At 30.9% G+C, this 121,896-nt stretch overlaps 1 protein-coding gene across 1 annotated transcript; it reads left to right on the forward strand.

The window, feature by feature from the left end:
* Positions 1 to 67,138: 67,138 nt before the first annotated feature.
* Positions 67,139 to 121,445, forward strand: LOC148280909 (opsin-3-like). Its single transcript, XM_088227557.1, has 8 exons — positions 67,139 to 67,321; positions 71,823 to 72,014; positions 74,376 to 74,591; positions 79,762 to 79,892; positions 81,638 to 81,777; positions 110,134 to 110,327; positions 119,479 to 119,580; positions 120,959 to 121,445. Exons 1-8 carry the CDS (start codon positions 67,272 to 67,274, stop codon positions 121,068 to 121,070), a joined length of 1,137 nt encoding a protein of 378 aa, XP_088083683.1. The 5' UTR covers positions 67,139 to 67,271; the 3' UTR covers positions 121,071 to 121,445.
* The last annotated feature ends 451 nt before the right edge of the window (positions 121,446 to 121,896 follow it).

The following is a 121,896-nucleotide window of genomic DNA, read 5'->3' on the forward strand; positions in this document are numbered from 1 at the left end:
AAAGTTAAACGAAACTTGGAAAGACCCTATTAATAAAAGTATTACCTAATAAAATCCTTAGGCAAACGCGATTAAATATTCGAGAACGAAATACGTAGGTGAGTTAAAATAAAAAGCTTTGGAGAACTGTCAAAACAAAGTGAATTATTTCTAAAGTTTTAAAAAATACTCGCTTATTTATTAAATTTATTTGCCTTCTATGTACTCGCATTTTAAATTTAAGAATCTCAATTCTGTTGAACAATATAAGGATTTTTTCCAAATGTTTGCAGACAAGGTCCGGATTTAAACCACTAGGAAGTTACTAAGATAATCAACGATAGAAAATTTTTTAAAGGAGGGAACATAGGCATATGCAGAGCTAATGATCTGTCGCTGTCCGGTTCAAATGGCTACCTTACACTGTGTAACATTTACTCTTCCGATTATATCTGAATATCTAAATTTCTTCATTTATTTATCTTATTGAATTATTTTACCCACATACAAGGCAACACCTTTCTGATTTTTTTTGTATTAAAATGCCTGTATTATAAATGCTTGGACATTCAAATCTCTCATCTTAAATATTCTCCATCTCTGCCATAATATCCAGTTTTAGTGCTGCAGAGCAACGTTTATTTAATAATTTAAAATACATTTAACAGTTCGCTCTTCGAAGTCATTTGTAATTCGGGGAAAAATCAGGGAGCCCTTAGTTTTTAATCTAGTATTGTGAGCGTGGAAAACCCTTTTTTTATATTCCGGATCAACAAAGTGATCTACAATCAATTTGTAGTCACAAAGTTGTTTTACCGGCAGGATATTACAGAATTTAAAATACACACTTTCACCCATATATTTCGCCTCACGGATTATGCTATCCGGTACAATCCCCTTAACAGTCTCACCTTAATATCATAAATTTTACCCAGATGAGACTGGAAGGTGAGACCCCAGACACGCACTCCTTAAGATATAATCCATTCAATGAGCGAGGTATATATGTATCTTAACGTTTTAAAATAAAGAATGCTTTTGATTTCATAAATCACCTTAAGCCAGTACCATAATCTGTCGCAGATTTCATCAATATGAATACCCTAGCTGAATTTAGAATCAATAATTAATCCTAGATATTTATGATTATTTACAACATCTATAATAGGACAATTACATTTATCTGATTCTTTATTTTAATTTGAATGAAGGCAAAAACTTAAAAATATGTTAAAAGATTATTTGTATTTTATAGAAAAAAAACATTCAACAAAAAGTCGTTGTTGTCCTTATGCATATTTTACTAGTGCTAAGTATTAAGCCTCTAAATGTTTTCGGATTACAACGTTATAAGTTTGCTTTTATCTCCTTGGTTTTAAACAGAGAACTTATGATTTTTATTTAAAATATGTTAATCTTGATCAGCGGTTCTTAAAGGGGGTTCCGTGGAACAGTCACGGGGGTTCCGAGAGTCAGAGTGTCTTGTCGCTGAAAACAAGCAGTCGACGCCGCGAAGCCAGAATCTGCTGATTCAAACATAAATGACTTTTGGTTTGGACTTAAAGATGACCCTATAGTCGTTGAAAAGGTTTTATGGTTCTGCAAGCAAAAACGCGTTCAAAACTGGGCTGGATGCTGCACTTTGGAATTTAAAAGTTAATATCATCCTTAAATTCAATTTTGTCAAATTCTACAATATTTTGAGTTTGTCCAAATGTTTGTAGACAAAAGACTGAATTCCACCCCCTAGAGAGTAATTAAGATAAACAAATTACAACAGGGATAGAAAATATTTTAAACAGGGAAATATGGTAGTCTAGACACTTACAAGGCTTATAATTTGTCATTGGCTGGGTCAAGTGACCGCTTTACAAATTGTGTAACATTCACCATTTTGCTTATGTTTGAACATCCATATTTCTTCAATTCTTCCAACTTAACCAGCCAATGACAGATCACAACCTTTGTAAATGCCTAGACTACCATATGTTCTTCTCTGAAATGTTCTCCGTCCGTGTTGTTATTAATTTGTCAAATATGTTGTAGGAATTAAATAACTATCGATTATTATTTATAATTTGTTTAAAAATTTCGTCATAAGGTTTTCTTTATATTTTGTTTGGTTTATTTATTATTATACCTAAAAATTAAAGGTTTTTAAGCAAAAGATTTATGGCGAATTTTTTATTGAAACATTGAACGTTCGCATGTCAACTTTTAATCAGGTACGTTACTAAACTTCTGAACCTATGTATGGCCGAAAATAATTGAAAAAATGTGTTGAATATCATTAATGATATAATGTATAAATAAACATGCAAAATGAAATAAAGAGAATATTGCACGAAGATTCTAAGTTTGATTTGTTAGAAGAAACCTCGCACAAGATATTTTATAAAAATTTAATAAAACAGATACAAATTTGCACACTAATATTGATCACCAAACACTCTTTACATATTTCAAAACACCATAGAGAGTGAAATATAAAAAAAGTATCAGTAGTATAAAATGAGATTCATTTCCGGGCTACGATGGAATATCTGCTTACACGTTAAAACACATTACAAAACAAATTTCAGCATAAATATAAGTTTCAAAAGCTGTATATTATCTTCCAATTATAAGGAAACTATAATGACACCTTTATTTAAAGTGGGGAATCCCCAAGAAAAACTAACTACCGTCTTATTTCAGTAATTTCAAATGTAGTTAAAATATATGAAAAAATAGTTTTAAAAAGGTTGACATATTACAGATTAGTTTATAACTTTTTGAATACTTAACATATAATTATATAAAGACAGACGAAATATATCAACTTCACCATACTCGTTACCTAGCCGGTGTAGTCGAGGTATTGGTGAATTGTAATAATAATTATGACGGCCAGGAGATTAAAAAAATAACGTTAGCTGCCGAGTATTTCAAACAGGTACTTTTATGCTGATAACACTAGTTTATTCCGGGACGTCCAATTTATTATTTTATATAAATTCAATAAATCATTTATAATTATTGTTTTACAAAGAGTTGACATATTTAGTGTACACAATAAATTATCGTACTCAAAATTTTTCGGGGGTATATTAAGTTTGTAATTGATGAATCTAAGGAATTTACGTTGTACTCTTTCTAATTTTAAAATATGAACATTGTAATAGGGTGACCAAATTGTTGATTTGAATTCTAAATTACTTTTAACCGAGGCAGTAAATAGTACTCTGAGAATAGTGATAGAATTAAAATCCTTTAAAGTTCGCTGCAAATATCCAAGACGTTTCATTGCCTTATAAGTGATGGTATCAATGCGGAATAAGAGGAATAAATGACAATTTTTCGTCAAAAACTATTCCCAAATCTTTTATTTATCTAACTCCTCCCAGATTGATATTTTTAATGTTGTAATCAAATAACATAGATTTTTTTTACTTCTTGTGAACGATTTTACACAACACTTGTCGACATTCTATTTTTATTTTCTGGTTTTCTTTTTTATCGTACAATTCATTTCATTTATGCTTTTATATATATTTATTCTTTTTCTGTTGATTTAAATCATGCTCTTATTTTGTGTTATTTTTTTTAAATACTATTATATTTTACTATTATTTTGTTGATTTTAATGATACCACTATTTTGTATATTTGATTATGTGTGATTCTTAATTTGTATAATTTATACTTTAATTTTTTTTCTGAATATCTTTTTTGCATTGTATTCTTTGGAATTTGATTATTTATTACATTTACCTTTTTTCTAGATTGTGATTCTATGTCATTATAATTTGATCTAATTAGTTTTACCATGTATTTTTATTGTTATTTATTGTGGGTTGACATGGGCATAGCCTAAAAAGCCTTAATAAGTTCATAAATATTTAATTTTGTAATTTTGAATGAATAAATAAATAAATTCCACAATATCGTACAATTTCCTCTCATGTATATTCAAAATTATATAACTTCAAATTACTAAATAACTATAACAGCGTAAGTCACTCTTCAAGCACAAAAGCTGGCCTCTTATTTGAAAAGTTACAGTTATAACATTAGCTATAAAAATTAAAGTAGATTGTCATAGAAAAACAAAACATTTATCACTTATACCTATATTAAAAAAAAAATAATAAAAATAAAAAAAATGCAAAATGATAAATTTCTTAGATTGTCACGGCCGTTCAAATGCAAAATAATATTTTCTGGGTTATTATGCCGTGTATCGTTCGTACTATTTACTGACGTTTTGGATGGTATTACAGCGTCCATCATCGGGGTTGATGTCATTTGTGTAGATGGATGTGTAACCTAAAGTTCTAAGTATGTGTACCGTGTCGTTGCTGTCTACAGCTTGTAAATTTGAAATCTATGGCGCTTCACAGTTTACGCTTATTTGTGTTTTTTTTTATCACCCGGATGATTTACGCGCATCCCGTCATTTCTATTTATATGTCAGGATATTTGTAGATCTCGATCGGCCAATTACAAATCGAGTTCTGTGACTTTTTGGTATCCCGTTTCTATGTGGTATTTGGCTAAAGCCAATTTTTCGACGCAGCCGAGCCTGCATGCACTCATGTGCTTCTTTACTCTGGTTGTAATTTTTTGGGCAGTCTGCCCGATGTACACCTTGGACAGTTTTTACAATTCAGTTTATAAATACCGTCAATTTCAAGAGGATCCCGGTCTTTTGTCAAAAACGATTTTGATGGCGTGTTTTTTAAGAATTTTGGAAATTCTGTCTGTAACATTCTGTGCGTATGGCAAACTGTCCTTTTATAATTCTCGTTATTATTGACATGAGTGCTGTTTGCATTTGATATGGAAGCTATTTTTTTCAAAATATCCTTCTTTTTTTACTCATGTCCTTCTAGCGCTTTCGACTGTTTTTTAAAAAATAATTTTTATCTTTCAACTCATTGACTTTTTTCCACAAAATTGCTATCTTGTTACATGTAATGAGCCGTGACACGAGTTTTTTTTATACTCTCCTCAAAGAACTCTATGTTCAGCACCTTCCCCTTTTTTAGAACCTGTTTCTGCATCTGTTTGTGGATTAAACATTTAATGTCATCCATGTGTGCCTTCAAGGAGATGAAAACATGATAATCTGAAGACGCCAAATCAGGGGAATACGGGGTAGTTCAAAACATCTCAACCGGATGAGTCCAAGACCGCTTTGGTGACTAAAGACTGTGAGAGGACGGGAACACGCCTTGTATACACCTTTGACTTACAATAAATGTACAAGTTTCTTCCCTGTTGTAGTCTAGTATAATATTTGTCTGTCAGAAATGTTCACGTACTGTTATTGTAGTGTATGTTAATTTCGGAACACAGAGGTTATAACTACCCAGCGTTCGAATCACGAAGGGCATTTGGTTTCGTACGGTTCCACTCGGATTCATTTGGGTTCAAACTTCCTTACCAGTCACTTTTCTTTGTTAAAAGGATTAATTTAATATATTATTGTTACTAAGAAGTACATGAAGTTTCATTTATAAGAACCTACCAAGTAATCTCCCTCACCTGGAGTATTCGGGATCCAGATTACAAGGATTTCACAGTTTAATAATGGTATTGTTTCTCAAAGCAATTTCGTTTGTGCATTTTTATCTTCTCAATTTTCGTCAAGTATTTTATATCAAATTGATATGTTTTTTCGTACAATTCAGTCGTAAAGGTCAAGCTGGGTAAGTTGTATATCAATTTTATGTTATAAAAGCGATCAAATATTTGTATTTATGTTATATTTTATGCAAGTAATAAATAATAAAGTCAAATCAAATTGTGGTCCCATAAATTGGGTTGTAGTCCCGTGGTTACTATCATGGAATCACATATTAGAAGTCCAAGGTTCAAAACCCGTTCTATCAGAAGTTGATTACTATTTTATAATTGTGAGTTATTTACAACTCGTTGAAAATTAACCCCGTAATTAAATTATTTAAGTCACAAATTTATATAACACCTTTATGTATTTGTCCACCGCGTGGTTAAATGATCAGTGCATTTGCCTATCATGAAAGAGGTCTCGGGTTTGATCCTCGGCATAGTTAACGTAAAATATTTTATATAAAACGGTAATTTTATACAATAAAGCTTTGTCCCGGGATTGGCACCTGAAGTATAAAACTGATCGTACTTTCATATAAGATAAGGTATCAAAATACATTTCGATCGGTTACCAATTCAGTTTTCTATGAACCATTAGATGCGGGCTGGTAATTTTATATAGTAATGCAGATAGGTCATTTCAGATAAAGGAGTTCGGAAAATTGTGTTATATATTTTTTTATGAGCTTATGATTTTGAATCCTCCCACACATTTTTAATATACCTTAGAGCTTGTCCAGAAGTAGCAAATTTGCAGCAAAACGTTTTGCGCATTAGCGACATACTAGCATCGCGCGAATCCAAAATACGCGCGTAAATTCGCGCGTATTGCGCGCGAGTCGAGATACTAGAGACGCCTTGTTGCGTCCAGTTGACGCGCGAACTTTAGAGCGAGTGCACATATTATATCAAGTGCGCTTCGTTCAAACCATGTTTTCTACTGACTTAATTCGTCCCCAAATGCTCGCGCGTTGGTACGCTCCTTCTGGACGCAACGGTCGCGCGTATTACGCACGAGAGAACCGCAGCGAATTCGTCCTTTCTGGACAAGCTCTTATTCAATAAAGGAAAAAAAAAGTGAAATCGAAAGATTTTTTTATGTTTTAAATTCAGTAAATACACAAAAAAAAATATTTTGCTTTTTTTAAAAACTACTACATTTTAACAAATTAAAACAGAGGTGGAGAATACCTTAAAGAAGAGAATAAGGAAGTCCAGGCATTTACAAGGCTATGACTTGTCAATTGCTGTTTCAAGTAGCCACTTTACACACTATGTAAAATTTACAATTTTGTTTATATTAGTTTCTTTTTAAGCTTCTATTTTGTTAATAATATTATGTATCTTTTTTGGGTAATACCGTGTATGTTGGATTTGATCCGACGTTTCGGCTACCATTGCAGGAGCCATCTTCAGGGAAAACTGTGTGTTTTATAAAGAAATGTATGTCTTTATGTACTAGTAATTTGTACCGTGTCACAGTCAGCAGTAGGCACATTTCTAGTTTTGTAGGAAAGAATAATTATGTTTTCTCTGAAGATGGCTCCTGCAATGGTAGCCGAAACGTCGGATCAAATCCAACATACACGGTATTACCCAAAAAAGATACATAATATTGATAACAGTGACCGTGAAAACCTTCGCACCTATTATATTTTGTTGTTGGTATTTGGTATTGTTTGTGTTACTTAAAATTTAAAGATATAAAACCCTGTAAAAAAAAATTATGGCAGTTTGGCGGAAATTAAAGTAGGTAAGTTCATTAAATTGTTAAACCAAGATTTTACGATAAAGCAATATTTTTCAAAAGAAAATAATTTTAAGTTACAAAGCGACTTAGATAAATTTGGTGGTTATAAGATTTCAAGAGGAATAGGGGTCGATTTTATTTTCTTCCTTATGATGTAAGTTATGGAAATATTGATGGGATTTTGTGAGGTTGGCGATAAAAACGGTTCGCGGAAATGTCCTTCTATCAGGGACGCATAAGGGTTAAGGGAACATTTCATGTAATATTTTTCGCAGAATGTATACACGCCACTTTCCATAAAACAAGATTTCCCTGAAAGATAAAATCAAGAATGATGACATCTTGTTCGAAAACCTTTCAACATCGATTTTTAAATAAAACGAGCATCAAGTTACATGGACGGCTTTTCTTGTTGAATATGTTTTAATTTGAGTAATTTACAAAATATTCTAACTAGTTTTTTTTTTTTTTTTTTAAGTTTCGTATATGTGATTTCTGGTTACTAGAACGAAGAAATAGTCCATGTTGTGGCAAAGGTTGGAAGAGCTCTTATAGATAAACAGGAGAAGTGGGATTACTAAAAAAATATTGTGAAGATGTGATCGAATGTGAATGTTTCTTTTATGTCTGATACTAAGCCAGTATAGTTTCGTGCGGTATTCGGTCGAATTTCCGAAGATTAAAAAAACAACGTATACCGACATTCTGCAATCATTCCAATTTACCAAGCAGTTCAGAATAAGCATCGGGTGACACACATCTGCATAATCATGGAGTGGGAGAAGTAAGCTCTGGACTAATTTTTGCTTAACATGGATTGACAAGAAATTCTGCAATCTTTTAAGTAAGTGCAAACTGCTACAAAGTTTATGACTAACTTTATTAACCTGATCGTGCCCCTCTAAATGCTCATGTATGTCAATACCTAAGTTTTTGACAGAAGGCATGAAATAATTTTCTGTGCCGTTTATTTTGAAAAGAGTAAGTTTGGGAACATTAATTTAACAATAGATTTTTTTGCTACCAACAAGTACAATCTGTTTTTTTTGTTGAATTTATGAAAAGTCCATTGTTTTTGGTCCGTGAAGAGATATGCTTTAGTGCGCATATAAATGGAACAAACAGAAGAGGTTTTGGGTTATTGGATTAAAAGGGAAAAGAATGGTGTAGTGGTCAAGACGCTTGACTCACACACGGAAGGTTCCGGGTTCGATTCCCGGTGAGAAAACAAAAAATAAAAAAATGTGATTTTTCTCAAGCCTGGGTGCTCTGTGATGTAATTCACCACTGTAATTAGGCCTCCTGGCCTGTTGTGGTGCAAAAAAAAAAAATGTAAAAAAAAAAAAAAAGAAAAGTGAAGAAAGTACTCCTCCTTGTGGCACACCGGCGTTAAGATTAAATTGGAAAGGAAATCTGACATTTTCACGCACTGCTAATGGTTCACGTTAATTCATTGAGAGCCAATTTATTGCGGATGAATATAGGTTTGAGGACTCAAGTCTGGCAAGAAGAAGGTCAAAATTAACAGAGTTAAAAGCACTACTAAAATCGAGTAAAACCAAAAACGTTGGACGTTTATCAATCATTACTTGTCTGATATCGTCAATTATTTTAACTAAAGCTGTAGTAGTGCTGTGTTCAGCTTAAAAAACCAGATTGAAGAAAATCAACTTGATTATAGAGTATCAGATAACAACTAATTTGTTTGTATACCATTCGCTCAATAACTTTGGAAAATAAGGGAAAATGTGGATGGGTAAATAATCTTTATTAGGTGTTGGAGAAACATTTTTAGGAAGTGGAATGACAAAAGCACATTTCCATTACGTTGAAAAGTGAACAGATGTGAGGGAATAATTAATAATATGAGTAATGACAGATATGATAAAAGGCAAAATCATATGGATCATTGACGAACATTGCATTTTTGCATTTTTTTACATTTTCACAACTGTCCAAAATTAAAAAAAAAATTCCTTTAAGAATACCAATGCAGTCTTTTATACACCATTAGCTGTGAATAAGAGAATAATTGTAATAATTTTAATGACGGTTAAGTTTGATTTCAAATGAAATCACAATATTTCACTCTTATTTTCAACACAGGGTTTTCTGCACGTTAATTTAGTTTTCCAATTAGGCATTTTTGCAGATTATTATCCAAATTTATTTGAACATAAAGGTTAGTTACATTTGAACTCTGACTCTTTAGAAATTATGTTTGAATGTAGTAAGGACAATAATTCAAGGTCAGTTGCACAATAAAAAGTTATGGATACGTAATTTCTAGATTTCGTCAAAATGGGTAACCTACTTACGTTTTTATTACTTATAGAAATTTAATCATTTTGTTCATTTTTACAAAAACATAAACCTTTTATGTACAGTTTTAAAGTTTTGGGATGTAATTCAGTACTATTGGTTCTCCTGGCCTGTTGTCATGCAAAAAATAATAAAATATGTGAACTGCTAAACTTTAACTTTTTTTAACATGACTTTTTTTCGTTTTAAATGTCTCTTAGTTTTGAAAATAACGAAATAATTTTCAATTTTTAAAACCGCATCAGTGCCATTTTGTTATAATTATAAAATGCCTGGCGGCCTCCGTGGTGTAGTGGTCAAGACGCTTGACTAACGCACAGAAGGTTCCGGGTTCGATTCCCGGTGAGAACACAAAAATTAAAATGTGATTTTTCTCAAGCCTGGGTGTTCTGTGCTGTAATTCACGACTGTAATTGGGCCTCCTGGCCTGTTGTGGTGCAAAAAAAAAAAAGCGTAAAAAAACACATTACTCCAAAAAATTTACTTCCTTTTTTGTTCATCGTTTCTTTTCCACACCTAATGGTGCATATACTACTACATTGGCACACTAACCACAGCGTATCTTGATCATTTTTGTTACATAAGTTTACTTCTTCGCTTTCACCGTTTTATTTCCGAATTTCCGAAAATTGTTTATACATTTATGATTCAAAGTATTTTCCATTGCTAGCCACTACTTTCTCCCATCCTTAGGCAACATACAGATCCGCGTTAGAAAAACTGGTCATCTTTCGAAGCGATCGAAGAATCAATTCAATTTTTCTCTTCTTAATAAGACCGGAAATGCTGGTCAGCCAGTCCATGTACCATTAATCGAAGCAAGTGATTGTCAAAGGAAGCGACGTCTGGAAAATACGGAGGGTGAGATAGAATTTCTCATTTCAACGTTTCCAGGTACACTTTTGCAACATGGGGTCTAGCATTGTCATTCTGAAAAATCACTTTATCGTGTCTCTCGTTGTATTGCGGCCGTTTATCTTTCTAATAATTATGCCAGCCAATTATTCTTGAGTTTGACAAGTCTTCATCAAGTAATGCCTCCAATTCTGCATTATTATTAACTTCTCAAACGCCGCATCTTTGAAAATCTTCTCTCTTCTACCTCTATGTCAGTCTTTGACGTGAATTAACGTTATAAAAACGTTGAAACTATTTACAACATGTTCTTTTACTAATAACGGCTTTTCAATAAGTATTTGAGAGCATTCGACGAAGAGAAATTGTCTCGTAAACTGACATTTTCATTCGAGAACTCTATGATGCAGACACAAGTCGACCAATATTTGTTAACGAGTTGAAAGGTAATGTTAACAGATGTCCAAGTTTATTGCATAACGTGAATGATCTATTTTTTTCAACCACTAAAGCCATCTACAGAAAAACGGAGCAAAAAACCATGAAGGTAAGATTATCAGTTTTACGCTGGAGGTACCTGATCAGGGACAATAAAATATTCTAGAGAAAAAATGTATCATCATACAAATATTTCATGTTACACATGGGAATTGAATCCGATACCCCCTTCATGGTAGGGATATGCTCTGACCACGGAGCAGACACTAACAGGCAGATTAGTAATAAATCTTTATTTGTGTGTTGAATTAGTACGAATATACCAACTTTTCGCTAATTCTACATTGTAAAATATCCTCAATATTTGGGTGGCCAATTTCATATTTGATATTTTTCTTGCCTCTTAATGGCAAGCAAATTTATTATTTGTGTCTAAGGTTATGTATACATAACCTCAAAAGCTGGCAAGTCTGAGACACAATTCTGGCGCTCCGGCCAACCACCGCGAGACATTAATATCCCATCAATAATAAACGTCTTGCATCTTACTCTCCCCCCGCCCCACCCACTTTTACATCATCAAAACACAATCATACTATAGGTTACACTCGCGAAAAGGACGAGCGTAACCCCGAAGTCCCAAACAAAATAGGTGTTCAGAATGGAACCCCATATGGGAGATCTGATAAAAAAACGTAATTCCAACGGAGTTGTATACATTACAAACTGTACTGTATACGTATGATATATATGCCCTTCGTCTTGGACTTGTCAAAGGCCCCCGACACATACATAAAACATGTACCCGATATCTCAATTTTAAGGGGTAAAAAATAAAAAGCAATATTGAAAAGAATTTTCTTTTTATACACCCTATTGACTGGGTTTTATTATTTGTTCACTGTTATTTTCAGAGCTCTGAAATTGACTGAAAGCTCTCGCACAGGTAGAAAAATCTTTTGTTGTGATTTATGTAAAATAAAGTTACAATGGTATGTAAGGCTAACATTCTAAATTGATTTTACTTGATGCGTTAAATAAAAATCTGTCAGGCGATACGAACACGTCAGTACTTTGGAATAAAACCTTGATATTATTCTTTATTTTATTCAGATACTTTCTATTTTGATTATTTTAAAGGAATATCCCACTAAGTTTCTATTTACAAGCTTCTCGTCTTCTTACTTACTGACGTACTTTGTCTTACCAACTACGCCACGGCACTTGTCTTATAAAATAGGCGCCAACTCGAACCTTTTACTCTGTTAATACTCGATTTTAGGACAGAAAATTTAATTCCATATTACTTTTACCACTTTTTTAAAATGATTTTCACGTACTTGCATCACTGTATTTTGATTTTTTATAAATAATTAATTGCAACAACACATTGCCTTCTTTAGGGTAAAATAAACTAATGTGAATAATAAATATAAAACATACACAGTGTGAATATCTGAGTAAGCGTCGCTTAGAATGTTTGAATGGGTGGCGTCTTACGCTTGAATTTAAACATTGTAAAAAGGAATATTTTAAAAATGGAACCATTACTCAAATAATATTATATTTGTTGATAATATTTAGATTCTGATTTAAAGCATTTTTTTATTATCAGACCAAATAATTATTATAGTGCCAAACAACATATAAGTACTTTTATAGCAAATATCAAAAAACAATTTTAAAAAGTGCATGCGCAGTAGTAAAATCGAAATGAATAAGTTGAGTTTTTTTTTATTACTTTACTATAATGTATATAAAATTTATTCCACCAATTTTGTTTTTAAATCCGTTTTTTTTATATTTTAATGCTAATATGCTTACCCCCTTTCGTTCGTATCCAGATAAATGAAGAATACAGTTCTATGTTTAAAAAATAACTAAAATCGTGGAATACTGTTTTAATTAGATAGGTAATATTAGGTAAAAACGTCACGTCGTAGTCTAGTAATAATCAGACCCGACCACAATCAACATAGGCTTACATTCAATAAAAACCTGTTTATAACTTTACCTACCTAGGATCAGTAATGGTGCATAGAGCACTGCATTAGTACACCAATTTCAGCGTATTTTAATAAATTTTGTCACATTTTTTTTTTTTTTTTTTTTTTCACTTTTTATGGAACACTTTTTTTAAAAATATGAATACCTCACTGGGCACAACCCGTGTCGAGGCATTCATTTACATGATTTAATATATTATACTTATGGTGTCTAAAAAATATATATTTAAAATACATATAAAATAATACATTTTCATACTTAAATCCACACAGATATATGTATAAATAAAAGTAAGAAAAAAAAAGAAGAAAACGAAAACAACATTATATTATTAGTACAGCTCACACATTTAACTACTGTGCAGACATTAGGTCAAGTAACAAGCTATTGTCAGCTCCCGGTGGCCCAACATCCGCACAAATACCAAATACAAAGTATATGACATATATTCATCGAGACACTATGTGGATACAAATAAAAAACATAAAATGCAAAAATAATTACATATAAACAAGTCTACTGCTTTGGTGGGGTGGCCATCTCAAAATAGTTCTCGGGACCCAAATCAAGTAGCCATTTTTTTACAAATAATATAAATTGCTCAAGATTTTTATCTACTATTGTAGCAAATGGTATATTGTTATGTATTCTTGGTCCAAGGTATATTTGACTCTTTTGACCAAATGATGTTGTCATTTTAGGTGCCAAGTATGGTTGTTTTGTTCTAAGACGCGTTTTATAACCGGTTTTAAAGCTATACAACCTTATTCATCAAATGTACTTTATTTATGAACTCTATCCTATTTTATTTTATTAATGAATGTTTACTAAATACTACATGTGGAGCCAATAAAGCAAGTGTCTTTACCTCTTTAGATATTTAATACTCTACACTCTCTAGTTTCAAAGATCTTATCTATCGAACATTACGTTTTCCATCCTTACAAGACAAAAATACTTGATGAATCAGTTCTACATTAGTATTTGTAAACATTGAAAAAAAAATATAAGATATAAAAATTAAAAAAAATAATAATAATAATAAAAAATTAAAAAATAAGAAGAATTCATTGTGTAAGTATACCTTGATTAAGAAGCTTGTATAGCTTTGAAACTAGTCGAAGGAAAAAAATGAAAATATAAAATTAATTTTAAAAAACATTTATATTTAATATTACTTTTATCAATATACCAGTTATTAACATTTATTCTTTTTTGTTTTCATAATAAAAAAAAAACTTTTACCTTATTCCAAAAACAAAAACATAAAATACTTATGTACTCATCTTTTCCCCTTAGTAGAAAATGTAAGAGAGCTTTTGTGTACCAAATATGAACTAACTTATTTTCTAAATGCCCGTAAAAGCACCTAATTAAAATGTTTCCCAACACATATAAATTTTGTTTGCCTTAAATAGCTTAATGTAATGTACACGTGTTACCTATTGTTATGCATAATAGCTTTTGGGTTCAACAAAACAATTTTTGAGTAATATGCATTTACGCAGTTACGAATTAAACTACAGGCCTTAATACTCAATTAAATATTTTCAAATAATGTAAGATTATTTTATCAGGAGAACATTCAGAAAGCCTTATTTGCATTAGCAAGTTATTATCAACTTTGTCTTAACATATATAATTCCTCTGTACGTGTGATGTCACTGAACTCTTAAACGGCTTAACCGATTTACGTGCGGTTTTCAGAGAAATATGGATCTTTGCGCTGTACGTGTTCGTAGATTAAAATATTTAATCTAATGTTTAGAAAATAAGTAAAGAGCATAAGTGTATTATTTATCGATCTACAAGGGTTGCATTCGAGAAAAATGCATTTTCAAAAAAAAGTGTTTTTTTGTGTATAAAAAAGTTAGTTTTTGAATGTTTACAAACAGCATTTGTTTTTTGTGGATCTTGATAAGATTTTTTCCTCAAGTTCTTCAAAATTTTCACCCATTTATTTCTTTTTACTGGATTTTTGGTAATCCTAAAAAAATATTAATTAATTTTTTTTTTTTTAAATCGTATCCTTACATAAGTACACTCCTCTGTTGGTGAGAAAACCGGAGTTTGACGTTTGCAAAAAGGATGCCATATTTGAAAGAATATTTATTTGATGTTTTAGAATTCAACCATAAACTTAAATTTAATATTTGAATATTTACTATTTTTAGTTTTGGAACTTTATCACAAACAAGTATAAAAATAATAAGTATTTTTCCAAGGCAAGCCAACGTTCGGGCAGGACAACGTCTGTCGGGTCAGCTAGTCTTGTATAAAATACGTTCAAATCGACCTAGGTATTTAAAATGTTAACATTTTTTTAATTACAATGTAACATTAAAGAATCATTCTTATATAAAACGATTTTCTGGCGTAATTGTTTTCAACCGTTGCCTATTATGTGATATAATTCAGCCAGATGAATCACTTTACGACAAAAAAGGTTTTTGCTCTGTGACTTCACTTAAATCAACAGATGGATGAATTGAACGTAGTTATGCAGAAAGCAGCCAGTAGAAAAGCGAAACTGAGATAGTAGCATTTTTGTGAAAATAATGAAAAATCAAGTCTTCACAACAGTTGGAATGTTTTTTTACTTTGACAAATCGAGCCATAATCAGCAGAACAACATAAGCGACATTTTTGGCGAATTGCGTTTTTTAAGAAAAGTGTTCCGTATGGCCCCTTGCACAAGTGTTAAAAACATCATAGGTCTATAAAATTCACCTGCCACATTAAAATATATTATTTTATATTATAATATTTAAAGCATTAACTTTGTGGTCAAACATTTTACTGAATGTTATTAAATATTTGTATATAACCACTTACCAACTTTTCTCTGTCTACCGGTTTCAAGATGTATCCATCTCTTCATTTGGTGTCCTGACAAAGAGATAGGTACGTCTTGAAACCGGTAGACATAAAAAAGTTGGTATGTGGTTTTGTACAAATATTTAATAACATTTAGTAATATTCTTTTATGTTTATTTTATTAATTAAAAGAAAACCACGGCAATTATAACAAAAAAAAGCAATATTTACAAATAAACCAAAATTACAGGCCAATTATAATTTTCTATGTATTACTTCGCATCATTCCACTCTTAAAAATAAAAAAAGATGATGACATATTATTTTTAAGCTAAGCGAAACAACGTAACCGACGACAATGTAGGCGGTGCGCTAGCTCGCACCACTGTCGGAGTTATAGGCAAAACAGCGTTACCGCCACTATCTTAAAAGCTGAAGATTTTTAAACAATTTGGCTGTCATTTTAGAATTAGCAGTAACCAACTAATGTATATCTTATTTAATGAATTATTAAAAAGAAATATACATGGAACAAAAATTCAAAAAATCATTCTCCTGCACAATTCACTATTTGTCGCTTACGTTGTTCTGCCGATTATGGCTCGAAATGATAAATAACGCATACATTTGTTTTATTTTCAAAATTAATTATTTTTTAATTAACATTTGACCAGTTTTGATGATTTTTAAAGTTTGGCTGACCAGACAACCTAAGATGTGCATTTTGCAGAAAACAGCCAGCCCTAATTAAACTCTGATGTATGTTGTGTCATTATGTATCGAACACTAAATTAATTTGTTATAATAACTTTTTTTAAATATGTATTTATGTGTAAAAGGAATTTCGGTGATTTTTGAAGTCTAGGTGATCACACAACCTAAAATATGCGTTTTGCAGAAAACAGCTAGATCCAATAAAGATTAATACCTCTTTCAAACTTTGAATGTATTAAGTGACATATCTGTACTAAAACTTATTTTTTATGACGGGTCTTTTTTCAGTTTATTATTATTATTTACAAATTCATTTATTTATTAACGGACTTAGTACATTAAAAAAATGGCAAACATAATTCTTTATGAATACATGCAGACATAATTGAAATAAAATACACATAAAGAAAAACGTCGAGATCCGTGAACAGTGGAAAAAAAATTGAATGATACTAAAAGTGTAAAGTGGCCCCTTAACCAGCTAATGTCATGTTATAAATAAAACTTCTGCGAAAGAATCAAAACAACGTAATTGTTTTTTTTAATTTATAACTACCAGATTTATGATAAGTCTAGACATTCACTGGTGTTTTTAAGTTTTACTAATTAAATTTAAATCAAACTTGGCAAACACATGTATATTGAGGCGAAATTGGTAGTTTAATGGAGTCCTGGTGCCGAATTGGAAGAACAATGATGTGCGGTGTAAGCTGAATGCTGTTAAAATACGATCTTTCAGGCAAATGTGCAGCACAATATTTACGATTCGTGCACAAATGTTGAGATCCGTGCATTATGACTGAGATTAGCTATTTATTTATCGACAAGATCAAGAAAGGAGTTTAACGTTGGTTTGGACATGTGAAACAAATGGATGGCGAAAGAACTGCTAAAAAATGTACCATGAAAATGTTGATCAATGTGAGTGATAAAAAGACAGAGTGATATGGCGGTCTATCCTCTTTGTTGTACTGCTACGGGAAAACGGCATGATGGCATGATGATTGTTCGTTTGTTTGAATTTTTAGTCAGCTCGTGGTGTAGTGGTAAGCGCATAACCCTATTATGCAAGAGGTCTCAGGTTCGATTGCTGACATGTAATATTTACTTAAAATTGTGTTTTAACACTAGAATATTTCATTGTCCCTAGACTGGCACCTGAAGCGTAAGACTGATTATCTTGCCTTCATGTAACAAAAATATATGATCAAGATACGCTGTGATTGCTGTACAAATTCAGTTTCATTAAGGGCGGAAAGGAAATGATGATGACGATATTTGATTTTTTAAAGTGATAATTGATTTAACTATGTTTGCAAACCATTATTTCATTATCTTAACATCATATCAATTAAAAAAATAATCCAATAAAATTATTGAATCAACAAATTTTGCCTATTTGAATTGCTCTGACAACAAATCACGTTATATGATTAATTTTAAAAAATCAACGCATTTGAACTTTTGTGCGATCTTTTTTTATAAGCGTCCCAGAAATTAATTCGTTTTTCATTGGCATACAACAATGTAATATTAGAAGATCTTTCAAATGTACATCTGAATTGAAATATTTTTTTCACCCATGTCCATTAGCAAATATTTTATATTTACACCATTAACAGAACAAACTTTTCGCCGCATTTTAAAACGGAAATTGGGAAAAGTTTTCAAAAGATAAACACTTAGACTATTTTTGTTGAATTAAAAAATTTAAATCTCACACTTTATGGATTTTCGTGATTTACCAATTATATCCATTTCAGCACAATGTGGTGCATAGAGTACTGCATTTGTACTCCAACCGGAGGGTATGTTTATAATATTTTTTTACATGAAAGGTAAGGTTTATAATTATTTTGTACAAGTCCAGTGCAAGCACAATAAATTTTTGGAGTGTAAAATGAGCTTTAAAAGCAATATTCACGTCCACTCTGCAAGAAATGAAAAATGGCCATCTAAAGCAGCCAATGAAAGATCATAAGCTTTGCAAATGGGTAGACTTCCATATTAAAAAAAAAAAAAAATTTTCGTCTCCGTTGCAATATGTTGTAATTGAAAATGGTTTACAATATTGTCTCTTTTCAAATAAATTAACGCGTTTCTCTATTTCCAACATAAAGCAATGCGATACGTTTGTTGTAGTATACAGTAGAATAAACAGAAGTAATTACTCTATTTGTATTTAATCATCCCCTATCTTGTTGTTCACTACATTTCCTTCATTAGGGGGCTGATTGGAAATGGTTTCATTTTGCGTTAATGAGGTAATCTTATCCTTGGGTACACATAAACATTTCGTGTTTAAATACTGAATATAAGAAAATGATTAAGTTAAAGACTAAGTACTTTTAAATTTGATTTGATTTTGTGATAACCTCTCCTGGCACGACATTTATAGTAATAGAATTTTAATGTCACTAACTTAATAAAGAGTTAGGAGTCAAATAAAATATTGGAGGGACACAGTGGCCTTGCTGAGAGGTGAGGTGAGACAAATTAAGATGGGTTTGGAGCCTAACAGATGAGTTCCAGAAAATCTCCGGGATCATTGATCCTGAACAATTTAGAAGAGATAGCTCTGAGGTCTTATGCTAGACTCGCTTGTCTTAAGAAACGCATGTGAGTTATGTGAAAATCGATCAAAAACGAATTTAACAATGTTTGATTATGTCCAAATGCTTGCAGACTGGCTGGACTTCCTCCCTAGGGAGTTGTTCATATTTAAATTTATTTCAACAGAAAGGGAAAACATTTTTGAGAAGGCAATATAGAAGTCTAGGCATTTACTTATACCAAGACTTTCATATAGGCTTCTCAAACAGCATCTTTGTTGAATTATTTATTTTTCAAACTAATGCACCAACTATATTTATCTTGATAAGATCCCTTAAGGGTTATACTACCATCACGCCATTTTTCCTAATGGGTAGGGAGAGAAGATGGAACGCCACGCGTTAATCCTGACATACATTCCTAGCTCCTTAGATACAACTTGTTCTAGATACATCTTGTCATACATGCCATTCTATGTGTGTCTGCTTTTGACATGCCCAGACTTGAAATGTTGGTTTGTCTAATCATAACACGTCTTTCTTCGTCATTCTCATCCTACGTTAGCATTCATTATTGCCATATATTTGAACCCGGTTGTGATCCCGTAATAGTTGTGGACTCTCGGATCAAAGGTCTTAGGCTCAAATCCCACAATACCACAACTCGATTCCCATTTTTTATGGTCTTAGAATTGACATTATTAAAGTATGAGAAATCTTTTTTTTACAATTAGTTTTTCGTACATTCTTTCTACATGACTAAATCCGAAATATGATTAATTATAGCTTACTCCGACTTTCACTCTCGTCTGATTTCATCATTCGTAGTCCGTCATGTATCGATTTTCCCATTAACGGATCACATTTATAAATGTCATAAATACACAAAATTCAATATGTTTTTTTCTATGTCTTTTACTATGTTTCTTACAATGTATTTTGTTGTTAATGCGTATTTTACTAAGTTTTTAATTTTTTTTAAACTATATTTTTAACTTCTATTTTCTACTTTGTTTTTCACCTTGTCCGCTACCTTTCCTTTTCTTTGCGTATATTGATTTTTGTTTTTTATATATTTTTTGACTGTCTTAGAACGGGCTTAAAAACCCTAGTTAGATAGTCAAAGCAATTTTGAATAAATGATAATTTTATGTGAACTCGTATGATAATAAATTATATAAACATTTATTTTTTTAAATAAAGGCCAGATTTCAAACCATCCTTACACTCTGTAGCTCCAAAACATGCTATTATCTAGCTCATATCTGTTATTAAATTCGATTAAAATTTGAAACGTGAAACTTAAAACCCAACCGTCCATGCGCCTTTCATCTGCAATACGTGTTGGGACATATATTGTACAGTGCCCTTGAAGTTTTTTTCCCAATAATGGCGCTTCATAAAGTATCCAACTGTTTATGTTTATATATGCATATGTACTTAAAATAGTATTAACTCTATTTAATTCATTTACTTTTCAATTTATAATTCCAGTCGACTCTTTTAAAGAATTCCATTCTTACTTGAGGAATTTCAATAACAAACTTCAACCCGTATTATGATTCTACAAAGATATGAGAATTTCTAGAGTAATTTCATTTATTTGTATTTTTAGACTCAACTTTTTTAATCCGTAATGACTTGACAACAATTATATTACAAAACAACTGATTTTTTAGCGATTTTGACAAAAAAAAGTAGCATGCAAAAAAACATAGAAAAACTTACTTCTAGATTCTTCTGTAAAGCAATAACCCAATGCATAATTGAAAATATCATTAACTACGAATACCGATAAGATTATGTGAAATGGATTTGGAAAAATTATTTGTATTTTCGTTATTAATCGTAATTAAACTGTAAAAAAATGTTTTCATTCATAATATTAAATATTTAATTGTTAAAAAAGCCAACAACGCAACATGTTTGGCCTTGACAATCGTGACGTCAAGATTTGTGACTACATTATATTTAAACTTAAACAGACACCATCAAAGGTCAAAATTTAACCGAACTGTGACGTATGAGGGGTGACCAATGCAATAAACCGTTTTTGCTGAAATTTAAAAATAATTTTTATGCTACCAATAAGTAAAAAAAAAACTTTTACCCGAAATTATTTTAAAGGCTCTATCAAAATCATATTTCCCTATTTATGTTTGTGGCAAGAATTAAAAGACATTTTACTTCTTCTTCCTTTGGGGACAAACCAGCCAATGACAGATCATAAGCCCTAAAAAAATATATACTGCTGGAATAATAAACAAAAAAGGTTTTGTATTTTGTATTGTTAGTTTAAGTACTTAATATCTCCCCAGTTTGTAAAAACCTTAATAAATATTAAACCGGCTTTTAAAAAGGCTTTGAAAAAACTTCTCAAAGTTTGGAACTAGTTAATAATATTTTTTCGATGAATATTTTCTAGTTTTGAAACTTTGATCGACAAAACGCTCTTAAAACTTTTCATTATTTTTTTCAATGCAAAAGCCTCACAAAGAAAGTGAGCATAGTTTTAGCATTTTAAGTTTTGAATTGCTGTGAAAATGTTAATTTACGTCGTTTTAAGCATTTGCTTAGAAAATATAAAAAAATATTTTTCATTTATTTGTTTATTTACGGACGTCTTAAATCCATTTAACAATGGTTAAGTTATTTCTATATTATTTATACAGGTACAAATGAAATAAATTACAACCCAAGAAAATTAAAGTTAGGACAAAAAAAAAATAGTTACGAGTCTTAAACTAAGCTCATTTTATCTCGTCTGCTTTTGAAATGTTAGAAGTCGTATACATATAATATGTATATAGATTAACTTGTAAAGGTGGATTTGAAGACGTATTCAAAATTACGTTAGGAATGTCTAGACTTCTAGACAATACTACAAACCAGCAATTTCCAATCTTAAAGGCCATTTTAATAAAGAAGTGCGTATAAATGGAAATTTTATTTTTTATTTTTTTACTAACCCTTACGGATTTTTACATTTATTTTACAAAAATAATATAAAATCATACTCAGTTGTTAATAATAATATTTTTTACATATTTTAAAAGTTTGTCTGAGTCTGTTGTTTAGTTTTGTCTGGTAGTTTATTGTATAATTTCATTTCATGGTTTATTAGTCTCGACTGTCCTTGTCTTGTTTTGGAAAGTTGTTTATAACATTTTTCTGATATTCTCGTATTATGTCTATGTTTATTTTTTTTTTTTTTACAAGTTTTAGTTCTTCGTCTACAATTACATTAGTGGCCAATTTATGGATAAATTTTAATGAATCCATGGAAAGACAGATGCTTGGTGTATATCTAAGAGACAGAGTGAGAAATGAAGAAATAAGGCGCCGAACCGGAGTCGTGAATATCATGGATCGCGCAGCGAAATTAAAATGGCAGTGAGCAGGACACTTGGCGAGACAAAATGATGGCAGGTGGATACCAAGAATAATAAAGTGGAGACCATGGTAACCAAAAAACGTGTTGGAAGGCCACAGAAAAGATGGGTTGACGACATTGCCTCTATTGCCGGCAAAACGTGAATGATGAAAGCGGGTGATAGGAAGGAATGGAGACGTTTGGAAAAGGCCTTTTTCCAGTAGTGGAGAGAACAAGGCTGAATAGAAAGAAGAAGAAGAAACAGAAGGTGTCGAAAATGCTCTTTTTTGTCAACTTAAACTACTTTTACTACTTAAAGTTTGAAATCAAATAAAATAATTCATGTAACGTAAAAGCAAATGCAAGATCTTTTAGAGCAGAAAATTTTCTTTCTAATAATGTATACTCTTTACTATTTTGTTTTACTTTTTGTGCTCTTTGTGAAATTCGGAAAACATTAGGCTTAACTTAACACAACAGTTATGCAATTTTTTTCTGTGCTAATTATGTCCGTGTCCGGATGGATGAGGAATAAAAGTATCTCTTTGAAACAAGAGTAGAACAAAAATCCTTGATAGTTGCACTTGACTCGATGGTTACTCTTTAAAATCCTGAGAATCAAAATTCATCCCCGTAGTGGTTTATGATTTCGTTAATGGGGAAATATTAATTTTATGTACAATTTAAAATCAATAAGGGTTTATGAAATACTGTCGAGTAAAAAAAAAATTTTTGCTACTTATTAGTCGCACAAAAAATATTTTGAAATCTTAAATTGCCACAAAAACCGCGCATTGCATTGGCCACGCCCCTAATACGTCACGTTTCGTGTAAATTTTGAACTTTGTAACCGTTTAAATTTAAATAAAACATCGTCACGAATTTCGATCAAGACACAATATCAAGACCAAACATTTCGCGTTTTTGTAGGTACATATGTTTCAATATTTTTTTTAAGGCTACGTATTAACACATTTCTCCACAATATTCATATTGATTTTGAAAACACAGTTATTTTTTCTAAATTAATTTCGTATATTTTTATCGGTATTCGTAGATTGTGAAATTTTCCTATTATGAAGAGTTGAGAATTGTTTTATTTTCACTTGACAATGACAGGTTATCAGCCCTATAAACGCCTAGACTTTCATATCCCCTTCTCAAAAATGTTTTTAGTCATTTAACTTGTTATCGTGCAGCTTATTAGAATAAGACAATTTTAATCATAAGGTGCCCGTCTGAAAAATAACAAACGGTTTTGAAACCATCCATCTAAATGGTCGCTCAATCTTAAACATTACAATATATACTCGTATAATATGCATATTGAATTACTAAGCAAGTTTGACATTGGTCCGTGACTTATGAAGAAAAGTAAAATGTTTTATTCTTGGTCATGTTTCTTTCAATTACTCAAACATTTTTCTATTTACTTGTTTTATTTAGTTTTGTGAAGCTAACGACGTTATAATCATGAAATAATGTTGTTTGACGTATGAAATTTATTCCAAATATTTTTTTTACATATAAATTGTGATTTCATTACCGAAGATGATCAAATATTTTTTTGTTATCAATACACATTTTTATTTACTTTTAACAAGATTTTTTCGTTTTTAATAATAACTCATTTATCTCAATATATTACCTAAAATTGTAACAGAAATACAATGTTGCATCGAGCTCAAGGCAGAAAAAAGAGTCAAGTTAATTTACCCAAATATTTCAATTTTGGTCCCATTTTCAACTATAAGAAAAGAGATATTATTTAAAAGTGTTAGAGCGAAATTCAAACCTCTTGATCTGATTTGTTAAAAATAAAATCCCTGTTACATCGGGAGTTATAAATATTTTTATGTGATATATTCACTCTCTAGGCAATGAGTACCAGGACGTTGGTGACTCATTTCACATGAAATTTAGTACATATAGAACGGCTCTTCTTCTTTATTACATTGCTAATAGCTCTATGTAACTATTTGTTACTATTGTTAAGAATCGTTTTAAACTTCTTTATATGTGTGTTTTTTTTCTTTTTTCGTTTCTTTTCTTGAATTAATTTATAAGTACAAAATATTTCTCTTCATCATTTTTTTACATCATTATATATTTTTATACATAAATACACACTATTTACCTAAGTATTAGTTTTGAATAATAATACATATATATTTTTTAAATATTATTCAAAATTGTTTTCTAAGTTTTTCTTTTAATTGGTTCAAAGTATTTCTACTACTAAATTATCTTTTTTTTATCGATAATTCTATAACTGGTAATATTTTATTATTTTGTATAGTTTATCTTTTTTAGACTTTCTTAATATATTTATTAATAATATGGTTTTCAATGCTTTGTAATACTTATAATTATGCTTACAAGTATGTTTATTTAATTGTATATGTAACTAATATGTAAAAGGCACTAAGTGCCGTTTATTTCAATAAAATAAAATAATTATTTATATGCTTGATGTTTTCCATAAGTAACTTATTATATTTATAATATTTTTTCTAGCTGGCATAAAGTACTGCATAACTAAATTGATTGGAACGTTTTTTGGCTATTTTATCATAAAAGCAAAATTTTTAGTATTACTTTTTAGATCTAGATATAGTAACTATAAAAAATGTTCCGGTAAAAATAACCCTTAAATATTCGTATTCCACGTTGACCTTGACAGGAATCTTACCCGAGATCTCAGACGCGATAACCATAGGCTCTTATAACTACAAGGCAGACTAATCCCCATCAATTTCCCTTTTCAGAGTTTTTATCCGGGGTCAAAAACATTCGTCAAGGTTTCTGGTTTTAGTTTTTACTGGAGCATCGTATTAAACATGTTGGTTAGTCTGGCTTGACACGAATAGTATTTCCAGTAAGTCTAAATATTAAATAATTTCTGAAATTCTTGAAAAAGCTTTAGATAAGGTAGATCACCATATATTACTTGAAAAATTAAACAAATTTGGTTTCACTTCCAACCTTTTGGAATTCATGTTAAGTTATTTACATTATCTTCAACAATATGTCACCTACGGGAATCACATATCTTATGAATACAACACAAATTCTGGGATTCTCCAAGGAACCAACCTTGGCCCTTTTCTTTTCCTACTTTTTATAAATGATATGGGTGACTTGATAAAAAACTCCAGGTACCTTCTCTTTGCTGATGATGTCAAGATTTTCTAGTCTACTTAAATTGCTGAGGACTCATCTTGCCCCCAAAATGATTTGAATAATTTATGGCATTGGTCTGTATTTAACAAATTAACTTTTTATCCTACCAAAATGCTGCGTTATCTCGTTTACTCGCTCCAAAGAAATATTTTTATTTCCTTAAAAAAATAATAATGTTTTTTTACCTCGCAATTACCAAATTAAAGATCTTGGTATTATTTTTAAGCGAATTTCACGTAAAAGCCCAATTTTACTTGTGGTGAAGATACATATAGTAAGATTCTTGGATTTTTACTTTGAAATTCTAGATATTTTTATAATACTATTACAATTCGCATATTGTATTATACACTAGTCCACAGCATACTAGAATACTGTTCTATAATTTGGGACCCTTCTTGGGCACATCCTTGAAATAGAGTAGATTCAAAGGTGATTTTTGCGATACTTATTTCCTTGAAAAAAAAAAATACCCATGCTTGAATCCATCATTGTTTCTTGCAGGTATGCTGGATTACAACATCCTCAAATCTCGTCGTCAAATTTTTCTTGAGAAACATTTCTACAAGCGGATTTCTGGAAGTATTAATAATCCAAATATACTTGAATGAGATAGGTTTCTATACTCCCAATGATTACACTAAAGCAAGATCTCATGCACTGTTGTACACACCCTGAAGCCGTACAAATGCAAGTCAAATTTCACACATTAATAGAGCAATGTGCATGCTAAATTCGGTTTCTGCGGATAATATGGATCTATTTTTTTGTACATATCAGCAGTTTAGGAGCTATCTGCTTTCTATTCATTAACGTGTATTTACAGTCCGCATTATATAATTGGTTAAACAGCCCCTTAAGTGATGCAGACTACAAAATGTCAAATGAATAAAAACCTTGAGTTATTTTGAAAAAAATGTAAGCCGAAATGATCATCTTTTGCCAAGAAAAAATATGTCAACCCTTGAAAATCGATTTCGAATAACTCTAAAATAAATTAGGATCGATAATATGCTCCGATTATAATGCAGCTCAATACAGTACCCTAATAACCCCTAAATGTTCTGGAGGTACAACATCATTATTCCTCTTTCCGTTACCGATGGTGCGCAGGACCAGCGGCGGTATTTCCATAGTAGCCTATGAGTTGGGTTTGCCTATTAATTTTATTTCAAAATTAACAAATCTGGACCAAACACTTAAAAATAATTCATTTCGTTGTTTAAATTTCGCGCCGCATGAGAATTAGAGACCTGTTTGACGTTGGTACTGTTCGCATCCCGAGATCCGAACCGTATGAAATCCATGTGCGCAAACGACGCTATGTTTTCTTATCTCGCTTACGCACGTGGGGTTCTTTTGGGGCTTATTTCACAGTGCAATTCGCATGTGATGCAAACAGTAAACTCATCAAATGTTTGTCTGTATATGTTGGGTTTTATATGGGAATCTGAAGCCAGCTTCTTTAGGGCGAAGTTAGCAAAGAGCGCCTCTCGTATTTTGTATCAAACAAACTTTACGATTGTTTATTATGCTGTTTTTTATAGAATTTGATCATTTGAAACTGTAATTTTTATCTTTACTTATTAAAGACCCGTACTGGTTAAGATTTAAAATAATTCACTTCATTTTATGCAAACGTCATATATAAAATTAATTCGGAGATGGCCGACATTTTTTTTTTTTTTGCCTATCTACAATGAACCTTTTTCTATATCATGTATCAATTTTAATTTCTTTGTTATATTTATGTATCTATGGGTTCCGATGAATATTATTAAACTCTATGCATGCTATATTTTATTGATGTTACTTATTGGTAATGGTTGATATCTGAGGAATTCCTGTACATAAAATAATATTGTGTTTTCTATATTTCGTTTATTTTAATGAACTCAGAAATTTTATTCTATGCATATTTTCATAAAATATTGTTATTCATCGTAATATGCCTCCTGGATGCTTTGTAGACTGTACAACTGTAATAAAGAAAGCATACATCGTGCTTTCACACAAGTGAATTCATCATCATTGCTTTTCCGTACCTAATGGTGCATAGAGCACTGCAATCGCAGTGTATCTTGATCAATTTTGCTACACGATAGTTAGATGATCAGTCTTACGCTTCAGGTACCAGTCCAGTGACTGTGACACATTCTAGTGTAAAAATACCTTTTTAAATAAATATTTCATATCGGTAATCGAACCCGAAACCTTTTGCATGGTAGGAAAATACGCTGACCACTATACTTTGAGGCCGTCAGGTGAACTACACCACATGTTAATTTTAAAATATATATATATATGTATGGGCTTGCCTTACTGGTAAACCCTAGGCACGCTACTGCGTAGGACACTTTACTGAAAAACCAAATGCAGCCTATTTCGATCATCTGTTACATGCAAGGTAAACAATGAAATATTGCAGTTCAAACAACCTTCGAAATCAAAATTAACATCCAATCTGACAGAAATTGAACCAAGTACCTCAAGAATGGTGAGCGTAACTACTTCAAACCAGGCGAACTTATCCCAAGTCGATTTTCTTTTTCAGGATTTTTACCAAAGAGCAGCCGCCGAGTTAAAACCACTCATCTAGGGTTCCGGTTTTATTTCATACACTACTTTATTCTTCATCCGCCTAGTCACAAAACAAAAGTGGATACTTTTTGTAAAAAATAAACAAATTAATAACAATATGAATGTATTTTGCATATAGGTGTGTGTACACGTTTTCTTTATCAAAATATACTGTCTCTTTCTCGAAATAATAATATTCCAAAGGAGAATTGATGAAAATTCCTTGAAAATATATTTGTTCCGCGTTCAATAAAAGCAATCTCACTAAAATAAGTAAAAGAGTACATTCCAATAGAAAACTTCAGAGGAGGCGGTATACCGCGCTGCAGTGTGACTGTGACCGACATATTTTCTAATGAAATCTTGAATATTGAATGCGGGAACTCTCTGCATACCCATTTCTATGGCTTCGAATCCTAAATGCAATCTATGGCAAAAATCTTTGTTTTTTAACAATTATTCTATAAGAAAACGGGTATATATTCATTTTTGTTACAGTGAAAATATATTTTTATTACTTATTTTCTTTCTTAACATTTTTTAGTCTTTTCGACATTTTATTATGTGAAAATGTTAATTAAGCCAAATATTTTGTATGGTTTCTATTATTTTTTCTGCCTAAAAATTGATGCAGGGTAACAAACAGTATGAAAACACCCATACACCCACCAAATACAATGTTAATACTTAAGACAATTATTTTAACTAAAGTTAAAATGATAAATGTAGAAGATAAGAAATGGAAAAGATGTACATAATAATAAAATAATTAAATTAATAAAATATCTCACTATCTTCATCATCATTCCCTTTCGCAGCTAATCGTGCATATGGCACTGCATTGGTACATCAATCGCAGTGTTTCTTGATCATTGTTTTTTACATAAAGGTAAGATAATCAGTCTTACGCTTCAGGTACTAGTCCAGAGGGACTATGAAATATTTTAGTAAAAAAACACCTTTTCAAATAAACACTTCATGAACCATGTCGGGAATGGAACTCGAGACCTCTTGTATGGTAGGCAAACGCACCAACCACTACACTACGTTCTTATTTCTTTTTCTTCTTAATTTATTTTATTTCTTACTTTTATTTTCATTTTTTCTTTAGGTAAAAACATTGGATTTTAGATGATTCCAAATATTATGTACATAATTTTTACTTTTTGATTTCTTCCACTTCATATTTTGTAAAATATATTTCTGACTGTTTATCTATCTATTTAAAACATCTCAAAGTCTACAAAGTCTTCAAGTGAATATATAAAAAAAATATCAGCTACACACAAAAAAAAATCCAATGAAATAGTCATAATTTGGTAAAACACTATTTCCAGAAAAGCCGTAAAATTAAATTAACATGCTGTCTTCAAACTTTGTTATTATTTTTAACATCTATAACCAAAATGTCATATGCATTTAGATTTTTCTTGAGAAATGTTATTTTACGTTTTTTATAAAAAATCTCGATTGTCAAAAAAATAAAATTGATATATATGTCACTTTTTGAGAATGAAAGCTTTAAAAAAAGTATAAGTTTAAGTATGCCATTAAAAGCCATCAAGCAGTTAAATCGTTAAGCTTGAGTTATATATATTGTTTAGCATATGAGACTTTTTAAGATAATTTATTCTGATACTAAACTTGAAATTAGATTTTACATATTATATTCTGTGTTCGGGCGGATGATGAGTATGTTCGACTCGATAGTTAAAAATTTCTGTTTCAAATCTTAAATAAAAATTTGCGTAGCTGAGAGTTCCACGGGATTTTGAAGGTGGAAGATTAGCTTTTGAATTCTTTCAATTCAATATCATCAAATGATTTTGTTCTATCAATATAATCGATTTTAAGAAACTGATTTTTTTAACGCAAAAAGAATTTTCACATATACACAGGTTAAAAACAATTTATAAATTTAAAATTAAAAAATATACGGTCATAAACAAATACAATACTTGAAACTCAATTATTATTATTCAATTTTTAGAATAGTTCTTGAAATTTGACAAAAAAAATATTTTTTTATTTATTTCTATGATAAACAAAGTCCAATATAATATTTACTACACAATATTATATTGGACTGTATTTAAATTTATACTACCATTTTCTAAAAGTAGTTATTAACAAATCGTTGAAAACGGCCTCCGAAATTGAAATTTTATTTGGATAAATCATAAGAATGCAAATATTTATTAATAAAATAATTATTAAAAAAATAATTAATAAAAGAAAACTCCGTAAATGAACTGATAATGCTTGGATACCAAAGTTTCTAAAAACTGTTTCAACCCACATTATGTTTATTTAATATCTCTCGGCGAGTTTGAATTAATCAATCATTTTCACCTGACTTTAATAACAATTTGCTCTTAATTCCGGTGGTATTTCCATAATCCCCCGTATTAGTTATTATCACACATAAGCCCCCACGGCATAATATCCCGAAACCAGGGGATTACACCGAGCCCTAGCTAAGTGAACTTGTGAATATTTTTGTATCCGGGACTCCAACCTAACAAGCCATAGGCTCAGCGTAAAATTTGTTGCCTCAGATTCCCACTTTAGGGAACAATGCCCTATTATTCGTTATCTACCGAAAACCACCCTGTCTTAAATCGGTCAGCTTAAAGCTCTCAAATTACTAGAAAAAGCCGTTAACATTGTGTAATAAAAATATTTAAAATACATTTATCAATAATATCATTTTCAAATTTATTGAACATTATCGACAGAATTAAGAAAGGGGTGCTGCGTTGGTTTGGACATGTGGAGCGAATGGACAGCAAAAGAATGGCTAAAAGGATCTACGATGCGAATGTTGATGGATGCAGAAATCGAGAAAGACCGAGAAAGACCATCAAATCTATCAAGTACTTAAAGACGGACATGTCAAAAGTCGGAATAATCGGCGTGCGTGAATGAGAAGATGTATGAATGTAGAAGATGCGAGGTGTGTGTGTGATGAAAGATAGAGTGAAATAGCGTTATATCTTCTCTCCCTACCACGGAGAAATGGCGTGATGGTTTGTTTGTTTGTTTGTTTGTTTGTTTGTGAAATTTAATTCAACTTTGGTAAAACAACACCAAAAGATGATGATTCTGTCATGATGCTTATCTGATAAAACATGGGTTTTCAATCAACTCATGTACTCGTAGGTAGTAGTTGAGATCGCTTGACGGCCTCACCATCATTAATTTGCCTATCTTTAGTTTATTTGATTATGTGAGTAAATGTATGGGAATGATTTTTTATAAAAATAAAAAATATTTTTTCAAAGTTATATTTTTTCACATTTTTCTCGGCATAAGTAGAGTTTAACCTTATTCGACGTATTGGCAAAAAAAATGTAAGTTTTTCTTATTTATAAACCCTAACGGATTTAACATTTTTTTTTTCTTTTTAAATTCATATTCTACTGTTAATGATAATATTTTAACATCTTTTGTAAATGTTGTCTAAATATTTTATTACGTTGTGTCTAGTAGTTGATTGTATAATTTTAGTCCCTGGTTTATTAGTCTCTTTAATTGAACAATTAAGATTTCAAAAGAGAAGCTAAGTATGTGTGAATTTATTGTTGAGTATCTAGAAAATTTAGAAATATAATGAAACACTCATTAAGTCAGCAATATTTTGAGTTTGTTAAAATTTTCAAGGACAAAATTCTATTTAACTTTTAAGTGAGTTATTAGGATTAACGTTTTACAACAGAAAAGGAAAAAAAAACTTTAGAGAAGGAAATATGGAAGTCTCGGCTTAACCGGAATAAAAAATCATTTTTATATACTCGTTGGCATCTCCAGTTGGTGACAGATCCTTTGGTAATCGTGGAATGCAGGACCATATAGACACTTCTAGATATAGAAAATTTGATATTCTATATCCATTATCCCCCTACCTCCGCATTCATCTAAAAAGTTATAATTTGGCTAAGCTCAATTCGACAAGCAGGATCCTTTGGTTTCAAGCTGGTGTGTACACTTACACTGATGACCTCGTCAATTAAGTTTCAACATAATAATTGTAAAATATGTAATTGCAAGACCTCCTCAGAACATCAAATGAAACACAAGCCTTTAATTACCAGAGTTTATTGTTATATAAGTTTATTTAAACAGGCAGTTAAGATGGAATTCATCAATCAAATTTATAACAATTGATAGTCACGTGGTAATGTCCTCATTTATCGGCAACAATCATTATATATTTGTTTTGCATAATTGACATCAACCTAGAAGATTTAGTATCGTAATTGGTGAACAGTATTAATATAATATATTTTATTTTACATTCATTTTTATTTTATATTATATTATATTGTATTTATATTTTCGACACCTGACACTTGTGCAATATTTATACACATGCCCACCCTCATTCCAATATAACACCCACTCACCCACCCTTTCACTCACTTACACTCACACAAACACACTAGTACGTATTGTACGTGTATTTAATGTATTTCTGGGGATATCTGTCATTAATTTTATTCTCTGTATATTTTGTTTGTTATATTTTTGTTACGTGTATTACTGTTGATATCCCCAATAAATAAAACAATATATAAAAAATAATAATATTAAGAAAAGATATATGAAACTCGACAGTCGATTTAAGAAGAATGACCTTTGGAATAAATATAAACCTTTGTGAAATCGTGAGATTCCATAATTCTATACGTAACCTCAAATACTATTTAGGTACTATGCCACTATTGGCATTGTATTGGCTAAGTATAACTTTCAATTGTTTGACTCGCATGAAGAGGAGATCGGGGACAGTTGAAACAATTCGACTTTAACTGCGTGTAATGGATTATCTTCAGTATTTAAAGATAATATGTTTATGCTACTTGAAGGAATGTATATCTGGCTCCTAAACGAAATTGATTCTATGATATATCTTCATAAACAAAGCTACAGTAACAACATTAACAAGATAGGGAAATTAGTTTCAACAACACAGTAGGGTGGATTGATTGAAACACTCAATTATTCAATAGAACATTTATAGTTATTTATTAAGTCTTAATAATTTTTTTTTTAATATTTTTAAATGTCTGAATATAACGAGATCGTCCAAAATCTTATGAAAACAAATATCTTTGAACTAAAGAATAGACCAGACAAACATATTTTAAGTCTCGTTTAGTACACTCTTAATGAGCCCAAAATCCACATATCATACACTAAACCCATTTTTCACCTGGCTCACTAGAATTATATTCTTCACAAAAAACTGCTGGTAGCGTTTACTTCTTAATTTGATGAACTCTTTCGAAAACTTTTTGGTGTTTTAGCTTTTTGTTTAGTTTTTTTGTCAGTCTTTGATTTCTTCTCCTTCGGATTTATGTTCATTTTTGTCTTACTGGAATGTTTTTTTTTCTTTCTCTTTCTTCAGTTTTTTAGTCATTACTACTTTTTTTACCAAAGTATCAGTATGTATAGTTGATTTCCTCATTTTTGGGCTTCTTGCATTCGTTTTTCTAGGTGGCGTTTTGGAAAATAGTCTTATGTATTTTGGCAAGAATTTACTTGTTGACGACATGGTGATGCTGTTATCATTGGCGTCGGTAATCTCGAGAAAGACAAAATCTGCAGGCAAAAATGGTGCATTTTCTTTTGACAAAGATTGGAGAAAAAATACTGTAGGTTCTGCAATAAAAACTGGCTGTGAAGATGCTGAGCCTCTTTAATTACACGGCGTTACTGTTGGAAGCGCAATCACGGATTTTTCCAAAGTAAATCCAACTTCTACGTCAGGTGCTGCCGGAGAACTTGGCTGTAAAATCTCTGAATCTTGTGCCACGGTTCCATCGTCACCACTTCATACCCATGCGACGTTATCTACTTTAAGGTAAAAATGTGTGTTTTAAATCAGAAATTACGTAATTAAGTTTGTTGTAAATACTGTGTTATAAATAAATTCAGCAATCTAGTAAACATTTTGATCAAAACACACAACAGACAAGGTAAATTTGGAAAATAAAAAGCTAATAAATACCTACTCACTTTTGGGCGCAAAATTCGATTAATCCTCCTAGACACGACTGTATTGATTGCTCTTACGAGCGCACCTGGTGATATTTTTTATTTATTTTCTTTAATGTAGGTATAAGTTACACGCTGATTGAAAGTCAATATATAAATGAATAAACAAAACAACACAAATCGATAGTCAGGTTTCAATAAATAACTACACATTCCAAAAATAATCAAATCAACCAACACAAATAAAATAATATTGTCAGTTCCATATACAACTGATATCTTCCATGTACTCATTTAGTCCATAATAGACCTTTTTCAAAAGTACGCTTTTTATGAAAATTTTGAATTTATTGCCCGTCATATTTAGAATATTGTAGGGTATTCTATTGTAGAAGTGTACGCAATGCCTCACAAATGATGTGCTTACCTTACTTGGCTTCAATTTTGGGATTTCCAATTCGTCTTTACTTTCTGTATTGTGATTATGTTTGTGGCTATTTTTTGAAAGTGAGATATATTTTTTATGCACATAGATAATATTCTCATAAATTTACTGACTATATACCGTCCTAATGTTTATTTCATTAAAAACATTTCTTAAAGAATCGTGAAAATTTAAGTTTTAAATACCTCTCACTGCCCTCTTTAGCAAAACAAAAAATGGGGAAATATTGGCAGCCCAACCCCACACCAAAATATCATAAGATATAGTAGTGTGAAAGTAGCTGAAATAAACTGTTTTCGCTGTAGCTACATCCGTTATTAATCGGATCTTCCTGATGGCGTATGCTGCTGCGCTAAGTCTTGCCGCCAAAGCTTTTATATGAAGGGCCCACTGTAGGGTTAAATCTATCGTAAGACCTAGGAAAACTGTGCTTTTGACAAAATCTAGCCTGTTGTTATTTAGAATTATATGTATGTCAACATTTCTTATATATTTGGCAAAGCAAATTTAATACATTTGTTTTTTGTATTTCATACTAAGTTATTTGCATTAAATCATTTTAAAATATATTTAAACACTCTAGGCAAAGTAGCTAGTGCCACTTCACACGCGTTGGAACCGTGGTTTTCGAAATATTTGAGGTGTTTCAACCATAACGGGTTTCAAACGTACCCAGTCTACCCTAGAACCGTAAAAGAAACAGGAGTAAAGATACCTCGGGCGTGGTGTAATATATTTCGAGTCGGAGAAAGAAGAGTAGTGATGCTCACGGCAGATGATTTTCGGCGGGAGGGTAATTTAAGAACAATGAAGAGTTCAATTAGCCATAACACTGTATATAATGGTATTCTGAGGTGGAATGACACGCGGTATACGAATGCAAAAGTTACCTATGCACATCCTTTACATCGAGAATAGATACGCAAGGGGACATGTAAACCTTTAGATATTTGAAAACGTAAACGCAACGGTTAGTCTATTGGAATGTTCGAGAATCTTAGCGCCTCGTAACTGAAGTTCGCACCGCAACTGAATAAAACTGTGTAGTTAGACGCATATGGATTATCTTGATGTAATTGTATTTTGTATTTATAGCCAATTTGCACTCTGCGACTGATAATAAATTGTTATAATAAACTGTTCAAGTGAAATTTGCGCGATAAGTGGTGGATAATATTTAAAATTGATAGAATTTTTCAGAAGTAAACGAGAGTTTAAAAAGATAAATAAGTAAATAAAAGTTGTTATGGTTAAATTTAACTGTTATCTGATGAAACTGCATAATATCACACATACCAATTTATATGCAATGGTTTCTTTTATACTGCTATTGGTGTACTATAAATTGTTTACTAATACAATTGTTCAAGATATAATCTTACACTGCACTGTAACATGGTTTGAAATATAAATAAATTTCTAGAATTTGAGGGAGCGGTTTCGTTTGTTGCGTAGTTACAAGTACAAGAACTAACTCGCATGCGGCAATTTTCATAAAGAAGCTTCTGATTATTTCACTTATTTGATCGAACCATTGAATACCGAGTTAATCGGATGGACGATTGTTTCACTATAATTAATTCTGGATCGACGAGATACGGACGAGTTACTATCGGACGACTCTCATTGTCGCGCAACAAACGTATGTCTGATCAGAGGTCGATCCAGAACTGCCAAGACTAAACCGCTCGGTGTACGTGACCCATGACAACGGCATCTTCGGGGAGGGAGAGTGGGGTTGGAGAAATGATTCTAGAAGGTTCGTGCCACGGTAGAACATTCTTTATCGTTTGTCCGAATTATTCTTAAGTTAAACCATTATTCATAACAGAAGTAATGTATCATTTCAAGGCATTTACAAGACTTATGACCTGTCATCGGCTGCCCAATAGATTAAGAAATGTTTGTTTATTTAACTTTTTGTACATAATGTTATTTGTACATTGGCGGGCTTATTGCCAAGTGGCAATTTTTTCCAACCAAGCAATAAAATAAAAGTCTATTTTTATGATTCAAGTTAAAGAATATATTCAAGAGAGAAAAAAAAATATTAAAAAGCTAAAGATATATAAAAATAGAAATAAACGTATTTGTTTATAAATTACCTTTAATCAAAACTATCACTCAATGGGAAAGGGGAAAAAAGAAGAAAGAGGAAAAAGGAAAGGAGGAGAGATTAAGGAAGAGAAAGGAGATGTTTATTCAGTCGTGATTTAAACAGAGATAATGTAGTAAAATCTTTGATGGTGGATGGGAGATGATTCCACAGTCGAGCCGCATGGACACTATGTGAATTAGAGAAGAAAGAGGAATTGTGGATGGGTATTAAGAGAGTGCCTTGAGAATTAGAACGAAAAGATAAACCATGAACTGATAAGCGTTGAAATTTTTCTCGCAGGTATAAAGGAGCGTTAGGACTATGAAGAACATTGAACAGAAGTGAGAGGGAGTGATAGTCTCTCCGCTGTCTAATTTTGAGCCATTTCAGTTAACTTTTAATTGAATAGAACTATTTAAAATAATGATAAATGGAATGAAATAATAAATTAAATAAATGTTTTTAAGAGCCACCACTGTGTGGTGTTCAAAGTTTTGTTCGTCGCGTAAGGTGCGGTGTGCGCGACCCACCGTTAATTATATGGCCAATGCTTATCGTCACTGTAAATTCTGTCTCGGTAGCAAAATCTCCAACTCAGTGCAGTTATGTGAACCCTGCGGCCTTTTTAATCTAAACTCATTCCATTTGGATGACCTTCCGCTTACTGGAGGCAGTATTTCGTTACTCGTTACTCGTTACTCGTTACTCGTTACTCGTTACTCGTTACTCGTTACTCGTTACTCGTTACTCGTTACTCGTTACTCGTTACTCGTTACTCGTTACTCGGCGATGTGGACTGGGGAGAGGGGAGAGGGGAGAACTCACTGCAAATCATTCGAGAAACCAATATATTGTGCTAAGGCAATATAACAAAAGGTATGTATTTAAACCGGAAATTGATTTTTGTGATTTTCTGGAATTTCCGCTCCTTTTATCCGATTTCTTACATTTCAAAACGAGAGTTTGGAGTTAATATCTTAGAATTTGTCAAAAAATAAACGCTTAGGGTAAAGCTCGTAAGAAAACTGACGTATCTAAAAAAAACTTTACATACTTATGTAAAGTATACTTATACTATATTTTTTTTAAATGATCACAACACAGATTTGTACACATGAATTAGAATTTAAAATACTTTATCTTCCAAAAATGTAATGATATAGTGATTAAAGTATTTTTCATCAAATTCGTGTCCATCAACCAGAACCAGAAAATTATCATAAGACTAATTATTAATGATTCAACTAATTACAACAATGGCTCATTGTGAAGTTCAAAATAAAACATGTAAAAATCATGTGCATAGAATTTGGTTGTTGGTTGCCTTTTTTATTAATTCTTTACTACCGACGCGACGTATCCAAATGCTAGTGATGTCCATTTTGAGCTTATAACTTTCATTTTCTTTTTTTTTCGTTCCGATATTTTTCTTTTTTTTTTATATGAATAACCCGCTAAGCCTTTATTTAGAAAATTGTTTGCAGGCGGAAAAGATACGGAAGATGGTTATGTATGAAAAATACACTACTTTTCCTCTAAGTATTATTTTAAAGAAATACTTTTCCCTGGCATATAAGACATATTTCATACATATTTTCCAAAAGTCTTTTCAAGTTAAATACCATTATTTTTGTGTGACATGAGATCATTAAAAGTTGACGTTACAATTTTTTTTGAAATTCATAATTAATAACTTTTTTTTTTTTTATAAAAAGAAATATTTGCGTTCTTATGATTTACCTAAATATTTAATTGTGAGGGCCATTTCCAACGAGTTGTAAATAACTCACTATTAGAAAATGGAATCGAGTTGGGGTAGAATGGGATTCGAACCACGAACCTTTGGTCTGTGAGTCCGAGACACTAGCCACAGGACCACAACCCGATTTAATAATAATTTTGTTTCTAATAAACGAGTATAATATTTATATACGTTTCGAATATCTTCGTTTAAGAAAAATTTTAAACACCAATGTTGTGAGTATGTCCAAATGTTTGCGGAAAGCCAAAAATTACAAAAGTAAAAAAGTCAACACGGATATTTAAACAAAGGTACAATAGTAAATGATGCACTGTGTGTAAGGGGTCACGTAAATAAGCCAATGACAGGTCATAAGGCATTTAAATGCCTAAACCTTCATATTTCCTTCTCAAAAATGTTTTCCTATATGTTGCAACAAATTTAGATTGGATTAATTCTGATCTGAAAATTCAGCGCGTCTGCAAACTTTTGGACATACTCAAAATACTGTTGATTAAACTAACTAAGAAGAAGTATAAAAATGGAATAATTAGTTTCGGGAGTTGCCTAGAAGGTGAATTGGTTCTGCCAGATGAATTTCGCCCACATGATAAAGGTTTCAGCTCTTTTACTTCACAAGCCAACATATTTTAAAAATGTTATTCAACTTTTTGTATATAATGTTAACTATACATTTGCGCGCCTGTTGCCAAATTGCAATTTCTTCCTAATATGGAAGAGTTGAGAAAATATAGATGTTTAAACAACGGCAATGGCATGGTGAATGTTACACAGTGTGTAATGTGACCACTGAAACCATCCAATGACAGGTCATAAGCCCTATAAATGCCTAGGCTTCCATATTCCGTTCTCAAAAATGTTTTCTCTCACTCTTTACTGTCAAAATGTTTACCGTCAAACAACCCATAATAAAAATGTACGCATCTATTTTCTCCAACCATTCAATTTTCTAAAACGTACACAGCTTTTATATGCTAATTGTTATTTTATATGTAAAGTGAGTAAAATTTTATTTTTATTTTTTCTTTTATTTTATTCGGGATTTTTACAGCTTTAACATAATAAATAAGTGGAAATTTATTAACAATGCTTGATCCAATTAAAATCCACTGTCAATCTAATAATACATAATTTATAAGAAAGGGTTTTCAAAATTGTACGAGTGCGACCACTGAATAGAAATCTGTGAGTGCGACGTTTGTATTTATGTGTGTGTATATGAATATGTGAGTGAATGAGGGAGGGTGCGTGTGTGTGGGTGCATAAGTAAAAAAATGTAATTCAAAACATGTATTTATATGGAAAAGTATAAAGGAGATATAAACCCATATCAACTTTGCAACAGTAGTCAATTACCTCCGCTTTTATTTTAGTAATGTTATAAAATTTTAAGGTTTGTTTCTGACGTGCAAAGAAAAATAAACTATTCATACCAGTCGCTTACCATTTACGCTTAGTACACGGACATTAGGTCATTTTTGAGTATCACTTTACCTTGCATCTGAATCATCCATTAGGGTGTCACGCTCCATACAAAAAAAAGATTTTGGTGTAATGGGTTTCAAAAATTGTATGCTTACGACAATAAGAAAAGCGAAAAAAAAATCCTGAAAAAATCATCTTTGGCTCGCTTTAATAGATTGAAAATTCGAATAATGAGAGTATTATTGCTCTGAAAGAAAAATAAACGTATGAAAAAAAAGAAAAATTTTGAAGCTTTTTTTTTTAAACATGATATTTTTTAAAAATTAAAAAAAATTGTTATCAATTAGAAAAACATAAAAAATAGTATATTGGACACAAAAATACAAAAATTTACATGAGTTTTAACGGCAATTATTCGAATTTTTAAATGTATTTAATGGGTTATAATTAATTTTTTTTAATATACATATAAACAGGTTAATGTAAAAAAAATAACCAAACAAACTTAATTTGAAATTTTTCTTTTAATTAAACGTCGGCATCATTTTTTCGAATATTGTGTTTTTTTGCATTTTTTCCCCGAATACTTTGCATCTTTCCACTGATTGTGTGTGACAGGGAATCCTTAAAAAGTCCAGCTCCTTCACATTGTCCTTGTTTACTTGTTACACCAACACTTCTGATGTTTTGGCTCCCAAAAGTTTATCAATACCGCCAATAACTATTATTTGGAATATTCGTTGGTCTTCAAGAAAAGACCGTTCTACCCAGTGGGACAGATATGTATATTCTTACTGCATCCATAAACAGAAAAATGTTTGCATTTACACGGGGAAACATAAAAAAGTTTTTGATTTTTTGAAGGAAAACGCTGTACTTTTTTCTATAGATACCTAACATTTTTATTCAATGTTTTCTGATTATTCAAACAATTTTGATAATATTTTAATAAAAATAACATCGTTTGTTTTATTATCACACTTTGAACCATGAAAATAAGGACCTTTGGCCATATTTTAATTATTTTTATAGAAACTCTTAAATAAATTTCTGACGCCGGTGGCTCTTGCAACGAATAATTTTTCATTTGATGTCTCACTCATTAGTGGTGTAGAAAGACATCTGCATTAGTTGGTAAAGATAAACTCTTCATTTTTTCTGGACTCCAGTTTAAAAAGCAGAATTTTGTTATGAGACTTATATCTTTTTCTAAGAAGACATATAGATGAATTTCATTGAAGTAGGCGACCGAAGTTATCGCACACGAAATAAGAGTAAAACTTTCGAAAATAGGTAATGTTTATACAATTAGTGAATCAAAATAAGGGGATAGGTGTAAAATAACCGCCACGAATAGACCAGAGATTGGATAGATCTCATGGATCTACTGTTCTGTGACCAGTAACCTGATAAGCTGCGCGTATGTTACTGCGCAAATGAGGATGGAAAGAGGGTCTTGAAGAAGTAGGCAAAAAAGGAAAAGGATAAAAAAGAAATTAAAAGTTTTAAAAAAAAGTAAATAAATCATTATTGTGACATGAATACTACTTAAAAACCTTCATGATGCAATTTTTTAAATTCACGTTGTTTTGTTTTTACTTGTGACAAAAACAAACTTTTTTTCCATGATTTGTTTTTTTTATAAACACGGTGATTGCTGTTATATTAAAAGAGATTTTTTTTTCAATAAAACATATTTAAAATTGGTATATTTTTGTCTTTTTCCAAACTTTGCAGCATTTCAGCGAGTCAAAGTCGTGTTTTTATGTTTTTAAATAGTGATCTTATTTTTTTTCTAAAACGCAACACAAAATTCGAAAGTGGAAAAAAATATCACACCCTAATGAACATTTTATATGGCAATCTAGATAACGATTAAAATTGTTCAAATGATTTCAAAATAAAATAATGAGTATTTAAAAAGTTTAACGAAAACGCTTTTCTTGTACATTCACAAAATAAATTTAATCTTATACACACACTGGACTCTCTTTGACTTTAACTGTTCCTATTCGCAGTAGAACGCGCATTTCGTTAGTTTTTTCTCTATTTTAATGAGCAGTTTTTTATCCTGTAAATCCCTTTCGTATGCAAAATGCTAAACTTTATGTGCTCGGTAATTCGCCTTAAAAACGTTTATTTTTCTTTGGCCTTTCTACCGAAAGCAAAGATACGAAGCTGACGCTTAATAAGAAGTGGTTTCTACTCTAAAGTGTGAAAGCGTTTTCAATTGTTTTGTGTCTTTCGTATTTCGTATTACATGTTTAGTCAATCTACCTCTGGGATAATTATGAAAAAAAAATCTAAATAATTATTAAATAATTTTATATGCCTCTTTTAAAATCGAGATGCGTAGTTTCTTGTCATTTTTATACTTCACTTCTAAAAAATGTATGCACTTCTGCGGGATTATTGCAAAAAGCAATGCATCTTAGTTAATCAAAAATCAGACTACTCAAAAGAAAAAATGTTAAAATTTCGTGCGTATGTTTATTTTTAAAGTAGGTGTGTTTTTTAGTATTTAGATAAAGCTTTCATTTGTAAACTTGTTAATAAAAATGAGCAATGTGGGATTTAGTAACGAGTTTCAAAGGAACAAGAAGAGGAAGAGGAGAAGAGGAATAAAAAAAAATTAACATAATCTCTTTAGATTGATATGTAAGATCTTTAAATAAACATTTCTTCTAAATGATTCTAAACAAAAAGGATAAAAAGTATGATTTTAATTAAAATTTCGTTCACTGCAATAAAAAGCATGTTGTGTTCCAAATTCAGGAATTAAACGGTTCTTAATTTTAATACCATATTTTTGTTTTTTTTTTTAAAAAGAGCAATATATTTTATCCTTAAAAGTCCTATTTATTTATTCAAATATTTTATTATTCACACCATTTCCTAAAAATCGTAAATAAATTGTGCTGGAAAAATGAAAATTGAGTTGTGGTAGAGTGTGATTTGAACCTGGGACCTTTGATCCGTGGTCCACCATACCACCACGGGACCACAACCCGGTCTACTTACAAAGATGTTCTATTATAATTGTGGAATAGCGTTATTAATTATTACATTATTATTAAAACGCCATTTTACCCAAGAAACTTTACTAGAAACAGACTATCTCATTGACTTTTGTTAGACAAAAATATATTATATGCGTCGAACGTTTCGATGCTGGAGCCATTTTTGATCATGGTATTACCACAATTATCAGTCTTTAACGATGAATATTTATTCAAGAATTGATAGGAACGAGCCTTAAAGCATGAATCTTTTTCTTCTTCACTTGGGTGGATCCGGTGCGAAATTTTATTCTAATCAAGCTAACTGCAAAATTACGTTTTCGAGAATAATAACAACAAAATTCTTCGTTTGGTAAATTTTATATTTTACTCGATTTAAATTCACAACTTGCCTTACGCGATCAGGAACGGTACATTTTAAATTACTAAAAAAAATAGTTATTTTTGTCGAGTTAATTTTTCAGATGTAAGAGGAAATTATTTTGTATGTGACAATCTTCGTAATTACTATATTTTGTTATATGTAATTCAAAAAGTAAATCTACTTATTGCGGGTAATTTATATTTTTAGAAAATCAACATAAAATACTTTAATGTTAAATTAACTCTACAATTTGATTTTGGTCAAATCTGTATATCCTTTAAAGATTCACTTTACAACACTTTAATTTTATCTTTTATATGAATTTGAATTCTCCACTCATTATTTTAATGTATATTTTTATTGGTCTGAAATTTGTTACTCGTGTATTTTATCATGTACTCGTGAAATTCATCTTGAAAAGATAACATATGTTTACTCAAATTCACATATTGTAATTTATTTCAATGTCTTCTAGGATGTTTTAAATGTCATACTTATAATGTCGAATGATGAAAGCTTTTAATATTAACCAATTGTTAATCAAGCAAAGGTTTATATTCGAATGTTTGTTTTATGGCACAATTTCACATGAGATAGGATTTTTTTATATTTTTTAAAAAGGAATAACCCGCTAAGCTTCTATTTTGAGGCTTGTCAGCAGTTGGTATAGAGGAGATAAGGAAGGAGGTAATGGAAAATACACCACAACACCTAGACCAATTGAGAAAAAAATATTTCTTGGATTTTTTTCTCGCAACTGGCTGGAATCGAACCCGCGGCGCCACTTTCATAGTTGGCCGTCAAACCAACTGCGCCACGGCGTTTGTCGATGTTTTGTTGGTTTTGACTTAGACTTGACTAATCAGGTCGGTATATAAGAAAGGTTGAGTAGGTGCTTTGCCTCCAAAATTCTTCATTACCAAGTATAAAATATACGTATTTGCGTTTTTTATGTACGTAAGTATATTCATATTTTGATTTAAGGGACATTTCCAAATAATTTGAAATACACGAATCCGATTTGTAAATTAGTGTTGTTAAAATAATTTATTTATATATTAATGTTTATAACGAGTACGTTCTTAAGTAGGTACTTTGTTACGGAGTTTTTCTACTAGCTGCATCAACAGTTTTGACAATCTATGGTCGGACTCACTCTGTTTAACCAATTTCTATTTACGTGATGCTTTTTCTTTGGCCTGAGGTTTTGATTTATTATTTGCAGTCTCAATCCTGGGAATTATAGCATTGTTTGCAGTAAAGTCCTGCGTCCTGTCTTCTACTATTTTCTATTTTCAGCACCCCTTTTTCAGCTCAACAGGCGCAGTTCAAACCCTCGCACACTTGTTTCAAATACTCCCGTCAGTAACGCCTTTTGTGATCTATCCCCCTACACATTCCCTCTATTATGTCATACAAGAGACCCTTATGGCGCATAATGTGGCCGATCTATTGGACTTACCTCTCTGAGATGATTTTGATTAGGTGCTTTCCTTCTTTGATTCTACTGAGAACTTGTCATTAGTGGTTTCTCCGAGAAATTCCTTATATTCTTCTTTGCTTAGTGCAAAGTTTATAAAGGCGGATGCAGAAATTATTTTGGTATGGCCACATAAGCTCTTCAACCTATGTTTAGAGGAGAAATACACTCCCCCTGATTGGAGAAGAGCTGTAAATATGTCTCTATACAAGGGAAAAGGCTCTAGGGTGAACTGCGGAAACTATAGAGCTATCAGCCTTTTGAGCGCTGTTGGAAAGATTTATGGCAGAATACTGATTGAGAGAGTAAAAAAAGTGATTAAAGATAGAGTTTGGGTTATACAAAGTGGATTTATGAATGGAAGAGGATGTATGGATCAAATATTTGCTCTGCGAAATATGACAGAAAAGTTTCTGGCAAAACACCAGAAACTTTTCTGCGCATTTGTCGATCTGCAAAAGGCATTTGATAGAGTTGACAGAGAGAAATTGTGGAAGGTTTTAACGGAGTATGGAGTAAATGGTAACCTGACAAGGGCTATTGCGTCACTGTATAAGGACAGCACAGCATGTGTGAAGGTGAATGGGTCATTCACATCGTGGTTTAATATTCCGAAAGGAGTCAAACAGGGATGTGTAATGTCACCATGGTTGTTCAACATATACATCGATAACTGTATGAAAGAACTGAAAGATTTAAGAATGGGAGCAAAAATGAGTGGTACAACTGTTAACTGTCTTCTGTATGCGGATGATGCCGTGCTTCTTGCTAGCAGCAAAAAAGACTTTCAATTCATGGTGAAAAAAGGCTACGATGTGTGCAAGAAAAGCGTTTTGCTTATGAATGTTAATAAATCGAAAGTGATGGTTTTTGAAAGGGATGAAAATAGAACTAAATGTGAGATCAGCGTGAACGGAGATATTCTGAATCAGGTAGAAGAATTTTTATACCTGGGAAGTATGTTTACTAGGGATGGAAAGGCCGAGAAAGATATTGAAAGGAGAGTGAGTGCCGGAAACAGGGTGCACTCAAATCTACTTTGGCAAACAAATGTTTATCGCAAGAGGCTAAACTAGCAGTTCACAACGGAGTTCTAGTTCCAACTCTAATGTATGGGAGCGAAGTATGGAATTGGAAAAATGATGATGAAAGTAGGTTGAATGCTGTCGAAATGTGAGCCCTCAGGCGAATGTGTGGTAAAACGATGTATGATAGGTGCACTAATGTCGAGATCCGTGAAGTGTGTAAGGCTGAGACATGCATTATTGAGAGAATCAAGAAAGGGGTGCTGCGTTGGTTTGGACATGTAGAGCGATTGGACAGCAAAAAAATGGCTAAAAGGATTTACGATGCAAATGTTGATGGATGCAGAAAACGAGGAAGACCGAGAAAGACATGGTACGATCAAGTCCATCAAATACTTGAAGATGGACATGTCAAAAGTAGGAATAATCGACGTGCGTGCATGAGAAGATGTATGAATGTAGAAGAAGCGAGGTCTGTATGCCAAGATAGAGTGTTATGGCGTTTTATCTTCTCTGCCTACCCCTACGGGGAAACGGCGTGATGGTTTTTTTTTTTTTTTTTGCTTAATGTATGCTGCAGTCGACTCCTTTTTTTGTTCTAACATCCCAGGTGAATCTCTTTCGCGTTTTTCAGAGTTGCTACTTGGCCTGAGGTCTCAAATTATTTACCAACTATATTAAAGGCCATCCATTTTTTAAGAAACTCCCATAATGGGTAAGTCAGTTAAAAATCTTTCGTTTAATGAAAGCCTGTATAGTAAACATTTTACTAATTCATTTTGTATTTCCGTTCCCCTGTTGTTTCTTTTTATCCTACTAGTTAATTATTATCACCGCTTATATTTTGATACATTATTTTGAAGCACACCATGGCGAAAAACAATAGTTTTTTGATCACTAAACGGTAATTAAAATACTGCAAAAGATGACCAAACCCTAAATTGATCGTAAATACTCAACCAACAGACAGATTTTTTTAAGCGAAAATTACAACGATTCATCGTTGTAATTGCAACGCATTGGCATGCGTCAAGTTCGCAACACGATGAGATGAAAAAGGCCCCTTCATTTTACAATCCAATTATTAGATCGAGAATCAATTTATAACAAACCTTCGTTTGGCAAAGTCTGAAGTTGAAAACGACCCTGTTCGAGATATTTCATTGTGTAATTACGCAGACTCTGCTCTACTCTAAAAATTCGTATTGTCGTATAAAATTATTTGATAATCTGAATTGATAGCTTCCTTTTTTGCAATGTCTTTTTATATTAAATGCATAAAATATCAATAATTCAAACTTTTTGACGATTGACTAATAAAGATACAAAATATTTGTAGATTTTACTTTTTTGAAAATGGACATCGACTTTCAATCGCTAATAAACAAATATTTACGATTGATTTGAGTTATATCCATCTAAAATGTACAATTTTTTGACCTTAACTTTTAAATTATGTAATTAGATATGTTAGTAAATAAAGGGTTTATATAAGTTTATATACTATGTATCAAACAAACATTATGAATTGTAATTCTGTAGACCAATTTCCAAACTCTCATTATTTGGGAAAGTTATGGAATAAATTGTTACTGAAAAAATTACTTCTGTAATTAGAAAGGACATCATTCAAAATGAACATGTTTTTTTAAAAATGAAATCAATTGAATCGAATTTGTTTGAGTTTAATCACTTTTTAATATCTGCCATGCAAGAAGGTTACCAAGTAGACACAATTTTTACCGACTTCGCTAAGGCGTTTAACAAAATCAACCATAATATATTACTTCGCAAGATATGGGAAATGGGAATACAAGGTGATTTGTACAGATGGCTTATATCATAAATCAAAAATCGAAGTCAAACAGTAGCTGTGTTAGGGTTTAACTCAAATAGCATCTACATTCCATCTGGTGTTCCTCAAGGATCCCACTTAGGACCTTTTTTATTTTTAATTTACATAAATGACATTGGCAAATTTATTAAACATTTTAATTTTCTCATGTTTGCTGACGATGCTAAATTATTTTTAAAAGTTAAGTTAGAAAATAATTGTTGGGAATTACAAAACGACCGAAATAAACAAGCGGATTACTGTTACCATAACCAGCTATTCTTACACAATGATAAATGTTTCGTTATTTCGTTCACTAGAAACATAAATAAAATTATTTTCAATTATGAAATTAACGGTAATTGTCTTGTCCGGAAAAACGAACTGAGAGATTTAGGTGTGATTATGGATGAAAAACTCTTATTTGATTCCCATATTCAGACGTCTATAAATAGGGCTTACAGAAATCTGGGCTTTATTATACGCACCACTCGACCATTCAAAACAACCGCATCCCTCAAAATCTTATATAATGCATACGTTCGCAGCCATCTTGAGTTTGCATCTGTTGTTTGGAATTCTCGATATACAATTTATATATCACAACTAGATAGAATACAAAATAGATTCCTTTAACTTCTGGATCGTAAATCTCTTACATATTTTGACTCGTATGAAGACTTTTCTTCCTTTCATAGTTTAACTTCCCTAACTAAACGTAGAAGGATTTCTGATCCGTCTTTCCTCTTCAAAATTTTAAACAATTTTATCGATAGTCCATATTTCATGGAGCGTATTTCAATCAATTGTCCCGTAAAGTCAACACGACAAGTTCATTTTTTTAATAATTTACTGCCCAAAAAAAAATATGTTCAAAACTCGTTTATTTATCGTAGCTGCTCCAAATTTAATTTACTTTGTATTTAGATATTTTTAATACAAAATTTTGTGGCTTCAAAAAAAACTTTTTGAAACACTGTAAAATAAAACATTTGTCAGTGTGTAATAAGTTTATGTTCCTTCAATTATGTTTATTTTATTATAATATTAAAATTTTGAGTTGGTCAACTGTATTATGAAAATCCCTCTCTTCCACTCCTCCACTCTATTTCCTCATCTTTTTCAGAGCTCTTTTTTTTCTCGTGATTATATAATATATTATTTTTCTCTTTACTGTGTAACATGTTCTCTCATTATATTTGTGAAAAACTTTAACTGGATGTATGTATTATTTTTTATTCTTATATAACAACTGTTGTTTTTCCTTAATAAATAAAAATAAAATAAAAAATAAAAAATCGTACTTTGAAATATAAGCTAACTGAATAAATAAATTAATAAAAATAAATATATCTTTTCATGTTATCCAGTAAGTTATTGATTATGTGAAATGTTTGATTTTCATATCAGTTGTTTGCTTAGTAAAAAAGTAAATGTGGATAATAATTTTGTTAAATCATGTTTTTTTTAAATGCTTTTCTGGAAAATCAGATGAAAACTATAAAAAAAAAATTATGTTTAAATATTGAAAGAAAGACTTACCTATTTTTATATATTTGTTGCATATTCTGTGAAGAAACCATTGGAAACCTTTTGTCATAATGTGCTTTAGTAAATAAAATATGTGTATCAGAAACAAAGATTTTTTATTAAAAATGTTTTAAACATTAACTCTGCAGTCAAACATTTTACTAAATGCTTTTAAATATTTGTATATAACCACCAACCGACTTTTTTATGTCTACCAGCTTCGAAGCATACAAAAGTCGGTATGTGGTTATATACAAATATATAATTACATTTACTAAAATTTTTGATCGTTAAGTGTTGAATGCCTTTAATATTAATATTTTTTTAGCGAGTACGGCCTTAAAAACAAAACATTATAAAAACACTAACAATGAAGCATCTTGATGAAGAGACGGGTATTTTAACGTCTGGAAATCGGTAGTCGGTAAGTGGTTATATACAAATATTGATTAACATTTTGCAAAGGTTGTTTAAATTTCCAATTCTTGTGTTGATAATTTACAAATGAAATTCATTTCATATTTTTTTTACCTTTATCTCATATGTCTGATGAATAAGTAAATTCAATGCCACCGGAAATCGATTTAATAAAATATTTTCTTACGCGCGGTAAAATTAGAGCACTAAATTGTACTACGAAGTTTCTTGAAAATTAAGAAAAATAATATAACTACTTGGAACGACGTCACTAGTTTTTCCTATTCAACCAAAGATAGAGTGTTGTTATAGATTTCCAGGTTACTTTAAGTCAATTTGCCAATCAACAGAACTCACCGAATAGAACTTGTGACGTCACACGTGAAGTAATTTCAAAATTACAAAACTTATAAATATCGTAACGCTGATAATGCGATACATAAAAACATTATTTTTTTTTGCTTCGTTTGATAGTTTCACAAATAAAAATAGTAAATATCCACTAAAATTTCTCGTTTAGCAAATTGATGGAGGAGTGGGAGGGTGGTTGGTCCAATTCTTATTTCTATCTTACAAGTTGCAAAAATAGGATAAAGTTTAATCATTTTAAGAAGTAAGGAATTAAATCAGTCATTCTTTTCATTTTTTACGCAACGGTAAAAATCAATACACCTAAATTATTATTATAAAATTCAAATACATAATATTTTGGTTCAAAATCATTTGCAATTTAGATTTTGGCCAAATTTTGAAATATACGCATACAAGTTATAATAGATACATATAAAAAACTAGTCTATTTGAACAGCAAAAGAAAGCAGCCAGCCATAGAAAAGTGAAACTAAAAATGACAGCACCTTCGTGAAAAAAGTGAATAATCAAATCTACACAACAGTTTGAATGTTTTTGACATTGACAAATGATAAACAAAGAATATAAAAACAAGAATTTAATTACGTATTTGACCAGTTTTAATGATTTAAAGTATCGTTAAGTTTTTCTTGTGCTGTGGGTGTTTTCTGCAAATTGATAAATGCCGTTTTTGTGATCGACACCATTTTCAGAAGCTGATTATTATTATTATTTTATTTATAAAATTTTATTTGTTCATACATATATGCATTACAAAATGGAATATCTTAATTCATACAAACAGAAATAATTAAAATCTATACCTCAGCGCAGACGGATGCAAATCCAAACGTCAAATGTTCAACAAAAGCCCAAAGAATCTACTTTTTCTTATTGATTTTTAATAATTTCTTGCATTCATTTGTATTTTCAGTACCTTGATACATTGGTTCTTTTATTATAAGATTAAAATTTCTTTAAAATCAATGGACATAATCATAAACTGGATAAGAAAATTGAAATGTAATTTCATCTAATTCTGGATTTGCATCCGTCTGCTTCTGAGGTACAAAAATAATAAGGTAACATTAAGTCATATAAAAATAACACATTAGGATACATAATATTCAGAGAATAATATGTTAAAAAATTAAGAAAATTTTGTAACGAAAAACTCTCCCAGTGACCTGAAAAAAGTCAATGTCCAAAGTAATATTGTTCAACATAGAGATAGCCCAAGATATATTAAAGTATTATGTATGAAACTGGTCTGGCTGTTTACAACAGAACACATTATTGATCTTACTGCATCCGAAAACATTAATTTCTCTTTTTTTATTGTGGCTGCTTTCTGCATGTTTACGTTCATTTTATGTACAGCAGAGGCAAACGCCATTGTTTTTGTTTTTTTTAAATAAAACCCATGTAAATTTAATAAACGTATTTTATTCAAAAATCGATTCAAGGTTACGTGTTTCAAACAATAAACAACTTCACGTCAAGTAAAAAAATAAGGATATAAAGACGGGTATGCCATATTTGGAATCCCTCCATCAAAACGATTTATTGTGAGTAAAGGGACACCTCCACATACATGACTATCTGCTAAAACGTCAACAATACTGATTGTGTGTATAGCCTCACAGAGTAAACAAAACTTACGTCGTTATTAATAAAATATGTAGGTACGGGTAAAACCTTTAATGTTATTAAGTAAAGAAAGCGTTTATTTCTTTTTCGAACTCATCACGTAAGTATTTTAATAGTGTGTAAATATGATTAAGGTTAAATTTATATGATTATTCGTAATATTCTGAGGTAAGTTAACAAAAAAAAAACAAAATTTTGTTTTTAAATATAAAGAAAAGGTTTTACTTTTAATTGAAACAAATATTTCAACGGTATTTTGAGAATGTCCAAACATTTGTAGACAAGGATGAATTTCACCCCATTAGGTGTAACTAGGTAAGTAAGAGAAATAATCCAGATTGATAAATCTTACCAAAATCAATTAAGATTTTTGCTCATTTACTTCACATCAGTTAACAGAAGAAAAATTTAAGGAGATAAATATAGGCAGAATGATAAATATCACGTTTAAATTGATCACGTAAACCAGCCAGTGACGGCATTACTATGAACGGACATAAGCCCTGTAAATGCCAATATTTCCATATTCCCTTCTCAAAAATGTTGTAAATCTCAAACCACACGGCATTTTTTATTGATTTTATATTTTGTTTATTATGCCACGTCTACAAATACGAATTATTCTACGTGTCATTGACTTTATCCCGAGACGAGAGTGTACGAACCTCGAGAGGACCGATATGTCGGGCAGCGTGCCTGGAAAAAGACCGAGAGGTAATACTGTTTACTATACAGAGAGTTTATCGAAAGCATATCTTAATTATCATTTTAATTATGTTTTTGTATTATATTCTATTGATTTAAATGGTATTATTATTTTGTATATTTGATTATGTATGTAACCAAATTTATATCATTTATATTTTAATATTTATACCTGATATTTTTTTACGTTGTCTTCTTTGTAATTTTATTATTTATACTTGGTTTTTCTGTTACTTTTGTTATAATGTTTACTTAATTATTATAACTTAATTAATTTTCCTATGTATTTTTATTGTTGGTTTAACACGTCCACAGCCAAAAAGCCTTAATAATTTTAAAAATGTGCAAACGAGTGTTGTTTTGAATAAATAAATAAATAATTTCATAATAAATTCAATTGAACGTCATGTCAAAAATCAACTTTAATTTTTAAGTATTTGCCAAAAACAAAACCTTCAAAAAGCTTTTACCGTGACAAATTTGCAAGCATTTTCAATTCGTTTCACCTTTTAGTCCCAAAAACGTTTCAATCGTGAAGGAAGAGTTTTTATTTTCGGGTGGTTTTAATTCCACCACCAGCCCAATTATACAATCCTACGAAGACTACAAAGGCCATAAAATAAAATGTTGTAACAGATCTGAGTGCTAATGGAAATGGGAGGAACAATATGGTTCTTCAAAAACTTAGCAAATAAAAATACTTACCTCATGTTTTGTCTTTTTTATTTTTTAAAGATATCGAATGCATTTTTGTGGATAAAAAATACTTTGCAATCAAATACGATAATTATTTGTATTTGAATTTTCAATGTTAAACAAGTTAAAAATAATATTCAGAGCGTAAATTTAATCTAATGTAATTATGTTTAAATGCACGCAGTTTAAGTGAATGTAATATTTTTATTTTATTATATATATTTTATAAACAAACAAAATACAACACAACAAAAAATGTCGAAGCACCAATGAATGACCGTTTAAGGTTCAGCTTGTAGTGACATCCACATCAAAGGTATAAATTTCATTATTAAAGCGTACAAAATAAAAGAAAACAATAAAAAACACATAAATTTTTCTAAGTAGTTTAACTTTTTTATTGAAATACGAGTATTACAATTATTATTAACATTACTCTTAAAAAAAACAGAATCACCAGTGAATGACCACTACTACCCCAATAATAATAATACTCAGATTTGGTTACATCATAACATTATAAAACACCCTAACACATTAGAATATGGATATAATCAAAGAATTGCATAAGAAATAGCATCAAATAAAACACTAACCACACCTTTCCTTATAAAAAACACTATCAAAATCAGAACAATAACGGAAAGACGCACTATTTCACAAATCACAGTTTAAAACTGATAGTTTTGTTTCTTACCAAAAGATTTGTCCGCCTACCGCTTTTGTCATAGTTTCTAGTGTTTAAGTTTTTTGACTGGACACATGCAGAAATTCTTATTATATTATGTTTTATTAACCAATGGTCATTTACTGGGGGGTGGTCATTTACTGATGCTTTGACCCTATATCAAAACAACAGTTAGAAATAATAATTCTTAGGTATTGGTCATTTTAGTTATATTCCAATTAGAGCCTATTTTTTTAACTAGGTATGTCAAAACCGTCAGAACAGGGTGTGTGTGTGTGAGAGAGGGAAAGAGGGGAGGGAGGGTGGAAGGATGCATATGTATGTGTGCGAGTGAGAGAGTATCATAAAAATATATGAAAGCGGGGATAATTATAGCTTAAAGTTTAAAAAAAATTCATAATATTATTTTTAAACGATGTTGCAGTCTAGTAACATGTCGATGTCAAATTAAAAAATTAAACTCTTTCATCTTTATTCCCTTTAAGATAATGATGCATAGCGCACTGCATCGGTATTCCAATCGCAGCGTATCTTGATCATTTTTCATCAGATCAGTTAAGATTATCAGTCTTACGCTTTAGGAGTCAGTCCAGGGATTATGAAATATTCAAGAGTAAAAACACCTTATTAAATAAATATTTCATTTCAACCATATCGGAAATCGAATCCGGGACCTCTTGCATAGCAGGCAAACGCGCTGACCACTACGCTACGAGACTGACCCAATGCAAAATCCACTTACCGACTTTATTGACTATGGTGAAGGTGTATAGTAGGATTTACATATTAGAATGTCCTGGGTATGAAACGGGTATGTCTCAAAACCGGTACACATAGAAAAGTCAGTAAAAAGACATTCATAATTATTTAATAAATTTTAATTTAATGTTAAATATTTAAAATCCAAATATTACATTCTTACTTGCGTTTAACAGAAAATATTTTACTGAGGGAGATTCTACAATAAAAAATTATTTTTACTTATAAAAAAAATAACACAAGAACAAACATAGCAAGAAACAAACGTAAAAAAAACAACATTAAAATATATGTAAGAATCAAAAAAAGGTGCCGCAATGCAAATAAATAGTAAAACACAACGTTTCAAAAAAATATTAATACGTTTTTAGTAATGTGCAAACAGGAAACAATATTAAATAATAAAAAAGTGTGTTTATAGAGAAAAAAAAAATGTTAAGTTGGAACAAAAAAGAGTAATTGTTAATGATAAAAATTAAAGAGTATCATTCGATAACGAAAGATTCATACACGCTACAATTATTGATATATCAATGTGGTGTCCTATGCTCTATTAGTAATGATTTTTTTTTTTAAAACGTATTTTATGTAATAACAATTAATAGACAATCTCTAACGCTTTTTGAAATGCATATTTCCCTCGCAAAATAACCATACATGTACGATAGCGGATTAGGCAGTTTTAGTACTTGGACCCATGTGCACAACGGCTATATTCCATTGCATTATTTTAAATGGGCGAACCGAGTCCGATTAGACCCACTGTACAACTCGGAATATATTACACTCAACGAGGCCTACTAAATATTAACTGCATTGTACTACGAAAACTTTCCGATTTTCACTGAGTTTTACGATTCTAGCCTTCCGTACGTTATGAGAGCCTCCCAAAATCTTATTGATACCATTTCGATTGAATTATTTTATCAACTCCTCGTTTAATATCTGATATTTTTTATTACAGAATCATTCCAAATTATTTATATTATAAAACATTCTTGTAATTCAAAACTTTGCGAGTCAATCAATACCAATAGTATAAATGCGGGTTTTGTTTGTGTGTGTTTCATTCACGTCTCAACGGAGAGACAAATTGACATATTTTTTTGCAGAGAGGTGAGAAGTAAAATAGAATACTTAGTTTTTATTCTGAATTTTTAAAAGTACAATGAAAAAAATATTATGTACAATAACAATGAGCAACATTATTATAAATGAGTAGGCGATAATTCTTTAAATTTATATAATTGACCTGCCTTATCTATGGTTGGTTAAGTTTGATTTTCGTTTTGATTTTGAAGTAGTATTTTAGATTTGTGAGCAGATTACTAATTCCATGTCGCCATAGACAAGCGGATGGTCATGTTTTTTCATAGTGATTGTTAGAGGACCGGCAATTGATACAACCTACTTTCTAACTCGAAAAAATATATATTATTCCATCGAGAAAATTATTGATAAAGACAAAACTAATTAATTACCTGATTAATTTCTCCCTCATACTATGCGAGCAAAGCCGCGGGTAAAAGGTAGGGTTTAAATGAAGAAGGAAATGTGGAGGTGTAGTAGATATTTATCGGTCTTATGAACATTTATTGAAAAGTTATTCACCCTACGTTTAAGATTTTTGGGTCTCTTTATTTTGCATGGTGGTATAATGGAACAGGTTTCTCGTTTTAAATACTCAGATTGGTGGTTGAATGATGAGTGAAACCCAGACTCTGAAAGAAAATCCAGAATTGGGACGACAAGATCAACCCTCTACAAAATGGAATAAATTATATCCAACTTCGACCTGAGTTTAAGCACAAGATGGGAGAGCTGTAAAAGCATACGAGTTATCCATTCTGTCATATAGAGAGGAAGAATGGACTGTCAAAATCTCAATAAAATCGAGGTATTTGAAATACGGTTGTAAAGGAGAATGCTGCGTATGTGAAGGGTTTAAAGAAAAAAAACTGAGAACTTTAGACTTCTTTTAAAAGACGAAAGGCCGCATACATTGACCACTTATTCCGTGAAGAAAAATATTCCCTTTTGCAGCTCGTAATGGAAGGGATGATAGAGAATTGGCCAGGATCGACCGGAATTTCAAGTGATGGTAGATTTGTAAATTAAGAAAGTATTTCGAAGACGAAAACCCCTGTTCTCACAGACATAAAACAAAATAAAACTGGTGGAGTCCATAGCACAAAACTTATATGGAAGAAGAACAGCGGAATTCGTACAAAGGCTGTTTAACAAGCTTCCCGCTAAAGTGAAGGCTTTTACCAGACAGTTGTAAATACACTGTTTAGTGTTTAAGAACTTCGTCATCAAAAATCATTTTTTTATAATTAAAAAATGTTAAAATAATAATAATAAAATAATTTGATAATTCGTTTTCTTTACATTCATGATTTTTCTCGATATTTTTTTGTAGGTTTATTATAAGCGCACCGAAAAACAATGAATGGTTTTTCATTTGGCGCAATACACATTTAAATAAATAAAATAACTGGAAAAAGCAATGTTTTGACCTCCCCAAATATGGACATAAATCTGCGTATTATATTTTGAAAAAGTTCATATGGTACTAAAAAGAGTACCACGTTTTTTTTATTTCTGCACCTACCCTTAAAAAGACAATATGCACATAAAACTAGCCATAAAACGAACAAGGCTCTTTTCAGTTTTCATATTTCTAAATTTGAGTTGAAATCTGAAATGCTTCCATACGATATGGTCCCACATAACATTACAAACACCAGCTGTTTCTATGACCTAGTCTAAATCCATACATCGCATCGCCTACACCACGTAAGTGAAGGGGATTACCATTTGTATTTTAATCATTTAGTCCTGGGATCGGGACTCTAAAACTTTATCCTTAGTGGCCATTTGGGGTTAAAGTTTTATCGTATTGTACTATGGTAGCATATAAATACTCGTATATGTAATGGCCTTGCGTGTTCTATCTCGGCAAGATAAGCGCCTAATTGCTTTATTTTATTTTCTGATCCAACACGTGGGAAAACGGAGATTATTATTATTTCACTCCTAAAAATCACGTCTATTGCAACAACGCTACCCTTTTTACATCCTAGTACATATTATGAAAAATGCTATGATTTTAGAAAAGCACATGAAGAGTATATTTTATAGTTGAATTCTTTCTTTTTCATCCGAAAAATAATATATTTACCCATAAACTGCAAAATATAATTATTATTTTTAAAACAAAATGTGCACTGTTCAAAATTATAAATTCATAAGTAAAAAATGCGATATCCTAAATTATTTTAACGGAATATTAAGCATCGTACATTTTTTTTGGGCTAAAAATGTTTTAACAAGAGCTTTTGATTAAAATATTTTTTTTTCTGAAGATTCATTGGTTTACCAAAAAAAAGTCCATTAAAATTAATATGGCAATATACATTGAAATATTAATTGCAATGTTAATAAAAATAAATAATGTTATTTTTTTCATTGTTAACACGGTAAATTATGTTATTTATTCAACTTAAAAATATAGTATTCCTTGGTATAAAAAATAATTTACGTGCATTTTTTAAGATCGTACATTTTTTTCAGTCTAAACATATTAACCACTTAAATTTTTATGTTTATATAAAACATTTTAACTTCACTGTTGATCTATTGCGTTTACTTTTTAAAAATTTTAAAATTCATCTTTATTATAATGTTTGTTTGTAACATTTTGTTGCAATTTTCCTAGATATTAAGCTTTGTCTACCCATATGTATATTATTTTATCTCTTTTCTGTTAAATAGGCGTTATTAAATTTTTGGTAGATTTTTCCCGATAGTTCAAATTTCCTTAGTTTGGGTAGGTGTGTATTATTATAAATATTATTTTATGTTATTCCTGTAGATATATTTTTGTTCTTAATTTTTTGTGTCGCTATTGTTATTCCTTTCTGTTTGTGTTGTTTTAATGTTCTTTTTAATGCTAATTTGTTAATCTATAATACTTGTTTTTGGTTGATGTTTTCATGTTTTGGTCGAAGGTCTTAATAAAGTAATAAAATGTTTTTGTGATAAATAAAAAAAAATCTTGAGATACATTGGTTTAACAAAAAAATAGTGCATGACAGTTCACATTGTAATATGTTTGTAAAAAAATGTTTTTTTTCCGTTATTAACCAAGTCAATCATATTATTTATTCAACTTGAAAATTCAGTATTCCTTGGTATAGAAAATATTTCACGAGTCGTCAAAAATTGAATAATTTTTCACATTTTTGTTGACTGCCATCTGTGAAAATTTTCACGAACGAAGTCACCCACTAACATGGTATTGCATTTCAGAAAACAGCCCTCTATGGTAAAATCAAAGAGAACTTTTCTTTAAAACGTTTTATTTTTACAACGTCAACGAACCCCTTTTTGAAAAACATATTTGTTAGTGCGCTTTTGTCTCCCTAGATGGCATTAGTTAGAAGTTTATTTTATTTTTAATAGGTATTTTGCAAAATATGTTACAAAAACATGCTTACAAAATCAAATATGTACTTTTGACGACAGAATGAAAATCTCATAATAAAAATTCGTATTTAATTCAAATTAAACATTGTGTATATAATTTCATATAAATACATCTACATAGTCCTGCCATAAAACGGATTTTTTGATGAAAATAATATTAACAAATTACAACAGGCATTTACAAAGCTTATGACATGTCATTAGCTAGTTTAAGTGGTTACTTTACACACTCTGAAAAATTTACCATTTTGCCAATCTTAAACCAGCCAACGACAGGTCATAATCCTCGTAAATGTGTAGATTTCCATGTTCTCTCCTCCGAAATGTTCTCCATCCCCGTTGTAATTTGTTGATCTTAATGACTCCCCGGGGGGTGAAATCCAGTTTTTTGTCTGCAAACATTTGGACAAACTCAAAATAAGTTGATAAAACTAATGTTTAAAATTATTAATAAATAAATATAAAGGTAAGAAAACAAAAAACAATAACTCAGTCAAAGCTAGTTATTAATTAATTAACTCATTATTAATTTATTTACAACCCCTTAGGGCTTTAATATTGTTAGTTAGGCTAGTTTTGTATAGTAGTTGCAGTAGTAAATAATAAATGTTTAAATAATAAAAAATAAAAAACACAACTATGAAAATAAAATCATTTATATAATTAGCGCTTTTTTCTCATACATTAGATGTAGCACTACGCACCCACCTGGTGTTTTATTCAATCTAAGTTCCAAAACCTAACGTGTAGTGAGTAAACGTGAAGCAGCTCAAAAATGCTCGACATACAGCTTTAAATTCACAATATACTGGCAGCTTTATCATTTTACTGTCATTAAATTTTACATTTAACTGTCTACAGTTATTATTTTTTACTCTACTCCGCGTTTTGCACGTCAATGTTGACGCGGCAATGCTCATGTTACAGAACATAATTTGAAAATATCGTTATATGAAGCATCATCTCTATTTAATTATACCTTAGTGTTTTTTTATTATTTTCCAGGACACAGGACTTTATCATCAGTGGAGATGTGAAAAAATAATTGAGAATCATTACTGTATTGATTTGTAAGCCGCTGCATGTGTAGGTCAGGTAAATGTGATGAAAAAAAGCACTTTTATAATGACTGTAAAACAAAAAAATTAATATAGTCTGTCTATGTGGATTTCGAAAATGTATGAAACTTAACATTTAGCGGACGATTTTTATTTATTTACACCTTTTATCAAAAAGACAATTTCACGTCTACTTTGCCCAGCTAATAAGGGTACATACCCCGTTCTACGCTAGGCAATAACATTCTAATATATGATAATAGTAAATTAATAGAGAGCACAGACTTATAAAATATAAACTTACTCGAATACACATTTTGATACATGTACATACACACATACACATATATACAAATATATGTGTGTATATATGTGTATATATATATATATATATACACACAGATATACACAAGTAGATACACACACGTATGTACATGTGTATTTATTAAAGTTAAACTTAATTCTACCACCACAACATTATTTATTATTTATGAGTTTACCAACTTTAAGAATAAAAATAGCTTTGAATATCTTAGATTGTACGTAACGAATAATGATAGCAGCTTTCAAGTATAGCTGATAGCAGCAAGGATTAGCAGGCACCGCATTCAACAGCATCAAAACTGTATGAAGATCAGAAGAAAACTAAATTTCGATTATAAAATGCAAACATAGCATCTATTCTCCTCTACGGATGTGAATCTTGACACCTCACTAGGGCCCAAAACAGCGAAGTTTTAAGAATAGTTGCCTCATAAGAATTCTAGTGTGGTAAGTAATAACGGACACAGAAAGTTCTGGTGACAATAGTCTTCAGGCAGATGCGACGTGACTGAGGACTGACGGGTAACACCATAGATAGTATCAGTAGTGCATAAAGTAAAGATATCTCAGAATTTTCTTCTGAGCCATCTCCAGCATAACAGTGTACTTCAACTCGAGGGCGCTACTACATTTTGGAAGCTAGTCCAGAAACTGAAATATCACATTTCAAAACCACCTTCGAAAACAAATATCACACTTCTATTCGCACCCGATGGTGCATAGAGCACGATATTAGTACATCTGATGCAACATATTTTATTTTGACAAAGTAATCAGTCTAATACTTAATTTTCCAGTCCAGAGACAATGAAATACTGCTGTGTAAAACCACACTTTTTACCAAATACACATTCATATTGACATTTGAAGGTGCATGTTCAATAATAAATTACTAATATAAATAAATGACTCACATTAAAACAAATGTTTTCACATAAAATGCGTCAGTGCCACGTGACTACTAATAACATATAGATTTGCAGCAAAATATTTGGTCAATCTGTTACATTACGTAAAGCAATAAAAAGCTTATTTATGTGAAATCCGACGCCCCCGCGAGGCCAAATTGCTGACAGATTACAGGTTTTGATATCGAATGTTAACATTGGCTAATACCTCAAAATGGTGTCAGCTCTTTAGCAATGTGTTCAATTAAATCAACAGTATTTAAATAAATACGTTAAGTCTAAGGGTGACACACATACACAAGTTGTTTGATTATATATACATATTTTTTAAATTTTATTTTTCCTTCTGTTTTGTATTACGTGAAATGTGGATTGCGAGTGGCACTATGTTAAATAGTTTATTTGTCACACAAAAATCCATCATGTAATTAGCACTGCACGTGCCTTTATGTAAATAAATAAGGACTTGTGTTCCTGTCAATTTGCTAGCAAAGGTTTTACCAGTCAGCTATTTTAAAAAATGTACGAAAAAGATGAAAGAGATACCCGTTGTTATTCCAGTCAATTGCTTGTAAAATACTTTTCAAAATATTTAAAATAAACTAAAAAACAGAAATGCTGAAAAGAAAATATTTTACTGTCTGCCATAAGACTGGCCATCTTGTCTACATATTACAAAAAAAACCGCTTTCAATTCTCGTATCAATTCAGCACAACAAAATATTTATATATTTTTTCAGTTAGCTGGAATATAATTTTTTTTAGAATATACATGGATGTCTTTTCAGCATTTAAAAGGCCTATGAACTAGCAATTTATTGACGATTAAACTTTGATGTTTATTTTTAAGTTAAATAATTCAATTAAAATATTTGTATTAATACTATTTGTAAAATAAAGATGTGTTTTTAAATATCTTCATAAAACAGGCGAGAATTTGAAACTCTAGTATGGAAATAAATAGACAAAAAACTAGAAAGAAAACTTAGGAATATGTTACATGCGTTCCAGTATACAAACGATGAAATTCTTATCTTTCCTCTATTTTTTTTTTTTTTTTTTAGTTACAAACAAAACAAAAATAATGTTTTAATTAATATGTGAGAGATCTAAACAAAAACAATAAATTTCCGAAACGTGACTATGGTAATTTTTTAAATGAAATTTCATATTTGTGTAATCTCATACCTTCAGGGTTATTTATAAATGACTCAAAATAAGAACGTCCGGATCGAACGTTTTCACTGGGTTCACCTGAATGAGCCCATTTAAGTCATAAGGCTGATTTTAACTTCAATTACCCCTGATTCTCAATAAAATAAATATTTCATTAATGTTATCAATGTACTACTATTTTAGTCGTATTATGGTTTTGTTTTTTAAATAGCGAGATGGATAACGTTAGTTCATTTCGAATTTATTTATTTGTTTTAGATATGTTTTTTTTCTTAATTAATAAAAATAATAAACACCGTAATTGCTAATAAAAATATGTCAATCGAAGTTAAACTGGCAGTGCACAACGGAGTTTTAGTCCCAGTAACACTTAAGTATGGAAGTGAAACATGGAAACGGCAGAGAAAAGGTTAAAGCCGAGTGAACGCGGTTGGAATGCGATCTCTTAGACAAATGTGTGGGAAATCAATGTATAACAGGGTTACAAATGATGAAATCAGGCGAGAGTGTAATCAAGTATAACTGATAAGATTAAGAGAGGGTCTCTGAGATGGTCTGGTCATGTAGAACAAATGGACGAGAAAAGAATAGTAAAACAAGTATATATGGCAAAAATGAACGGTAACATGAGACAGAGACGACCAAGAAAAACGTGGCATGATCAGATAAACCAAAATCTTAAGTCTGGTCATATCAAAAGCAGACAAAACCGAAGGGCATAAATAACAAGACGTATGAATGAGAAAGAAGCTAGGAATTTATGCCAGTGTAGACGTGTGTGGCGGTCCATTCTCTCTGTCTACTCCTACGGGGTAATAGCGTGATGGTAGCAGTAGTAGTAGTAGTCTTTATAGTTTCCCACTTAAATATGTTTTTATTTTTATAATTATTTTAGACAGATTTTTAAAACTAAGTTATGTCACGTAAATTATTTGTTAAAAATAGTCAATTAAAAAATATACCATTTAAGTATTTTGTGAAATTTTAGGGTAGATAAGTTGTTTTTGGTGTAAAAATTTCAATTGTAATATGGAATATAATAACTCCGATTTCAGTAGTTTGAGTAAAGATCAATGTGTTGGTGCTTTACAATTGTTTATAATAAAAAGATTTTCAAGTAAGTTCTATTTGAAAATATTAATTACTTGAACTCAGTGGGTATGTAAGATTACAGAGGAGTAAAGCATTTATTTTTGGAGCAATAAAAAATAACTACCAACGCTCAGACACAAACAAAACAAAATATAAGTAGACCAGAATTTTTTATCTGTCTGCGGCATGCAAATTACAAAAATCATAATTAATTTAAAAAACATGGATCAATAAGTAAAATATAAATTATTAAGAGTGAAAATTTAAAATATGTAAATAACAAAATTTAAGAGCACGATAGGGATGTACAAAAAATAATCTAGGCCAACAATAATTGGAAAACACTCTTCTTGAAAATGCTTAACCAGTCTCTGAAGATACCATTATTTATCGTAGAGTCATTGGGTTAAATTTACAACTGAAATCAGTTTATAAATCCGTTGCTCTTTCTTTTCTTAGCAAATGTAGGTACTGAGTGGACGTGATGTGGCTCAACGGGCGCATATTGAAAATGTCTTGGAGAAGGAGAATGACCACCATGACAGTTTTAGAAATAGTCGGTAGTCGGTATAAGACACTTTTTAAATACTATTAAGCGTTGCAAAATGGCGAACCTCGTTCACATTATGCGAGAAAATAAATATGTATACATTCACATAATATGTTAGGTTGAATTGTGAAAAAAATATGTGCCGATAAAGCTGCCGTGGTTGAAATTATCTATAACGAAACCGTTTATAAAGATTAGTTGGCTTTGCATTTTCACCATCATTTTTTAAAAATTAATTAAGTGAGAATATCCTATTTCTTGAATATCAAACCGCGAAAATAACAAAACATAGAAACTTTAAAATATTTTATTGTTCCCCTCACAGCAGTATTATCAATTTGTAATCAATTAAATATAAATATAAATGGTCAGTATATTTTCATCATTGTTTTCATGCAAAACAGTGAAACCACACAATGTTAGCCCAAAATTGAAACCATAGTCATGTTTTTAATACCCTGCTTCAAAAAAAAGAAGAATGTAGCCGTGCAAACAAAATAAACAATCATACAAACCCCCTATATGTACTGGAAACATCAAAACAATTCACCCAATACCAACTAAAGATAAACAGTTCGTATCCTAAAACATAAGTACAATGATTTATCAAGATACTTGCAAAGTATATATAGTATACATAACGCATATCCTAACATAACACCGCATTGCTCTTGGGCATACTTGAGACTAACAGTTTGCAACTTAGACGGGAGGTGATTTGGTTCAGCCGGATGAATCTCACCCACGTAATAAAGGTTTCAGCTCTTTTACTTCACAAAAGTCAACAGACGGAAGAGTTGAGGAAATGTGGATGTTCAAACATGGACAGAATAGTGAATGTTACACAGTGTGTAAAGTGGCCACTTAAACCAGCCAATGACAGGTCATAAGCCCTGTAAATGCGTAGACTTCCATATTCCCTTCTCAAAAATGTTTTCCCTCTCTGTTGAATTAAATTTAAATATGAATAACTCCCTAAGGAGGAAATCCAACCAGTCTGCAAGCATTTGGGCATACTTAAACGTTGTTGACATTACAGTTTTATTAAAATGTCTTATTATTTATTTGTTTTTTTTTTGCAGTAGTAAATTTGGAATTTTCCCAATTTAATAAATTAATTAGTTTAGTTTGCGTAAAAAAATATGTAAATTTGATATGCCGACCGTTTGCACAACATAATAGTTATTCCTTTGTCAGGGCTTTAAATTAAACTAACAGTCTTGAGAAAGGAAAAGTAATAGAAATTTGAAACTGGTCGTTGTATCATATTTTAGTGATTTCACTCAATATAAATTAGCCAAATTATTTGCTGAGGACATCATAAGATAAAGTTTATAGAAAAAGAGGAACTGGTATGGTCATGTCCGAAGAATGGACTCTACCAGACTTCCCTATGTTGCACTGCATTGTTAGCCTCACGGAACTCGTCCTCGTGGGAGACCTCCCAAAAGATGGCCGGACAGCTGGGATTCCACCTTACAGGAGAAATAACTCTCTGGAGAACAGAGACCACATAGGTCTAGGTCAGGGGTCGGCAATTTGTTATGTGAAAAGAGCTAAGTTGTCAGGGAAACAAGATAATGAAAGATGCAGAGAGCCGCAGCTTACGGTTTTTATTGCAAAAACAGGTAAAGATTTTTTATTTAAAAATGTAATTAAATCGGCGTCCATGCATCGCTTTAAATAGTTCCAATAAATATGGCAAATATCTTCTATTTTATTACCAAAAACATGATTGTAAAGTTTCATCCTTTATTCTGCTTCTGAGTTTATATTTCATTTTGTTTAAATAATAAAATAAAAAAAATGGTTAGAAGTCGTTTAAAATATATTTCTCCAGTCTGGTCGCCCCATTAAAGTGTACACTCTGCTTCACTCGAGCGCGTCCAGAAGAAACATCTAAAATATATTTATTTTAAAATACACGTTCCAGCTGCTTTATTCAATTATAATCAATTGTTATCTTTAGCAAATCTTCCAAAAGTTTCCGATAGAAGAATCCTTGACCTAATATTACTTTATAAAGTGATCAATTCATTCATTGGCTGTTCAGATTTGCTGGAGTTGGTGTGTTTCCGTGTACCTGGTCGACATACCCGCCACAGATCTTCTTTTTGTTCCGCAAGTTCTAGGACCAACTATCACATGCACTCGCTTATCCCTAGGCTCCACAGATATGGTAATCAGTATGAGAATAAGGCTGATATATTTGGTTTTGGACTGGATAGTTATAAAACTAGTCCGATTTCTTTTTTTCTCTCGCAATAATTAAAACCGCAACATTTTTAAATATAAAGAAAAGATTAAGTTTAAACATTTCTTTATATTTCAAAATGATATTCTTTTTTGCTTTTTCATATGTATGTATACATTTCATAAATATTTTGGGCTGCTTATGTGTATTTACCTACTTGTTACTATTGTTATAGTTATGCAATTTTATCATATTTTGTTATGTATTTATTTATATATTTTTTTTCATATTTATGTTCAATACATGTTACAGGCAATTTATGCCGTTTATGTTAAAATAATAAATAAATAAAATAGTCGAGTCCGGTACTAGATCATAGGTTTCAAATGCTACCACTACCATAGGGCTCGTATTGACCAACGCGAGTGCGGTTATGTGCGGCACGGCTAAAGAGTAGTAAAGAGTATGCTATACTAGTGTAAGTCTAAGTTTGTGGCAGTTCTATTTCATAAACTCATGAGCTATAAGGCAGTTTGAGATAAGATGAAATTGGAGTTTACGCCTAAAGTGCCATATGTGGCCGACCCTTGGTTTTTACATCTATAGCAAGGAAGAAGAAGAAAAAGATTTATTATCTATTTAAGGATTCTCATTAGGTCAAATAGTCACCCTATGGAATTTAAATAATAAGTCCAATCTTACCAGTTTTAGAGAAACCTTCGTAATTTCCAATAAATCTCAACCTTCTGACATACTTTATACATATCTCATATCAAAGTACAGTTAGACGTACAAGTGTGTGGGTATAAAGTTTTATTTCTTTCTTTTATTGCATTAAGTACTTAACAATCACGAACGTATGTACTATTGGGAATCCCACTATAAAAGTCGCCTGAAAAGTTTCCGTAATTAAGTGAGAAGCGACTTTTGAAGTCGGACTGAACTCACTTCGATTTTTTCTTCCTCAATTGTGGACTTTTCAAAAAAAAATACAGTTTGAAAACCGTGCACATTTCCAAAAATTTAATTCAATAATATTCAAAAATGTTCACAAATTTATCGAGCTATGGGCCCGTGGCCCAGGCTTTCAGGGGGTAAGTTAACTTATCGCTTACTTAATAATTAAAATACTCCACTTAAAATAATACACCGCATGAAACTTTTTATCGAGTATTTAATTTAAAGTCACTTTGTGTAGAATTTTCCAGCATAGAAATAATTATTATTTTTAAATTAACTTTTCCATACTTTTAAGCGAGATTGTTTTTTTAGCGTTCTTTCGGGGGTTTGAAAGAACCCTTCAATTAATTGAGTTTTTAAATTTTCATTTCATTTTATTTTACTTTATAAAAATGATTTTTTTAAAGTTTGTTTTTACTACATTTTTATAAATTTTCTGATTTCAATTAATTATTACAAAAACACTATCGTTTATAATTAATTAATGCAACCTCCTCTAAGAAATTTTTAGACTGATCATTTCTTAAGACTCAATATTATTCTGTATGGGTACATTATATTTAATAATTAACAATGTATGAAAAATCTAAAATTAGAAAAATAATTTCGGGGAAAACGCATTTGAGTTTAAATTGAAGGATATTTTTTCAAAACTCCATAACGAAAATTGAAATATTTTCTCATTAGCTACAAAAAATATTCAGTATTAAAATTTTTCAAACATTTGAATTGTTTTGAACGCATTTTACATTTTTGTAAAATATGTTGTACAATATTGTGTTCAAAACAATTAAAATGTTCCGTTTATATTTAATACAGAATGTATTTTGCAGTTAATGCGAAAACATTCCAATTTTGGTTCTGCGGCTTTTGTAAAAAACCTTTTGAATTTCAAAATACGTGCCTGATTTTACTTTTGTTTTCGGATCGATGAATACTCTCAGGTTAATTAACTCTCAGGTAATAATTATTATTGATAAATATTTTTAAAAAGCAAATTGAGGAGAATGCACAAATAAGCGAGTTTTGGTCACGAGGTTGTATTGTAGACGCACGGATCAAAACTTTAAGGTTAATATCCTACTCTAACACAGCTTGATTCCCATTTTTCTTTGAAGAAATTATCTGAAAGTTAAAGTTTTTGGGTGAATAATAAAAGTAAATAATTAATTTTAAATTCAAAAAGTATGTGAAAAACGTTTGAAGTAAACAAAAATCATTCAATTCATTTTACGACAAGACATCTCTTGTAAAAATAATAAAAATTTGTTTTTCTCCAGTAAAATGGCGAAATAGTGCAGAGCCAATTCTACTTTATTAAATATAAACGTTCATAACTAATAACATACATAATATGAATAATACCTTATATTCATAAAAATGAACTATAAAAACTTCCTAAAAAATTTGAACTAAAGTACATAACAAAAACAAATAGAAATAATCAACTTGTAAGGAAAGAAGGAGAGAAAAAAAGAAGGAAAACAATATTAAATTTTTGCACAAATGAGTTTTTTTTTCTTATAATATGTTTTAATGGCGGTCTCAATATTTCCATCTATGACTCAAATAGGGGGGATCCACCCTGCAGTGGCTTGGAGTAGAGTGTTGTTGAAGCTTTTCGGGCGTTCCCATAGGCTCCAAGATCTTTGGCGAAGTGGGGCAGCGAAGATATTCACCCGTCCAGCATAAAACATATAAACACTAGACAGTCCAAATACTTGCCTGTATGCATTGTTGTAGGTGACCCTTAATTTATTTCACGCTGCATGTTTATAATTTTTTCATAGTTTCCCTATATACATACAAGTGTATATAGCAATTAATTCGAAATTAATATATTAAACATTTCTTAAATGAGTAATTCTGTATATTTTTGTACTGATTTTAATGTGGTTCTAAAACATTTACATGATCCAAAATTATTTAAAATAAATAAAGTGTTTATGCTGGATGTTTGACGAGCTATCTATATGCAGCCGTCAGCAAAGGGCACTGCAAAGAATACACAAAATGCAGCGCATCTATCATCTGTTACATGAATGGAAGATAATCGGTCTTACGCTTCAGGTGCCAGTCCATGGACAATGAAATATTTCAGTTTAAAACCACCTTAAAAAACAAATATTTCTTTTCGATCTTCCAAGAAATTGAACCCAGGTTCTCAAGCATGGTAGGCAAACGTGCCAGCCACTGCACTGCGAGGCAAACATTATTACTCATATTGTAACTTTATTAATATTTATTTTTTATTAATAATTTATAAAATTATTACTTTTTATACTACCATCATCATCATCTCCATATTCACACCCAGTGGCGCATAGGACAAGGCATTAGTTTATGATTTTTTTGTTTTAATTTTCATAATTTGGTGCATGAAAGCGAGATTATAATTTTTACGCTTCAGATTCAGCTCAGAGACGATAAAATATTACTGTTTTTTTTTTTTTTTAATTAACTTTCCATGTTGAACCTCGCAAGAATCGAACCCGAGACCTCGGGTATGATACGCGAAAATTCTAATTAATATGCTACGATATGAGTCAATCTGTTTTTTTTGTCGAGATTTCCTTTTTGGGATTTCTACTGGAAAGTAGCCATCGGATCGAAAATACTTGACCAAGATTTTGGTTTTGTTTGACAAAAAAACCTGTATTTTTCATTTCAACTGTACAATGAAAAATACTGTTTGTATTCAAAACACTTTTTTCTTGTATTTTAATTTTTATTATTATAAATAAAACAAATACTTTACATATTAAATATTATACTCACAGGAGTTATTAAAAAAACTCATTTGGGACCGCACAAAAAAAGAAAAAATTTTTTGTGACAATACATAATATCATACATTGTAAATACATCCGAAATAGTAAGAAAACATTATATGAGAAACACAAAGGCCACTTAAACCAGCCATTGACAGGTCATAAGCCCTGTAGATGCTCAGACTTCTATATTACTTTCTCTTAAATGTTCATCATCTCTGTTGTAAAATGTTAATATAAACAGCTCCCCAAGGAGTTGAATCCAGTCCTTGTCTACAAAAATTTGGACAAATATTGTTGATAAATCCACCAGGTCCATGAAAAAGTAAATAAATTGAAAAAATAACATTTTCAGGCGTTGCCTAGTATGTAGGTGAAATAATTCAATTAGATGAATCTCACCCGCGTAAATAAAGGTTTCAGCTCTTTAACTTCACAAACATCAACGGATGAAAGAATTGAAGGAAAACAGATGTTCAAATATGGGCAGAATGGTAAATTTTACACAGTGTGTAAAGTGGCCACTTACACCAACCATTGACAGGTCACTTGGTGCAAAACTAATAACATGGAACTTAACATCGATAAATGCAAAATTATTTCATACCATAAATGTAAACATCCTTTTATTTTTGATTATAAACTTAATGGCCAAGTTCTTTCGATTGTCACCTCTATAAGAGATCTTGGAGTGATCCTAGATAATAAACTAACTTTTCTGGAACACTTTGATAATATAGTAAACAGATCCTTAAAAATTTTAGGCTTTATTAATAGAACTACGTCTGATTTCCAAAGTATGCTTACACTTAAAACACTTTATTGCTCTTTAGTTCGCCCTATTCTTGAATATGCATCTGTAATCTGGTCCCCTCATTATGCTGTTCATATCAAGCGCCTTGAATCAGTTCAACATCGTTTTATAAGAAAAATTGCATGGAAGATGGGATTGGAAAGAGGAGACTATTCATATTCTGATATGGAGAGGTTTTTAAGCATATCAAGTCTTGAAAAACGCAGATGCATTGCAGATATAATCTGCATGTATAAAATTATGAACTGTCTCATTGATGCCCCTGAAATTTTGCAAAAGATTCTTTTTAACGTTCCCACCCGTAGACTAAGAAATAATGAAATGCTTTTCCTCGGTCACTATAGGACCAATTATGGTGCACAGTCGCCTTTGCCCAGAATGATCAGGCGGGTGAACGATCATCAAGATCTTGATTATTATGGTGTAAGGATGTCTTTCTTTACAAATCAGCTAAAGAATCTGTATAGTTAGCCTATGCTTTTTACTTAATCTAAAAAATCTATCATCTGTCTTTGCTGCTTATTTCTGTTCCTTATATTTTTTTATTCCTTTGTAAAAATTTCTTTTAATTGTAATGTTTATAATGGACTTTGTCCGTAAATAAATAAATAAATAAATAAATAAATAAATAAGCCCTGTAAATGCCTAGACTTCTATATTACCTTCTCTTAAATGTTCATCATCTCTGTTGTAATATGTTCATAAAACACAGTACTTTACATCATCCATATAAATTACATTAATAACTTTCACCATCAAAAAGATTTAAGTTTTATTATTGAATTGCGATACTTTTGGATTTACTATTCGACTTTTAGCTCATCGAGCAGTTTATTAAATTCGGAATGGCCAATATTTTCCAAACTTGGATACATGAAGATTTCCCTAGTTTTGCGTATTGTAGTTGTGAATATCATGACCAAATGTTAATATCGTGAACATTTTTAATAAATCTACTGATTGTGAAAAGTGTTTCTGGTACAAAATGAGCCCATTGAAACCTCTCTTAACCCACTCCTCTTCATATTAATATACCTTTTCTATTTTTAGGCCCCAGGAAGCAGTTACGGAACTAATCTTGGGCTACAACTATCCGCCAGAACACCAGGACCTTGTTCATCCCCATTGGAGAAATTTCGAAGCCCCTTCTAAGTACTGGCACCTTGGATTAGCCCTTATCTATATGATGCTCATGGTAATGTCTCTCCTGGGAAACGGAATAGTAGTCTGGATATTCTCTACGTAAGTACGACTTCTTTATCGTTTATTAATCGATAAGGTGTTTTCCAAAGGATTTAGATTCATATGATAAAACGGTCATTTTTATTATAACTATTTTATATTTATTTTATAGTCATTAGTAAAATTTAATTATTTTTAAGCCATAGCTCGTCTCAAAATCTAAATAAAAATCTGATTCAATAATAAAATCAATACTTTTTTTTCTAAATTATAAGTTGATAAAGGAGCGCGTTGTAGCTCAGAAACTGATTGGTTATTAAAATAATAAAATGTGCTTAAAAACTAATCGTATTTATTTTAATTATATCAATCACAATTTTAGTGCTTTAAAGATAAATTTAGTTTATTTTATTAATTTATATATATTAAACATTTTGTACGTAGTGTTGCTTATAAATTTGCGGACTTATTGCCAAATCGCCATTTCTTCCAACCGTCTAATAAAATAAAACTTTATAATTCAAGTTGCAAAACATATTTAACAAAAAGAAATAACAAAAATTGAAGATATAAAAAAATTGAAATAAATATATTTGTACATAAATTACCGTAAATCAATACTTTTACTCTATGGGAAAAGAGGAAAAAAGAGGAAATGAGGAGAGATTAAGGAATGTAAAAGATATGTTTCTTCAGACGTGATTTAAACAGAGAGACTGCGTGGATGGGAGATGATTCCACAGTCAAGCCGAATGGACACTATGAGTGAGAGAAGAAAGAGAAATTGTGGATAGGTATTGAGAGGGTGCTTTGAGAATAAGAACGGAGAGATATACCCTGAACTGAAAAGCGTTGAAATTTTTCACGAAGGTATTTAGGAGGAGTGATAGTCTCTCAGCTGTCTAATTTGAAACCATTTCAGTTGCCTACGACAATCAGAAATGTGGTCATATTTTTCAATACCAAAAATATACCAATAAATTAGTCATGGAAACCCCAGCGTAATCTAGAATGGGTAGAAATAATTCTTTTAAGCGTGAGCTTTTAGTATTAATGGGTTAGAATTTTTGCAACCTTCTTAGTGAGTGTAGACTGAAAAATATATTGCGGCTTAAGTCAAAACTGCTAGCATAGATGTTCATCTATTGGTACTTCTAGATTTTAATATTATTTGACTAAAAAAAAAATCAACTGTAGAACCGAGTTGTTATATTTTTATCAAATATAAATTAAATCATAAATAAAATGTAATTTCATAAAGAATCGTCAGTAAAAGCAATCCTTTAAATTTAAATAACTTTAGAAATTCAACAGGACTTTAGCAATAATTTTCCGTTCTATGTTTTTTTAATAATCATTTTTCACATTCATAAACTTCCCGATCCAAAAATAAATTAAACATTCAATCACCCAGTAAAAATTTCAATTAAAATATTTTTTTCAATTTCACATCACTGTTACCACAAAATTTATATAACAAGTAAATATAAATTATAAATTTATGTAATTAAAAAAGATTCTAGTATAAGTTAATGTATTTCATAATAAAAACATAACTAAACATATCTAGTGCTTTCGCACTTATAGATTACGCAGGCTCCATAGTCTCAGTTTAAGTTAAATTTAACAGATTCACAAACAAATTACAAGGAATTAAGTATCTACTCATACAATATTAAATAATAAACTTTTCAAAGTGAAATATGTAACAGAATTGTGATCAACTGAAACATTCTTTTCTATTACCGTTTGACAAAATATTGTAGGTACATTTGTGGTTAACCTCTTAGGGATTCTTATAAACCTGCTACAAAGTCTTGACAAACTAATTACAATCTCCGAGGAATTTGTATTTTCTTGTTACACAAATAAGATTTTATGATTGACTTTTAATTTTGATTTGTTTATTTAGTTTAAATATGGATTTTTAAAATGGCCTTGGATGGTGTATATACGTACACAACTGAGATTAAAATGGATAAATTCAGTTTTTATTCAGTATAAATTCAATTAAACGCACATTATACCATTTCAATAATTCAACGACATTGTTTATTTTTAAATATGGTATAGATCAATTACACTATAATGCGATAATCAGATTGCTTCAGAAATCATCAAATATTACAGTAAAGACTATTAATTCAATTAGTATAATTTTGTTCATCTTATTGTATGACCACGTGGTATACTATATTACAGGTTTTTGTTCACATTTGGATAACCACATTTATTTTCGCGAATCAAAGTTACTACCGCATTATTAAAACACAAACTAACACTGAGAGAGCTTTTTTGATACCAGTCTGCGTACAACTCGATAAAAGTGTAAGGTTTTATTAAAAAATGATTTTTTTTATAAATATGATCATTTGTTACTACTATCTGAATTTCTAAGCCATATATGTGTTTTTTTTTCAGCTCAAAGACGTTGCGAACAGCAAGCAACATGTTTGTAATAAATTTGGCTATCTTCGACCTGATGATGATGATGGAGATCCCCATGTTTATTGGCAACTCCTTTCAACAGCGTCTTATTGGATACGAAACTGGCTGTAATATTTACGCGGTATTTGGATCGCTGTCGGGAATCGGTGGTGCAATGACAAATGCCATAATCGCTTTTGATAGATACAAGTAAAACAAAATTATATACTTTTACTTAAAAAAATGATTCGATTGTCGTACAAAATATAAATATCGAAATAAATCTCTCAAAAATAAATATTTTTAACTTTTGACCATATTATTTGAATGTAACGTAATTTTTTAACATTCACGTAATAAGTACTTGTATTAATCTCAAATTTACTTCCATTTTTAATCCTCAAATAACCGTGATAGAAAAGGGGTGAGAGTGATATTTTAACCTTGGACCCCTGATCCGTTAGTCCGCGACTACACCAAAAGACCAAAACCCGGTTTCGCCAACCAAACTGGAGCTCAATTTTTTTGTAATATCTAGAAAAATATTGGACACTTTTTGTTACAACAAATCTGTCGGTGAAAGGAACAACGGAATGAGTAAAAAATACAGGTCAGGCAAGTGCATTTATTCTTTTAGTCCTTACCAAAAGCTTCAAAAGATGATGAGATAGTGATGTCATAGTCACAGTCAGTTTTTTTTCTGTAACTTAAAACTCGAATTTTTACCCGTTCCGTTGTTTTTTTTTTTGCGCAGAATTAAAAGCTTGTGATTTTAATCCAAAAAACACAAATTTAATTTTAAGGGTGAGTATTAACTTAAAATAACAACTTTTTTTAAGCTTATATGTTTTACCGGGGTTTTATATTTATTTAAAAATTTGGATGTACCAGTAAATTAATTTGATTGATTTTATGAAAAAATACCTCAGGTGGATAAAGTTCAGGCTAGAAAGCTAGAGTATGATGTGCTCGTGTAATCTATAATCAATTTTGTAAAAGCTTTCAGAGGAAGAGGGGAAATTTTGAAATACCCATCATGACACAATGCTCTGAAAAGTACCCCTAGAATATTGCTCGTTTGTGCACTGCATTATACCTCGAAGAGAAATCTTGATAGTATTGTCGCATCGGTAAAAAATTAATAACTCTCTTGAAAAATAAAAAATATTTTTACATGCATTTATTGTAAATTAAACTAAAATAATCAATCATGTGTTAAATGTTATTTTACATTTAAAAAAAAAACCTTTTTTACGTCGCATATTTCAGATATTTATTTATGCTTTATTTAGTTAGTTCGTAACATCTAAAGAACTAATATAAACTTTTAATAGCATAACAATATTTTATCAAAATTTCTCAAGAACATATTTTTTCAAATTAAATTGAACGCTTTCTGTTTTTTTTAATCTCTTCCAGTAATTCATTTGTTTATTTTATTTTTATTAATTTTTTTCTACATAATAAACAATGGTTAAAAACAAAAATAATGTGACGTCACTGGGGTTTCCCGTGCCGAGGTCGCTTAGCAATTTACTTTTTTTTTTTAAATATTTTTACATGTTAGAATATACAAAGAAGACTTAATATATAGAGATTATTAACAAAATGTTTATAGAGTTTTATGCACTACGTATGTATGTTTATATTTAATTTATGTATAGCTTTATTATTTCTATTTTTAAAAAAAAACAGGAATTTGTACATCATTGTACAGCTTTAATTCCCTGTACAATGAGTTTTGAGACTCTTTTTTTATCCCTTGTTTCATATGTATGACATTGTTGGCTAAATTTGATTATATTTTTTATTTTATGCAACCTGCAATACATATTTCTTTTGAGTTTAATTCTCATCGCATCTCATTCTATTTATTTTGCATTTTTATTTGTATCGGTAAGTTATTAAAACAAAATAATTCAATTTTCCATAGTATTCATTTTCTTTTATCAAGGCGCTAAAAATGGAACTATTTTATTCCATAACATTAAATTGAACTAAAGTAAAATCTTATAATAGAGCACTATTTTATTTTTTAAACAAAACAAAAAAGAAATAAATACTTAGATAGCTATTTGATCTATCTCATTATTTTATGGAACAGTTCGCGTTATCAAAACTAGTTTTAATTTATTATGGCCTATACTACCTCTACTTTCTTCTTGTAATATTGATCAGAAACAAAATTTTTAGCAAAATAAAGAAAACAGCGTGACAAAAGAAATATTGTTTATTTGGTTATTAATTATTTATTTCTTTTCGCTTTTTTAATTTCAAAGATTTTCAAGTTGTCTAAGTTTAATATTTTATTTTCAACATATTATTTCAGTCCACTAATATTTCATTTAGTCTACTTCTGTCATGTTTTGAGTGTATCCATCTCACATTTCCATATTAACAAGACAAAAAGACTTGAATTATTAGTTTCATCTACAGAATAATACTGATAAAATAAAATGGGATAGAATTCATAAGTTAAGAATCCTTCGATAAAAAAGCTTGTATAGCTTTGATACCGGTCGGTAAAAACAAAATTGTTTTTATTTATTTTAAAAAACAACAAAACAAACATTCACGCTGTTTCTCCGTAGGGGTAGGCAGAGAGGGTAGAACGCCATATCACTTTATCTTGGCACACAGACCCCGCTTCCTCTACATTCATACATTTTCTCATGCACGCACGCCGATTATTCCTACTTTTGACATGTCCATCTTCAAGTAATTAATGGACTTAATCGTGCAATGTCTTTCTCGATCTTCCCCGTTTTCTGCATTAATCAACATTCGCATCGTAGATCCTTTTATCTGTTCTTTCTCTGTCTATTCGCTCTACATGTCCAAACCAACGCAGCACCCCTTTCTTGATTCTGTCGATAATCCATGTCTCAACCTTACACACTTCACGGATTTCGACATTTGTGCACCTATCATACATCGTTTTACTACACATTCGCCTGAGGGATCGCATTTCAACAGCATTCAACCTTCTTTCATTATCATTTTTCCAATTCCATACTTCGCTCTCATACATTAGAGTTGGCACTAGAACTCCGTTGTGAACTGCTAGATTAGCCTCCTGCAATAAACATTTTTTGCCAAGTAGATTTCAGTGCACCGTTCACCCTGTTCCCGGCACTCACTATCCTTTTAATATCTTTCTCGGTCTTTCCATCCCTAGTAAACATACTTCCCAGATACACAAATTCTTCTACCTGATTCAGAATATCTCCGTTTATTTATTTTATATTAATGAATAACCACAAAGTTAGTGCTTCAAAATTAAAATTTACAAAAAATAAAACAAAGAGAATAGGGACATTTTAATCATTTATGTATAGCGTAATACAGTAATTGATGAAATATGTGGTCAAATTCAGAAAAATTAAAACACGTTCTATTTTTCAACAATCCCACGCTTGTGATACAGTTAACTGTCAAAGACTATTTGTTGATGCTTGTGTCACGTCATTTTTATTCAGTTTTATTTATTTCACTGCAATAGTTTACATCCTTTTTTTTTTACTGAAAACACGAATTCTCAATGAGGTTCACGATCCGTGATGTTTTAGAAATTTGATGTTGATTTCTAACTACAGAAAAATAATATTGGTCGCGTCGTCCCAAAACAACTCGTTTCATCATTGTGAAACTGCCCGTTATCTATCACGGCACCGAAAATATCATCGTACTGCGCATTCTTACGCGCAATTATCGATCTCAGAAACTGCTTCGTGTAAAACAGCAAATGAAATAACCCAAGATTTGGCCCACGAGTTGTTGTACAAGAAACTGCACAAGGCAAGATCTTGTACTTGTACTTGTCACAAAAGCTTATTTTTAAATTTTACAGGAGAGGATTTTTATGTTTTATTTTCGCATTTATTGCCATACTACTGGATTTTTATTTGCAGTAGATTTTTAATCTAGAATTAATCAATTGTTTTTGCTATGGTTTTACATCAAAAGCTTATTCTAAATTATTTCATAAAATGCTACTAAAAGACGTAATAAAAAAAAGTGTCCTGAATTGTGCCTTTGCACCGAAAGTGCGACATGTCAAATCTAAAGCTAACATTACCTAGTGCATTGCATTGGTATAATATCCAATGTGTACTAATGAATGTTTTAACAAAGATGCACAACATTTTAGCGAAGGGAATATGGAAGTATAGGCATTTACAGAGCTTATAATTTGTCAAGTGGCCACTTTATACACTGTGTAACATGACCCATTTTTGCCAATGTTAGAACATCCATATTTCTTCAATTCTTCTATTTGTTGATTTTAGTGAAATTTAAAGCCGAAACCTTTATCGTTGTGAAAATATTCAACTGATCGAGTTATTTCACATACTAGGCAATGCCTGTAAACAATTTTTCAATTTGTTAATCTTAATGACTCCCTAGGGGGTGAAATCAAGGCTTTTGTCATTTGCTCCTCCCTTGAAATATTTGATTCAAAACTTTCTCATTTAAAAAAAATCATATTTGACTTCTTTCATTAATATGTATTACTATTACGTTATTCCCCTGTCTCTATTCTTAATAGACATTTTATGGGTTATCTCCTCAACATTATTCCTCTTTTTTCCTATTTTATCCCTCCTAACGCTCTGGGAACGAAATAATAATTATTTAATTTAACTATCTCGTATGATATTCGTTAAATATTGATATTTACTCGTACATATTTTCACTTTTTTATCTGTTCAATAGAATGCCTACAATTGTATTATCATCATCAGTGGCGCTACAGCCCGTTGTGGGCCCTGGCCTTCTCCAGAATTTGTCTCCATTCGTTCCTGCACCCTGCGGCTCTTCTCCAGTTCGTCGGGCCAATTGCTCTAATGTCACTTTCCACATAATCTAGCCATCTTAATTTTGGTTTGCCTCTGCTTTCCGGGGTGGTATAAAGAATCTTTTTTGGGGTACGGTTATCATTCATTCTGTGCACATGGCCCAACCAATGTAATCTTTTTATTTTGATTAATCGTGCAATGTTGAGATCGCTATACAGTGCCGCTAATTCGTGATTAAACCGTCTCCTCCACACTCCGTTATTGTTGACAGCACCAAATATCTTCCTTAATATTTTTACTTTTAAAAAGTATTATATAGTCGTCAAAAACTTTAATAGGACTCATACACTATATATTAGTTCGAATTGTTTACAAATTGACTGTTGTTTTTCCAAATAAATAAATAAACAAACATTTGGACAAACTCAAAATATTGCAATTAATTTCTTGTTTAGTTTATATGCTCCGCATATGCTTACTGCCAACGACAATGTTTTGCAATACGTTTTCCCTATGGAACGGATATTGCATTTTGTTTTTTCCCTATGGAACGGATATTGCAGTTTGTTTTATTTTTGCAGAACTATCTCATGTCCACTTGACGGAAGACTAAGCAGAACTCAAGCTGTTATTCTGTGTGCATTCACCTGGTTTTGGTCAGCGCCATTTGTAGTATTACCGCTTTTCAAAATCTGGGGAAGATATGTTCCAGGTATTTATTTTATTTTATTTATTTTATTAACATAAACAGCCAATCTGCTTTTTACAAAAAATTTTAATACTAACATATTTGGCATAATATATATATTTTTTTAAAACATTAATTTCCTTATACCCACCCAAGATTTATTAAAAAACTTAAAAATTATATAAGATTTATAAAAAAAAAATATAGCCAAAAAATTATACAACATATTCAGTAGAAAGTTTCTACAATTTAAGAATAAATGTAAAAAAACAAATTAAATAATAAAATATTTAATAGGAATATAACAAGAAAATCATTAGTACTGTTTCATACAGCTGGGTTAAGTGAACAAAAAACGGTATATATTATGAAATGCATAAATATATAAATATAATTACACTACACCATCTTTGAAAAAGTTCAAAAGGTTTGTTCTATGGGAACAATATTCTACACTAAATATATCAGATACGTTGAAATAACTATTGCCGAATTCATGAAGTCTATTTAATACGCCATTACAAGTATACACTGTAAATTGTTGCTGCAGAACGGTGGCACTTGTCTAGTCATTCTTCCAGGCACCCTGAAGTCTATGAGAGATAACCGTTTAGGCTAATCCCATGTTGAATTTACAATTTTGAATAAATTTAAAAGGTCTATATTTTTTTATAATTCTATTCAAATCTATTGTTTGGATTTACATGGGTATAAGAAACACCAAATAGCAGTTGTGATATTAATTATTTCAAATTTGTTGTACAAGCAGACTAAAAATAATGAAATGCTACTCAGTTTTTTTTAAGTAACATAGAATATCGCATAAAGTATTGTTCAATGGTTTTATTAGTAAATAATTGTTTGAAGCAAACTCTGACATGTTTTTCTACTTTGTTAAACCGAGGATAAAAATTTAGAAGCCAGACAACAAATGTTTTGAAAAACAGTTTACAGAAAGGAATATAGAAGTCTAGGCATTTACAGGACAACGACTGATCATAAGCCCTGCAAATGACTAAACATCTAAATTGAGTTTAAAAAAAAATACCTCTCCGTTGCAACAAATTTGGATCTAAATAACTCACTTGGGAAGAAATCCAGCCCATCTACAAATATTTGGGTCTACTTAAAACATTGTTGATTAAACTTACTGCTATAAAAAGAAGTTTTCTTCTTTACGAGTCTTCTTCTAATTAAATTTCAGATATATAATATATTCAACCATTATTTTATTATCTTTAAAAAAACATTTGTTGTTATCTAATTACAAATCATACATGTATGGTATTAATTAAACACATATTTGCAGATATTATGTAACTCTTTGTGATCAAAAATTTCAATAAAGTAAATATTTGTATATAACTACTTAGCGATTTTTCTATGTATACTGGTTTCGAGACGAACATTTCTCATCGTCACAACACTTATTACACTAACACGCAAATTCTACTTTACGCCTTCATTGAAATTATAGAGTGTGATTTGCATTTTTGTGTAATTAGTATCCTGACGAAGAGACGCGTACCTCTCGAAACTAGTAGACAAACAAATGTTATTACATACGTGTAGTGTTTGTACAAAAGTTCTACTGAACTCAAATAATTTGCTTTTACGATGAACAGAAATGCCGATTCTAATTTACCCGTAATTGAACAAAATCAAAAAATTGTTATTTGAAGTGTTCATTGAAAATTAATGCTCATAAAATTAATAATCAGTGATATAACATTTTGAAATTACAATTAAATGTTGGTATCTGTTTCTAGAGGGTTTCTTGACAACATGCTCTTTCGATTTCCTCTCTGATGACCAGGACACAAAGGTGTTCGTCGCTTGCATATTTATGTGGAGTTACGCCATTCCTATGTCGCTGATTTGCTACTTCTACTATCAGCTCTTCAATCAGGTAACTCAATACGCTTTACAAACAAAATGAATACGTCACACGGTATTTGCTTCCCTAAAATACTGAACAGACTTTGATAAAATTTGATCACCCATTATTATCAGTAAACTGATCGTATTTATTTCAAATTAAAAATTAACGTTTATTTATAGTAAATACTTATGTAAAATGGTAGATTTTAATGAATGATTTTGCAAAATAATTGTAATGATAATAATTTGAGTTATCAAACCTAAAACGGTATTATTTTTATCTGCCGTATGAATTATTAATTTACTATATTAACTAAAATCAAAGCTTTTCAAAATAAAAATACGCGTTTAGTTTCATTCCATTTATAATTTCTACCAGTGACAAGATTTCATCGTTACACATATTGTCAGACTGATCGATCACGACAAAACCCGATAAAAAATCGTTTAAAATGTAAATCATTATGTATTTTTATCATAATAATTAAAATGCAGTTCCTACAGAAAGGCCAGTAAAACCCAATCTATCAAAATCAAAGTATAAAAAAGAAAAATTATTATAAAATAACCACCACCTATTTTATTGTGAGATAAAACAAATGAATCGATAAACAAAATTGTGAGTTTGTCCAAATTTTTTAAAACAAGGATTGGATTCAACTCCTTGGAGAGCTGTTTATATAAACATATTACAACAAAGATGAAGAACATTTAAGAAAAGGTAATATATAAGTATTGGCTTCTGACCTGTCATTGTCTGGTTTAATTGGCCTCTTTGTGTAACATCACCATTCTGCCCATATTTGAATATCTTTATTCCTTCAATTCTTTCATATGTTGATGTTTATGAAGTTAAAGAGCCGAAACCTTTATTTATGCGGGTGAGATTCATCTAATTGAATTATTTCACCTACCTACTATTATTTTGAAAATCGTATTTTGATGTTATATTATAACTATATATATGATAACTTCATAAACATCAACAGATAAAAGAATTGAAAAAAAAATAGATGTTTAAATACGGGTAGAATGGTGAATGTTACACAGTGTGTAAAGTGGCCACTTAAACCAGCCAATGACAGGTCATACGCCCTGTAGATACCTAGAATTATATATTACCTTCTCTGAAATGTTCTTCATCTCTGTTGTAATATGTTAATATAAACAGCTCCCCAGGGAGTTGACTCCAATCTTTGTCTACAAAAATTTGGACAAACTCAAAATATTGTTGATAAATTTACCCGGTCCATGAAGAAGTATAGAAATTTAAAAAAAATATCTTTTCAGGCATTGCTTAGTAGGTAGGTGAAATAATGCAATTAGATGAATCTCACTCGCATAAATAAAGGTTTCAGGTCTTTAACTTCATAGACATCAACAGATAAAGGAATTGATCAAATGAGTTGACTTTAACTCAATATGAGTAATCAAAAATATTATTACAGCGAGAAAAAATATTTAATAGAAGGAAGTTTGGAAATCCAGGCATTGATTTGTTCTGACATTGGGTAGTTTAAGTAACCACTTTACACACTTCGTAACATTCTCTATTCTGCGTTTAAATATCTCAATTTTTCAATTCTTCCATCTGTTGATTTTGTAAATTTGTATTTCCGATTTCAACTTTTGGACAAACTAAAAATATTGTCGGCTAAATTGACTGTTCCAAGAAGAAGAATAAAAAACTCCAAATGTATTCAAGCGTTGCCTTGTATGGTGAAAAAATTCAATCAGATGAACCTCAATAATCCCGCATCAACAAAGGTTGTAGCTATTTAACTTCACAAATATAAACGGACGGAAGAATTAAAGAAAAATGGATGTTTAAACAAAGGCAATGTCGAATTAAAATGGCAGTGTGTTTTAAGTGGCCAATTACAGATTTAAAGCCCTTTAAATGCCTAGAATTCCATTTTCATTCATCTAAAATATTCTCCATCTCTGTTGTAATATGTTCCCTTTTTTTTAATTAAACATCTTTTCATCATTTTCCTCACAAATTGATTTTAAAAACACTTGTATTGGCACACCGATTGCATCTTATTTCGATTAATTAGAACCTAAAGAAAATATTAAATAATATAATATATTTTACTTAAGGTAACCGTCTGGGAATTCCCCTATAAACAAGCATATATTATCAAATGTAGTAGAAATTCAACACAAAATATATTAACGTAGTAGCCAAATATAAAAAACAACTTTACACAAAAAGGACCATTACCTTTAAAAAATATATTAAAATTACAAACCTGGAACTAAAGTGTAAAAAAAGCCAAAAAAAGAAGCATTATTCGTACCGGTACATTTTGGCTTGATACTATTGCAATAATTATTTTGTATTTATATTCGTACAAACAAAATACCTGTTAATTTAATTACGCACATATATTTCCATAGAATTGCTTTGGAAACTTATTGCGCGTGAAGTGGTGGAAATAACAGTTGCTGGTATGCGAGTACAGTATTCTGTTGGCGTATACTATGGAGCAGCCGTGGCCAACCGGTCGATAGCGGCTATTAGGCTAAAAAATTAAGCGGTTGGTCAAATTTATCAGTTAGTTATCCATTTTAAAATGATATTAAGGACTCACATAAAAAAATTTCCACAGAATTGCAGAGATGTTTCAAACAAACCATAGTTCACTGGAAAATGAAATTCTTACTCTGCGCCGCAATATATTTCTGAAAGCAAGGTCAGGGTTTGGTTTAGATTTTTGGTTTAAATATAATTGAACTTTTTAAGGCTTTTTAGGCTTTGCCCATGTCAAGCCATAATAATTAACAATAAATAATACGTAGTAAAATTAATTAGATTCAATTATAATGACATGTGATGCAATAGAATAACAATCCAGAAAAACTTAAGGTTTAAGTAATAAATAATAAAATTCCAAGGAATACAATACAAAAAATATAATCAGAAATAAATATTAAAATATAAATTATACAAATTAAGATTCTTATTCAATTAAGTACACAAAATAATTGTATCATCAAAATCAAAAAATAATAGTAAAATATGATAGTACTAAAAAAAATTATAAAAATAACAGAATCGTTGAGATCAATAAAAAAAATATATATCCAAAAACAAAATCGAAACGATAATTGATGGATGTTTTCTAGAAATTGACTCTAACGTTTCTAACGAGTTTTGATTTACTGTACTCGTGTGTTGGTTCAGCAAATTTATGTGAATCGACATTTTCATGCTTAAAACAAATGAATAATTAGTGCCGTTCACGCGTGACGGACGCTTATAGATTTTATTTTTTAAGGTTGGGAGTATCCTACTAAAAATCTGACTTTACTACTAATCTGAGTTTTTTGATACTTTTGTTGGATGTTTTTTGATTTTTTTTTAAAGGACGCGGAATTTTCACAATATTTCAATATTTTATACTTTTCAATTGAAGGTTAACATTTCCCGTACTATTCACGTCTAACTTAGGCTGTCTGTACCTCAATCATTAAAATCGACGAACTCGTTCTGGAGATACAACTGAACTTAGGGCGCGCCGTTCTCTCACAAGCCCAAATTTAAGCCCCTATACGCAGCACTGTGACGTTACTTCGAAATCTCCCTCAATGTTCTATTCTACTGACAAACTACTTCCGGTCGATAAAACGGGCTATTCAATCATAGTTTTAGACATTCCGTAATTCTTATAGTTTTTCACATAAAACCTTCGAAAGTACACAAATCAGCGGCAAAATTTTACATTACACTGAGAACGAACCGTCAGATGTTCATTTGGGTTCACATAAAAAATGCGTATTCTGTTGGATTTATCTAATCCTATTGTATGCGTTATAAAAACGTATATTTTTCAAATTAATCTACAATTAAGTTTATTATAAAACTCTGAATAAATGATTGGTAGATCGCACGCGCTCTGGACAGTGAAAAGTAAGTCTCGGGTCTAATGAAGTTAGCTACCCTTGCTATAAAGTATGTGTATATATTTATTATATTGTAGTGTACACAATGGTTGAATATTTACAGTTTATTGAATAAGATACACCAGAGATGAGTAAACGGTCAACATTAAAAAAAAACATTTTAGGGGTATTAACATATCCGCTTTGTAATACGTATTGTTAAACTATGTTTGTTTCTCTTAAACAAATCTTACATAAAATTGAAAGAATATAGAAGACTTTTTTTCAAAGCATTATAGTAAAATTTACTTGGTAGAAAAATCAAGTTACCTAAATAAATTATTTCTAGAGGAGTTCAATCTAAGTATTTTTATACTAAAAAGCCTTATTTGAGCTCAAATACAAAAATAATTAGATATACAGGCTAATTATCAAATGTCCGCATTCAACTTAATGGCTTGATCATTCGTTGAATAAACGTTTAACAAAAGGGTTGAACTTCACTTAGCTTCTTTAGTCTTGGTTCTAGGAATAGAGCGAATTTATGATCAATGATTTTCTTTTGGACCTCCTGGGTTTGAATTATTTGGCCCGTGATGAAGTAGTGACGGTTCTGACTCTCCCGATCGGACTTAATTCCTCCGGTTTCCTAACAAGCCAATGAACTAACATACCCTATTGCTGTCAGAATTGGGAAAATTAGATTGAGGCTGACCGACTTATTGTTGCTCTGATGGCGATAGGGGCATCGAAAGCAGTAAATGTAAATTCTAAAAAAAACGCGAATCTTTTGTAAACGAAGAATTCAAAAAAAAAAAAAATTTACTGTTCATTAAAGATAAAAAAAATAGTTGTTTTTATGTGAGGATCTAAAAAGAGAAAACAAGACCTTTACAACGGATCCGGGTTAGTGGGCGGGGCGGGGCGAGGCTTTCAATTACATTCTTTAATTTGAATACAACAACAAGAATAATTGTCTTATTTTCATTATTTGAACTAAGGTTAGGTTGGGATAAATTTGGTAAGGTTTAATAGTAAAATACAATTATGTTTTTACTTAACTCAATCTTTAATTTAACTGAATATTTAATCCGTTACATAACTTTATAAGTTAATTAAAAAATACCTTTATTTTTTTTAAACATAACCCAACCTTTGCTAACCTAATCCGGTGGCTTTTGGTTTGTTCGTTTCCAAAGCTCTAGCTTTCAAAGAACCAAAACATAAAACGATGAGTTTTCTTAATTTATTCAACAAACAACCTAGCCATTTAGATGAATCCCGCCATTTCATGAACAGCCTAGCCGCTCTGTTGAGTGGCTGATTTAACCATTTGTCGACGATATACATACAACAAGGTGAATAACATTTTAGAGAAGGAAAATGGGAGTCTAGCTATTTACAGAGATTATAGCACGTCTTTATCTGGTTAAGCTGGCCTCTCTACGGTGTGAATAGTAGCCACTGATCACGTATAAATAAGCAAATTAGATTTTTACCTACACAAAATTAACAGATGGAATATTTGAAGAAATATGAATGTTCAAACATTGTCCTCCTCGTAATGTAATGGTCAAAGTATTTGCCTACCATGCGAGAGGTCTCAGGTTTGTTTCCCGACAAGCTTAACATGAAGTATTAAAAACGATGTTTTTCAACCGGAATATTTTAAATTCCCTAGACTGGCACCTGAAGCGTAATACTGATCATCTTACCTTGATGAAACACTTTTTTAAATATTTTTTTAAACTTTTTGTAAATAATTTTATTTGTACATTGGTGGGCTTATTGCCAAATGGCAATTTCTTCCAACAGACCAATAGATTTATAGTTTTATTTTTTAAATTATAGTTACATAATATATTTAATAGAAAATTACGATTCAAAAGCTTAAGATATATAAAAATAGAAATAAACGTATTTGAATATAAATTACTTTAAATCAAAACTATTACTCAATGGGAAAAGGAAAAAAAGAGGAAAAGAGGCGAGATTAGGGAAGAGAAGGGAGATGGGGAGATGAGTTTTAGTCCCAACACTTATGTATGGAAGTGAAACGTAGAAATGGCAGAGAAAGGATGAAAGCCGAGTGAACGCGGTTGAAATGCGATCTCTTAGACAAATGTGTGGGAAATCAATGTATGATAGGGTTACGAATGATGAAATCAGGCGAGAGTGTAAACATGAGTCAAGTATGATTGATAAGATTTAGAAAGGGTCTCTGAGATGGTGTGGTCATGTATAACGAATGAACGACGAAAAAATGGTAAAATAAGTATAAATGGCGAAAATGAGCGGTAACCTGAGACGAGGACGACCAAGGAAGACGTGGCATGATCAGATAAACCAGAATCTTAACTCTGGTCATGTCAAAAGCAGACAGAACCGAAGGCCATATACGACAAGATGTATGAATGTGGAAGAAGCTATGAATGTATGCCAGGATAGACGTGTGTGGCGGCTTATTCTCTCTGTCTACTCCTACGAGGAAATAGCGTGATGATAGTAGTAGTAGTAGTAGTAGTAGTAAGGAGATGTTTCTTCAGACGTGATTTAAACAGAGATAATATAGTAACATCTTTATCAAGATACACTGCGATCGGTGTACGGATGCTGTGCCCTATGCACCATTAAGTCCGGAAAGGGAATAATGGTGATGAACATATGTTATTCAAAAGAGTAAATGTTACAAAATGTGTAAACTGGTTACATAATCCAGCCAATGACATGTCATTAGCCAGTTGAATATCTAGTCATTAATTTTTATTCTCTTAAATGTTTTTCATATTTTGAAAAATATTTAGCTAAGAACTAAAATAATCGATAACAAGCTTCACCAAAGTTTATCTACCTCTGGATAGCAATATACAAATACCAAGTTACAAATGCATATGCGTATCGCATGTACCATAGATATTGCAAATTGCATTGCTTTTACCATCATTTCCACCAAATTCAATTTCCGATGCAAACAAACCGACTATCAGAGTGTTCCTAAGCAGATTGAATGATTTCAATAGATTATGATAAATACAAGTAGACTAATTAATCGATAAATTACAACAGTTTCTATTCTATAGATAATACCGTTTTCAACCAGTAAACTCTTAAACGCGACCAACGAATGTTCGCTAAGAGTAAAATAAACATTCATAAATATATAAAAAGCAATGTGTCTTCTATAGACTAAATAGCTACTGGGCTGATTTACGTGCGGTTTTTTCAACATAATAAGATTCGCGATGCGCATTTTTTTAGCACTTAAAATCTTCAATCTAATCACTGGAAAAAAAATTAAAAGCGTGAACATTTTATTCATCGACCTACAAAGCTGCATTTGGCGAGATGCACATACTACATATTTTTTTGTACATAGTTTTTATTTGAATCTTTCTAAACAATATTTCTTTTTTGTGGATCTCAATCAGATTATTCCCTTAAGTTATTTTTAATTTCTACACATTTATCTATTTTTACTAGATTTTTGGTATTATTGAAATAATATTAACAAACATTCAACACATTTTTGGAAAATCGTATTTCTACATTAAGTGCACCCCTGTTGGCTTAAAGAGATAAGTCTGACATGTTACAAAAATATTTCTAAATTCAAATATTTATCATTTTAAGTTATGTAATTCAATCATAAACAATTATATAGGTAACTACTTACAAATGAAAAGTTACACCATCATTTTTACGTTTATCCAAACTGTTTTTAAACGTTTTCAGGGCACAATCAGGCATTTCGGTTTTAAATTAAATGTCAAACTTACGTCAAAATCAGGCTGGCGGGTAAAAAATAACTAAATACGCGTTTATTTTATAAAACCGAATCTGTTTCAATTGGTACGTAAATAATAAATTATGAAGCAAAGTTTTGTTAGTGTACTGAATAATGTTTTATTTTATTTTAAAATGTTAAATCGTATTTTCTCCCTGGGTTTTGGTATTAGATATTTTTCATTGTAAAGCAGTGTCCCTAGTGTTTTTTTAAAAAATATTTTTGATAAATTGATTATTATGGGATCTGTAACCATCCAAATACCCATAAAAGAGCACAGTTTTAAATGCTGTCTTCGGGCGCACGGCATACGCACATGATAACCATTTTTCAAAAACGCAAAATTTATTAATATTAATAAAAAAGACAAAAAAAAATATTCTGATGCTCTTACAAAAAAAATAAAAAAATGGATTTAGTTTTGAGGTTCATAAAACGGGACAACGGAACGTCAATTTTGTCTATTTAGTTAGGTGTTATTACGTCACAATAGATCTTCACAAGTCGCAGTGACGTCATGAGCTTGCATAGAACTAACCTCAACATCTTAGAAGAATAGGTATTATTAAGTAAGGTACGACTTATGCAGTTGTTTTTTTCTCACAGTATGGGGGAGACATCTACAAGACAGGGACAGAAAAACAATGTTCTAATACTTTTTTATCAAAATTCTCTGTTACCGCATATCCACACAATTTGGTAATCCGAAACACAAAAATAATAGTGTATATACACGTATTTTATTTTAACTAAATACAATGTTGATATCAAACTTCAGATTGTGTTTATTCAATATATAGGTGTACGAGTATTGACTCAAACCTGGCAATAGCAAAACATTGCCGGGTTTAGCTCGTTCATCATAAATACAAATCTGTTTGTGAAATTTGAATAAATTGGAATTGAATAAAGTATATTGAATAAATCATATTTCCCTTATCCGCTATCTAACTATCGCCATCGACCTAAAAACATTCAGGCTCTGGTTCTATTTCACGGTATATATTATTTTTGTCCCTCTCTCGTTCGTATGGGCGCACGCATGTAATATGACCGGTGTATCAATAATGTTTTATTTATTTTTCTATAACAAGGCTAAATTATTTGTCTTTGTTTATAAATTACGGAAAAGGAATGATTAAACAGTATGTCTCCATGTTTATTTTTTTTCAAATGTCTGTCTGAACTTTAGAATATTCCGTCTTTTGCTTATGGTAACACGATGTTACATATCACAGCGCGTAGCGGAATTATTTACCACAGTCTTTTTAAAAATAATAATTAGTTAAGTTAGTTTAACATTTGAATCAGGTTGTGGTCCTGCGGCTAGTGTCTTGGACTCACGGACCGAAGGTCCGTGGTTCGAATTCTACTCTACCTCAAACCGATTCCCCTTTTCTAATAGTGAGTTATTTACAACTCGTTGAAAATAGCCCTCAAAATTAAATATTTGGGTAGGTGTATCATAAGAACGCAAATATTTCTTCTACTAAAACAATAAAAATATATAACAGGAGAGGAATTATTTAGCCATGTTGTTGTGGTATAACAAACTGTTTGACGTCTTTGATAACAAATATTAAATACAACAATAAAAAAACATTACAACTCACGTACGTATGTGTGTAGAAAATAGTTAAATATATAATTTTTTTATTGTCATTGACTCACTACAAAATTTTGGGGAAAAAAATATGAAATCTGACATTAGCCCTTTTAGAACCAAGCAACAAAAGTTCATATTCCAAATAATTGACAGCTGCCAGTTAGTGTCATCTCTATGGTAACGTTTTGCGTAGATGTGAATATGTAGTAATGAAATATGGTTATCCTTTCCTTACACGAATAATTGCAATTGTAAACCCGATATGCTTTTTTTTTTTTTTAATTGTTGTGGGTAACGTATGCTTTCTTTTTTTTTAAATTGTTGTGGGTAATTTTATATATGATAGATGTTGTTAGTAAAGGAATAATTATATTTATTATATTTCTACAAGCATTTTTCTTCTTCCAATTTTTCGTCCATCCTAATATGCAGTTTTTGAACAATATCCTAAACGGTTTATTTTCAAGTGCTTGTTCTGTATCCGGGCGGATGAAGTAAACAGTTCAGTGTGTAAAATATGTAGAACCAGAATTTAGGAAGAATGTTTTTGACTCGTTAGCTACTTTGGGGCAAAAACCCTAAATAAGTGTAGTGTTTAGGGCATTCGCCTACTATGCTTGAGGTTCTGGGTTTCAAGTGCTTGTTCTGTATCCGGGCGGATGAAGTAAACAGTTCAGTGTGTAAAATATGTAGAACCAGAATTTAGGAAGAATGTTTTTGACTCGTTGGCTACTTTGGGGCAAAAACCCTAAATAAGTGTAGTGTTTAGGGCATTCGCCTACTATGCTTGAGGTTCTGGGTTTCAAGTGCTTGTTCTGTATCCGGGCGGATGAAGTAAACAGTTCAGTGTGTAAAATATGTAGAACCAGAATTTAGGAAGAATGTTTTTGACTCGTTAGCTACTTTGGGGCAAAAACCCTAAATAAGTGTAGTGTTTAGGGCATTCGCCTACTATGCTTGAGGTTCTGGGTTAAATATTGATTAAAAATATGTTTCTGCACTGCAATGAACTTGAAGCATTAGGCTAATAACCTTTTTATTTTTTTATGTTTTTGATAAAAAAATAAATATGATTTGGTCATATTGTATTTCTCACTGGGAAATCCCGTGCAGAGAAACACATTTCACAGGTTTTTTAACAATCGTCATCATTCCATGTCCGCTTCCTAGTTGGAGCATATGGTATCCACAAAGAGCTTCCATGCATCTCTTTCGGCTGCCAACTCCTTTACGTCCTCTCAAGTCAGGTTCTTTTCCCGAAATTCTAATATAAAATGCCGACAAACGGTCAGCAGTGAACGTCCAGGACGTTGACAACCTGATGCCTTGTAAAGTAGGCAAGCGTGGTTGAAGCTCTCAAGAGGCATCAGCATTATATAGCCTAGTCAATCGTATCGCCTAAGTTTGCTGCGTCCGTTCTCTTATTATTTTTAAAGAGTTATCCAAAAATATTTTTTTAATGATTATATTTATTAATCAATTTATTTATTCAAATGTACTATAATGCACAACTGCCAATTACAATATATATATGAGTAGCTATTTACTATTTACATACGTATATTTTATATTTCATATAAATACATATATAGGTAAAATAGAATTCAGCACATTTTTTTTTCAAATTCATGAATGTATTACAAAATTCAGCAGGTTTTATTTGTATTTTATTTATTTATTTATTTTACAAAAACAAACAGTCGACAAGGATATAATAACATAAAAAATATACGGTTTAAAGACAGACCAACGAAAGTTTCTAAATAAAAATCATACATTTTAAATTGTGGTATAACAAAAGGGTATGTTTATGTGTATTTGTATGAGAGTAAGTGTAGAGGTGTATTTGTGTATATTTGTGTGGGATTAAGTGTTCAGGTGTGTGTAAGTGTGGGCATCATTAAATAGCAAGTGGGATCGTATCGCAGCCAGAAAGAATGAGTCTTAATTTATTTTTAAATAAATTAAGGGGCGTGTTAAATATATCAATAGATGAAAAAAAAGCATTATAGTGACAGCAAGAACGACAGAGGAAAGAGTGTTGTGCATAGTTAGTGCTACAGATTGGCAGATGGAATAAATACTTATTTTTTGTCACGCAAAAGGGGACATTAAGAATTATTTTGGAAAGTAGTTTTATGTTGCAGATTAACGATATATGCTGCATTTAATGTACCTAGGGTGGCGATTATAATTTTGTGCTGATATTATTTGACTGAATTTTTTGATCTGTGTTGAAATTTGCTGGGAAATAATATATGCGTTAGATAGAAAATGCGGAATCGAACAGTATGCGGCTAAACGAACAACAGTAGACAAAAATCCTACCTTTAGTAAGACAGGAAAGGGAATCAGGGACCGAAATCCGGATGATATCTCCAAGTCCTGGGTAGTTTTTTCCTTTTTAGTGAACACGGCACTTTCACTACAGTTATTTGCAAAATATAAAGATAAATCTGGCGGAGCGGCGGTCAGATGATGTAAAAATGTTCAGATGCGGGCAGATGATTATAGGACGAGCAAATGCGGGCAGATAAAATTCTAACATGCGGAAGTTGGCAGAAATTATTAAGAAGAGAAAAAATGTGTGATTGTTGATGTTGGTTGATATGAATATGGAAAATTGTTCCAATTGCAACCGTAGCTACCCATGGCCTTAGAAACAAGGTGGATAACAAACATTGAAAGTTGGGAGATTATAGCATGGGTAGGATAGGTGGACCTTCATCCACCGGCATTCCATCCAGCAACAAACTACTCAATTCCATCAACTACTTGCGCAACCAGTACCAATGCAGTGTCTTATGCACCAGTGGATCTGGACAGGGATATGATTATAGAGTTGTCAGACAGAATCAAAACATTATATTCTTGATAATCTGTCGAATAAACCATAATCAATATATTGATTCCCAAATAATTAATTTTATTGTGAAAACGTCTTTCACCACTTTGCTTTCAGAAAATTGGCAATTTTTAATTTAACAAGTTTCATCAATTAATTGGTGACAGGCATAAAACACAACTAAATTCCGAGGCTTATTTTGTAATCGAAAAGTTTTTGCATTGATTGGAATAATTTTACGACCCGCAAAACCTTCAAGCCATCTGATACCTTTAGATTGAAACATTACAAAAGAAGTAATTTCATATTTTGATTGTAACTGAAAAGAACACGATTCCTTTTTTATTATATATATTGAACAATATTTTACCTAAATGTTTATAGACGTGGACTATAATACATCCACTTAAAAAGATTAACTTAGCTTGTCTACAAATTTTTAGACAAATAAACGCAAAGTTAGCTACACGTGATCGTTTTTGAAAATGAATTATTGAGATTCAATTTTTATTTGAACATAATCAGGACTAATTTGAAATATTTGTTACAAACCAATTGGTCTTAGAAGAAGTGTAAAAAAAATATTTTATTGCTTTGCCTATTTTGTGTCATTAAGTCAAACGATTTCAACCGCATCAAAAAGGGTTTTAGCTCTTTAGCCTTCAAAAGAAATTAACAGATGGAAGAGCTGAAGAAATAAAGATGTTTATATATGCAGAATAGGGAATGTTAAAAAGTGTGTGCATTGGTCACGTAAATGAGCCAATGGCAGGTCATAAGCCCTGTAAACACCAAAATTTCCATATTTCATTTACAAATATGTTTTCCATCTTTGTTAGTGTATATTAATACTTTATTGAGAAGACAATTTATTTATTTTATCTCCCAATGAAATGGTTTATGATCACTCATTAAGTTTACATTTTGATTTCAATATCGCAGACGAAATATCTTTTTAAATATTTTTAGTGCACTAATAATTTACAAGTAGTTAATTTAACAATGTTTTTAGTATGTCCAAAAGCTTGCAGACTATCTAAATATCCTCCGTAGGGAGTTATTCATATCCAAATTTGTTGCAACAGAAAAGGAAAACATTTTGAGAAGGGAATATGGAAGTCTAGGCATTTACAGGGCTTATGACTTGTCAGTGGCTGGTTTGAGTGCCCATTTTGTAATCAAATAAAATAATACATGTAACGTAAAAGCAAATACTGTATATCCGTTACCATTTTGATTTACATTTATTTGGTACTTACTTTTAAATTTTGAAAAAAACAGATACATCTTATGTAAACACCAGATACAATTTTATGTACCTTACATGTGATAAAAAGTAAATAAATGAAAATCTTTTATATTTTATAAAATTTATAAAATTATCAACATAATAAAATAAAGTAACTAATAAATAAAAATTCTGCTGAAACGAATAATTATTGGGTTGTGGCCCTTTGGCTAGTGTCTCGAACTCATGGACCAAATGTCCGTGGTTCGAATCCCACTCTACCCAAACTTGATTCCATTTTCTAATAGTGAGTTATTTACAACTCGTTGAAAATAGGCCTCAAAATTAAATATTTGGGTTAATCGTAAGAACGAAAATATTTAGTTTTTCTTAAAAAAAAAAAATGTTTGTTAATTATAATTCAAATTTTTCAGAGCCCATTAGAGCTGTCCTTCAAAATTAATAAAAAAAGTGTGAATCTTATTTTGCCATTTTTCAATAGAAGTATACTTTGAAATTTTTTTAAAATATTTTAAAAAAATATTTACATTTACATTTTTTTTTTGCACCACAACAGGCCAGGAGGCCTAATTACAGTGGTGAATTACATCACAGAGCACCCAGGCTTGAGAAAAATCACATTTATAATGTTTGTGTTCTCACCGGGAATCGAACCCGGAACCTTCCGTGCGTGAGTCAAGCGTCTTGACCACTACACCACGGAGGCCGCTAAGATTTTATTTCCCTGAAATCGGTTTGTATTATATCATTTTGATATTAGTTTATTAATATTCCTTGTTAGGCAGCTGAATGAATACGTACTTAACGTACGTCTAGTATGACGAGAGAGGAATCGACTCTCGAAAATTGTTTTTAATTGGCAATAATCGAGAGTTCGTTCGCTCGGATTACTTTGGTAAAAACATTTTTTACGTTATCCAGAAACATTGAAAAATCATTGTTTGTTTTTCGAAATGCCAATCCTATCAAATAATTAATTCAGTGATTGAAATGTGTACTCGACTCGTATTGTGAGTGACGCAAATTAATTATATTTTTTTACAAACCGGAAAGCACAAACTAGTTCATGTCTGAGCATCATATTTTGATATGATGCATTTCAATAATGGCGTCAAAATGTTATGTAAATTAATTAAATAACATTGTAATTTTTTATTTTATTTATTAGTTTATACATACATTGTTACAAAAATGGCACAAAAAACACTCTGGCAAATTCTGCTTGTACTAGGAGTAGGCTCAGTATGTGAAGGGTCGGCAAGCCAGAAATATTAGTATGCCTAATGTTGCAATCGGTTCCTATATAGGCAAATGCCTGTTCTAAGAAACCGATTTGTTGCGGCAAATATGGTTTTTGAATATGTTTCCTATAAATAAAAACAATATTGAAGAAATAGAAAAACAGTTATAGCCCAAAAGAGAAGAAAAGAAAAAAAAAATTACAGTTTACATTAAATGTAAAAATACAATTAAATATATAAATATAAAGCATACATACAACATACATACATATACACACACATACATATATAAACACATATACATACATATCCATAAACATACACACATACATACACAATATATATGCACATGCGAAAATACAATAAATTTATACATGATTCAATGGGATAGCATAATATTTAGATTACTATCCTCAATAAAATGTAATATATAATAATGATACAAATTAGACAAAAATTTATTGTTTAGCCTAAAATCAATCGTCATTCCTCTTTACGCACCCCAGTGGTGCACAGGGCATTGCATTGGTGAAACAAACGCAACGTATTTTGAACATCTGTTTTATGAAGTCGGTCTTACACTTCAGGTCAGTATAGAAACAATGAAACATTGCAGTATAAACAACTATTGAAATAAATATTTTACGTCTATCTTGCCAGAAATCGAACTCAGGACCTCAAGAATGGTAGATGAACTCACTAACCACTTCGCGACGAGGCGAACTTATAAGGTTTTCTATATAAGCAGTCGTTCAGGATTCTCGTTTATTTTACACACATAAATTAATTCTTCATTCACCTGTGCACAGGTTAATATTTTGAACGTTTGATTATGTACTAAGATTATGTACTTTCTCATGTATTTATGTATATGAGAATTATCTTAAAATTGACATATTACAACAGAGACGAAGGACATTTTAAAGAAGGTTATATAGAAGTCTAGGCATCCACAGGGCTAATGACCTGTCATTGGCTGGTTTAAGTGGCCACTTAACACAATGTGTAACATTCACCATTCTACCCATATTTGAACATCTTTATTCCTTCGATATTTGTGAATTTAAAGAGCTGAAACTTTTATTTATGCGGGTGAGATTCATATAATTGAATTATTTCACCTACATACTAGGCAACGCCTGAAAATTTATTTTTTTTAAATTTATATACTTCTTCATGGCCACTTAAACCAGTAAATGACAGGTCGTAAGCCCTGTTGATGCCTAGACTTCTATATTACTTTCTCTAAAATGTCCTTCATCTCTGTTGTAATATTTTCATGTTAACAGCTCCCTAGGGTGTTAAATCTAGTCCTTGTCTACAAAAATTTGGACAAACTCAAAATATTGTTGATATCTTTAAATTATTTTCAAATCGGAAAAGCTTGTGAATATACGAAAAAATAAAACATGAAAACAGTGGAAAAACTTATTTTTTTACGTTTTAAATATAATTGTCATCTATTTACTTCCACATTTTAAGTACAAATATTTGTTTTACTCATAAATATTTTAAAAAATTGTCTACTTTTTCTTCTTGAGCCTAATTAGGTTTCCCGGACGTTAACCATAAATTTATTTTCACCAAAAATACTTATATTCAGAGTGATATCTTGGGAAATAAGAATTAAAGCAGTTGTTCTAATACTCTCCTAATAATCTAAAATCAGTTTTTAAATCAATAACCTACGATAGTACAATTATTTATTTATAACCTTTACTTATATCGAGATCACAAAATTTAATACCCATAACAAATCAAGGAATGAGGTGCCTGGTAGCACAATGCGAACGAAAGTATAAAGCCAGAGATAAGCATATTGATGGAAAATTCTAAGCTCATCTTAGACAGGATTAGAAAAATTGAACCTTCGGCTTCAGAATATTCTAATACTACAATAGGAAACTCAGAGTAAGTCTAGTATAAGCTCCGATAGAAGCGGTTTAATAAATATATTTCCAGGAACATAAAACTGAAGAGAAAATTAGTTTTCGTACAAGGCAATCAAATATCGTAGTATTATGTGGTGAAGAAGTTATAAGGAATTAGATTATGAAGGAAGTTTATCGAACATTTACTACTGTGGTGCTATATAAACTTTAGTATTAACATATTGGTGGCCTCCGAAGTGTGGTCGTTAAGACACTTGACTTAAACATGGAGGGTCCGAGTTCGATTTCCGGTGAGAACCTTAAAATTAAATTAGATTTTTATCAAGCCTGGGTGTTCTGTGTTATAATTATTTTATCCTTTTTTATGTTTTTTACACCATTTTGTGAAAATGACCTAAATAATATTGTTATGGTATTTGTTATAGACGGTTTAGTTTAAAGTTTCAGCAAACCAATTTTTGTATATTTCCATTGAAAATAAACGTAAAAAAGGTATTTTTTAATAAAAATTGATAAAAGCGCCATCTATGAATAATTAGTTTCATACTTTCATTTAGAATCACCTTTATACAATAAAACAGATTGCTGATGATAGTGGATATAATGAGAACTTGGATGATAAATATGAAATTAAAAACAAAAACGCAAACGTATAAACATGTATTTTTTATTCTGCTCCCGCAATAAATAATGATCAACAATGGAGGCGGATTTTTTTTTTATAATGACTATTTTTCTAAAAAATTGTTCTATTCCCTACTATCAAACATTTAACCTGCATTCTCCACAACTAATATTGATACATTGTTAAAAATCTCAAAGATAGAGTCTCAAAATACAAAAAATCTGGTATACGAGTATATCAATTTAATTGTTATGATTGCGATTCAATCTACATTGAAAAAACTAAAAAAAACTTTAATATTAGAGTAAAAAAGTTTGAAACATGTGTTTATGTGGAAATCACACACATTAGGCAAAACAGTAAAAGTGATAGCTTAAACCAGCTAATAACAGATTTTAAGCTCTATAAATGTCTAAATTTCTACATTCCCGATAAATTTCTTCATCTTGGTTGAGAAATCTTTCAAAACGTTCTAAAGTTCGTTTTTGTTAAGAGATCAATCTATTTTGACGAAATACTATAAGGGGTTGAATTCCTGTAAGTCTACTTACTCTTAGACATACACAAAATATGGACTATTTTTGTCATCAGGCATTTGATTACTTTTTTTTTTTGATATTCCCACTAATAATTCAAATAAATTTTAAAGTATTTTCTTACTAAAATTAACTCTTACTATTTCGTCCTTGGCCTTGTTGTAAAGTGGTAAGTGCGTCTGCTTACCGTGCAAGTGGTCTCGGCTTTGATTCCCGACATGGGTCACATGAAATATTTATTTAAAAATAAGTTTTTACACTAGAATATTTCATAGTCCTGGACTGGTAGATAGATTGGTATCTGAAGCGTAAGACTGATCATCTTACCTTCATGTAACAAAACTGATCAAGATGTGCTGTGATTGGTGTACCACTTCAGTGTGTAAAGTGGCCACTTAAACCAGCCATTGACAGGTCATAAGCCCTGTAGATGCCTAGACTTCCATATTACCTTCTTCTTTCTTTATCTCTGTTGTAATATGTTTATATAAACAGCTCCCCAGGGAGTTGATTCCAGTCCTTGTCTACGAAAATTTTGACGAACTCAAAATATTGTTGATAAATTACCTGGTCCATGAAGAAGTATACAAATTGAAAAAATAACATTTCTAGGCGTTGCCTAGTATGTGGGTGAAATAATTCAATTAGATGAATCTCACCCGCATAAATAAAGGTTTCAGCTCTGTAGCTTCACAAACATCAACAGATGAAAGAATTGAAGGAATATAGATGTTCAAATATAGGCAGAATGGTGAATGTTACACAGTGTGTAAAGTGGCCACTTAAACCAGCCATTGACAGGTCATAAGCCCTGTAGATGCCTAGACATCCATATTACCTTCTCTTAAATGTTCTTTATCTCTGTTGTAATATGTTAATTAATTTCTTCGTTTCATTAATTAATTAAAGGTGAAATACTTAATAAAGCAGCCCGCTGTTTAAAGCGGTTATTGTGGTTCATTCGTTCATAGTAGGGGTCATCTTAATTTTCTTACCCAAGAAATTCTATTGAGTGAAACTGTTGCCAGAACGGTTTCTAGCGATAACCACAACTAAATTCGGGTTTTCATTAGTGACGTAATGAATACTTGAAAACTATTAAGTTATTCAGAATGATTTTCACTTTTCGGACAAATTCTAAATAGTTCACGATATTTAACAATTAATGTCAAGACGAAAATAACTATTCAGAAGTCTCTCAATATTAGCTTCTGTTTGATCAAGTTCATTTTCAAAACGTAAAATATTTATTTGAACCTTAGAATAATAATGCGCTACTGCTGTAGAGACGCCCTTTTGATCTGTTACATAGATCTAAAGCTGTGCAAACTTTTGGTTTGGTTTTTAGTTCAACAAAATACATGTAACGAATGTTTTCGTCACTGCGCTTGAAATTCTCGACCTAAGCGCCAGCGGCCCATTGTTTTGATGTAAACTATAGCTCAATTCATGATTGAAATGTGCTAAAATTATTATATCCTTTGGCTCTAAATATATTTTTTACATTATTTTTTTTTTTACAATATACAAAGGAGGTAAAACAGAGTACACAAAAAATAAAGGATAATTATATAGCAATGAAATACATATTAACAGTAAAAATACTACACAAAAAATCCCACAAAGGCGTGGCCTGTTTGTGGGTATACAAAAAATGTTTATTGCTCTTATAATAAATAGACAGGTTAAATATTTTTTTATTATTAAAAAAGAGAAATGAAAACATGCTGTAAAAGATTCTAAGGTATTTTTCAAATTTTTATAGTAACTGAAAAAGAAAATAAAACATAAAAAAAACATAAAAATAATAAGAGCCAAAATATATCATAGAAAAGAGGAGTTCATATCTTTAGTTTGAATCCAGGATAGTGCGTGTTTTTTAAACGAAGGAAAATTTTGAAAGTTAATCAATTAAATATTATCATTAAAAAAATAATTTGAAAAATTCTGTGCTAGCCTCGTTTTACAATGTGGTATTCCTAACACACGATTCCTTCTTTGATTTTATCTATTTGAATTACTTGTAAATACATTTTGGTTCTTAAATATATATTTTAAACGTTGAAAACAATATATTTGTCTTATGTCTAAAATTTTAGCTTCTTGGAACAATTGGAAAGAGGGAAAAGTTAAAGATAAATTTAAAAAAACTTTCTAATGGTTTAATATGGTTGTTATAAACTCTTCCCCATCTAATTATTCCATAGGAAAGTGATGACTGTACAAGTGCATAATATACCATTTTTATAGTATTTAACTGAGCGTAAATACTTTTGAAATACCGTTTGAACACATAAGTTAAATATCTCAGTTTATTAACAATTATTTCAAGATGATTAGTCCATTTAAGTTAAAAGTCAATGATTACTCCCAGGTATTTTATGCACTTTTTAGACTTCATATTTTCTCAGTTATTACACAGGTCAAGATTACAATTACAATTACATAATGGGAAGAAGAAGGGGGAGATGATTTTGAGATATAAAATGGAATAAACAGTGTTTTATTACAACTAAGCGAGAGAAGACTTCGATCTAATCACTCCTTGATAATAGTTATACATATATAAAGGCTTTTTTGAAAGTATTATTCCACTTTATACAATTATTGCAGTATTATCTGCATAAAAAACTAGTTTACCAGGGACAGCTATATTACAAAGATCATTAATATATATCAGATGTTTAAACATTGGCAAAATGATGAATGTTACACAGTGTGTAGAGTACCTACTTAAACCAGCCAATGACATGTCATAAGCCCTGTAAATGCCTAGACATTCATATTCCTTCTTTAAAATATTCTCCATCTCTATTGTAATTTGTTAATCGTAATGATTCCCTAGGGGGTAAAATCCAGTATTTTGTCTACAAACACTTGGACAAACTCAAAATATTGTAATTAAATATTTGGGTTAAAAAAAATTGTCATAATCATTTCCGTCCGCAGTGGTGCATAGGGCACTGTATTGGTACTTTAAATGCAGCGTATTTCGATTAATTTTGTAACATGAAAATTTATTTTTAATTTATGTACTTTTTAAAAGTTTTGTAATTGTAATTTTGAAATTACTCCACGTGTTACGTCACAAGTTCTTAGCTTCCGTAAACTGGAAATCTTTTACAACACTCTATCATTGGTTGATTTGGAAGAACTAATGACGTCATTTAAAGTTGTTCGTTTTTATTAAAATCATTTTTAATATTTTATTCACATATTTTCAAGAAATTTTGCCGTACAATTTCAATTCCCACGCTTTTTAACCACTAATAATAAAGTATTTTTATATCCAATTTGCCGTATCACTGAACTTCCTCAGCGTCTGAAAGTAAAATAGAATTTTCCGCTTAAAAATGTGTATGAAAATTTGATGAATCTCTGTCGCGTCGGTTACCTTCAGTTGATCAAATGAGGGTATTATTGGAAGCAAACTTAGGAATCTCCACAGAATCGTGAGATTTCTAATTGAACATAGTTATGCAGAAAGCAGTCAGCCATAGAAAAGTGAAACTGATATAATAGCACTTTTGTCAAAATAGTGAATATACAAATCTGCACAACAGTAAGAATGTTTTTGACTTTAACAAATGATAAACAATGAAAACATTGTTTTTTTTTTACAAGAATCTAATTATGTGCTTGACCGGTTTTAATGATTTGTAAAGAACCGTAAGATTTTTCTAGTGCTGTGGGTGTTTTCTGCAAATAGAAAAATTCCATTTTTGTAATCCACACCATTTTCATAAGGTAATTAAATACATTTTTTGTGTCAAAGCGGTCTGGCCTGTATTAAGCAGAACATTGAATTGACCTTACTGCACCCGATAACATCAATATCTTTTTTTTTTTCAAAATTGTGGACTGGCTGCTTTCTACATAACTACGTTCAATTATGCTCCACAAACTCAATGGAAAATGCTAAGTTTGCGGTGTCAAGTAGTTTAATTGAATCTTGTTTTAGCGAGATTAAGAGACGATTTTGAATTGCGCTATTATTTAGGTACGTAGGTTGTTATGTGTACTTTATTTTGGCACCAATAACTAATTTTCCGTTTTTGGTGGAGATTTTTAAGTTTGCTTCTAATACCCTCGTATGAAAAAAAAAGTTTTTTATTTTCTTTTTTTCATATAAATAAATCAATTTTACTTTATATACAGGTGAAGAGAACTTTGTTAACTTTCTATTGTAAATGAGCCCCGGGCTGAGATTTGGGAAGTTTCCTTTACCATGACGTTATAGTTTCTCCCGGTTGATTACGAAGATACACCACCGACCCTCTACCTTCAAGTTTTGGATAGGTACATCCATATGTACCATGAGGACACGAGCGCCACGGTATACATATCTACGCGCTTAAATGATATGCCTTCATTGTGAAGGCATATTTGAAGATAAATTCTCCTGAGCGATCACGAACATACACTGCCGACCCTTTATCTTAAAATTTTGAGGCATGTTCATCGATATGTACCGTGGGCTCTATTAACCTAAGTTATTTTTGCCTTAATTACAATTTATCAAAAATTTCAATCGTCTGAGGTGGCCACTTTTTTTCTTAAAAGCCTATTAAAAACATGAAAAAAAATAAGTCAATTTTCAAGGTCAAATTGATTCTGACATAACTGTCAGTTTTGAAACCGAGCGGCTAAATGCAAAGGTAATGCAGCTAGATTAAGAGATAATGTAGCTAGATGCGGATATATTAACATACAGCAGCATCTAGTAATTTTTTTTACTTTTGATATTTGGTCATAATAATGCCACTCCGGAAAACAAATATAATTATGAAAAATCAAACTTAAAGTCACGATAATTATCAAGTGTCATTTAAAAATCATGTTCAAACAAGGACCTTTTGCTTGAATGGTTTTTTTTATTGTTTTTTAAAATTAAGAATGTTTTTGAAGAGACTGCTTTTATCATAAGACACCTATTTTAAATATGAAAGAGAAATACTTAAATTTCAAGTAAGCATTGAACGCAGAGTAAAGTTTCCGCTCTTACCTATTAGTTGAATTCGATCATATGACATATTAGATGACGTAATGACAACACATAAAAACAGGTTGACAGATCATACCGAGATAGTAGGAAAGTTAAATATACCGCCTCGGTATGTACCGATGAAGATAGTGTTTGTAATTGCGGCTCAGAAATCTACTAACGTGTTATTAAATCTCTTTATTTGCTTATGTAAGAGTGAAAGGTTGCCCAACATTTTGTTATTTCACTAATATTTTTACTTCAGAAAAATTACTATTGGCTGAGATTATTTGATGCGTGTTTTGAAACTATTTGGGGAATTGTTGGTCCCTCTTCATCTATTTCTTGATGTTGATATGTCTTCTTTTATTAGACTCAAGTTAATTACTCATGATCTCCTCTTCTTACTTCATCAATTGAGTGTAATAATTATTAATTGATGATTTCTTTCTGAAACCAAAAACATTCTTCCAACATCGTGGAATAGTTTTATTTTAAAGTAATACTTTTTTAACGTATCATTTGCTTCGAAAAATAAATTTTATCTCATCGTTTTCTTTTCTGCATCTAATTGTGCATAAGACGCTTCATCGATATACCAACTGGAGTGTATCTTGATAATTTTTTTAAAATGATAGTAAGACGATCAGTCTTATGATTCAGATGGCCAGTCAAGGGACTATGAAATGTTTAAGTGTAAAATCATCTCAATAAATAATTTTATCATGTGAACCGGGTCGGGAATCAAATTTGTGATCTATTGCGTGGTAGGAAAATACGCTGATCATAGATCACGAGGTGAATTTTTAATCTGTTATCAATTAATTTTTTTTTTTTAATGTTCACAAGAAGTTTTTAAACTTACAAATTCTTCATCATAACATTTTTTTATAATACTTAAATAGTTGCAAAAATTACACATTTACGTTTGACAAACAAACCATCATACTATTTCCCTGTTGAGGATAGAACGTCAAATCACTCTGTCTTTGCAAACAGGCCTCGCTACATTCATAAATTTTCTCATGCATGCTCGCCGATTGTTCCGACTTTTGAAATGTTCGTCTTTAAGCATTTGCTGGATTTGGTCATGCCATGTCTTTTTCGATCTTACTCGTTTTCTATATCCATCAACATTTTTAGCCCTTCTTTCGCCATCTAGTCATTCTGCATATCCAAACTAACACCGAACTCATTTATTTATTTGTAGAATCATTTATACTTATTTCAGCCTTATATAATGCACGGATCTTAACATTAGTGCCCTATCTTGCAAGTATGTAGTTTTTTTCCTGGGAGATCGTATTTTGACAGCATCCAGCCTACTTTTATCCTTATATTTCTAATTCCGAACTTGCTTCCATACCTAAGGCTCGACACCTGGACTCCATTGTAACCAGCTAATTTTACCTCCTTCGGCCAACTCATCTAGCAAGGTTAATTTATTTAATTTATTTATACAATGGAACATATTAAAATAAAAATTATAACGTATCCCTTACTCCATAAGGCCAAGAGCCCTGTGTTGAGTTGGAATAAAATATAATGGAAAGTGGAAGCATGCATATTACTCGTAAAAAAAATACAAAAATAACAATTGTTAGATAAACATCAATTATAATCAACAACTGGACAACAAAAAAATATTTTAGTTCACCGTTTACATTGTTCCTGGCATTTGTCTCGTGAAATCATAAATTAAAAATACATGCGTCTTTTTTACAAAAATTTGTAATATCTTTTTTTTTTATTGATATTCACTTGTATAAACAAATTATAATATAAATGGAGAACATTTTAGAGAAGTAAATATGGTAGTTTAGGGATTTTCAGGGCTTATTACCTGTCATTGGCTGGTTTAAGTAGCCACTTTACATACTGTGTAAAATTCACCTTGTTGCCAAAATTTGAACATCCATATATCTTTAATTCTTCCATCTGTTGAATTGAGTGAAGTTAAAGGGTTTGGGTTGTGGTCCCGTTGCTAGTGTCTCAGACTCACGGATCAAAGGTCCGTGGTTCGAATCCCACTTTACCCCAACTTAATTCCCATTTTCTAATAGTGAGTTATATACAACTCGTTGAAAATGGCCCTCAAAATTAAATATTTGCGTAAATTATAAGAACGCAAATATTAAAAAAAATAATAATAAAAAAAAAAAACAGAGCTAAACCTGTAAGACTGTTGTTGTAAAAAGATTCACCTGATCGAACTATTTCTCATACTTAGCAACGCCTAAAAAAAAAATCTAATTTTTAAACTTCTCAGACTAATTTATCACAATTTTTTGAGTTTGTCCCAATATTCGTAACCAAAATACTGGATTTAACTCCTAAGGGAGTCCATTAATTAGTATGTAAAGTGGCCACTTAAACCAGAAAATGACAGGTCAAAAGCCTTCCATATTCCCTCCTCTAAAATGTTCTCCATCTCTGTTGGAGATGATTTTTACAGATTTGAGTTAAATATGGCACGTTGTAGGTATTTAGAGTATGCGCCCGTGTGTCTTATCAAAATATTGTGTTGTACGCCCAATCATTGGCAAAACATATTTAAAATTTTGCGCAAAGCTGAAGAAACGCAAGCAGTCAGTATGATATGGAAAAGAAAGATTCAAAGTTCGCGCCTAATTTTAAGAAAAAGGTATAGTCAGTCGCTAATCTCAACAGTGCGTGTTGAAAAATGCATATTCCTGTAATTCTGATCGTGAGTTACACATTATCTGTGACTCGACTGAAGGGCAAAATAAAAACTTTACCATATTCAAATTCTGCTTTTAATATCGTTTTTATTGTCCAGGCACTTGACAAAAACTAACTCTGAACCGAGATTTTTTTTTGGAATGTCATTTATTTTAAAATTACATTAATTTTGAAAGTTTCTTCCGCGTATAAAGCATACTAGAACGTTTTTTTCCCCTAAAATGTGGTTTATTTTTATATTAATCTGCATGATGCTTTCGTTTGCTGATCATTTTAACGACTATTTATTTAGTCATTCAAAAATGTTAATTAATTACAAGCATTTAAAAACTTAGCACTTCATTCATCGATATTGTTTAAAACCGTTTTAAAACTAAAAAATAACTTTTCTCGAAATATTGGTTTCATGACTACGCATGTTTCTTCCGCCTACCCTTCACATGTTATTCTTAATGACTCCCTAGGGGGTGAAATCCAATATTTTGTCTACAGACATTTTGACAAAACCATAATATTGTAATTTTCTCCCATGTTTATTTTCAAATTATCATCCGATTTTTTTTTTATACATTTATGAAACTGTAACGTATATTTGTAAATTACGATAGTATTAGTACAACATTTATTTTCGTATCTGCAAATACATATATAAGTTTGACATGAATTTCTCATTATGATATTTTCCAGACAGCTCGAGATCGTTTTTTGACAGTAATGTTCAAATCTTGTGAGATTTTCTTAGCGCGAAATATCAACCATCAAACAAATTCTCTGAATTTCGGAATAATGTTTTTTTCTTTATTTCAAATATCAATAAATTTATGTTTTATGTACTCGTAAGTACGTTCCATAATCGGGGTTGAAGAGACATGTTTTGTTTGTTTTATTGCCATAAATTATCACACCGATTGAAAATTTATTTTTTGTGTATGATTTCTCTTTGCGCCTCTTATTACTTATTTGAAATAAAAAATGTTTTTTAAAGAAATGATTCGCTAAACTTATATTAAGGAGGTTTACCAGTAGATGGAAAAGAGGGGGTATGGGAGGGAATTATTAAAAATACACCACAACACCCAGACCAATTGAGAAAAAATAATATTGTTTTTTTTTATTATTCTTTCTTAGATTAAACAGATAAACACGGAGACATCGTAAACATAACGAGTGTTTATAAGGATCTAAATTTGTAACAAGAGAACATTTTTAAGAAGGCAATATGGAAGTCTAGGCATTTACAGGGCTTGTTTGATTATGTCCAAATTGTTGCAGACTGGTTGGATTTCCTCCCTAGGGAGTTGTTCATATTTAAATTTATTTCAACAGAGAGGGAAAAATTTTTGAGAAGGAAATATGGAAGAGATGTATGGGCAGAGGCATAGGGCAGAATGGTGAATGTTACACAGTGTGTAAAGTGGCCACTTAAACCAGTCAATGACAGGTCATAAGCCCTGTGAATGCCTAGACTTCCATATTTCCTTCTCAAAATTTTTTCCCTTTCTGTTGAAATAAATTTAAATTTACAGGGCTCATGAACTTTCATTGGCTGGTTTAAGTGGCCACTTAACACACTGTGTAACATTCACCATTCTGCCTATGTTTCTCAAACATGTTTTCTCTGTGCGTTACAACAATTTTAGATCTGAATAACTCTCTAGGGAGGAAATCCAGCCTGTCAATAGATAGACATTTGGACATACTGAAAACATTATTGAGCGTCCATTTACCTTACAACCTCTTCACCTTACCATGAAATAACATATACTTCTTTTAATGGTATAAAAAATCTATCAACAAAATAAAACTCTTTTCAGAAAAAGATAAGAGTGAAAAGATTATTTTAAATGCGTTATTTAAGTTAAAAATGTAAACAATTGACCCTTCTTCACGATGTTTTCTTCAGGGAAATCTCTTGCTGGTCATTGAAAAATAAGTATAACCAAACCAAATAATAACAAGAATAATAATCAATCTTTTAAAAAAAAAATATTAATTGAATTTATTGCTTTTTTAATATTTATTTTACTAACCGTGGAAATGAATTACATCATCATTTCTCAATCCCTACCATTTACGGATCTGGTTCTATATTCTTCATTCACCCGCACATGTCACAAAAATATTTACAAAAACATGTTTAACAAATTACAACAGGGATGGAGAATACCTTAAGTAAGGGAATGTGGATGTCAAGGCATTTACAGGGCTTATGACCTGTCTTTGGCTGGTTTAAGTGGCCACTTTACACACTGTGTAACATTCACCATTTTGCCTATGTTTGAACATCCATATTTCTTCAATTCTTCTATTTGTTGATTTTAGTGAAGTTAAAGAGCTGAAACCTTTATTGTTGTGAAGAGATTCATCCATCCAGTGTTTTGTCTACGAACATTTAGACAAACTCAAATATTGTATAAAACACGTTTATTAACATATTACAACAGAGATGAAGAACGTTTTAGAGAAGTTAATATAGAAGTCTAGGCATCTACGGGGCTTATGACCTGTCATTGGCTGGTTTAAGTGGCCACTTTACACACTATGTAGCATTCACTATTCAGCCCATATTTGACTTTACTCCTTCAACTCTTTCATCTGTTGATGTTTGCGAAAGTAAAGAGCTGAAACCTTCTCTAAAATTATCCTTATCCCTGTTGTAATTTGTTTATATGAACAGCCCCCCAGGGAGTTGAATCCAGTCCTTGTGTACAAAAATTTGGAGAAACTTAAAATATTGTTGAAAAACATTTTTATTTTAAAATTCAAACCTACTGTTATTTTTTTATCATAAATTTGATATCCATACATTAGTATAGGTACAAGTATTGTATACAATAACGACATGCTATATTTATATAAACTGTGTCATATCATTATATTGTATAGTATCGTAGAGTTATTGTCCTTACTCAAAGCTTAAGAAGTTTTCAAAGTTTTTTGAAATCATGTAGGTATAGCAATCATAAGTTTATTAAATAAAAAAATACTATTTTAACACGTTTTTATCAATATTTATGATTATTGATTTCAGGTTCACGCCCATGAGAAGATGCTGAAAGACCAGGCCAAGAAGATGAACGTAAAGTCGTTGGTTGCCAACCAAGACTCAGCCAACAAGAGCGTTGAGATAAGGATTGCTAAAGTGGCCTTTACAATCTTCTTCCTTTTCATATGTGCCTGGACTCCTTACGCTATCGTCGCCATGGTTGGCGCTTTTGGCGATAGGTAAGAACTCATAACTATGTAGATAGCAATTTTTTGAGTTTGTCCAAATATTTGTGGACAAAAGCTTAAAGTGACTAAAGATAGAGTATGGGATATAAAAAGCGGTTTTGAGAATGGAAGAGGATGTATGGATTGAATATTTGCTCTGCGAAATATGATCGTGGAGTTGAGACCTGTATCATAATAAATGTAAAAAAAATCGTTAGCTAATAAATTAATATGAATAGAGATATGGTAAGTATAAGCAATGAGATAAAATAATTGTTTAAAAGTCTCTTGAGTGAGAGCATGATTCAATGATAATTCTATGTAGGTAGTCTTTGTTTTATTTTACACCAGAGATAAGTATCAGATTATGTTTAATTGTCTTATCTTTGTATTTAAAATGGTAGTTTTGTTTTATTTGAACTAATGAGAGCTTTCGTATTAATTTTAATCTTTTGAACTGGTAAAACGATATGTTTATCTTATACACGTCAACTATTTTCTGAAACTAAATAAGTTATTTTAATTGAAATGGCAATATGATAGTCTAGATATTTACAGGGTATATGATTTGTCATTAGCTAGTTTGAATTATCACTTAATACACGATGTTACATTCGTCTTTTAATGAACATCCGTTTTTTTATTCCACCACCTGATGATTTTTATGCAGTAATATAATTTAAATATTTCCTGAAGTAGGTAAGAATCTTGATAAAGATATTTTCTTAATGTTTGTCCTTCTTCTTGGACCAGTTTTTACCTTCAAAATATTTAGAATGTATCCAAATCTTTGTAGAAAGGACTAAGTTTAATCACGTGGATAGTTTACCCAATTGATTTAAAACTAGGATATTGAAACAGTTACGGAAAATGGGACCTATAAAAAAAACTGGGAGTACGGATAGGAATAACAGGCCCCACATTCAACAATACGAAGGCTGTCTGGAGATTGGATATCAATTCAGTAAAAAACAAATTCTACCTATATAATGCCTGCATAACACCTGTTCTCCTCTACGGATGCAAATCGTGGTACCTCACTTGGGCCTAAAACAGAAAAATACATCGTTTTGAGAATAGATGTCTTAGAAGAATCTTGGGCGTGCGGTGGACGACTTTCAAGTGGAGGCAATACGGTTGTCTTGGTCATATACTGCGGATGGCTCCTGAGAGCCTCAACTAGGCTTGTCTACTTTACATGGCATCAGGTTCTCGACATCCTGGACGTTCGCTGCTGACTGTTCATCGGCAACACATGTCAGAACTACGGGACGCAAACTTGACGGGAAGATGCACATGTACTTGCAGCCGACTAAGACGCCTGGAGGACCTTTGTGGACACCATATGTTATTTTTTGAATATTTTTTTAACATTTTTAAAAATTATTTACTTATATTTAGACCCCTGTATTTAGAAGCATTACGTGTCATGTACAAGGCTAAGGTACTCGAAAAAATCGTTTTTATTTGTCTTGAAAATGAGATCACTGATTTTGGTTTATTACCTTTATGAGTCCAATCATCATTGTTGCAAAGTTTAGGAACAATGGCGCTTGATAACTACTTTTAACGACAGTGTGGATATCTGTTAAGGATATTTCATCTTTCTTGCATTCTGTTTCAAGATTACGGCGTTGTCAACTGAAACATGGCCTCTGAAATAACAAATGTTAAATATTCTTTAAAAAAATATCATCGCATGGACAATTGTCATTATTCCTTAATTTAAACTTATATAGGTAACTTCTTATAGCTCCGTGTCCGGTAAAAATTTGGGTCGTTGCGAAAGTACTTTGGGGATGACGACGGAAGTTTAATGCATCAGCCAGCGTAGGGAAAAGCATTTTAGTGATTTTACCAGTAGAAGAAGCGCGGTAATAATCTCCTCAGCGCGGCTAAGTATTTTGTTTTATACAGCGTTTAGCAAAACTAGGGGAAAATTCTGAGAAAAAAGGTACCGGTTTTTTACAAGTTGCGGCTCTTGCTCGTTCATCTGCTCTCTCATTTTCTACGATACCAGCATCTCCTCTTATCCAGCATTTTTGAATAATCATCCCTCTGATTTTTAAGTGCTTAATTGTACTCTACATCTATCTACAATAATTTATTTATTTACCGACCGAGTATCAATAATAGCTTTAACGCCCAAACGTCTATCTGATAATATTTAAGCAGTAACCCATCTCTCTGGTGATTTTTTTAATAACTTTTCGAGAGCTTTAGGTATTGCGAGTAATCCAGCCTAAAAAACTTAGCAGAAATTGTCTAATTTAAATGTTCTGCCTGGTAATTCTTTATCACTCTCAAAAGGAACGAATGACGCTCCCACTTTGCTGTCGAGCAGGCTACCATCCGTAAAGATTCTTATTTCATTGGGAGCATAAGGAAGTATATCTTTGTCAAGTAAAATAATTCTTTCGGGAATTTTTTCACACAGGTGAGGTTAATTGAAATAGTTTGCAGTTCCTTGATACACCATATTATGTTCCAACTGGGGATCGGACATGGAATAATGATGGTAATGATATTGCAATAGAGATACAGAAAAAAATCCAGAAAGGATACCTGGTGTTAAAACGTTTTTTATCTCATTGACCGATTTAAGCATTCAGTTTGTATATTGAGAAACTTTCACCATTTTGTCTTTGTTTAAAAATCCATATTTTTTTCATTATTATTTATAGAGATTTGATAGAAAGGGTTATTTTGATGGGCTGTTATAAATGATAGAAATATGATAACAGCTCCAGTTTGTCAGATCAAACTTGGTTCTCCTGGTCTTCTTATAAATAATGCACTGACAAATGGCTGATGGAAAGATGATAACAGCTCTAGTTTGCCAGATCAAACTTGGTTTTCCTGGTCTTCTTATAAATAATATAATAACAAATAGCTGATGGAAAGATGATGACAGCTCTAATTTGCCAGATCAGACTTGGTTCTCCTAGTCTACTTATAAATAATCAACTGACATACCCATCACCGTTACAATTGGGAAAATAAGATTGATGGTGACGGACAAATTGCCCATATTGACTGAGGTGCACAGACAGTGATTAGGAAATGTAAACAACAAATACCACGAATCTTTTGCCAACAGAAAAATGTTTTTTGCAATGCGCGGATATAAAAAGAGGCCACAAGACCTCTAAGATTGATTAAATTTAGTGGAGAGGGCTTTTAATGTTGATTTTTGTAAAGCTAATAGTTGGAACTTTTATTGATCATTTTATTCAGATAATTAAATAAAATAGCACATTAAATTTTAATGTATGTTTGCTAAGTATTAAACGTTTGAATTGTCAATAATGAGAATCGTGAAACTGGGTTGTGGTTCTGTGGCTAGAATCGCAGACTCACGGGCAAAGAATCCTGGCAACTCAAAACAATCTTTAAAATAAAAAACTTAAGATATTTAATGAGTTGCCCAAAGAGATTAAGGATCCTGGGTCTATCGCATCGTTTTGTGGGATGACGACGGTTTTTAAAAAAATAACCATTCATGTAGGTAGATAGAGTGTCATCGAAAAGCGTCTGGATTTTATAACAACGTTTTGTTTTTGAAATTATTTTTGTCAATGTATATATTGTTTATTAGTTGACGTATAGGTAGATGTTCAAATTTTATTTCTACAACTATGTAAGGTTGTTCTACAATATTGCAGAGGTCTAAGTTCAAACCCCAATCTACCACAACTTGATTCCCATTTTTCAATACTGAATTATTAACTAGGCCTCCAAAATTAAAACATTTTGATAAATCAGGAGAACAGATATAGTTATTTAACTTCGAATTTTTTTTTTCAAATCCATGTACACTGCGTTTTTTTAAGAATGCTGTGGTGATTATAACGAAACCTATGAAAATAAATGAAAAAAATTGTTGGAAACAACTCTTGTTTTCTAAGCCTTGGCATCTAAGTGTGAATAGAAAATAATCCAGAACTGTAACTCTGTGTCATTTTTAGTAGGCCATTTTATACAAAATGTGGGCTTTAGGGGTTGTTGGCAAGTGTTATTAAAAATTAACTTTCACTAAGAGCCTCTTAAAACCTTTTACATCTTCCGTTTTATTAATGTATTTTTTGGTCTTTATATATCTCTCTATTTGTTTCACGAATTTTCATTAAAACTGCTTATCGATCCAATTTTATCATAAATAAGGATAATGAAAAAACATTCCACTGGTTATTTGATCATTTAAGGAAATCAGTATCAACTTTTCAGTATCAACTTTTCAGTGGCAGGAATTTCAATCATTAATTAATTAACGGTTTTATTTGCATCCATTAGTACAAAAATACAAACACTAAAGAAGTGATTTCAAAATCCAGTCAAAAGAAGCAGAATGAGATCACTGACTTCACAAAACGTTACGAAGTCAAATATTTACATTATAAAATATGGCCCTCGTCGCCGTAGCCATGATATTTATCTCCCGCGCGTTTTTATTCCCGATGAAACTAGAAAAAGAAAAATACTTTTTCCAAGCCTAGGTTTAATTTGTTTTGTAATTAAGGAGGCACAAAAAAAATATTGTGATGCAAAAAAAAATTGAAACGAAATTTTTTTCTACATTTTTTTTAAAATTCGTTTTTCAAAAAAGCTCTAAAATTTGTGATTTTGTAATTTCACCATCATGTCTCAAACAAATCAACATCAATAATCATTTTGACAAAACTATTATTAAAACTAATTGGTTAACTTAAGCCTATCTCGAAGGTTCTGAATATGTCTATTTACAAATTAAAGCATTACGAAAACAAAATGAAAGGTGGGAACAATTTAAAATTATGCAAAATAAGTACTCGGCAGAACTAAAACATACAAAAAAAACAATGTTTTCTTAACAAAATAGAGGAAGAAAAGGGAGATCCAACAAAAATGTGTAAAACACTAAAATCAGTAGATATAAATGACAATTGACAATGTACAATTTCCGGGAACCAACATAAATACTTATCTAGTCAACTACTTTCACGAATATTCTGTGTAGAGTATTAATGAAATTCACAATAGTATAGAAAAAGTAGATGAAGAAATAATACATACCAGAGACAACAATTAAGAATTTTTCTTGAAAAAAATTACTGACAATGACCTAAAAGTAATTTTTAAAAACAAAAGATCGAAACCAAGCTCAGATGGATTTATTTTAAAATATTAAGATATGCCATGCCAGTAATTGGTAAATACTTCATTTATGTAGTAAATCGATCTTAAAAACAGGGACAGTACCGCAGTCATGGAAAACATCAATAGTTTTCCCAATCCCAAAAATCAAGAATAATCAAAAAAGCCGAGGAATTCTCACCTATCAACACGCTTCCAAAATATAAACAACTGATGGAATTTATTGTAAAAAATCGACTCGTTAAATTTCTGGACAAAAATAATATAAATATTAAAGATCAATCTGGATTCAGAAACAATCATTCGTGTGAAACAGCTCATTGTACAGTAATTGGGGACTGAAAAAAAGAAATCGACCAAAATAAATATGTCCATATTAGCGGTTTTTTTACATTAAAAGGAGCATTTGAGACTATTTATACGAGTTGAAAAAGAATACTAGAAACATTACGATTTATTGGAATAAGATGCCTTCAAGGCTACTTAAATAACAAATTTCAAATGACGAAAGTAAAAAATATTATTTTAGATCCAATAGAAAATAGTTAAGGAGTACCTCAAGGCTCAGTGCTAGGGCCCATATTGTTTATCATATTTATTTATTTATTTATTCATATTTTTGCTTGCAAACTATAATTAATATGAAAAATAATGTGACCTCACTGGGGTTTCCCGTGCCGAGGACACTTAACAATATACTTTTTTGAAATTACATTTGAGAATAAACTAAGAAGACTAATTAGATTTAGTTTAGTTATAGATTTTAATTGAACAATACTCAAAATCCCTTTGTCCGAAAGTGGTATTAGTTTGTATTTGTTTCAATTGTCTATGTGTTGAGGATCTAGTGATTTTATTATTTGTATGTGATGTATTGTGTATATACATAAATGACATCGGTGAATCTCTAAAATATTATGAAATCCAACTTTTTGCAGATTTATTTTTATTTTTTATTTATTTTTTATTTTTATTTATTTGTAAAACCAAACAAATAACAAATAAGCCAATTACAGGTTTTCACAAGTAGCATCACAGTCAGTTAAAAAAGATTCTCGACCATAAAATGAATAGTAGTTAAATGTAAACTTAAAAGAAAAGAAGAAAATACTACGAGTTATTTCGAAAGCAAACGCCGCACGTTATTAAGATTATTTTCAAATAAATCTATTTTAAATGATTTATTTATTACATTAAAATTATTAAAAGTTCGCCATAAATATGAATTTTGCCTATAATTAGATGAAAGAGGTATGTGAAGAAGAGGGTTATTTCTTAAAACTTTGGAAGGAACATTGATAGAAAGTTTGCAAAGTAGTTCAGGACAGTCAATTGAACCAGAGGCAATTTTAAGTAAATAAATTATATCCGCTATTTCACGACGTTTTTGCAGAGGCAGTAGGTGATGTTTTTTTACATATATGAATATACTGGTCAGATTTAAACTCAAGTTTCAACCGGAAACACATGAACTTTACGAATTTTTTTTGAATATTTTCAATGCGTGATATCTGCACATTGTACATAGGATTCCATATTTGTGATGCATATTCTAAGTTGCTTCGCACTAATGTACAGTAAAGGATTTTAAGTGTCTTTGCCATAGTGAACGACGTAGAGCTACGCATAACAAAGCCAAGCGCACGCGATGACTTTTTTATGATGCTGTCAACATGGGCGTCAAAAAGTAATTTACTATCATGGAAGACACCTAGATCCTTTACACATAATGAGCGTTGGATGTTTTGACCCTTAAGCACATAGTTAGTACGTAAAAATTTTACTTTGCGACTAAATGTAATAACTGAACACTTAGAAGGATTAAGGTCCAAGCAGTTGGAGTTGCAGTAATCCTCTAGACGGTCGAGATCTGACTGCAGATCAAAGACGTCAGCTGGGGTCTTGATTGTTGCAAAAATTTTCATGTCGTCAGCAAAACAAAGCAAACGCGAAGAGGTAAAGCATTTATCAATGTCGTTAACAAAAATTACGAAGAGCAAAGGTCCCAGAAGAGACCCTTGAGGCACCCCGCTGGGGACCCGTACCCAACTAGAAATAAAATTATTGACCACTACTGCTTGCGACCTGTTGTCTATATAAGATGAAAACCATCTGAAGAGGTCACCTCTAATACCGATTTTAGTTATTTTTTTTAATAGTAATTTGTGATCGATTCGGTCGAAGCATTTACTGTAATCAGTGTAAATAACGTCTACTTGATGACCACCGTCCATTGAATCAGTAAGGTAATCATTAAGTAAGATTAAATTTGAAACAGTAGATCTCCCTTTTAGAAAGCCATGTTGAGATGGACTCAGTGAGTTTTTAATGGCGGAATATAGTTGGTTATAGATTATTCTTTCAAATACTTTAGACACTATACACAGTTTAGAAATTGGTCTATAATTGGCAATATCGGTTTTAGGCCCTTTCTTGTGGACTGGTGTTATAAAAGCGGATTTCCAAATATGTGGGATTGTGCATTCTTTGAGAGATCTTTTGAATAGCAAAGTGATTGGTACACATATAGTACTAGCAGAATTTATGAGAAAACATGCGAGAAGGTGATCAGGTCCAGATGATTTTGATGTATCTAGCTTTAAGAGTAGATTTTTTACATAGTCTGTGGTAATCACTATGGAATTAATATCTGAGGTATACACATGAGACGAGGTAGATGAGAGATAAGTGGAATTTCTCGATTGGATACTAGCTGGATTTAGAAAAGTGGAGTGAAAATATTCAGAAAATGCGTTGCAAATTTCAATACCAGTGTTTACTCGCATATTACCTAATACAAGACTATTAGGAATACAGATGATGCACTAGTTTAAATATCAGGAGATAATTATTATACAGTGATAAACAAAATATATAAACATATAAAGGGAGAAAAAATAAACCCCGGGGATAGAAAATTAATATTGATAATTTTAATATAAATTCTGCGGATGAAACAAAGTATCTCGGAGTTTACATGGATAGGTATTTGAATTTCGAAACAAATTCTTAATATGTAATAAAAAAATTCAAAAAAAATTTCATTAATGGGAAGATTTTGAAATGTAATAGATATAAAGAGTGGTGTTCTTATCTATAAAACAATCATATGTTCAAATATATATTATTGTTCTTCCATTATTTTTTATGTAATGAAGGAGAAATTAAAAATATACGAATTCTTCAAAATAAGGCGATGAGGATAATACCAAAAAAAAATATCTATTGTTATATAGAAAGAATGCTCAAAAAAATTGGCTTGCTCACAGTAAAGCAGCAAATGAAATATAATGTGGAACTTTTTATACATTAAATAATTAAGGAGATGAACAAAATATAAACAATAATAAAATTTAACCAACAATGTCATACATATGAATCAAGGGATATAAAAAAGATAAGATAACAAAGATGAGAAAAACAGAATCTCAAAACTCATTGTACAAGGGATGAAAGCTGTACAATGAGTTACTTGTAGAAATAAAGGAGATAAAAATATCGAGATATTTCAAATTAATTTTTAAAAATATGTTTTTTAGAAATTTTTGTAAAAAAAATGTAATGCTGTTAAAAGTTTATTTTAGTTCTTAAGACGTTATGAACTGACTTATTAAAGCATAAATACATAAAAAATATGGATATTTTTGTCAAAATGGAGTGGAATTTTCTTCCAAAAAATGTGTCTTGTGAACCACACATATTACTATCACTTATTTTCTATTAATCAATATTTACACTTTTGCAAATTATTTTTTCGTTTTCGTATTAAACCAAATATTTACGACTTACGACAGAGCTCAAAAAAAACATTCTGCGTACACATAGGTACTTCCCACCTAAAATATTTCCCCACTTTATAACTTTTGAATCTCGTTTATTACTCGTGTCAACAAACTGCTACAATTAATATAATTTAATACTCTGTTTTATATGTTTACCGATCTTTTGATCCGGGTGTTTATTTACAAGCTCTGTAAGCTAGTTATTATCATCATATTTTCGATTCATGTTTGTTTTCTTAACATTTCAGATCGATGCTGACTCCGATCACTACGATGCTACCAGCTTTGTGCGCCAAGACAGTTTCTTGTATTGACCCCTGGATTTACGCCATTAATCACCCGAGATACCGGTTAGTATTTCATTTTAAATCGTTGAGTAAACAAATAAACAGTCCTATGAATAAATTGAATGTATGTATTTCAACCTAATCGCTTGAGTTTTTATACAGTGGCCTTATTATGTTTCTAATTCGTTTCGTAAATTTATTCGTACCGTATGAGAGAGAACGAGAGTAAAATACGATTTTGATTGTGTTAGAGTGAGATAGACATATGATAAACGAACGAGCTTACGAAAGAAAATTGTGACAGAATAAGCCTCTTATCAAACTTCTTTACCAATGCGCTTCAAAAAAAAGCAAAAATGTGTTAACTTTTTGTAAAACATTTATGTTTAAAATTGTATTATATAATGGCATATGCCAATGACATTTTTTTCCTTAACTGCTCATAATACTCTCGTGCGTCGTGGAAAAACGATGCATGAAGATTTGTTTATTAATTCTTTTTTTTTTTTACATTATAAACTATGATAATAATAACAAAATAATGTGACCTCACTGGGATGCCGAGGATACTTAACAATATACTTTTATTTTTATATTTACATGTGAGAATATACAAAGAAGAATTAATATTCAGAGAGAAATAAGAAAATATTCAGACAGACATTATTTTAAACACTGCGTATTTATGTTTATATTTAATTTATGTATACATATTTTATTTATATTGTTAAACGCACAATAAAAAACAATGTGTTTTAGTTGCTTACATTATCCATGCCTATTCCTTAGATATAGTGATACCCAAAATATCTCTCAACGCCTCTCTTTCTGCGGCCAACTCCCGTTTATCTTCCCAAGTCAGGTCTGCATTCATATGTGAATTGCCGACAATCTGTCAGCTATTATGACAAAGAAAAAAAAGTTATTTACGTTCACAAAATTATTAAAATATTTTAACCGATTTAAGGTTGAAATTTACGAAGGGAAGAGTATATTCATGCTAACCGTTTTTGAGACAAGTGTAAAAAAAAGTAAATATTAATTTTTAATAAATTAATGTTTCTATTTAACTTGCTCAAATACAATTAATTAATGTATTCAAAAATCATTAATTAGTCTTTTTCACTAGTTTAACCCGTTTTAAAGGAGAGCAGCATAGAGTTCAAAATGTTATAAACATTGCTAGCGTATCACTCAAAAAAGTTATTATTTTCTTTACTTATTTGTTTCGGCAAAATTTCGTTTTATTTTAAAATACTTTTTGGTATCGATTAATATAATTTTATAAAGACTCATAATAAACAGTTTGACAGAGAAATAATCTTTGCACCCATGACCAAATGTTGTGTTATACGTCATAGGGGAGAATATTAATTAAAGATCCTTTTCGAATTGATAAATTGAATGATTTTGACATTGCGATTGTTATTTAAATTTCTAGTCAAGAGCTCGAGAAACGAGTACCATGGTTGGGAGTTCGAGAACCGGATGTAGATACTGTATCTACCAATACCGGAAGTACATCAGCGCCTACAAATACAGTTGAAACCTAATTTTTTTGAATTCATAACCCATCGGAAAAACACTAATAAAAAAAGGACAAGGAAAGGATTGATACATAATATTTTTAGCCTGTATATTATTATAACCAGGTGGATTAAGTTAAAAAGTAAGTAAAAAAAGGAACGAAAAATAATAAATCATTTTTCTACTAAAATAATTGTTTATATTATCATTTTTTTCATTATTTTTGATGGATTTTATTCGACTCGGCAATGGAAATGGTTTATGATTGTTCAATTAGTAAGTACTCGTATTTTAACATTATCATAAATAAATTTACCCTTTAGATGTAAAATATATTATTTTGATTGTACAAATATTATATGGTAATAAAAACCACGGATCATTTTGAGCAAATTCAACAAGACCTGTTTTTTATTATTTTCTCCATTAATTATGCCCGTCAATCAAATGGTATTAAGGATAATGAATGTAAATAGAAGCCCTTATTACAGAGCAGTTCATTAATAAATACCCTTAGTCACAATTGGAATGTATTTACTAGTAAGTTAATGAACTTAATAATGTATTATAACGAGCTACATTGATTTCAAAGTCATCAGCAAATAGAGGTTTTGTATATTTTATTATTATTTAGACGTTTTTTACGATAAATTATTTTTTGGTTGCTTAAGTTATGGCCGTGTCCTAGTTCAATACAGTTCTGGGGTGCAATTATGAATCTTCTCTATCCCCTAGAGAGTGGTTAATTTGAGGATATTTATTTTTTCCATGCAAATAATTTTTGCTTCACACTGACGATCAAACGTCAAAAAATATGAACACGTGAAATCGAACATGATGATTTTCATTTAG

The sequence above is a fragment of the Micrasema longulum genome, unplaced genomic scaffold (genome assembly GCF_059751315.1).
Source record: "Micrasema longulum isolate JH-2025_06_02 unplaced genomic scaffold, ASM5975131v1 h1tg000511l, whole genome shotgun sequence".
In the NCBI taxonomy this organism is placed as follows: Eukaryota; Metazoa; Arthropoda; class Insecta; order Trichoptera; family Brachycentridae; genus Micrasema; species Micrasema longulum.

Bases quoted from the DNA above. Each gene is read 5' to 3' on its own strand.
- LOC148280909 (XM_088227557.1), top strand. From the start codon at position 67,272: ATGTTCACAAATTTATCGAGCTATGGGCCCGTGGCCCAGGCTTTCAGG. The intron at 110,328-119,478 runs GTAAGAACTCAT...TTAACATTTCAG, and splicing joins GTTGGCGCTTTTGGCGATAG to ATCGATGCTGACTCCGATCA. The intron at 119,581-120,958 runs GTTAGTATTTCA...TTAAATTTCTAG, and splicing joins ATTAATCACCCGAGATACCG to TCAAGAGCTCGAGAAACGAG.